At 42.0% G+C, this 126,301-nt stretch overlaps 5 protein-coding genes across 5 annotated transcripts; 2 read left to right on the top strand and 3 right to left on the bottom strand.

Moving 5' to 3' along the window:
* Nucleotides 1-7,844: 7,844 nt before the first annotated feature.
* On the bottom strand, nt 7,845-61,116 carry KATNIP (katanin interacting protein; the record flags this gene model as incomplete). Its single annotated transcript, XM_079542663.1, has 25 exons — nt 7,845-7,900; nt 9,703-9,791; nt 11,970-12,127; nt 12,716-12,817; nt 14,923-15,062; nt 16,342-16,452; nt 17,495-17,559; nt 17,811-17,968; nt 22,510-22,675; nt 24,514-24,691; nt 27,668-27,743; nt 30,222-30,430; nt 30,951-31,682; nt 37,338-38,214; nt 41,330-41,467; nt 44,346-44,549; nt 46,368-46,482; nt 46,925-47,037; nt 48,233-48,396; nt 49,380-49,529; nt 52,004-52,265; nt 55,229-55,363; nt 55,794-55,876; nt 59,901-60,070; nt 61,055-61,116. 25 exons carry the CDS (start codon nt 61,114-61,116, stop codon nt 7,845-7,847), a joined length of 4,713 nt encoding a protein of 1,570 aa, XP_079398789.1.
* Nucleotides 61,117-62,458: 1,342 nt separating this feature from the next.
* GTF3C1 (general transcription factor IIIC subunit 1) lies at nt 62,459-100,620 on the top strand (the record flags this gene model as incomplete). Its single annotated transcript, XM_079542974.1, has 37 exons — nt 62,459-62,679; nt 62,757-62,966; nt 63,348-63,524; nt 65,336-65,479; nt 65,844-65,940; nt 66,576-66,699; nt 69,960-70,115; nt 70,849-70,964; nt 72,358-72,682; nt 74,311-74,522; nt 75,284-75,420; nt 76,035-76,188; nt 76,606-76,709; nt 77,978-78,162; nt 78,396-78,659; nt 79,527-79,672; nt 80,093-80,190; nt 81,132-81,228; nt 81,947-82,124; nt 82,894-83,023; nt 83,595-83,730; nt 84,487-84,568; nt 85,122-85,307; nt 86,980-87,137; nt 87,273-87,415; nt 88,608-88,689; nt 89,343-89,455; nt 89,819-89,881; nt 91,729-91,822; nt 92,613-92,785; nt 92,937-93,221; nt 94,770-95,023; nt 96,334-96,620; nt 97,104-97,756; nt 99,240-99,275; nt 99,869-100,061; nt 100,399-100,620. The coding sequence occupies 37 exons, from the start codon at nt 62,459-62,461 to the stop codon at nt 100,618-100,620; spliced, it is 6,435 nt and encodes a 2,144-aa protein (XP_079399100.1).
* A 586-nt stretch (nt 100,621-101,206) lies between these two features.
* Nucleotides 101,207-101,693, bottom strand: POLR3K (RNA polymerase III subunit K; the record flags this gene model as incomplete). Its single annotated transcript, XM_079542801.1, has 3 exons — nt 101,207-101,334; nt 101,414-101,501; nt 101,583-101,693. The coding sequence occupies 3 exons, from the start codon at nt 101,691-101,693 to the stop codon at nt 101,207-101,209; spliced, it is 327 nt and encodes a 108-aa protein (XP_079398927.1).
* A 26-nt stretch (nt 101,694-101,719) lies between these two features.
* SNRNP25 (small nuclear ribonucleoprotein U11/U12 subunit 25) lies at nt 101,720-104,521 on the top strand (the record flags this gene model as incomplete). Its single annotated transcript, XM_079543138.1, has 6 exons — nt 101,720-101,827; nt 101,899-101,989; nt 102,063-102,168; nt 102,272-102,346; nt 103,056-103,118; nt 104,335-104,521. The coding sequence occupies 5 exons, from the start codon at nt 101,720-101,722 to the stop codon at nt 103,108-103,110; spliced, it is 435 nt and encodes a 144-aa protein (XP_079399264.1). The 3' UTR covers nt 103,111-103,118; nt 104,335-104,521.
* Nucleotides 104,522-104,992: 471 nt separating this feature from the next.
* Nucleotides 104,993-124,931, bottom strand: RHBDF1 (rhomboid 5 homolog 1; the record flags this gene model as incomplete). The annotated part of the gene is made up of 17 exons (XM_079542975.1): nt 104,993-105,412; nt 106,164-106,317; nt 106,593-106,693; nt 107,072-107,147; nt 107,917-108,011; nt 108,401-108,464; nt 109,126-109,226; nt 109,340-109,501; nt 110,074-110,148; nt 110,953-111,064; nt 111,615-111,866; nt 113,857-114,017; nt 114,162-114,284; nt 114,978-115,184; nt 117,292-117,505; nt 122,650-122,780; nt 124,818-124,931. The coding sequence occupies 17 exons, from the start codon at nt 124,929-124,931 to the stop codon at nt 104,993-104,995; spliced, it is 2,562 nt and encodes an 853-aa protein (XP_079399101.1).
* Between the last annotated feature and the right edge of the window lie 1,370 nt (nt 124,932-126,301).

The raw sequence follows: 126,301 nt of genomic DNA, 5'->3' as shown, positions 1-126,301 counted from the left end.
CATTACGTTTCCTATTTTCCAGCCATACCCAGACTCAGGGATTCATTAGTATTACCCTTACCCAAGCAGCGCACACTGTTATGCATTCATCCCTGTGTGCAGCCTGAGGACCTGAGAGTACTGCACACACAGCTTAGACCAAAACTCTGCCTTCCCCTGTGTCCTTCCCTAGCAGCCTGGTCAGAACCACGAGGACATGAATACTGTTCTCAGCCTTAGGCAATCTTTTATTTGCACTGATTGATTGAGTTAATTATGCAATCTATTAATATTCACCATGCTATAGCTCAGTAGAGTTCAGTTGGCAGAACAGATCCTACAGCAGATAAGTTATGCTACACAGAAGTTCCTGACCCATGCTACTTATAGAATCAGAAAAATAATCTAGGCCCCTGGTTGTCTGGAGGTCAGCAGGTCCAATTGCTCTACCAGACACTATTCTATAAAAGAAACTAAGTTATAAAAGATGCCCTGCAAAAAGTAAGCCATTGCAGTACAGTAAACTTCATTTAAACAATAATGCAACCAACCTGTACTCGAGCCACTCGTAGATCAGATCTGTAATACGAAATCCCAAGTTTTATTCTTCCAGAAGCACTGCACTGAGAGATCACCAAGGTGTAGGAACCTCATTTACATCTGCATCAGTGAATAAAGAAGATAAGTGGCAAAGTTCCTGCGGCGCTGTTTTGGAGGGCCGCTTACCGCCGTCAGATCACGCACTGCCCATTCACTTTTTAGACTTCTTATGAATATTTCTAATGCATAATTACAGTCAAATTCAGTCGTTAAATCATACATTTTATGACCTCATGCTTACCCCTTTGTTCTGTTAGTAATAATACACCTGCATAATGTGAATGCTTTCTACAAAGCCCAACAGCCCTTCTGGTTTATGCCTTAAAATATAGCAGAACTAGTTCTAGGGAATGTCAGCTTCTTTAATATTCATTATCAGCATCATCTTTCCTGAAATATGAGTCACAGTTCTCGGGCAGTACCAGTCATTACCATTAATCCCACCTCCATTCTGCTCTCTCTATGCATATACATACCTAGCTCCCTTTGCACAATTCAGTACAACCTGACTTCAGTAACTTCCACTTTTAGCCTACAATCTCCACTTGCCAAGGTGAAACCGTCTCTGGAGCTCTCTTTCCATTTTTTGTGTTCATACATCCCTGCAGGGGGTTATTTTTCATTATGAGGTGAATCCCACCCCTATTGGGGTCTGACAGACAGTAGAAGGGTTATGGAGGGAAACAAGATCCGGAAACCTGGAAGGACTTCAGACACAAGGACAGAATATACACTGACGTACCCAAATATCCACTGAGAGACACAGAAGATCTTGATTTCTTGCAGATTTATTGTGAAGAGTACATTTTTTCAGCGCCCCAAAGAGAGTGATTAAAATACATATCAATGTCTTGCTGGGTCAGTGGGTTTTGATCAGATTCCCATTTTTGTATTAATATTCAGATACATTACCATCCCAGAGAGATGAATAATAGAAGCTATTTCATTTCTCTGACAATATTAAACATAATGAATAGGCTTACAACCATCCCCCATCCTTCTCCATGAATTCTGACCACAGATAGATCTCCTGTTGGTAATGGAAATGTCACTTTGATTCATCTGTTCGCCAGCCAATCCTTACCAAATAATTTCCAGTATATAACAAGTGATCCAAAAATGCTATTTTGGAAACAAGCCAGAAGTGACATTCATTGTAGATAAGATTTTACCACTGTTTAGGCTTAAAACATTTCAGAGAGCTTTGCTGCTTACTTTCTTTTTAGCAGCGACTCCAGTAGAGCACGAGAGAGATAGATCATAAGACTTCTGGTAATTTGCAAATCTAAAATTATCATTGGGAGACCGAATTTATTATTGTACAGCTAGATGATGACAGAAGAGATGACCTTTCTGCGGTGCCAGATGTCTTATCCATGCTGACCAAGGCCTTTAATCAGTGGGAGAAAGTATAAATTACCATGTGTCACGGGAAAAAAAAGCACGCTATTCATAGCCAAGTATTAAAGCAGGCTGCCCAGAGAGGCTGTGCAGTCTCCATTCCTAGAAGCTTTTAGGGCTGAATGGGATGCAGCCCCGTGTGACCCATCTGATCTCCCAGCTGTCCCAGCTTTGAGCAGTAGATTGGACTGCAGACATTTGAAGGTCCCTCCCAGCCCCAATTACTCTGATTTTGTGACAGTCACATCTGACTTCAGCTCTGCATTGCTTTTCTAAAAGGCTGGGTTCTGTGCCCATGTTCAAGACCATGTGTATTTTTTTTTAGGAATGTAAGTGTTGAATGAATTCACGTTTTTTGAATATCTTTTTGTGTGTGCAAATTCCTTACATCCTCAAAAAAAAAAATCTCAAAAATATTTTGGTAACAAATACTGTTGCTACTATGCAACCAGATGAAAGGACTTACATTCCACATGACCCATATCAGCTGGATTAAAACTTAATACATAGCAAATTTAATGATGTATATGCATTTGTGACTCCCACAAAGATGAGATTCTGCCTACACTACTTACACGGAGAGCTTTCACCAACAAACAGCAAATGTCAGTATGACTGCATATAGACAAAGATTGTAATAGTCTAAGATGCAGGATGGAAACAGAGGCCTATAGCTTAAAACTGGAATGGTTCTGAGAAAGCCTGAATAAGGGCAGCTAAGTGGTCCTGCGGACTGTTGTCTTGTTTCATCCTTCAATGCATAAATGGGAAACTCAGATAGGAGAACAGTTCCACCTCTCACTACATGGCAGTGGGGCCAAAAGAGATCACGTTCAGTTTTGAAGTCAACAAATCAAAACAGAAGATTCAAAGAAGAGGCATGCATGAAGCTGCATACTGAAGCACTGCAAGAGCACGCTACAGCTCAGTCTGTGCTCCTGTGATCCCTGAACACTGGTCAAACCTGGAGCAGCATCACAGGATCAGTTTTTCCAGGAGCACGCTTTGCTGCTCTAAGTGCGCAAAGCACAGCTCTGTGTTCCTTCACCAAGAGCTTTCCTCTGGAACACACACAGCAACTCCTACACAGCACCTTGATGGTAAGAACATGCTACACTGGGTCAGACAGATTCCACCTTGCCCAGAATCATGTCTCTAAGCCAGATGGTTAGAAGAAAACACAAGAATTAAGCAGCACATGTATTTTTAACTAAGGATCTTCCTACATTCAAACATTTTTAAACTCAGGAACTAAGACAGCACCTATTATGCATTAATGATTCTGGTAGATTTTTGTTTGTTGGGTGTCCCCATGAAGCTGTTAACTTTTAGCAACAGTGAGCATCTGTTGGTAAAAGCATCCCCAACCATCTGCTACATAAGGACCCAACTCTTCCATGTTCCAGACCTGATTCCTACTCTGCATTGAAGGAGAGAATGAACAACCCATCTCTCTGCCCATCCGTTTTCAGACTGCCACATTACGCTCCTTCCCACACAGTGTTGACAATCAACATCTTGAAAGCCCTGTAAGGTCCAGCCTGGCAAAGATAACTAACATTAACGATTTCAAAAGAATGGAATCAACTGCCTATTGTAAGGTTTAAAATTGTGCAATTGCAGAAAGAAGCCCAAAACATTAGTGATGAATAGGAGCACAGAGCCATGAATAACAGGCACTACACTTGCTAATCCACACTTGTAAGAAGGGATGGCAGTCAGTGTCTGATCTCAGCTCAGCATGCTGGCTGACTCCTGCCAACCCTCTGTAAAACTGTACTGGTGCTGCCTCAGCCCCTGTCCTCTTTGAACACTCTTCTTCCTCAAGATGAAAGTTCTTCCCTCAGTAACAGACAACAACGTCTGTCCTGGCTGCCCCTGACACTGCTATCAGGCAGAGAAATCTTAGTGAAAAACATGAAGGGGCTCAGCTGCTCTCAGTTTGTTACCTTTACAGCAGGGATCATCTCTTCTCCCAGATGTAATGCTCATCTTGGATGAAGAGTCACATCCAGGACATCTTCTGTTTTCCCCTATTCTTATGCCCACCACTCATCCTTTCTACGTGAGCATTCTCTACAACTTGGAGATCTGTTCAGCCTCTAATGCGCAGTAGGGTTCATGCTCTCAGGTGGCAGCAGCTGAGCCACAGCCTCTTCCCTCTTCTTACACAGTGGCTGGATATAAAACCTGAAATAAAGCATTTCTGTTTAGCACTGCACAAACTGCCTCTTCCAGAGCCGGAATTCATACAGGAACTGGCTTCTTTGATGAGAAGACTGATGCTTGGCTATTTGTTATTTCTGAGTTTCTTAAGCATTCTGACACTCACCTCCTGAACACGCCTGGTCCATCATGCTGGACTTTCACAAAAATATTGGGAAATGCTTTTTCCAGTTAGAACTAGGTGAGCTAAGGGATACTCTGAAACAACAGTTCAGGTATGAGCAAGAGGAAAATGCAGGAAAAGAATGGTATCTGTGTCTCTCCCAGAATCTCTGTTCTCTGGAAAGCTACACAAAATCTACGCATGCTAATATTTTTAATAAATCCAGTGAAGTAATAAACAGCCAAACTGATTTTAGCCACACCAAACAGACTTTGAGGGAGTCAGAACCTAAAAGTAAAACTTCGGTGAACAATTTGGACTTTCCAGGAAAAAATAACCACCAGTATACCTGGAGAAAGCTGCTAGCAGATCATTAGGTCGTTTTTCTCCTAATCAGTCAGAGCAGTGAGCTCTAAGTGCAGAACCAAGCACTGCTGGAAGCAGTAGTCCTTCTGTGCTGCTCGTCATTGGGATAGTCAGTCCTCTCCTTCAACTGGGAGCTATGAAACAGATCACTAGAGTCCCATCAGATACAAGGCTTGTAGCCTTTTTTCCTCTCTTTTCCAGTAATTTCTAGGTCAGTAAGAAGAAAGTTGCAGTTTGCAAATGTTTCCTTTTATGCCTGGGTCTGAACAATGCAGCACTTCCTAGGGTCCTGAGCCAGGGTGAATGGAGCTGATGCTGTTAGACAGGGGTGGAAAATTGATCTCTTCCCAGCAAGATTTAGAGGCCAGTCAGACAGGAAATTACTCCAGATGGGCACTCTGTCCCCATCTCTCAGCTCTTCCTGCAGCTAGGAGATTCACTCTATAATTGCTTTTTTAGTCCACATTTTATCCTCAGCTGACAGAATTCCATTAGGGTGATACAAGCTGCGTGATAAAGGGATGTTTGTGTCTCACATGGGCTGTAAGTCATTTCTCAGCAAACAAGCAAACAGTCACAGAAATGGGTGAAGAGACCACTGAGCCAGGAGCCTTTCTCCTTTTGATCTGAATACAAAGACCACAGCATTCAAATGGAAGCAAACACTCCTGCAGTATGTTCCATTCCCCACTGCTTCCTTCTCTTCTCTTTGAAGGAGACACATCAGAGCCTGCCCACACCGGTGCTGGTTTTCAGACTCACTACCATACCAGGACCTGGCAAAATCTCTGCAGGATCAGGAAATTTTGCAGAAAACAGCACCAACTCAGCAGAATGTGGCAGTGTAATTTCACGACCAGCTTCTCATGGAGCTCCTCCGGTTTCATCCTCCAAGATGAGGATGACCCTTCTGCCTCAGTAGTACTGGAGCATCCACGTATCACACGTCTCTTACATTGTCTGCTTCACTGCTTGCGCCCCTGCTCACAGATGGGTGCTTCTCAGCAGCAGAAATTAAATTCTACTGGATTACACCATAAAAAGAAAGGCAGAAATTGAAAAACTGAAATTGCAAGCCTTCCAAGGCATCCTTGGCTTCAGATTTCATTTCAGGCTGATTAAAATACTTTTTTAAAGATCAAAAATGATGCAGCATGACATTTATTTCCTCACAGATTATTCCTTTATCTTCTGCCCTTGTGGGACAAACTCATCATTTTGATCTAACCCCTGGAAAGCAGGTAAGCAGGTAAAAGGTCAGCAACTATGGCTCAGAGGTTTGAGTGGCCCTGAAATTGATCTGGGCTGAAGTTTAATAATTCCTATTCAAGAACTCTATCAAAGTTCACGTTAACTGTCCTTCTTCCTTTGTCATGCTTTAGATAATTTGGGAAGCAGTGTTACCGCTGCTTGAGAATTTCTTCTGCTGGAATTCTGACATTACTTGACACTAGCTAACATACTTTGTGAGAATTTTCTTAATTGCATGCTTGCTTTTCCTTTCCCTCCTTAGATGCTTCTCTGACAAAAATGTACCTGTAGCAAGTTAAAGTAAGTGAAAAACGATCATTATTTTTCCCCAGTTCACTATGGAAACGATTCTAGCAGCCGAAATACATAGGACTGATTAGGACACTAAAATACCTGTTACGTAAAGGGTCATCACATCTCAACTCATCAAGAGGGCAAATGCTGATATCTCCTACACTAGAGAGATGAATGAAGTACTTTTTAAACATTACTCTATTTTCTACACACGACTGCCCAGGATCAAGGACCTCATCAGGCCTTGCCTTGGTGCCATACATCATCCCAGAGCAAACCCCCCTTTCAGCCTGATGCTCTGCAGAGGAGAAATTCCACAACTTCATTTTTTCGAGATGTTTCAAAGAACTTCACCCTCTTTTCATGCTGTAGCAATTATGGGGAAGGAAGCACCACTATTAGATGTCCACAAGTTCAGTAACTAGTACAAATGCCACACAGTGGCCAACAGGCACTTACATCCAGCTATTTACAGGAAGCAAAGCTCTCAAGCAAGCTTTGTGAAAATGTCTTTTATTCATATGCTTTTATTTTCTAGCATGAACACTTGTCATGTTAGTAACAATACCAATTATTAAGTTCCATAACAAATTCTATTTATGTTATAAACAAATAAGCATCTATTTTACATACAGAAGTGTTTTGCATTTAGTACAAAATACATTTTGTTGCCCCATCAACAGAGAAACCCAGGAAAGGTATTGCTATCTTGGGTCTTTACAGCTCAGCCAACAAGAGCCAAGTATTTTGTAAACAAACACACAAACTACTGCAGCTCCTGCCTTTATGGCGAGTAAAGCAGCACGTTTTGAATCCCTATCAGGAGCTGCAATACCATGCATCTTTGTTTCACACATAAAAGCATTTCAGAACTTTCAGTTCTATTTGAAAACAATAAGTTCTAAATAAGAAAGGAAGAATGTTCTATTAGATCTTGTAAGAGATTTACAGGTTGTCACCACTGACAAATATTCATTGAAAAGCACATTTGCATAGCTACAAATCCCGCAGCACAATTATTTGGTTAGAATTCCTGGTTAAACGGCCAGGCATTCAGGGTACTCAGTGTTTTAAAAATGCCATTCACTCCTTACCATCTGCTCATTAAAATGCCTTTACCACTTCTCAAAAGGGATGGCACATCGCTGGCAGCAGAGCTGGTTGGTGCAGCCCAGAGGGACGGCCTCCTTGTTTGCAGATCCCAATGCAGGCTGTAGCGGAGGGCAACAGGAAGATCTGAGGGATGTGCAGAGTGCTAATGCTTTTTTTTTTTTTTTTTCTTTTACATAGTAGTGAAATAATAGAAGAAATCATTTTTTCACTGGAAAAAAAAAAAAAAGGTAAGTGAAAGCTGAAGCTTACTCATTAAACCTCAATAAACCCACTTTCTGATCTGTCATCGCAGATTATGACAATAAAAGAACCAGAAAACTAAATAACTCATGCTTTAAATTTCATTACTGAAGGAAGTTTCCCTGTAGCAAAGGCAACTTCCTCTCATAAGACAGGAGGTGGTTCAGCAACAAGTGCGGAGTAAATTCCATTTGGATGATAAGTCATCTAGCTCTCCAAGATGCAAGTGTCCAGAGCTGGATATATCCAGGACTTTGCAGTCAAGCCCTTGTTATCTTTTCCTCCTCTGCAGTCCTTTTTCACACAGACAGGTTTTTGGACGCAAAGCTGTTAAAGAAAATTGAGTGCTGTTTTAAAAATGCTCCTACATCAACAAAGTCACAGACTAAAAAGAGGAAGAAACATTCTCATTTCTATTTCTATCCCAGAGTGAAGGTTACACTTCTCAGTACCATATCCTACACTGACAGCAAGCAATACCAACTACTTCCTTGTAGAAGAAAAGATTTCAGAGTGCCAGACTGCGGGACAGCGAACAAGTAAATCAGTGCAAGGAAGTAACTCTATAATCTGTTACTCCACCTCTCAAGGGACAGAGGAGCTTTTACATGAGATACACAAGTTGATGTGCACAGCACAGGTGCTCAGAAAAAAGGCAGAAGCTGAACTGGATCACATGGGTACCAATGACTGCTGTGCCATTTCAGAACAAAGCACTGACACCTGCTCTTTCTTGTAGTCCATCCTTTCCTTGACATTTTGATGATTTTACATGAACAATCTGGCTTCAGAGACTAGGCGTATCATCACAGGTTTGGGATTACGCTTAGAAAACAGTATGGATACAGAAGAAAATGGATAATAGAGGATGAGGCAACAAGGGGAGGCAGAAAAGCAAAACGTGAAAGTAAAGATAGCATAATTAATTCCATCTTTCAATAAAGAAGATGGACTGACTTTAAAGGGACAAAGACTTTTTTCCCCCATGAAGACAATTCTGTGGAATCACTTCACTGGGAAATCTGGTCTGAATTCAGAGTCGACTCTGCTCTGTTTAGAGACCTCCTGAGATCCGCCCTCCAACCCAAATCATTCTATCAACCTCTGCAGCTGATAGCATAAATATCTGGGAGGAGACCCTGGGCAGATATCAAAAAAACAACGAATCCTCAGCTGAAAACCTCACAGTAAGAAATGAGAGCTCAGCCATTTTAAGTGACAAAAGAAAGCATTCTTCACTAAATACAGGGCATGTCTGCACTGCAACTCAAGATGTCATTACAACAGGCACAGAGATGTGTAGGATACTTTTGACACAGCTAGTGCTAATGTATTAATACTCAAACTATATTTGCACAGGTAATGGCATTTGAAATCCTTCTCCTACAGAAGTGTTATTAAAAGCCATCAAATAATTTCTGTAGCACTTTCCAGAGAAACGAACTAGAGAAATTGTCATGCTTGGGGAAGAAAAACAATCATGAATGTACCAGCTTGGCTGAGAATATGTAATGTATTTAGGGAGTTATCCTGAGGAATTTACAGTGAATGACTGGGACACTTCAGACTATAAATACAATCTATTATTTCTCCTCGGGAAAAAGAAAATAAACAGGCTGTCTTTTTAATTATCACTTGTAAGAGAGAAGAGACCAACAAGACAGGCATCTGGGATTTTCATCCTAGTTTCATATATCATGATTTTTTATTAGCTTGAGGAGCAACAAACAGGTAATTCTGAGGCACACATCATCTCTAAAGCTGCTTAAAAGGCCAGTGGGGATGCAACAAGCTTATTACTCCAAAAGCTATCTTTGGACCTGTACAATCACACTGGTTTTCAATTGGTCTTCAGCCAGTTTCTTTCCTAAAGACCTCTCTGGATGTGTTGGTATGAGCTACGATTACATGTCACATAAATCTTTGATTTATAAGATCCACTTTCAGATTTAGATACAGAATAAAAAAACAGAGCACGATACGCCATGTTTGCCTTCCTATGAAAGAACTAAATTAGAAGAGAGGTGCAAATCTCCCTTCTTTTCCCAGCTGGGTCTATAACAATGTTTACTATTCATACTGCTTTTGTGGAACGTGAGCAGAAGAAAACCGTAGGAGATAAAACCAACCTGGATCAGCCACAGCCTGCTTCTTTTTGCTGTTGGTGACAATCTGGTTTTCATTCATCATTCGTACATCCTGATCTTCCACGTGATTGCTGAAGAGATTAAAATCAGTATAATAACCAAAATAGTCATTTTGAAAAGTTTCAAGAGTTACAGAAAAAGGTTACCAAGTAAGTTACTCAGTTCAGGAGGTTACACACACCTCTATGAAATATATATATAGACTTATGTAACGTTCCTATACGTTAAGCTTACGAATATAATATGAGACTATCTAAAAAAGAAAGGCATTCTGCATCTACCTGAAGTATTTTTTAGCAGTCTAATGAGTGGTGTAGGTTGCAGCAGGCACACGTTCAAATATCAACATCATATTCACTCTACAATTTCCTTGCCTGCCTACACAGTTTGAACCACATTACCCAAAGTGAAATTTTACAGTAGCTCTGTATAAAGAGCCTAAAAGCCCTACAAAGAACTTTGCACTATTTTGTAATGTTGATACAGTAATTATTCATGAAAAATTTATGAACTAAACAAAATTCATTTACTGTGACAAGCTTTGTTTGCAGGCCCCAATTTTAATAATTTCTTTCTCATAAAGAAATAATAACCTCAAAGTTAAATTAACCCCATTACAGAAGAAGCTGTGAGCTGAATTGGAAGTTAAAGAAATACTAATCAGAGAAAACAAAAAGTAGTCTGAACTTTTTCTTTTCTCTACAAATAATGCACACAACAGGCTTCCATTGGAGAAAAATGGAACGCCACTCCAACAGACAGTGCAACCAATACTGAAGTAAATCAGTATTTACACCACTGATGATAACATGAGAGGGTTCATGAAATACTGAACGGCGATACATGAAAGACAATAGGTCAAAGTTAGAGGTACCAACTTGCACAAGTTCAAGAACATCTTTTAAAAGTAGGGGTTTTCTTCCAGCAGATAGTAAGAGATGTGTCTTCTACTGCCAAAGAACCCTGTCCTTCAGAGGGTTAGAATGAGAGAGGAAGGGAATAGAAGACAAAGACAAGGAACATTCCTGTGCAGGAATTCTAGAAGAAAAGACTATGTAATTTTGACTGGAAAACAGAAGCTGCAGTGTGTATGACCAAGAAAGGATACCTCCCAAATCTAATCCAACACCGCTATGCTTTACACGAGTACATGCAAAGGAAGTCGCATGAAAAACAGCTCTACAATTACAGATGAAGTTTCTCTGCTTCCAGTAAAATAACTTCCCTTGAACAAAGATGTTTGACTGAACAAAGTAGATGTTCATTTCTCCTTCTCCTTTCTGTATCCCCCTGAAGAATTTCTCAAAACTCACATTTTCATTCCAGTAACTTTTTCACTTCAAAAACCATCTACCTCCAAATTTCACCATGACAACACAGCTTCTTGTAAAAAATGTAAGCCTAACACAGTTCTTTCGAACAGTAATAATCTATTTCAACATCTGACAGCATCAGCGGCCAACAGCCAATGCTTTGGAAAAACATAGGAAATCCCTACAAACAAATGTGAATTCCTATTTTGAGTCAGGATAGCTTACATTCCTTCCACTTATTTTTACATTTTCTATTGTTTCTGAAGTAATTGCTTTGCATTTTTGGATGCAAAACTGTCACCTTTCTTTCAAGTCATGCATATTTAAGACATGCTATTTTTAACTGTGCAATGTATAAAAGTGCTTATTTCTAGAAGACATCAGTTTTTCAGTTTTTCCATCTCATTTAAAATACATTTGTCTTTCAACCTTTATTCTCCGTGCTATGGACTGTTTCTTAGATCCTACCAGTCCTGATCTTCCGAACATATTTTTCACTCCATTTCCGTCATGTTTTCTGTGAGGTTGCCAACTTGGTGGCTTCAGTGGGTTAGCCCTGAGAACCAAACTCATTTTTCATTTAAAGGACATTTAAAGGACTTTTCTCTGATACCAGATGCTTCTTCAAAAATTTTTGGGTTCTGCCCCTCCCCCATGCAATCTCATTGCAGTTCACCAATTCTTCTCTAAGGAAAACTGTCTTTTGAAAATACATTCAAATGTGAATCAATAATCCTGAAAGTGTTAAAAAGTAGTTAGAAATCAAGCTAGTACTTTTGTCCCAGCATGTAAAAAGCTACTGGTTATTTACCATTAAGTGAGACTGAGTATGCTTTAAGAAGGGAATTCTTCATAGCAACATGTGCATTCCTGACATCCAGTCACATGACAACATTTTCCAAAAACAACACTTTTAGACAAGATCTACTCACATACCTAATTACAGTTCTCTTCTGATGGCAAATCTTATCATCATCCGTAAAGAGAATGGTGTGATATGGAACTACTGGATCACAGGTGGGTAGGATGCCTGAAACTACATGGTTCACCATATCCACAATCCCATTGTACACAAGCAAGTCATCCACCAAAAGCTAGAGATAATAAAGAAACTTAACAATGAAAAAAATCTAGGAATCAGGTGCTGCTTTCAGCAGTCCTTTCAGTCAATTAACTAGAAATCACTTTGGACCAATTGTTCCATAACTCCAGTCCTAAGTTTAGCTTTTGTCCCTAAACCTTCAATCTCTCTCCTCCCATTTTGTCTTCTCACTGATGTTGCTAAAGAAGTTTTCAAGTAGGTAATTAAAAATGTATTTCATGCTTTATGTAACTACTCTTCTATCAACTGGAGTAAATCACTCTTAGATTTAGGAATTAGTGAATCTCATCCCATTTCAGCTGTCTAAAATTTGGGTTTTTAGTTTGAACTGGTGTTACAGACCTGCTCCATAGCCAGTGGAGAAAGGAAAGCATTACTCTGTTAAGGCTATTATCTGAAAAACTGTTCTTTCCTTGGACAAGAAACAAAGGACTATGACTAGCACAGGTTAAGCATTTTAACATTAAATGCAGGGCTAATGAGATGAATACTATCCATTCAGATCATATAAAAATCACATTTTGGTAAAACTGTGAAGAAGTACAGCAAAAGATACAAAATGCACACAAAAATTACTTACACCAAATTCCTTCACACCCCTCTGGGGTGTTTTGGCATAATTCCACAATTTGATCATTGACACAGTGGTAGGTGCATCGAAAATAACATACACTCTATTCACCTGTAAAAGAGAATTCATTTACATTTTAGAGGATAAATCCCCCAAAGAAAAAAAGCATCTCATACGCATTTCATCAATTTGGTCTGTGTTTGAAGATATAGAGCTATAGGGCAGATAACTGATGGTAAGGGTTTCAATTTAGCTATCATTTCTGCTGATAATTCACAGATGTTACTCTTCTGCACAGTTGCCCTCTCAAATGTACATACAAGTCATCAGAAGAGGATATTTGCATCTGAGCTTGTCATCTTGGACTGCTAATCAGTTAGGGGAGGAGCAGAGCAATATCGTTAATGAGTATTACATCAACAAAATACAGATGTGCTTCAGCACAAGAAAAGCTGACACATGAATGGAATACACCTTATTTGCAACGCTAACATTCCTCCCATATCCCCTAAGAGAGCTCTACCACAAAACCTGCAACTTCTGTGAGGTACACGCAGACAACTCTCCTGATGCTTGCCAAACAACTATTCCTCGAGATATTGCTCATTTCACTTTTTGCACTGAAGAAAGAGAGGCAGACGTGATCAACGGAACTGTTTGCATCTCTCTTCTTTCCCAGAAGAAAATCTGGACTATGATGTCTCGTGACAATTGTTGGTGTCACAAATAATGAAAAATTTGATGGAAAATCCATTCAAGCAAATAAACAAAGTGACAATCAGTGACAGAGTGACAAAGAACTCTAACCACGCTTACATTAGTAATAAATCTGCAAAAGACAAAAATACTTCAATATTAGAAAGGAAAAGAAAGTCCATTATAAACAACTTTCTTAAAGCATTCAAATTTTCCAATGTAGCAGAGTTTACACGGCTTTCTAAGCAACTGGAACATCTCTCAGCAGCCTGGCTTTGCAACAAAAGCATGGAAGTTGGCAGAATTATATGGATCTTGAAAAGGTATCATTTGCTACAGTTTAAGGACAGAAGGGTCCATTGCTTCCTCATCCCTCCTACATTTCACATACTATCCACTTCCCCTTTTAATACCAATATCTTACCTACAGTTTGGTGTCAGATTTGACACAAAACAATGCACGGAACCGTGCTAGAATCAGGCATTATTTTCCTTTTATCAGAATGAAGTAACCTCTCTGACAGTGTTTCCACGAAGATGTTAACATATGCCAAACAAATTCAGCTATCAAATCACCCATCCCCGATGTTTCAATGGATATCTTCACATCCAGCCAACATGCAGGACTCAAGATGTTTGAATGTGGGCTGTAGGAATCTCAAGCATTACACAGACCTTCCATTTCCTCACAAAATGCAAAGGGTCAGTCCTCCAAATATAATTAAAATTTTAATCTTAACTATACCCAATGCATTACAACATGAATTATTTTCAAAATTGACTTCCTCATTTTCAGTAGTCTAATTAATAACTGTAACATATGCAGTAAGGGTTTTTCCAACAGTAAGCTGTAGAATATCACACCTCAGCCTTACATTTTGTCACTTTCATAATCCAATCTTCTAGGAAACGAATGCATCTTAATGATACCCAAAGCAAGTCCATGAAAAAAACGTCCTCCCAGAAATGAAGTCAAAACTCATCTAAGTTTATCTACTTTTCTTGTTTAGATATTTGGTCCCCATTATTTTAAAAACATGCCGCTTCTAGAAGGGCTCAATCACTTGTAGCTTACAAAACACAAAGCAGTCTCATCCAATTTATGAATTTAAATTCAAGATAGGTTAAAAAACTCTACTGTAAAAAAACAACATACTGGCTTTTGTAAGAATTAACTTACGATCTCAGTTCATTCCCACTTCACAGGTCTTTATTGCACAACACAGATTAAACTCCTTTGTCAGTAATACTTTCACAGTAACTGAACACGCACTAGAAATCCTTCTCCAGTTGCACCATGGAGATACAAGGAGTTACAAAGCTGGGAAACCTGTATCTATACTGCTGTGGTCTGTGCAGTGCAGTAAAGAGAAAGCAGAATAAAGAGAACTCCTCCTGACAAGCAGTTGTTTAGCATAGCTTACTAATATCAAATTGACCTCAAAGTTCTTTCCCCTTCCGTTACACTTGTAGCCATATCCGTGCACATCAGTAGAATGAGATGATAAGGAAAAACGTACCAAACCAGGAAGAAGTGGTGCAAGCCACATATGTCTGCCATCAGTTGTGTTATTTACGCCGTCAATGAGTTTGTCTGGAGTTCGGATATCTCCAGATATATCTTCTAAAACGTTGACACTATCTGGAAAAGCAGCAATATCTGAAAAAATAACTTCAGCTTAAATAACCGAAAGGGACGTTCCCAAAATACCACGTGTAAGAGCCTGTGCCTCTCCTTTCAGATTCCATGAGCAAGTATTCTCCAGTACAGCAGTAAAAGTTACAGAATACTCCAAGCACTTTATTTAAGATCGCTGAAGAACTTGAGAACACATTTTTAAAAGCAGGAATGCCCTTAGAGATTCTGGCACACAAGATTATTTTTAAAATAGGAAGAAATTAACTAGCAGCATTTCGCTTATTTTAAAGCCCATTTTTATGACTTCATCAATAAAGTTTCCTTATCAGAAAAAGAAGCACTGCCTAGGGAATTTTTCGTGCAGTTGTGGAAACTCATATGAAACATATCTTAAGAAAAGCATCCCTGTAGACAACAGTCACCTTTCTGACCAGTTTTCTTTTTTTTTTTTTTTCTCCTTAAGTTCCTCAATGTTTGTGATAAAAAGTAACTGTTCAATAAGGTCTTCTTTCATTTCCTCACATGGGAAGATTAAGTCCTCTATTGAAAAGGCTTTCTAGGGTAAGATTTTTTTCCCCAGGAAATGCTTATGTTTAAAAATATATGTTAAAAGCATGTACAGAAATAGGGATGAATGGCACTGTCTTCAGAATTATAAGTCCCCAGCAATCCAGTTTGAGGGACAATAACTCTTACTTGTTTTGCCTTCTTAGAGGCTAGAGTCTGTATGTACTTATAAAGAATTTAAGGAATGACACAGAGATGATTCTGCAGCTTAGGAAAAACTTGCTTCAGACTTGGTAGCTGAATTATCACATTTAGTACAGCACTTGGACAAATGTGCTTTCTGGAATCCTGATACATCTAGGAGACATTGCTGTACAAGCAGATACAGATGTCTATTCCACACTTACTGAATTATCTTTACCTGGCACTGTATTGTACTGTAAAGACATGAAGAATAATATAAGCTAACGATCCCTTGCTTTTAAAAATTCTGTTAACACTTATCAATTTCCATATGTTTCTTCTCCATCATGCACCATACAAAATATGAATAAAAACGTCACTCAGGAAAGAGCTTCTTTTTTCAGTGTAATCTCTATTAATTACACAATGAGGATCCCTTGAGATACACAGTTCACACAGCATCCATGCTTTTTACACTTATTTTAGCTGATACAGAAAACTGAAATTTTTTTTCAACTCTTCAATAACTGATTACTATGTATCTTGCAAATGTGTCCTGCGTTCCCTCTACTGGTTACCCATGAACACTGAATCAAATTCAAAAAGATACTGTTTTCAGTTAGTAGGATTTGGTCTCCATGTTCATCAAAAAACTCCAGACCAGTCAAACCAATGTAGTACGGATCGCCCCAGCTTGTTAGAAGCTGAAACTGGAAGACAACTAAGAAGGAAGGAGCTGTTAAGGAAAATTTGATACTGATATTCTCTGAATAAGCTACATTAGACAAGAAGTTTGTCATTTCTGTTACTGATAGCAAGCACACAAAAATGAAGCCCTACGGTTGAAACAACTAGGCAAGAGTCTCTATATGTTGTTCACGTGTAAGTATGCTCATATTACATCATCAGCTGCCAGAAGAACATATAATCTTTTATTTATTTATGAGCAGGCATCCTACCTCCCTATTCTGCTACCTATTAATACCACAGCTCCTATCCAGAGCCTTTATTACCTTCCTACACCTTCTGATTATGCCTTTGCTCAGTTTTGAATTACATGAATGATAACTAGCCAGAAAATATTTCCCTTAACTGAATGGCAGAGAATATAATAAGAACGCGTGCCGTTTGTTTTTCTAGCAGAGCACCTATTTTTATCTCTGAAAAGACACTGATTTTCATGAAACTGTCAGGAACTTCGTAATGCTGAGATCTCATTGATTCCAAACATGGTTAGGACAGCCTAATGGATTTAAGAGGGCTGTCAGGTAGATGGATGGCACAACAATAAGTATAACCACAGAAGGCTGTGCTTATTTACGAAAACATAAGATTAAAGAGCCAGAAACATTAAGAAAATATTACACAGTTCTGGGCAACACAGTCTTAAAAAAGATATAAAATGCGACAAATTTCAAAAGAACAGCACCGTGAACATTCAAAGATATGCAAGAATACAGATTATTACTAGCTTTGACAGGCTGGCAGGATACTGTGCTAATGGGTTTCTAGCTCCAGTTTTCACGGATTCTAAAAGGTGGGAAGAAGTGGTACCAGAGCATCTGACTACAGGTCACACCTTCGTATATTCTGTTCCATTTATTTATTCTTAAGTCATATTTAACAAATGCCTTTCTCGTCATATTCTTCACATCTCATTATTTCTTATAGCATGGAAAGTTGTATTTAGAACTACTGGAATTCATGACGACGTTATACCGAATACCTCAGTTATGTACTAAGAAAATGACAGAGGAGGATACAACCACATGGCATGAGCGGTGCTTCATAGTCCATACTAGCTTGTTCCATTCTCTTTGAACCAGTCCTGCCAAAATAACCAAGACAAAGTAGTTTACTTATGTACTCTTGGCTCACCGAGGAAAGAACAGAACAAATTAAAAAAAAAAAAAAAGCCATCACATGTACCTTTCCCCTCCAGATTATGTAGCAGATTGTCTTCTGATCTAAATAAAACATTCCATTTCATCCAGGTGTCTCACACAGATTTGGTTCAAAAGAGAATACAAGTACTGAACAAATAAGAGTGGTTCAGATAGTAAAAATATGCTACTGTACCTCCTTTGTACTCTGTTCATCAGCTGGGGCTGCAGATAGTCAAGGAAGAGAATTTCTTGGGCAAAGTCAAAGTGGCAGTTGCCTGGTCCCTTGCGGATAAGAAAGCCCTCTGGTGGGGAGATGCTGTGACCATCCAGCATTACGTGGACTACCTTTGCCTTGTTTAAGAAAGAAAAATCATAACATAAATCCAATGCAATGCATTCACTTCAGAGACTGAAACGATTGTTCCTGTAATTTTGCAGTATTTGTTCCATTCTTCTATAGTGTAACATCCCTTGGCAAAAGGAAGCCTAGAGCAGCAGAACCCAGCCTGCAACCCAGTGCAGTTCAATACATCACAGCTGATACTACCTATCGAGATTGATGCAAGTGGCAGAGCTTAGGATTTTGGAGGAAAAAAAAGATAAAAAATAAAATACAAATGATTGGAAGTGCTCCTTCAATTACTGCACCTCCAGAGACCTCAGTAAACTGAAAATCTGTGGGCTGCAGGAGAACACGTGTCAAGAGACTACAGACTCAGCTTTTAAGTCAGCATATGTTGCAAAGGTGATTTGAGGAGATGGTTAGTCGCTCATCATTCACCTGAATGCAACGGTAGATCAGCCCTGACTGCTCAACCCTGGCTGAAGAGATCACATAACCTAGTGATCTCTCATGAGCAAGCCCTATTCTGTCTCTACCATGTTTGTATAAAACCTGTTTCACCATTTTACTCATCTGTGTGGCAGGCAGCATTTGGACTTTTCCAGGATCCTGCCCACTCATCCACCAAGCAGCGCTGTATATAACCTAAGGGCATATGAATAAAGAAAAGGTACCTCTACCAGGCAAAAAAGGATCAAGCCACAATTATGTCTCAGATGTGTGCACATCTGATATAAACTCTGAAGGTTAAACCAAATAATTCAGCCATACCTGGATCAGAAGATGAAGGAGTTCAGGCCCCTTCATCCTCCCCCATTAACACCATCTGGAGCTGTGTGCATGATCACAGTCACATAACAACTCCATCATGCAGCAACAATTATCACTGCATTTTGCCCTAAGGTATGTTAAATACAGTCTCCTGTTAATCAAAAGTATTGCACTGAATATGTCACTAATTACTGCTTAAGGAAGGAATAATACCTGGAAAATAGAACAGGATAGCCTTATAACTGGCCCTATGATTGCAGTCTGCTGATTAATGGACTGAATGAGAATAGATTCATTTAGCTAGCAGAAAAGACTTAATTTAGTCTAACGGTAATGTGACTCAATTCTGTCATCTTCAGATTTTATACTTACTGATGAATATATGACTATTTGAGAATAGTTTTGTATGGAAATATGTAGTTCTCATGATCTGTTATTAGTATTTTTATTAAAAAATAAGCAATATTTACTTTGAGATGTCAATCTGAGAACAACTTAACACTTCAGGTTTCCTACAAAGCCGGATACTCACAGCAGCTTTCATATTTTTGCAGTTTGCCATTAATTTTTTGTCAATTACCATTTCAGTGAGTTGCAAGTGCAACAAACCAGAAGTAAATCTTTTTCAGAAAGTTTTTGTTTGTTTGGACATTTTTTGTGCATTTTGTTTGTTTACAAAAGCATTTCTCAATTTGAAAACTTGAGGTACTGGACTGTGCAAGGTGCTTGCTTCACTTCCAAAGAGCATGAAGATAAATTAGGAGTGAAAGCAGCAAGCAGAGGGAAATAACTATTGCAGGTTTCATCCTTAATAAGCTTGGGAGAAAATAAAGGAAATACACTTTGTGTATAAGAAATTCTTCTGCATGGTACTTTCTGGCTGAATCAAGCTGCCAGACTAGGGAGAGGAAATGAAAAATCCACTGAAATACACTTTAGTTTAGAGAACATGTATTGAATGGAAAGTCTGGAGACTTAGAGATGAAATCTTACCTATTACACCACAGCTGCTTATATTTATGTGCCCTTTACAGCCCTCATTTCTAAGTAATTTTCATCATCTGAGGAGGCACTCAACCATCACACATAGCATTTTACAAATCACATAACAAAGCTTTCATAAGGTAATTTTTCATAGAGCTGGAAATAGCATACAAGCCTTCATTTTGACAGTTTACTGCCATTACCCTTTCATTCTAAAGCTGTGAATAGAATCCACCAGTCTACAGCTGCCTAGCAAATCATTCTATCTCATGTCCAGGGACCGTTTCTTAGAAGAACAGCAATGCTTTGAAAAACAGATGCCATGATACCCCAGCTCTATGGTCTAAAGCCTCTTAACTGTGGCCCAGCAGATATCCTGCATCCTCAGTTTTTTCAAGTATGTTATTTTATTCGTTCTTTTACAGGATTCATCTGTTACAGCATTTTAATGGCACTTCACTGGGGGACTTAGAGGTGAGCTGCCTGCGCACTTACTTTGTCAGACTCACCTCCTTTGCTACCTTGCAAAATAAACTGTAAAAATATACTTTTCTTCTTGTCTAGGTTTGTCTCCAAAGACGAAATTGCATGTTAAATAGCCAAATCCTTGAAATCTTTTAGCCCTTTTAATAGCTCAGACACAAACACACACTCAGAAACTTGATTTTGTTTGACAATTCATGTACAAACACTTCTCCCCCCTGTTCTGCCTTGGGAAGACCTGCTCTTATAATGGGAAAGCAAAATATTCCCCATCACTACATAGGCTGCTCTCCGTATTACATTATGCACACAGAATCACAGTAAGATTTAAATCAGAAGGGACTTCTGCATGTTTCCAGTCACGACTCCTGCTCAGAGAAGAGAAGCCTGCAAAGGTAAATCAGGTTGTTGTGGGTCTCTCAAATTGACTCATCCCATCGCTGCATGCTGCCCCAGTGCCATATCACTCTCAAGGAGATAAAGGGTAGAAAGCCCTTTAAGCCCAATCATACAAATTAACTAAGCAACATTACTAAAAAACATGATTACCCAGGGGTATGTTTATATGATAATGCTCCTGAACCCTCCCTTAAGTCAAACAGGTTGGGTTACTGCATTGTATTACAAAAATGAGATGTCAAATGTTAAAGCCTCTAGAGGAGTTGTGGCTAAAATGAAAGAAGTCACCCTCTGAACCTCTGTGAGTCCTTGTCCAGTCTTCAGCATTTTGCAACACCCCGTGCTTGAACTAAAAGAGGCCAAGGCCAAACTTCAGAGAGGGAACATTCATTTGTGAAAGGTAAATTTACACAGAAAAGTAGTTCCCCAGTATTTATTACTATCTAAAACCATAGAATCCTCAGAGTTGCAAGGGACCTCTGCAGGCGATCTAGTTCAACTCCCCTGCAGTGAACAGGGACAGCACAACTAGATCAGGTTGTCCAGGGCCTGATCCAGCCTCACCTTGGAAATCTCCAGGGACAGGGCATCAGCCACATCACTGGGCAACCTGCTACACTGCCTTACCAACCTCACTGTAAAATATATTTCCCTTATATCCAAAATAAATCTATCCTTCTCGGGCTTGAAACCATATCCCCTTATTCTATCACCACAGAACCTGCTAAAGAGTCTGTCTTCTTCTTCCTTGCAGCTCCCCTGTAGATACTGAAAGGCTGCTATCAGGTCACCTCACAGACTTCTCCAGGCTGAAAAACCCCTTGCACAGTCTTATGAATTAAAGTTGGAGGCCTGGATCATTCTAGAAACTTCCTGGAATTTTTTGTATTGTCTCTCTCTAGTTTCACACACAGGAACAATTTTCTTATCTACTAAGAAAATTTAAAAAAAGCAAATTGGAAAATAAGTGAGGAGGTACACTGTGCAATTTTATCTAACCTACATCAGCCAAACTGTTTGAAGATATCAATTTTCCAAAACAAATGTGGAGTCCCAGAGACTCTTGCTTCTTGATAACTGATGGATGAATTTACATGGATGAATGTTAGGCTCATCAATGTTAGCCAAGTATCGTGATGCCATCACCTACTGCTTTCCATTGGATTGCCTGGGAAGTACACAGATTTCAGGTACCATAAACTCTATCATAGTACATAATTGAAAAATGAAAGCAAGTTTGAAAATTGCATTGCATGCCCACACAGATAGAGCCTGGGGGTTTCATTGTGCACATTGAAAGACTTTTCATTACATTCCTAATTTTATAAAGACTTACCAAATCTCTATTTATCATGTTACCAAATGCTACCGATTAAGCAAATAGTTCAATAGCGTTTACAGTCAATTGACTAAATATTAATTTTATTTTAAGTGGCAGACTTCAGAAAAGCACGATGCTCAAAAACAAAAGGATCCCCATAGTCAGAGGAAAACACAAGTTTATACACAGATACTGCTTTCTTCAACTTATCTACACCAAATTGCTGTTGAAGTGCCCCCTGTTCTATCATTCCTCGTGCTGCAGGAAATAAAGAATCATATGGGAGACTTAAATACCGGATAGTGAGAGGATACCACTTTGGAATCATATATCTTGAAAGTAATATGTGCTACTATGTGTCTCTTAGAAAAATCATCTGTGAAGTTTTCTTTAAACTGTCTCTGGCTTTTTTTCAATATTTGCTGTTTGCAGAGACAGAAATGCATTATACCTGCCACAAAACTCAGACTCACACAATCTAGAAAGATTTATGGTGTTCCATTAAGGCAGCTATATTCATTTATCACAGTACCAATTTTCCAATGCACCGCTGTATATTTTTGCTGGCAGTGCTCCTTTTCTTTTACTTACCCCTCTATAGGTATCCTCTGGAGATTTATTATAGTTCCAGAAACGAAGCCCTGCAATACTTTCACTTTTATCAAAATGGATTGTGAGTAGATGATTTTCTCCAAAAGAGAAAGGAATGAGCCACATATGGTCATCCTCAGCTGTAATATTAGTCCCATCTATTAACCTACAAGGAGAAAAATCCATTAGTGACAGAAAGGAAAAGCCTGCTCCTCTCATGAAAACAGGTGTTTTACTAGGTGTCAATTTTCTTATTTCCACTTACCAATTCCATTATTGTACCTATGTGCATGCAACTAAAAAGCACATTAAACATAAAAAGTAATACAGAACTGCTGAATTAAAGATGGAGTGGCTGGGGGGAACAACATTTCCTTTAGTTGGCTCTGTTTGAAGAAAAACAGAAAAATCCTTTGGTTTTCTTCCCTGAGCAAACAAGCAGAGAAAAGCTCATTTGGTACCTCTGCACCAAAATTACTAAAGGCAAAATTCTCAGTCCCAGACATTTTATAACTTATTAATAGAGGTCCATGCCTAAACTAGTTTATCTGGCAGTCAGCAGCATATTTCTACACTGAGCATGATTGAGATGGTATCTGAAGAGCCCAGAGATGGAGCAGAGTTTGTTCACATCCTTTATCAGCTCTCATTAGGCTCATTAAGGAACAGCCCTTTTTCCCACCATTCTACAATATGACAACATCTTCTCATAACAGCACACCTCAGACTGACTAGGTAAGTTCAATTCCATTATTTCCCCGTTTTGGAATCCTGACTTTTACCAGAAAGTATGATATACAAAGAACTAAGGAGAGGATGATTCAATTGCCCTACTGTAATCACTTTTGTACACTGCCCTATGTGCATACTGTTTTAAAGTGTAATAGAAGAACGAGTACCAGATTTGGCAGTTTCTTCAAGAAATAGATATGAATAATGAGTCTTTCACAGAGGAATTGATTAGAGAGCCCATAAGAAAGAGACAAAACTTGACTTAGTCCTGAACAGTCAATACTACATAGGACTCATTCCAAATGCTAAGCTGAAGAGCACTGAAGTGCTCAACATGCTTACAGAAATATCAAAAGCCAGAAGAAAAAAATTAAGACCCTTTGTCTTATGCTCAAAAAGGCTCTCAAGTAAAAATGAAGCCTGTCAAAAAAAAAAAAAAAAAAAAAAAAGGCAAGAAAGCAACAAAATAAAATCATTACATATATCAGACAGGATATTATGGATGTTGTATTTGAAACATAGAACAAATTTATCTCTCTAAGACAGACAAAAGAAAAAGCAAGGACTTAAAAAAAAAAAAATTAAATTAAATGAAAATAGAAGCCAGCCCGGCTTAGTGGCAGGATAAAGAAAGTTATTACAAATCATCTTTCACCAAAAGTCATGATCAAACAAACTAAATCAATAGGATCATAAACTCTGGATGGCTAAATGTATATGCACATGCCAAGAAAGAATATGTAGGCTAGCAAGCAAAAGGCACCATAAATAAAAATCCATCAAACATATCAGGAGCAAAAAGCTTGCCAGAAATTCTGTAGGATCAACGGATGACTAGGCTTAAAAGGAGCACCAGAGAAGACACTGAATGAAAAGTTAAATGAATTCTTTGCATCTAGGTCCATCAAAGCCTCTCCAGACTACACCACCAGAGCCTTTTCATCATGGGGGATCTCACAGGAAGATTTCTTTGATCTTGACGCCTACAGGAGAGATTTTCTGTACATTATGTACATACATAATTTGGGGAAGCAAAGACTTCATTAAAATTATAAAAACAAAAGCTGCAGAATTTGAGAGCAGCACCTACACTTGCAATTCCCTCATATATTCTTACTCTTCACTAACTTGGAAGTTTTCCTTGCAATTATCCAGAAATGCTGCGTAAACATTACTCCATATGCACAGACAGATGCTACAGAACACACACACACAAAAACATCTGAAGAAATTACTCGTTATTCTACCTATTCTCCCCCTTTCACTACTTACTTTTCTAATGTTCTAGAATCTCCTGTATACTCCGGAAGATCATTTAAGTCTTGGGGTGAAGCAGAAATCTGTTCCATACTTATTTTTAATGCTTGGCCATTCTTTCCTATCACTTCCAGTCCAGTCAGTCCAAGGTAATGAGGATCTCCCCAAGTCACGGTAAAATTCAGTTGCAGGCCTATGTAAAAGAATATACATACAATATACATACATACCTACATGCATTCTAGTTTAAAGTATGGGCCCAAGCCTCCAAAAGAGGGTAATCAGTATCAATTTCACTGGTACAAAGCAGATAAAAAAATGAAACCAAAAAGCAGAACAACAATGAATGCCGCTACTTACAAACCCACATCTCAAACACTTCAAAAGCTGCTCTTTGTGCCATGGGTTAATACAGAGCACTCACAACAACATGGATAAAAGCACAGTGAAATGCTGTAGCATTTACCTACATCGTCGGGGGCAGAAGGCTTCTCTTATCTCTCCTAAGCGAGCCAGAAACCTAGCAATTTGCTCTGAGTGGGGTCTGTCACTGCCATTAGCAGCGCTATTGGATCTACTTACTCTCCACTCTGTGACCCTTTAATGCACTAAGTCCAACTGCTCATACTCTGGCACAAATAACAGCTCATAGTCTGCCTCTGAACCCACTTCATTCAAAGATCAGACTCAATTAGCACTGGCCAGCCACATGACCTCACTATCCTAAATAAAGCTAAGTAGAGTGTGGTAGATAATACATGCATCACTGTTTTCTAGTGATCAAGATTATCATACATTCATGGCTGCCTACTTGCCAACAGTTTGAACTTAAGCCAAAACTCCTTCCATTCTGTACTCTGTATTGTCCAATCATTACTTTCTATAACACAACTTCTATTGAGCTAAATATTTATTCTATACTCCATATATACACTATATAAGTGCAGTTCCCATTAATTAGCACCACGTGTTATTTGTTTAAATAACTGTATATCCTGCTTTTGGATAGTTCTGGTTTGCTTGCCTACTTCCACATAATAGTGCAGTAACTGTCGTAAATCTGTGTTGGACTTTTAGTGGGCTGCTGACATCTTGTTCACTTGTAACTATACTGCTTCCAATCAACCATGTTATCAAGTGTCTCATTACTCAGATTGCAGAGTGACAGTAATTCAATAATACATTTAAGTAGTGACATGACAGATTTTGAGATTATGCAGAAACAGAAGACCTATTAGTCTGAAGGCTATCCGTTATCTTTTGCCATCTAGCTGACTGTGTGGACTTATGTAAATTCAGTCTCTCATAAATCCCATGAGTAGATTGCTTAGAGAGCACCAATTCATAGATACACTGAAAGAAGATGTGGTTTACTATTGCACTGAATGCACTAACTTCATGTCCAAACTGTTCCCGTGGAAGCATTCTAATGGCACAGCACCACTGAAAAACAGCACTGTTGATTTCCCTGCATTTCCAGAAATTAAAAAGAAAATACTGCACCAACATAAAATTATCTTCAGGTCCACCTGTTTCACGCTTTCCAAAAAATATAAAGAGCATATACAGATACGACAAGCAATATTCCAGTCTGATCAGGTTCCATAAAAATTCACCACTGTAAACTTAAAATATTTCATTTCATACATTAAATGTAGCCCAGAGAGAATCAAGTTGGACAATGTCTAATGAAGCACCGATAGTCATGATGCACTGTAAAACAAACAGCATTAGGGCTGTTAAGCCATCCAGCCCAATTACCTATAAATAGCAGTAGCAATTTGCATGAGACTAAGTACACATAAATTCACTCGGGTGTTGAGATCTCTTCATATTTGCAAGGACGCTAAGAAGTAAAGAGTTCTATTAACTGACAAGCTTAGAACCATGGCTACAGTGATACTAGCTACTATTCCTGAGGCCATTTCTTATTATAGAAATATGCAACAGTTCTCAGGCAAAAATATATAGGTATATATACTTTTTTTTTTTTTTTCCCAACAGACTGGGAAAAGATAGGATCTAGCAGCTATCCACACAAGGTTAGTATTCATATTCTGAACAGCACATAGGCAAATTCTACCTAAGCTAATGCAGAATGGAAGGGACCTCTGGAGATCTAACTCCTGCCTATTAGATCAGGTCTCCCAGGAGCCACTCAGTGGAGGTATGAATGCCTCCAGGCCCTCAGATCTCAACAACTCTGTCAATCCCTGTGTCAGATTGCCCTCAGGGTAAAAGGGAAGCTACTCTTTTACCACAGCTGGGACCTTCTCCATCTCTTTCTCTGCAGGAACTCAGTGGGAATCAGGATTTCTTTGTTTGGTAGAGACAAGTTAGCCCAGTCAGCTAGTTAACAATATCTTGTCAGTATGAGAGACTGCATCTGCTGAGCTCTGAATTGCATCCTCACTATCTGCTTCATCCACTTTGAGAAATGGGAGGAGGGAAAGGCATCTGAAGTTCACAAAAATGTAAACTGATGACAAACATGTATATCCATCTATAAGCTATGGATGAACTTCATAGATTATAGGAATTGTCCATAGATATGTGGCTGAATAACTGTATTGTGTATATTTACACAGAGTACATCACACGTTGCCAAATGCTTTATATGCACCAAGCCCAACAAGCCAATTTCCCCTCTGCTGGGTCAAAGGAGCAGGAATTGGTACTTCTGGGCCATTCAGAAGCTCTCTTGAAAATAACCTGAAGTCCCAGAAAGGGTGGCAGTTTTTTTGAGCAGTATCAACAAACCAAGTGCTTTCAGTACAGATACAACATTTTGGTCTAGTTTCTCTCTAGGTTTTCTATTGTCAATCTGATCTGAGAAAATCAGTCTAAATAAATATGTAGGATTGGAAGAGAATTACTTGGTAATGGACACAGCTACCACAAATCCCATTCAAGGACTAAGCAAATGGCTAGTGTTATTTTCTAAGATTAAATGCCATCTGTTACAATACAGTGTTCTAAATTCCACAGTAAAAAACAAAGAAACAAAAAAACACAACAAACTTCTGCCTTAAATACTCAATTGCTCTTCTTTATTCCAGACCTGACATCTGCCACAAAGGTCTGCACAAACGACAAATCAGATCCTTCTTGATAACATTAGCAGGGGTAGGAAGCAGCATACACAGAAAGTGAAAAAGAACAAACTTACACTTTCCAGTAAATATTCCTGGTTCCTTGGGTGTGCAAGCAGAGACAGAATCCAGCAGGACTGCCTGCTTTTGCACCTAAAAAACAAACCGAGATGCGCAATGAACATGCAGATGATATGTATTTTAGAGACATATTGCCTATGCAATATACTTTGTTCACATGGGATTTTTTGCTAGTGCATATGGGAATGTTAAATGGGAGACTCCCTAATGTGGGCTGACTTTTCCTGGAAAGTCTGAAATTAAGGCACTTTTGTACCTGCAGACTGCCATTAGCAAATGACACATAGCATTGCCAATACGCTGCAAACGTGTCACAGAGACAAGAACTGCAGATGGAATTGCAGATGGAAGTTAAGCCCTCACAGAGTGCCATCACACAGTTTCAGTCTCTCCAAGAAAACCACATCCTGCAACACACAATCCACACAAGATGGAAAGACGGAAAACAACTCTGCTACTGAGGGTAACGTCATAGAACACTGACTCCATCTTTGAGGCCTCATGCTTTTTTCTCAGAACAACTTTTCAGGACCAATCTGGTAATTACAATTTAAAACTCTACTGAATATCAAAATCTGTGGACTTAGTAAAGGTACTGGTTTTATTGAGCCTTCTCTTGCAGACCATAAAAGGTGGCTTATCAGTTCTTTTCTCCCTATTCCTCATTTCTTGGCCACTCAGTTCCCTGCATTCCATTACTATCCTCTATCTTTTCTTTCAGATTTAGCCTAATTTTCTACTATTTCAACACTTCTTGTGAACACTGACCTACTTATGTTCTCAGATCCTTACAGTAGAACAAAATATCATCACTGTATGGGAGTTAATGGATAAGAAATAAAAAGTAGAAATCATTACCAAGCTCCTAAACATGACCATTCTGAAATGGTTCCCTTAAATGAAATCATGGTTAAGGAGATGAAAGACAGATGACCATAGATAATACTGACAATAATGTAAGATGCCTTGCTAAGAGCTATAAGTCAGTGCAGTAAATACACTTTCTCATCCACTTGAAGATGTAACAGCTGGAAAGGGTTAATGATCAACAGGCAGAGACTGCTCAAACCCAATACTAGCTTGAATGATGATGTTACGCTGGGGAAGACAAATCATCTAGATTCATATCATTCTGATAGCATACACATCCAGAAAATACTGATGGTCCTAGCATGTACTGAATGACAGAGAGATCAGAGGTTCATTTGGAATAGCTATTGCTACTCCACTGCTGATTCAGCACATTTCAGAGTTAAAAAAGGAGTAAGAAAAGCATCACAGATGAACAGTGAAAAGAGAAGCAGAATCTAAGTAAGGATCAGGGAGTCCACGCCTGAGCTTCTGCAATGAAAGAGGCCCTGGGTGAATGCTAGCAATGAACAAGTGATCAATAAATGGAAGGTGAACCTCAATTTGTGTTGGTGAAACTCTGCATTACACAAAGCGTCCAAACAGTTTAAGGTGATGCAAGTGAAGATGGAAACAGTTAATGGCATCACTATTAACTAGCACTGGAGGAGTCAAAGGGTTAGAGTCTCTGACTTGAGACAGCAAGACCAGAGCATTTCCCTATGTCATGTAAGCCAACAGAATAGGTCAAGATAGACCACCCAGGCCTGAAAACAGCACAAGGCTTGTTAGGAAACTCATGTTAGGAGTACTTTAACTGAACCAGCTGGAATTTTGATTCAGTTTTGCATCTCCTCACAGTTGTGCAAGAGTGTCCCACTGAACAAGATGTCCTCATTGAAGAAAGAGCAGGTGCTCATCAACATTGCAAGAAGATAGAAAGCAATTTAAAGACTACACCATACCACTTTAAGCTGAAAATCAAGCAGGACTGTTGCTCAGTCACTGGGCCATTAGGATGAAGTGAAGCAAGACTGCAGTGCATGAAAATACAGCCCTCCTCCAGCAGTAAAATATCTACTCTATGGAATAGAAAGGAACACCTTAATGCTGCAAAAGGGATATAGATTTGTGAAGCTGCTAGTTAGAAAAGAAAAGAGGAAAAAATAAAGGAGAACTTGTGAAGATATAAAACGACATTATGCTAGATCCTATCCCACCTCAGCTATTTCATTTGAGGAGAAAGAAACAAGCAAGCGCATACAGTGTGGAAAATAGGGGAAAACAACATTTGGAGTGATGGGGAACAGAACTACTCATTACATGAATAAATGTAAGGTAAAAATCATTGACAGTGGTATAAATCTTCAGGAGTACCCAGACAAAAAAAAAAAAAACAAACAACAAACAACCCTGTACTCTCTGCTCAAGTAAGTAAAGAAAAAAAAAAGAAATGTATGATCCCTTAAAGCCTTCCTGGTAGCCTCATTAACCAGAGAAAGCAAACTGTGGAAGAACTTCTGGGCTTAAAAAACTCCCATGAATTATTAAGCTGATGAAAAAAAAAAATAACTTCAAAACACAGATAGCTTTATTAGTCCTTCTACAGTTTTACAGCACCACAGAAATCAGCGCCTCCTATTTCTACCTCATATTTCAGAAAGACACATTTATAAGAGTACTGAATGCAGAGATCCCTACCTGTTGATCCTCTGTTCTTAACCCTGCTTGCGTAAAAGGTCTTTCATCTCCATCCCCATCAGCTGTTGTTGGCCTCTTTAGCTCTTCTTCATATCTCAGAGAGCTGGCATTCTCCATTTCTCCATCATATGTCTCATCATAACAGTATATAGCTTCAAGAATATCATCATCGGTACTGAACAGTATTGTATCCCCAAAGTGCTCTGGAGCTGAAGGCAACATATGGAATTAAGTTGAGAAGCTATGTAGAAAAATATTTAGAGTACTAAAAAATGCTATTCAGTCCTTCACATTTAATCTACAGCGGTGGTTAAAGATAATATATGGGGAATAGGAACTGACTACCGAGACAGTTATGTTCAATTTCAACCTTAATTGCCCAGCAGACGAACCTTGAAGATGAGAAAAAAAGCTTATCACTTTCTCCAAAATATCTGTGAAAACTAAAAAACCTGCAACTTACAAATATCTAGTGACTATCTGAGGTTACTGAAATATGATCTTAAGACATCATTATGAATAAAAATTAGCTCTATATGCTACTAAAATTCACAACATCATTAGAGAATGCCTTAGATAGTTTTGCATTACATTTTGAAATTAAAAGGATTAAGTACTATATAAAATCCCCAATCTGCATTGAAGAGTAAAGAGATAACAAACAAGATAAATGTATTTGTTTATATTGTGCTGCTGCTTCCACAGAGTAAGAAAGAAATGATAGCATACCTCCAGACAAGGTTCCCGAAGCCTTAGCAATTTCTCCTTTAAAGATGCATTGTTCATCTAACATCATTATAATGTCTTTCACACCCCTAAAAGAGTGTATGCGAGATTTATTATAATTCCAAATCCTAATCATAGCTACTTGACAGGGATTCACAAAGTCAATAAAGATAAAGTGAGGTTTTCCAGGGGTAAACGGTGCTAGCCAGAGATGCATATCATCCTGTGTCAGATTTACCCCATCAATTAGATTGGTTATTACTCTGGGATCTTTGCCATAAGCTGGTAAAATATTTATATCAGGTGGTTCAGCTGTTATTTTTGAAATCTGAACAGGCTCTCCTTTAGAACTGAAAACTTCAATTCCATTAAGACCAACATAATGTCTGTCTCCCCACGTTGTTCGAATGTCTACTACTAAGTGCTGCCCATAAGGTAAAACGGGTATTTTAAAATCATTTCCATCATGTGCCTCCACAGAATTTTCTTCTCGCTTTTTCGGTGGTGCTTGTACTCCCTCTTTTCTCATGAGATGATATTCTCCCAGCCGGTTGATTTTCTGCTGATGGAGAAACTCATCGAAGATATCCCCTTGAAAATCCATGTTAGAGATTCGGCCACGATGGGAGTAATTAAACTTCACCAATGAGTTCCAGGACTCCTGCAGAGTGTGTTCTTGTTCATTGTGCCACTCTGCTCTAGATGTGCCAACTTCCTTGATAGACAAGTCCTCATCTGAAAACAACATTACATATGCATTTAACATACTGACAACTGGAAGCAAACCACTACAGTAGATGTTCCAAGAATATGGAACGGTAGATGTTCCAGGACTATGCAGGTCACATCTGGGTTCCCCTGACTATAAAATTCTGTTATGTGAGCACTTTTATATTGCCCCTCTGTTATAAAGGCTATCTGTCACAATTTCCCTTTCCATTTAGACATAATGAAAATAATCACGTTAATATTAAAAAGCAACAATAAACAATAAACAAAACTACAGTTTTAGACTGGCAATTCTTGACTTAATACTTAAAGAAATTCATGTTTATGCAAATCTCATAATTTAAGACCTTGGGCAAGACCCCTGGAAAAAAGTCCCAGAGATACTCATTGGGTGAGTATCAAAATGTACCATCTGTCTGCATTTCTGCAGGAGGTCTGTCAAACAGTTGGAGCTAAACTGTTTAAGTTCCTAAAGCATTACTGAGAAAATCCAGTGCTTCCTTTTTCAGCAAAACAGGAAGAAATAAGATAAGAAAGTCCATTCCATGGAGAGGATGGACCACCAGGAAGGGGTCAGAGAAGCACAATGAAAAACAGAAACAAAATTATTCATACAACTCCTCTGCCGCAGATGCAAGCTTTTATGTTGACAGAAATCAGAATTCTTACATGTGTAACACTTTCATGTAACTTTAAAAAATATCAATCCAACACCTTAGGTACAGTGGGTTCCATAGCAGCATTGATATTCAAACCTAAAAATGCATTTGAGAAACCCTCAGAATGATGGTTGGAGAGATACAAACCTAAAGATTGCTTTTAGCAGGCCTGACGAAAGAAAGCATAAATACTGCTTGAACTTAGCGTGGTAACTTCTATACATTTAGCATCAAGTGTACACAACTGCAGGCCCTTTTCTCTTCAGCTGTTGCCACCATCTTCTATAGTCTATCTTCAACTGCAGTTTCTGCTGCTACTATCCTGCATAGGAGACATCTTCCATACAGGTTTCCTGCATCTCAGCCACCCAAGCATTACACCTGTATTAGCAATCCTCACTGCTGAGCACTATTTAAATACAAGAGAAAGATGAAGAAGGAAAGAGCTCGATGGAGGAAAGGTAAGGACAGGAATTAGGAAGAGGAGAGATGAGGAAGAACAATGTAAGAAAGAAGGATGAGAAACAGAAGAGACTATGAAACAAATGCACTGCATTTGCTCTACTTCTGCTAGGTACAGTAAAATACTGCAACTCTATTCTGAACACACAAGAGGCTGTGGGAGAGGCAGGACAGTTTGGTCCAATTCTCACATCTGGCAAAAGGAAGATACAGAGTGCTCAGGTGGTCTAAGGAGAACTGCTACACCGACAGTGCTCAAAGCAAATACAAATAATTAATCAGCAAAAGGGAAAGTATCTCAGCCACGTGCACAAGAAGAAAGGTGGGGAGAAAAGAAGTAGTAGGTTCAGCATTCAGTGAGGATGAGGCGAGCGCTGCATTCTACACATGTAGGACCCAAATGCTTTTCTCACTTCAACAACAGTAAGATGCAGAGGGGGGATAACCATGGATCTCATGGGAATGCAGTGGGGGCAGCACAGAGAAGCTGTGTTAGCAGGGGCAGTGTTCTCCTCGTGACCCCACCAGGGGGCTGCTTAATTTCCATCTCAGCACAATTAAGAGCAGGTAATTATGATTTTCAATAAAGTTGTCATTTTTGTATTTTTTTTTTCAAATAAATGAAGAAAAGCAAATGTAGAACTGAACAATTACAGGCCCACGGGCTAGATTTCAGTTCTGTACAACGTCCTTGAGTGTGCAGTCAAACAAATGGCTTTCAAGAATAAATGCCAATTGTAATAAAATGCAAAATAATGTTTTCCCAAAAGACTTTTTAAGGCTAATTTTTAACTTTGTTTTTGGAATCACAGGGAAAGAGGCAATGTTCCTAATCTGTCTATGGCCAATAATCATTGCACAGGGGACGACTGAGATAAAAATAAGAACTCTAAAGCAGATGGGAAACTACCTGAAAGAGTATTGTACTCCATATGCATAAGCATGAAAGTCTGGAGACCAACCTGGCCACTCTCCCCCATTTCACAAGTGAAATACAAATAGGAAGCAAATTTCAGAGAGTGATTTCAGAGAAAAGTAGTCATTTGCAAATCACTTTGTTGTTGAAATCTGTGTCTGTACATCCACTCCTGGGGTGGGTGATCACAAACAGTACTTCCCAGATTCTCAGAATGTAAAAGAAGATACCATATATTTCTTTACCACTTTAAATAGCAAAGCTTGACAATTTCAGAATAGGGAAGTATAGAAGCGTATTCAATATCCATTGGCTTTTCCTGGCTTTGATTTTTTTTTTATTTTTATTTATTTTAAGTACTCCAAGCACTGCAGCTTCTACAAGAGTTGAATTGGAGTGATTTTCAATGGGAGGTTAACAAGTTTGCTGGCTATATTAAAGAGTAGCACCAGCAAAAGAGAAGTTCTGAAAAAAAAAAAAACAGAGGTCAATAGCTGAACATTCAGAGGGTCTGGCATTCCTTTTGGCATCTAAAATATACTGCTTTTATTGGAGTCTTGTGAACAAGTCACAGTATTCCCGCCCTTTATTGATAAAGAATATCCACTTGCAGGTGTTTAGACACATCTCTAATCTTCTGTATGCCTGATTGTGTGATGGATGCCATCCAAAGGAATCCAGAAATAACAATCCCATTAACATGAATGTGAGCTTTGGACGAGTGCCTTCAATCACCAAATCTCATGTCCTACTTCTGCCAGCAACACAAGCCATGCAATTCCTCTCAGAACTTCAGTAAACTACGTTCTGGGGGCAACACAAGCTTGAAAACAACATCTTTCTTCTTCTCTCCTCTGTTGTATTAATCTCATGCCTATTCCCTGCAGCTAAAAATAGCAATCATATTTCCATGCTGCAATCACACGCTTCATTTCCCAAATCATTTTAAATGCTCTCTTCTGTTCCACTTTGCAATCAACTTTCCTGAAAACGGATGATCAGAACAGCAGTTTTCCAACTGAAGTCTCACAAGTGCCTGTGCCGAGATATTAACATTTCCCTAACTAGCAGAAAAGCCTCTGCTGATCCATCCTTCGAGTGCCTCGCTATAATCATGCCTGCGTCACACCAGCACTTCATAGTCAATCTGTGATCAGCTACTCAGCCAGGATCCTTCTTTTCCTCAATCATTTGCAATTGATGATTACTTAGCTTACAACTTAATTCTCTATTAGTCCCCAAATGCCCTTGCAAGCAGTACTTCTGCACTACATTCCACTCTTATTACTCCAGTTCTCAAGTTCCTCTTGCTGTGCAGTTGTTCAATCCTCTCAACTCATAACACCCCAAATTATGTTATTCGCAAATTTTATCAACATACTTTTATCATCTGCTTTGCACACTGAAGCAGTTTCAGAAGATAAAAATGTATGTTTTTATAGCAACAGTAACTCAAGCCAAGTGTGCCTGTATGTGCTATTTCTAACTTCCGTTTTTCTCATTATTCCTCATTTAATGACCAAAGAAGAGCGGTGATGTTGGGTATGGGGGCATGTAGCAATCCCCCTGTTGCATGCTTCTGTTGGGAAACTGAAGTTCCCACAGCCCTGTAGAAGTTTAAATTCACCATTCTTAAGGAAACACGTAAAGCCATCTCACTGTTAATGCTCTCTCAAAATGACTTTTTCCTGCACATTATTGTAGGAAGAACAAAAGTTGCAAGATGTGATTTTCCCCAGTGACAACCACATACTGAGAGCTTTCTTGTCACTTTCTTCCTGCTAAGAGTTCTAAGTAATAGATAACTAAAGCTGCTCTGGGCAAAATTAGAGGACACTAACAAGAATCATGATAGTTGACATCATAGCTCCTAAATTGCCACTATATTTATAGCTCAAAAGAAATTACTTCAGTGGGATTTATTTACAATTTCTGTAATGAAAGCAAGTATTAACTAGAAAGAGTTTGAATTTTAAAAGTCAAAAGCCAAGCCAAGTTGCTATAAGGTCACTGTATCGTTCCTCAGTATTAGTTTCCCACTTAATTTAGGCACACATCAAAACAAAGGTTGTAAGAATGTAACAGTGAGAGGGGCTTTCTGTGCCATCTTGTGATATGGACAAACCTTTTGCTTTTAGTGCAGGGAAATCTCTCATTCTATATTGTTACAGATTCTGTTAAATTCTATGCTTCATATATATAGAAATGAGAGATTTAGACCTATCAGGTCTATCAAACATAGAGCTGCATTACATGGCTCATGGATTAGTCTACACATAGCATACCTGCCCATGTCACAGAGAGGAAACTGAGAATCCAGGAACGTAAGTTTGGTTAAAACACTGAGACTGATAACAACAACAACAAAAATCAGTGTATTTTTTTTTTTAATCCCCCCTTCAAGTATACATCTGAGCAAAATTGAACAGAAAGCTACAGCTTTTTCTTTGGAAATTCAGTTAAAAGAAAAATAACGTGTTTTGCTTACATAGCAAAATATGACATGCTTCTAGCAAAACATTTTACCTTCTTTCAACATGCCTTGTCTAGACATCCTGCTTCTAGAGTCCCAAGAACAAGACAGCATTTGATACCCAAAGTTGATACATTTTTGGACTACTGGATCACAATCTGAATGGATTCTTGGTTCTCTCTGTATCTGATTTCTGTATTGCATACACAAAAAGGAGAGAGATGCACAGACAAAGGAAATGAAAGGAGTAGCAAGAGTACGAATTCCTGTAGACAGCATATATTCTCATTGAGAAAGACAGAAACCTAACTACACAAACTCTGAGTTCACTCAGTACCTTGAGGTCACGCTCTTCCTCATCACTTTGCAGACTTTCATTTAAATCGGTGAACATCTGCAGTCTGCCAGACTGCCAATTTTCAGAATATCAAGACTGTACATTTGGTCCTTCATCTTCTCCAAATAATTTTTAAAGCACTAACCCAAAGTGCAAATTTTTCAGAAAATGAGCATTTCGTGTTCAGTGTATAACAAGGTGAGAGGCTGAGCATCGCTGAGTACAAATGAGAAAAACTGAATACTGCAAATAACACAACTAAAATCCCACTGTTTATACACCCAGAAATGACCAGTGAGTAAAAAAGCTGATCTTTCTTCTCCACTCAGTGCTGGTGATGCCAAAGTGGAAGCACTGCATGCAGTTTCAAGCAAACTTAATGAAATAAATCCATAGCAGGGCCACAAAGATGATTAAGGGACCAAAGCACCTCTCCTATGAGAGTATGCTGGGAGAGCTGGGAATCTTCAGCCCAGAGGAAACTCGGGGGCATTTTATTGATGTGTCTAAATACCTGGTGGGAGTGAATGAACGTGATAGAGCCAGGTTCTCTTCAGCGACAGAACATGAGGCAATGGACACAAATTAAAAACCATGAAACTCAATGTTAGAACAGGAAAGTGCCTTTACAGTGAGGGTAGTCAAACACTGAACCACCAACACAGTTCTGGATAATCTGTTTCAGTTCACTATTCAAGCAAGGGATTTGATAAGACGATGTCAAGAAGCATCTGCCAACCAAAGTGATTTTGTGCTTCTGCAAAATGAGAAAAATATCAGCCCTTACACTAAGGTTGCTACTATGAGCTCTTACCTTTGAGTACTGAATCATTTCTAAGGTTTATGGTGTTTAATCCCTGCTTTCTTACACTTCTCCTTCCACTTGTTGGGTACTCTGAGGTGCAGCCATGCTTGTTAGAAAGTTGCTCTGAAATATCCAAGCCAACATCACTGTCCTTTCTGGTCAGCATTTGCGATCTCACATCTCCATTTGCATTTCTACTACTCAATCTTCCCAGCTCATTTCTGGGACATTTGGCATCTTCATTAGTCAGATCAGGGAAACTCTTTGTGATTACATCCAAGTGTGTTTGAAATTTCAAGTCTGAACAATGTTCTGAAGCAAGCCAGGGAGGCTTCTGCTTACCAGAACTATCTTGAGGATTCTCTTTTTGTTGGGAGGATGAGTGTAACCAAGAAGGAATTGCACCTGCAGAATCAGACAGTTTTCTTCCTGTTAGCTTTTCCATTTGCCCACTCAAAGGAAGTTCATCATCAGACTGATCATGGTCAATAACTTCTACCACACTTTCTTTCGTATCTTTTATACCAGCGTGAGATGGTAACACTTCTAGATCCTCCTCTAAGCCGGATAAGTTTTCCTTAGTCAAGCTGACTGAGTTCACCTTATCCTCAAGATGATTTTCTTCTGGCAGAGATTTCAAGCTTACTGATGTATGGTTTGTCTGTAAGCATTCAAAACACAGGTCCACTTCCTCACCCTTCACTGCAGTTTCATTTACTTCTTTATCTTCATTTGAAGAACATGTTATACCTTGCTTGCATTCTATAAGATCAATTGTAGTGCCACGGTCTGCAGTGAAATCTCCACAGGCTCTTTCCAATTCACCATCAAATACAAGTCTCTCATCAACATATAACTTCACCTTCTTTGCCCCAACATCAAGGTCCTGGAAAAATAAAGGTATGGAGATTTCAAATAAGCTGTTCAAATATTAGATATCACTGTTCTGAAACTGTGACCAAGAGATGAAAGCAATAAAAAGCTCGTATCAGTAACATGCCTATAACCACCTCTCAAATGAAAAGCTCAAATAAGTGAAAACTACTGTGGGATATTTAAGAATGTATTTAAAAAGATCAACCATGCTGCTAGACACTACTACGAATCATTCTGGCTGACATCTAGGAAATAAACACATTTAAAAAGTTTAAAGACACCTAGATTAAATATAATTATTTTTGATCAGGATGTAATTCCTGAGGTGGATAGATTTTGCTTCAACATCTTTAAGAACCACCACTTATTTCACATCTATACTACAGGGTGAATAGTTACCCACATTAAAGCCACCAAAGACTTATAGAAATGCAAGGCTGGAAAGGATATTAAAATTCTCTTAAGTTAGCACTTAAGGAAGTAAAATAACCAATACCTTTGCAAATAAATCTGTTTTTAATAGTTTTCAAATAAGACAACTCTATGCCTTCATAGCCTATTTAAACACTTAACTAGCCTTATAAATAAAAGGCCTTTATGTCAGATACAGCTCTGCCACTCAGTAAATCTCCATGTGATTGTTTTCTGTGGCACCCATTAAAAATCTTATTTTATTATTCACTTGAAGTTGGAATTAATATTCTCTCTGTTCTCCCTTTCTGAGCTTCGAGTTGCTTAGTGATCAGATGTGAAGGGAAAGGTTGACAGAACGCTTAGGTTTCCCCAGTACTGATGCAAAAGTCTATAACCTCCTTGTGCTGGAAGAGAAGTCCATTATTAATAAGTAATTTAATGAAAAAGCCACCCTGCAAACACCAAAGACTTCATCTGAGGAAGCCTTTTTTCCTTCCAGAACTACTAGAATGACAGTGTCTCCTAACTAGCAAGTAGATATGATCAGAGAGAAAAATAAGAGATTTGGTGAAAATAGTTTTAAGATTCTTTTTAGCATTCCTTCCCAGCTTGCATCTTCAGCCCTCACAGGGTGCCTCTGCTGGGGTAGTGCTTTCCCAATGAAGCAACAGGGAGGGTATTCCTGGATGCAGCAGTAACATTTGTGCATGAAGGACAGAGCTTAAAACTTGAGGCTTTTCTGTGAATTACACCCGGACAGAGAACATTGCCTCTGCCTGACTTTTCAAAGTAAAAAAGGAAAAGAAGGAGCAATAGGAAATAAATCAAAAATTATAAACTTAACTCTACTGGAACAAAGCTCCAGATTAGGCAAGAACTGTAAAACTGGACAGGGATGCATTTTCTGTGCAAGGACTTGGGTAAAAAGATCTCCAACTCAGGAGAATGGATATGAAATACAAACAAGCACTTGAAAGGTAAAATGATCCAGCTGGAGAGCAACTAAAATATTCCTGCATTTAAGTATTAATTCCATACACAGATTATGAAGACATACATACCACAGGCACTATGGCAGCTCTCAGGAAAAGAGGTTTAATAGCATAAGGTAAATTTAATTTCAAGGCCACAGCATACATTTATGTAACACCCCAATATTTCAAATAAACTTGGGGAGAAACCTCTAAAAAAAAAAATAAATAAATAAAATGGATTGCCCTTACTTTTGTGCTGCTCCTGCAGATTAAAATTGTCCTTGTTTTCCACAGACTTCAAGGGAAGTAAATGAAGGATGCAAGGTGAAGCATTCCCTGAGACTTTCTTTGGAACGCACTAAATCAATGTCAATGTCATCTGGCTTTTACAGCTTCCTTCAGACATACTCTTTTCTACTTTCCAATTCAAAATCTAAAGCTCAGATATTTTCAACAATACTGGCCTGAATTCTTCTTCCACCCTTTGTTTGAAGAAGTACATGGGCACCTCTCACTTATGTGGCTTTTGAGGGAAGGGTGACTAGAATGAGTACCCAAAAGAAGTACAAAATACAGCTCTAGATTTACATTAGCAGGAATAAAATGTATCTAATCATGCTTTAGTTTTTATTTTATTATTTTTCTCAGACAAAATTTCCTCATGGAAAGTTACGGATTTAGGCAGAACTGCTTGGTATTATTCTTTCACATACAAATGAAACATGTTTAGTCCATGTGTATGACAGGATTGCTACTGAAATCTGTGGGGTATGCTCCTAATGGATTTTACTATTTGTTTTATAGAGGTTTATTAAAAAAATCATTGCCTTGCAACTTGCAAATATGTCCATGCCTATTTCCCATATTACGCTCAATAGGCTCAGTACCAAATTCATACTCTTACCTCCAAAACCAGCAATTCCTTTCACACCCTCTAACTGAAATGGAACATTCTGTGGCCCATGTTTAAATAGAAAAAAGCTATTACAATTCCAGAAAATGAATACATATCATGGTATAGTAAACTTCTTTAAGCTGTTCATTCCACATTTCTGTATGTATAAGTTACCATATATGCTTATATAAGAACACAGATAAGAAGAAAACCAAAGAGATAAAGCCTCTTATTGATAATCCAGAGCAGCAAATCCTCTTTGATCCAGTACCTGGGATTTTTTTCCTCAACGTTGCAGCATACAAACAAGAATAATTTCCATGGCAACATTCAAACACAAACAGGAGACCATCTGCCATCAGATGTCTCTGTAGTAACACTAGATTACTAGTTATTTTATGTACACGTAGTTAGTATACTTTTTAAATAAATAATAAAACCAGAATTGATCAACATTCAGCCTATTTATACCTACATAGGCAAGAAATCAAGGATTTTTTTTCCTATATTGTGATAAAACAACTCCATATGCTGAGCACTAAAATGCACTCACCTTCTCTATTTCTCACCACAGTAAAAGACTACCTGACAGAAGATGCAACTCTTTTATTAGGCTTGCAATACATACATAAATGCTATGAAAATGTTAGCATTACATTTCTACCTCTTACAATCAACAACAGAAGCAGAAATCTACAGTAGACATGGGCCCCCCCGAGCTCTGTATTTTATCAGAAAATATCACCCACTTTTATTTCATACTTCAGAGTGAAGATCAAACTGAGGTTTGTATAGAAAAAGGAGAGCACGCATGCAGAGGAGGTGAGAAAAAGACTACTTACACTAGCTGTTGTGCTGTAATTCCAAATCTTGATCTTGGATACACCAAAGTCATGGGATCGAGTGGGATTGCGGATAACAAAGTAAAGTTGGATGGGCGGATGGAAAGGGCACATCCAAAGGACGCGTTCCTTTGTCGTCTAAAAACACACACAAGCAGAATGTCACCAATACTCTGTCTTCTGAAGCAGGATATTTTGATTAATTTACCACCCCACTGAAAGAAAAATCAATGAGAAAAGTAATAATATAATAAATTCTTCTATATTAAAAGCAAAACCTTAACCTCATCTCCAAACAATAAATCTGACTCTCCTGCTAGTAGGACAGCTCACAACCTGACAATTAGATAAAGGTCAGCTGCTTGCCATCTGCATGCTCACAAATGACAGGCGGTGTGCCATGCTTTGTAACTGCAGGGTCAGTGCAAGCCCAGTTTATTTTAATCAAATTAATCAGCTTTGCAAGCGCTAAAGGGGATCACTGAGCAGAATGGACACTGTCTGATCATTTCACAATTTCTTAAGAGTGCTTATGCTTCTATCTTGCCATCTAACAAGGGAAATCTTATCAATTTTATTTCACCACCTCTATCTTCTGCGGTCTTTACAGACAACTAATTTCACTTGCAGATCTATTCCTTAGAGCTACATTTAGAATTCAAGATAAAATAGAAGCTTTGAACACAGATTTTACAGACAATTGGTTATGGTTGTTATAGACAGTTTAAAGTACCAAGAAAGCTCCGGACATTGCTAAAAAGTGCTGTCTATTTCTGTTTAGAACAAAAAAGTAAAAGTATGTGGCAGCTCACTAAGAGAAAAAAAAGGAATTTTGGTATCAAAATGTTGAACGTTGGTATACTTGATAGCAAACGTTAGCCAACAGCAGAAATAAATGAGGGCAAAACATAAATATGCATGCAAACAACATTTTGGTGATCTGAGATTAGTAGATATATTACAGCTCTTTCTATTTTCAAGGATCCACAGTACATAAATACACTATGTACACAAAATCACTATTTTTCCACATCCTTTCACTTAGTGAGTCTTTCAGATTTTCCCAAAGACAGGAAATAAACGTCCCTATCAGGTAATTCAGATGTATGCCTGGTGATGGTAAGGACAGATCTCTGTCAGTCTATGCAGAGATAATGTGAACAGAACCACTTCTCACAGTGGTTCACCCATTCCAAGTTCTGATGGTTGACAATGTCTCTGTCCCTGGAGCCACTCAAAAAGTCTTAGGAGACAGTTGTTGTTTTGAACATCAGGTTGGGGCATAAACAGCCATACAAGCACCAGAAATGTTTGTTCCTTTCTACATTTAAAGAAAAAAAAAAATTAAAAAGAAGTTTGTTAACAGTGAAGAAGTTAAAGATATTCCTCAAGCCAGCGTGAACCCAATTCTATGATCAGTGTCAAAGCTAGATCACGTCAGTTGAGACATATTTTGAACAGAGATAATGAAAAAAATCATTTCCCAGTGGCTGATAACACGAGTGATCCATCTTCACACCTCTCAAGTCAGGACCTGACAGCCTGAAAAAGCACTAGGTTATCTGGCTGTACTGTTCACACCAAACTCAGAGCTAAAACGGACACTGCATAGACATGTTTGTGCTGCTCTCCAGAAGATCTGTAAAGTTACATGTCTTCCAACTAACAGCAGACATAGAGCCAGACTCATTTGGTCTTGAGTGAGAAGCAGCTATGGAGACGGCTGTTCATCAGTGGAAGTATTATGAATGAACACACTCATGTCAAAGATCTGACATCGGAAATTCAAGACACCTTGATGAATCCCTGTCAAAACTCAGACTGGGGAGGTGTCATGTTCTATCACATCATCATACATGAAGTATCCCTGCTCTGGAGTTACTGTCACTGCAGTTAGCACTGAAAAATATCTATCCCAAAAGTCCTTTGAATCAACAAAGTGAACGTGATACCCTGGAAGTATTCACTACATTTGCACTGGAGCAAATGAAAAAAAGAGCAGGAAACTTTGATTTCTGGTTTTCTGGGAGACTGGCCTCCGAGACACGGCTTTGTGTCATCGCTGGAGCTATGCCCAATTTACAGGGAAGGAAGGGCTGAGCATTAAAGAGAAGTGACACGGTTCAACATTGTGAAGAAACATCTTTCACACATACAGATATTTCTACTGCAGTCCTTTGTTCTTGAGATTCTGAGGTCTGAAAGACCTACACATACACAAATCAGCAGTCACACTAGCTTTCATTAGAATCCTACCTCTGAAGTCCTGAATGCTCTCCATTGAGCGGCCAGAAGACATACAGAGAATCTGCAGCACAACTGAAATCATAGCTGCTTAAAAGGCTCTGTAAATTTGCTAATGCTTCAGGGATTTCATTTGTAATTTGAAGTCCATTGTCTCTAGTATGAAAGAGCACCTCATCTTACAACCTGACATAAGAACAATGAAGTAATTTTCCTCTACCACTCCACAGGTTTCTCTTTATCTTTTGTTGAAGTCAACCTATCTACCCATTCTTCCATGGTCCTTCTCCAGGTAAAAGCAAAACAAGGGAACAGGAGCAAAGAATTTCTGTCTTGAGTTTACTGAAACTTACATTAAACATCTGAAACAAGAAGTTAGCAGTGATGCTCCTATACCTTCAGGTCACAAGAACTAATTAATTTAACAGCAGGCATACTGTAAAAATGTGAAATTCTCTATCCTTAAGGTTGTAATTTTTTTTATTCCAAATTTTATTCCAGTGTAAAAAACGCGTTCCTTCACCCAAGACAATATCAAAGTACTAATACATAAGAATCACAGTTAAATGCATCTGTCTCCAGTTGCTCAGTTAACAAAGTCAAACAAATTAATCAAATTATAAAACATTATAACTGAAAAGCAACATCTTGGACATGAAAACTGGATTTGTTAATTCAAAAATGCAATCATGCAACCAAACAAGAAACTTTGACAGAATATTAAACATTAAAAACAGAAGTTGTCATATCCAGCAATGAACTGTTGTCTTACATTTAAGTTATTGACCAAGCAGCATAAATCCCCTGGGTAGTCAGCATTTCGAATGTCCACATCATGAGGAGACACAAATATCTTTTTGTTGTATAAATCAAAGAACTCCACCTCTCTCAAGCCAATGTTTACTGGATTTCCCCAGTTAGAAAGAAGTTCCACAGTCACATAAATGGCATTGTGTATTTCCACATTTGTCGTTATCTGGACCCAAGTGAAATACAGTATACACATTAGTGACAAAACAATAAAATCTGCAGCAATATACTGTTAAGAATACAATGCTATTGATTCAGAAGAAAAAAGCCCGTAAATTCAGACCTATCTGGATATTTAATCATCCTGCATGCCACCAATTCTACCCCACACCAACTAAAAAACCCAGCGTAAGAGAAGAGAACTTACCACCCCCTCTTAGGTTTCATCCACCCCCTACACTAAGGAGCAGACAGCTTTGTCTTATTCCTTTGTAGCTCTGATGAACAGAGAAAACTATTTTCTGCTTGCAAAAATAATGCGTGAACTGAGATTACAAACTGTACTGTAAAACTTTGGGGTAAGGAGGCAGGAGAGAACCCTACTGTTGCACAGCTTTTGATTCATATTTTTCCGAACATTCCTCATTAAACACTTTTGGGGGCGATTCAATATCTGATAATTTTTTTTTTTTAATCATCATTTGTACTGCAGACTGTAAATATTAAGATACATCAGCCAAATTGTTCCATCTTAAATTTAAAACATTCAAACCAACATGCAGGTTTTGGTAAGCCAGTACAAGCTGATACTTGATGTTTTGGCTCCCACAGCACATGAGAGCCCGAAGGGCAGAAACGCCACACAACTTTTACATCTCTTTGCCAATAAGCAGTCCAAGAGAATCAGACCAACAGAAAACAAGTGGGGAGGGAATTTATTTACGTAAGGTCTCTCAGAGATCAACTTTTGCTAAACATCTGGGCTTTCTTGCATGTCAGATCATTCACCTTGATGATTAATAATGGATCTTTACCCCTACTAACAAAGAAGAATCTGTTTTAATATGAAAATTTTTAGGTCTGTTAAAAGCATGAATTAACAGAGACCACTAAACTAGAACAGGGCTTCAACCAAGACAGCACCCAATGCTGACATTTTAAAAAGAGGTACATCAGATTGCTATGGTTAATCAATCCAAGACATATTAGAGCTCAAGTAATCTGATAAACATTAGCATGCTCTCATGAAGAACTGAGACATTTCTGAAGTACTAGCTGCTTTGATACTATTGAATAAGAAAATAAATAGCTTAGGAAAACTTCTAGAGCAGCAAATATGCCAAAGAAACAGCTTCCTTTGACCACTAAGAATGAAAGCTAACAAGTGAATTAAGTGATTTAGATAAACCCAATACACTGGTTACATGGGTTTCTGCAAGAGCTTTATGAAATGGACCCCCTTACAAATATCACATATCTAAGGCCCTTTGTATGGATGTGAATTTTTCAAGAGCTTTATGAAATAGACCCCCTTACAAATATCACATATCTGAGGCCCTTTGTATGGATGTGAATTTTTCATTACTTTCACCACATTTACCAGAGGAACACAAAAATTACGTTGCAAAATCATCAAAAGAGGAAGTCAGCAACATATCCAACACTGATAGGCAGTTCTTGAGAGTAGAAATCGCTGGGTAAGTAAGAGGAGAACTTCAATGGTACATTCCCAAGGTCCTATTACTGCAGAAAAGGTAATAACTAGTAGTTGTATAGAAGAGAATGTAATACAGAAACAGCTGTAGCAGTAATTATGGACTAACGAGGTTCCCTTATGTTCTCCTTCTTCAAAGACTACAGGAATTAAACAATCCAAAGAACCTACCAACAAGACAGAGACTTGCTTTCCTACACTTTCAAGAGGGCTGTAATCTGTGAGGGTGATAAATTCTCTTACCCTGCCACAGGGTAATGCTGATCATTCAGTGCATTTGTACTTCAGTAGTACTTGGAAGCATCAATTACAGTGCACATATATACAGACCTTCTCTGTTAAAACACAATTTGCTTCTGATTTTTCATCAGATAGGAGTACGTCATTATCACAGGTAGAACTGCTCTCAGTCTCCTGAAGAAATTCCAGAAGTTTCTCCTGTTGTCTGAAACACATGTTCTTTTGTATATTATTTCCCTTTAATTCTCGCATTTTTAAGAAATAATTTTGTTGGTGTGAAAGTGAACAGATGACAGAATAAACCCATACACCCACAGAATAACTTAAGTACCCCATATTGAACAACAGCTGTCACAGCATCCCACACCTGATAAACACGATCTGGTTAAAAGACCAGGCTCCACTTCTCTGCTAGATATGAAACAGTTTGAGAAATAATTCAAAATAATATGAACAGAGGCAATACATAGCTAATATAAACTATTGGCAGTTCCCTGATTAACAGCCACTGGTCCAAGGCTAGAGTCTTCTCCATGTTTTTGCCAATACTTGCCCTTAGGCATCTAAAGGCCATCAGATGAAGTGGTGCTCAGTATGGAAAAATATCCCCTGAGAAAGGAAATCAGTCTTAGAGGAAATATGGATACCTGTTTCCAAAAGGACAGGTGCTCTCTACATCTTTTGTGACAGCAGTCTTTGCCTGGTTTTTTTCTGAAGGTTCAACCATTGCAGAGAGAACAGATGGAACAGAAAATTTCTTCTATGTAAGAAAAAGACATGTTTCATTCACATTGTTCTTTATATACCAGTGAGTATCAGTCTGTACCTTCAGAATAATGAGTTCATGCTAATTTCTGGGCTCTGCTAACCTTAGTTAATCTGTAACTCTATACACAGAGTTAAAGCACATTCAGCAGAGGTGGTCTTGATTTGCCTCAATTTCTGATCAAAACTTAATGCTGGCTCAGAGGTAATGATGGCTACATATTCAAAACAGCAATACCTCACTATCTCAGGGAGCATCATTTCAGATTAGAACTGTAAACAGTCTTGGAAACTCTCAGAACTCAGCTAGCTCCAAGAAGATATAGAATCATAGAATATTCCAAGATGGAATGGACAAATAAGGATCAACAAGTCCAACTCCTGTCACAAAGGACTGCCACCCCCCCAAGAAAAAAACCACAACAGACCATAATAAGATCATTATGTATATACACCTCTTTTTTTCTTCCTAATGAAATGGGGATTAAACAAATTTTGAATCTATGAACACCATGCCAAACAGTTCTGCAAACTTAACAACTTAAGACTGAATTTCTTCATGTACTGTATTCCTGTTAAAAGGATAGAATTATTATGCCCAGTGTTTAGCAAGGACTGTCTGCACAAATCTCCTGTTTCTTTTACTTAAGAGGGAATAACGGCCTGACCTAAAGAGAGTAAATTTTTGCTTATTGCCTTGTTTATTAAGTAAGTTTTTAATTGCTTTTAAACATGCTAATTGGAGATAAGAGATAATACACACACTGCACATGCTGAGTATGTATTATTAACAAAAGAATATGCTCTTATTAATGAGCTTTGCAAGAAGGTAGGAAATATTGGCAAGGAAATTACATATCTTGTTTAAAAAGCTTTCAGAATGAAAATGGTTCAAATGGGCCTACAGCTGTGCACTTGGCTGTGTGGACATATCATGTGAGTGAGCTATCAGATCAGTGATCCCTGAAACCAACAGAAGGCTGTGGGATGATATCCAAGGAACCAGACTTAAAAAACAAATGAACATACACACATACACCCCCATGGAAGTAATACAAATCCAATTACAATTGAAATATCACTGTTTATTCTTACACAATTGTAAAACTGTGTAAGAATTAACTATTATAATTTGTGTTTAAGGAAAATGTCTTTTCTCCTTCTTGATTAAGCACTTTTTTTTGCCATACCTTTTGAGGGTTTGTGGAAACTGACTGGCTTTGCAAATCTCTCTGCAAGGCTTCATTTTCAATTTGCATAGCTTTAACCACAGCTGAAACGGAGAGTTCAGAGTCCTTTTCACACTCATTCTTTCTAGCTGCTGAAAGTGGTCTTTCTGGTCGACTTAATGGTCCTGCCATGAAAAAGGACAAAGGAATATCCATTTGTACGGACAAACAAGTACGGAATATTTCAACAGCATACATCTGAAACATCCAATCCTGTTACTAGCATAGGGCTACATTAATGAATCAGTAACCAACTAAAGCAAGGCTAAATTGCTCTAATTTGTTTTTACGTTAGGATTCCAGGTCACATCTACCCTTAACAAGAGCTGAAACTGTATGACAAGAGAAGCGAAACTGTAAAATGAGAAATGGGATGTTTATGCTTTAAAAATGTAGTTACTTTGTTGAGATATTTAATGGGAATGCTTCACAACAGTTAATTGAAATAGAAGAATATGATTTCAGCACACCAACATTTCTCAATGCAACTTCAGTATTCAGCTATTCTGGAGGAATCCCAAGATACTTCTGGTAAAAATCAAGAGAGTCAGACATTGCTACTTGCAACATAAAGTAAGTGACCTTATGAAGTTCTTCCCAAACGTGACAGAAAAACAGAAACATCACAGACTGGAAAAAAAAATTTAAAGGAGAGGAGACTTAAAAAAAAAAAAATCTAAAAGCATCAACTTTGGTGGTGGAAAAGTTCCGTTCCTTTCTTGCTATAAATGCATTGCGTTCAAAACTTTCAACTAAGCATGAATTCCAGATCTTAAAACACATTTCTGCTAATATCATACAGAATAGATATCCAGCAGAGAAGCAGAAAATAGAGCAAACACAAGGATCAAAAAGTGAGGAGAAAGTCTTAAGGTATAGAAGAAAAAAAAGAAGGAAATTAACAGAGACACAGCACAGACTCAAGTGTGCAAGCTCTGGATTTTTCTCACAATTCTACTCACATCAGAACTTTTGAAGTGCTAAAAAAAAAAAAAAAAATAAAGAAAGGTAAAGAAGTCTCATAATGACAGATGAAATTACACCTGAATCAGATTGAAAAACAAAATCATGAGCACTTTCTTTATTGACATATATTCATATTTCTTACTATAGCAAATTCTTTCCTGCCTATCTGGCTGCAAGGACTCAGCAGAGAGCGGTCGATTGATTTTACTTTTTACCACAACTGGTCTGACAGGAATGTACATTTCAGCATTATCTTTTCTTTTGGCTGAGAGAACTCGCACTGGCTTCAATTCTGTAAGACAAGGAAACAGAAAATCAACTTCAGAGATCTTCAGAAGTAGTGAGACAGGAAGAATTATTGGACCTTAAATGCTTAAGTTTCACCACTTTAATTATGCTGGCATAGGTAAAGTGATAACCTCCATCCTCCCTTCCTTTTACTGATGCAGCTCTATGTTCTATTCATAAGCACAGCCCAACCAACTTAGCAGTGAAATACATCACTATAAGGTAGGTCATTAGACCAATATATCTTGACGGGGCCAGGTATTTTCAAACATTGATGACCAGAGCAGCAAAAATAAATGAGAAACCCTGAGTCATTAATATAATTGTACCAGAATTATTCCTGAAGCATAGACTAAAAGTAAATGGTCATTTAGTTCATAGGAGTACATATCTGCTCTTACTTTTGGAGGTGGGGGGGTAATAAGCCACATACTCCTGTTCTCACTGCCATTACACCCTTTATTCTTCTGGCTCTCCCTATTTACACACTGCTTACTTCTATAACAATCCTCCTTTACTCAATTGATTCAAAAAGTGTTTCTCTTAAGTTGAGCAATTAAGTATGGATGAAGGGAAAAAACAAAAAGAACAAAATGCACCTGAAATGAGTGGGGAGATAATTCTGAGGAATACTGAGCATAGGTAAAGAGATCTTACTTCAGTGCCCCAGAAATACTACACTTACCTGGAACAACAGAATCATCTTAAGACAGGGCAAGCACCTGATGTGTGGCTATTACTAACAGGACAGATGAAGAAAGAAGCAGCTGTGTCAACCCTTACCTCACTGTGATATAAAGCCAGCAATAAAAACAGAAGCTTTGTCTGATGTTGTTTCTCTGACACAACCCAAAGGAATTTCAGAAGGAAAGCCAATCTAAGAAAAGGATGTCAGACAGCAGAAATGAAGAGATATTACAAAGGAAATGAGTGAAGACAGAAGTTAGACACCAGCACAAGTTTTAGGTGGCATTGCTAAAGAGCTATTTTTCTGCTACAGAAGAAAACAAGTATTTGTGCTAACGAGAATAAAGACCCATCAAGTGAAACAATGGGAGTTAATGAGGAAGCAATAGAAGATATGAATTTCTGAGTGGGAAACAATGATTTTTAATCAGTGGAAAAGATAGCTGAGAAGAACTGAAATACTACTGGGTAAAGCTCATTCCTACAGCGTCCTGAAAGTAGCACATGGAGAAGCAAAACACTAAGCAGTCACACAGATATTACTAACCCAGAAACACTCTGGCTTTGGAGTAGCAGCCCACATATGACCACTCTGTTGTATGCACTGCCAGCACTTGAAACAAACAGAAACTTCCCCAAACCATACCCAGAATTCATTTGCACAAGTGTTAGGTCTACTGCTGTATAGGTTCAGACCGGGTGATTGAGTCATTCAGTATTGCTTATGTGATTACATCAAAGCTGGACCTAAAGCCTGGCTGCCAGACAGTCAGCACTGCTGTGCTTCTGCCTTCTGTATCAGAAGCAAGCATTTCTCTGTCAAAACCAGTTAAATCTTCCTGCATATTACTTTCAATACGATGTAACATAGACGCTAGTTTAATGGTTATTTTTTCCTATCTCAGACCTGAAACCTGCGTACCTGGGGCCTATCAGAGGGGTTGAAACTTGTTACTAAATTCTTGAGGGAAAAGCTAGCCCAGGAAGCTGAAGCCTCAGCTGAAAGTTGATGTAGCTGTCAATGCTGAGAAGCTGTGTGTGCCTACAGCCTCAATTGTCTTTCCTCTGGCAAACAGCATAGCAAATCCCAGTGTACAACTCCCTTGGGTATAACAGCATCCCTAATGGATCAGAACAAATAACTAGCTATGGTTAAAATCTTGTCTCTGACAGCAGTGAGCAGCAGATGCACAGGGAAAAATATAAAATATACAGTGCATTCTTCACAAGGCTGAAGTTTGCATTTAATTCAAAGTATAATGAACTTGCTAGCTGAAGAAATTTGTAACATCTAGCAATTAAGCCATTAATGTATTTGACCTTCTAAATATCCCATGGCAATATTTTTTGTACTTACACATAAAAAAGGACAAATTATACGATGCCTATCCATGTATACAAACTGAATGTTGCACTTATAATTTTAATTATATTCAAGCCTGACACAGACCTTGGGACTACAAGAAGGTTGTCCCCTATAACTTAAACTCCAAATATGCTTCAAGAAGAATTATTTCTACAGAGACATACAATGAAAGGATTCCCCCAGGCAGAAGTCTCCTCAAAGACAATACCACACACTTGGTTTTCTCTTTACATTATCCAAGGAAGGAGGTGATAAGGATGCACAGTTATTAAAAAGCAAGGATGTTACCTTGTATGACACCTTTCCAGCACGTAACTGTGGACACTGGTACTGTGAATTATGGCACAGATTTGTAACGATTCTCTTAGAAGCAACACTCTCAAAGATGTATTAGAGAACTTTAACAATGTACAACAGAGGCTTACTACTTTGATCCTGCTTGTACTCCAATGCAGTAAGGGCACCAGAAACCAGGCCAGAGCATCTTCCTGCATCCTGACATTCAGAAGCTTCCTTCTGCAATGATCTACTGCTGTGCAACTGAAGGCTTCCAAAGCTTGTAATTGTTTCTTCAGTAAGAGATGGTTCTGAAAACACTTCCTCTTCAACAAAGTCATAATCCTCACTAGAAGAATCTTCTTCCATCTTTTCCTCTTCTACACTGAGTTGCAAGCTGCTTTCCAGTTTCTGACACAATTCAGACAAACAAATCTGTCAGGAAAACTCAAATATTTATTTTAAAATAAACCAGTGTGGCTGCCTTTTCCTTTAAGGGATGAGATGGAGCTAAAAATACTCGGATTCCCATGTTATATTTCCACTTCCCTGGTGAGGACATTTAAAGAAAGAACACAGGAGATGTAGGATGTTTTTTCTCATTAGAGTCCTTGCAGGAAAATCCTATAGGCCAAGAAATTTAGGAACAAGTTAGAAACACAAGGTACGTAATTGAAAGGCCAAGGGCATATATTTTTCCAGTTTTACACAGATAAATAAAACTTTTGGCTTGGTATTTCAGGACTATCAGATTTTTCAGAAGTATTCCTCAGATTGTGAGGCTAATACAGTGTTTCAGCAACGTGCCTTCACCACTAAGGCTAATGGCACTCTTGGTTGCATCAGGCTATCAGCAGCAGGTCAAGAGAGGCGATTCTTCCCTTCTACTGAGTGTTGGTGAGGCTGCATCTAGTTCTTGACCCCCCCCAGTACAGGAGAGACCTGGACATACTGCAGAGAGTCCAAGCATGGAGATGAAAGGACTCGAGTACCTCTCCCATCAGGAGAGGTCGAGAGTTGGAATTATTCAGTAAGGAGAAGAGAAGGTTCAAGGGTATTTTATAAATGTCTATAAATATTTAAAGGAAGGGGCAAAGAAAACAGTGCATGGCAATAGAACTTATGTTTTATTTTGTGTTTGTCAGTTAATACCAGGAAACATTTCCTTATTATGGAGGTGATGGAGCACTGACACAGGCTACCCAGGGGCTGTGGGGTCCCCTCCCTGGAGATCTTCCAGAGCTGCCTGGATGTGGGCATCCTGCTCTGGGCAGCCCTGCTGGGGCAGGGATTGGGGTCCTCTGCTCCAATGTCCCTTCCACCATCAACTGTTCCATGATTCTGCAAAGGTAACTTCTTTGTACGTAATTTAATGTATGGTAATACTGTAGACATCTATACTTAAAGAGCAAAGAAAAAAAAACCCAGTAGAAAAGACAGTCCAATTGATTTAATTAGACCTGTTGTAACAGGATTTTTTTGCAAAAATTCAACTATTAATTTACTACTGAATAAACTGCCCAGCATCACTCAGCAAATGCCACAAATAGCATAGAAGATGCAGGAGAGCCTTTCATTTTTATGACAGCTAAAGGAAAAGATCTCGTCTATCCTCAATGCATTTTTTTTCTACCTCTGCTGATACAACTTTGAGAGAAGTAAGCAAACTGCATGAGTAAAACAAAAACTCAAAGCTATCTTAGATACAAATGAATTGTGACAGCGTACATTTAGTCTGTAATGAAAACTGCATGCTGCTCTCCTGTTACAGATTAGACTTGTTAGGAAAACCACGTTGACAGAAACATACTACAAAGAAAAGGCAAATTCAAGTTCAAGAAAGGGTCTATGAACAACCTGAAGCTTGATATTGAGCATGTCTTAATGATAGGCAAGGCTAATATTTCTATTTGACAGGGAATTTTATGAGCTTTCTTTTAAGTTTAAAACATCACAGCAGCTGCATTGTAAGACAGTTCAGAGAACAAACTTCAGCTTCAGGAAAACCAAACATATTTCCAGCTGCGGTACAAAGAAAAGTGGACTTTTGTTTCAAAATTAAAAGCTTGTTACTTACACATAAGTAATTATAAAAATCTGTCACTGAAAGCAAGTTACAGCTTTACAGGGTGACAAATAAAATCATAAGCTCAAAAGCAATACAGGAAATGTACAAATGCAGAATAATGGGGGTAGTCTGCTTTTCTATCATTCCACTGGAACACAAAGACATGGAATGCACGAACACTCCACCAGTGCATTAAGACTATATGCATGTGTCTAACTTAAAGATAAAGGTTTAAAAACAGAAAAACTGCAAGTCACGTCTACTGAGAGACTCACAAGCTTTTACAACATGACCTGCTCTATTCACATCTTCTGTTACAGGAGCTTTGATGTCCTAGTTCATAACATTAACTCTTACTTCTTAAATACTGTGTGACTTCCCATTCTAAATCTAGTCAGCTTAGCAATTTCTGTACTGAAAATTGCTGCTCATCTTTCCATGACAGCATGTGCTGGACCAGGGCACACAGTGAGGAAAGGCAAAGGGGTAGCAGAAGGAGAAGGTAGCCACAGTGGTATTGGATTTACTTGTTTGCTAATTAAGATGGTAGTTGATTTAGTACAAGCAACTTTGCCAGTAAAAATAATTCATGGGATATATCAAAATGAAAGCTGATACTGAACCTCTGAAAATGCAAGCTAGGAAAATGCACTTAAAGTTCATCTGATGTTAACTATACAAAAGCTACCAAGTAGTGATGTCATGCAGAGATTCAGAGGTTGCAGGGTTTTTCCCCCCTGCTCTAAGAAGGATAGTCACAACATGTGCTAGAACAAAAAATAGTAACCAAATGGAAGGTAGAATTGCCAAAGAATTGCACACAGTAATAACCCTTGATGGAAAAAAAATGTATTATTTCAAAACTTTACTCTGACATCAGTAAGGTAAAGTCATGACATACAACAATTTCACCTTGACTGTCCAAAAAATAAGCTACAAAGAAAACAAATTATTTAAGCTTTCTCTAATCTGACAGTCAAGAGTAAAGTCCACATGGACAAACACTGAGTAAACTGACAGACTCATTGGTTCTGTTCAATAGAAACAGTCTGCCTCTATAAATTAGGCCTTAACATCTTAGTGTTGCTGACTGAGAATAGATTTTCAAGTAGCTTTACTTTTTCTTTTCATTTTCTCCTTCATGTCACACTTCCAACATGGGAAAAAAAAAAAACAAAACAATGTTGTGAACTAAGTGTAAATTATGCTGGATTTGAATGCTCTAGTCAATACTGATACTTGTCTCCATTCACATTTTAATTGACTGACAAAAGCACGAACAACAGAGGGCAACCGTTCATCATACCTGGGAGTAATGGAGAGGATCATCACTATTTCTCTCCATGCTCATGCTTTCATAAGGTTCAAAATCCTCAGAGTACTCAAGAGGAGGTTTAACGCAGAGTTTGGTCCCTCTTTCTGTTTTAATCTCCACAGCTTTCTGTTAAAACAGGCAAAATCATTTGAATATTTTTTCTTGCTGTCAGCAGTACTATAATCAATAAACATCTGTAGATAATATGGAGATCAAGCAATCTTTTCCTCAGCTGTTCCATGGAGGAGTTCACATCCAGCACAAGTCATACCTATGGCACCAGATTAGGGAAAAAAAAAGACAGGAAAAGGAACACAGCAATCAACAAAGCAGCTACAGTTAAATCTCTTAAAGCACAGGAATATAAAGAAGTAATTGCAGAACAGTCTCATGGGGAAGGCACTAAAGTTTGCTCAGGAAGCTGGCACACTTGGGTGCCTCTCTGAAATACCTCTATACCAACGGAGAACAAACACACGGGGAACAAACAAGAGGAGTTGTAAGTCCGTGTAGTAAGAAATAGTTCAAAGATGCATTACTTCAAGCTGTTTCTTACCTGAAGCCATCCTTTGCGTTGTATTTTCCTTGGTGCAGTCTGTGCACTGCGCACTTGCAATTCACTGGCTTTTAGCTGGGATGCTGTTCCAGAGGCAAGAATTAGAATTCAGAAAAGAGAAATACAGTATTTAAAGATGCATATAATTATTTCTCTCCCTCAGATGAGGAGAAAAGGGAATGTTTCTGATACAAGAACAGGAATAACAATTAGAAAGGCATTCCACTCCAAAAAACCGGCTAGTTGTGTACCAGTGGCAAGAGTTCTGATTCCTTTGGGGATTACTACTATTGTGTGTTCAAGAGTGTAAATTGCTTAAAGCTACATAAACAGCTTGTAAACCTCCATATTCACTGGTATGAAAGTACTGAAGTATGTTCTAGCATACATATGCATATCTTTCTGATTCCTACCTGGGTAGAGTAAGGAGTCTTCAGAAACTGAAGGCAGACTTTGATAAACAAGGTCCTGGTGAACAGTAGATGTTACACTGAGTTTACAAAGGAAGTATTGAGTATCAAACTAAGGAGACAAGTTATTGCCAGATTAAATAGAATGTACTACACGTTTAACATACTGTGTAGAGAAGTATTCTTTGCGTGCTAGTCAGACTAAGGAAAATGATTCATTTCCTAAGGCAACAAAGAGTGTCATAACCCAGGTGAAAATTCCATGTGTGGTCAAGAAGAACAAGAGTCCTTGCACTGGAAATGGTCCCAGTGAAGCAATGGATTTTTCAGAAGATACTTTGACTAAGACACAGAGACCTACATCCTGCAGGTCACAGCAACATCCCCAAGAGAGCAAGGACATAATCAACACTCTCAATACCATCCTAAATAAAGGCATCTCATTTCCTATGTCCAAGACAGATTTACAGCTTCCATTTCTTCTCAGTGAAGAAAAATAGCTGATGCAAAACCTTTCTTCTTTAAGCCATAATTTAATGGTCATCTTAAGCCAGTAGGAACTTGTACAACCAATAAAAGAAGCAGTCTTCATACCAAGGTCATAGAACCAAGGAAAGATTTACATTGGAAGGGACCTCTGGAGGTCACTTAGTGCAACTTCAATACAAAGCGGGGCTTACTTCAAAATTACATCAGTTGGCTCATCCCAGCCTCCAATGTCACGTTTTCTTTGGGAGGCTGGACAACCCCTACATCCATCCATGCAGTGAATGGTTCAAAAAATTTGCTAACAGCAAATTTTAATTGAGGAAAAATACAGACAAATGATTACTTTTAATTGTAGTCTCTTACGCTTTCTGGTTCCCTGTCATTTCTAGTAGAAGCTCATTTGAGAAAGCCACCAGAGGGAAGGGCCATTCTTAGGGCAACAGTGCAGGCTTATGTCAATTTAGGGCGATAGTAAAACTAGAGTGAGAGAACATACTTGTTCTATTGCCTCAGCCCAAAGGATCTTTCTCATTCCCAGATGCATGAAATAGGACAAAGAACAGAGGGAAAAAGTGATGGACCATTCTAGGGAGGAAACAAGATGCTTGATACTTTGGAAAAATATCCCTTTTAACTACAGCTCCCCTTACACCATTGGGCTACTCCTAAGTAACTCCAAGAATGCCTTGCAGCCATCATCAAAGACTGACACGAGGCTTTTCAGGCATCAAGGGTGACCAGTGCTAGAAGTACAATGCTAAAAGCACGGTCTGACTCAGTCACTGCTTCAGGACAAAACTGGAAAGATGTTTAGTTTTCATTCCTAAGCAATTCATCTTTTCTCAGCAACTGCTCAGAAGGTCAATGATGTATGGTATAAGTGCCTGGAAGAAAAGGGATGTGGTAAGACTCATGCCACCTCAGAGTTAGGCAACTTTTCTTTTTTGTGATGGATTCCCATGACTACATTTTTCTAAGTCATTAAAAACAGTAGTTCAACTCCCAAGCAGCAGATGATGCAACTGAGCTACCTGCCTCTGTGCCAAACATTCATTCTGTACAAAACCATCCTGCCCAAAAGATGGATGGCACGTGAATACTATAACCTGTTTCAACACACAAAATAGGTTAGTGTAGTCATTCTCTAGCAGGAGTACATTTGGAAATGCAAACTGACAGTGTGTATTCCAGCAGCCAACAACTTAATTGTACGTCATTAAAACATTAGGAAGAGATCCCAGACTACCCTTAAGCCACATCATTTTTATTATATTGACATTCACTGGCAGGACATGCTTGTTGTGAAAGTATACCTGGGTTATACATCCAAATCAATGACAGTGTATGTGGAGACCAGCTTCACTATCATATCAATTCACCTACCAAGCCTAAGCTTAAGGTGTGTGTCAACCACTGTTGTTAATTATTTTGAGGGAACACAAAGATGAATAAGGGCAGTTTCAGGAAGCATAAAGAGCCCCTTCTGTACTATTAGGTATCACGCATTCTGAATTTTTTAGAGAAGACTGATCGGAGAGAGGGATGCTTTGGAAGTAATGAACGATGCAATAACTCTCATGAGAGATAGGGAAAAAAATTCAGCACTGTACCTTAGCCAAAAATCATTATGGTCAGTAAAATAACATTCAATCACTGAGAAGAAATGCTTGAAAATGAAACAGAATACAGAATTGCTAAGATACTACCCTAGGGCAAGAATTCTACATAGATCACAGACAGCTGTTCTGGACTGTGGTGGTAAAATGAAATTGAAGAAGAAAAATGACAGGATGATGATTTCATTGGTGTCTTTCATTGTCACGACACATGTTTAAGATGAGAACACCTGGTGGCTGTTAAACAGCAGAACACACTTGTTTTATCTCTTTAAGTTGGCAGAGCTGAGGAAGGGAAAAAAGGCTGCCATGATACCTTTAAAAAAACACCACAGCACCTCAGGTCCTACTGACAAGATCAGTATTCTACCTGAGCTGAATCAAGGGACAACAGGCTAACAAAAAAATTCTTTAGTTAAGCTTAGAGAAGAGGTAAATCTCACCTGAGTGATCTGTTACAATTGCCAGCACAATATTTGGACAAAAAAAAAAAAAATAATCAGGTATTTGTCTGTACATACTTCAGATACCTAAAAGCATATCTCCCTAATTCAGACAGAAGCACTCAATTTCCTTTTCTTTTTTCCAATATTCAAGATCATGCAGTATTTGCACCATTACACACAACCAAGGCAGGACACAGGTGATGAGCTCATCCCCTATCTCCATGCTATGTGATATCTGTCATATAACAGACAGCTAAATCCGAACTCAACATGAAAACAAATAGTTCCAGGGGAAAAGGGAGAGAGGGAAAAATAAAAAAAACCCTAAAAGAGACTGGAGTATGGATACTGAATGAAGATAGCTTTCTGTATTGCTGAGATTAGTAAGCCTTCAATCAGAAATTCTGACATTATTTTTAAGTTTGTCTTCATCGTTAAGCAAATAATAAAGCTTAGACACTTTACATAGCAACAAATTTAAAAGATATACTCTATTAGATAGGTTATATTAATATGAGGATAAACTGCTTTACACTGGGATTTACTGAAATCATTTATTTTCATTAAACCAAATGGATTAGAAGGTCACTAAGCTCACTCTCTATAATTTCACAGATGCAAAATTACACCTACTACTATTCTGCTCTTTGACAGAAAGACTTTAACTGGAACTAAAATACACGTTCCAAGAAGAGCCAGCCATCACTAGCAGATGACAAATTGTCTTTACTTCAAATATTTGAACAAAGATTACCTGACTTTTAAAGAAGACTACGATAGTTTAAACAAAATTTAAGTCTGTAATTTGATTACAGTCTATTCAGTCAAATGCCATTTATCTGCAGGACATTAGACAACATGGGAATCCATCAGTTCTTAAAGTCTAAGAACAGTGCTGCATATCAAAGGCATTACAATGGCAATTTCTAATTTTCCAGTTAAAAGCAGGAAGGTGAGGAAACTAAGCATTGGAATTAGAGATCAACTAAACAACTTATAGGGAGTTGCAGAGACTGCTTTGTAACACACAAGCAGCTGAGTAAGTACTCTGCCACACAGCCCAGGGAGTAATTTCAATGACCAGATGACAGTTCTGATGAGTAAATACTTTAAACGGTTCCAGACTGCTGCCTCTGTGTAGCTCACCATTTGCAGTGGAGGACTGTGTCTCATTTTTGAAGCAACCAAATGAGTGGATTTTTTTGTGGTAGTTTCTCAGCTCCGAATTCGCTCCATTCATATACAGAGAAAACCCCTGCTCTAACTGCTCCAGTTTGATTTGTGCAGGATCCTTTCTTTTCAAACATCTCAGTAGCCTAAAGCAGAAAGAACAACTCAACCATCTGCAGTACAAATACAGGTAAAGTTAGCAATAAATGCAAAGATAGCGTGACAGAGTTAAAAGAAAAATGTATTTCATTGCTCAAGTAACAATTTAGGACGTAACTTTCAGGATCTTCATGTTCTACAACGCCTGTATGAGTACTGACACCCTGTGACTTAAGCTCAATCGTTTCACTTCTAAGACTTCCACTAGATCGCTTATCATTTCACTTTTTTTTTTTCCCCCACTTGGTATTCTATATGCTTAAACTTGCTACTTGAAAACTTCTGAGAGTTTTGGTTAGAAATTTAGAAATCTTAAAATAGTTGAGCTCCTCTCAAAACAACAACAAAATAACCTAGGGCATGAGTTTGAACCACAAGTTCTATTTCTCACCTGCTTCGGTATTGCTTGCACCTCCCTCCGAGTGCATAACAGACATCACACAACACAACAGCCTGACACCTGAACAAAGGCTCCTTCTGAGGTCTCAGAGTTACCTCAGCTGTTTCAAACTAGTCACACAAAGTCAGGCATTGCAATACAGCAAGCCAAATTTCACATTACAACCAAGTTTTGAACAAACATTCACCACCGTTCATGTTTAATACCATATGTTACAGTGGGAAAGATTAATGTGGAAGGAGCGTAACAGCAAAGGGATCAGAGCAAATGGAATGGTGTTACAAAGGAAAAGTGCTCACACGTCCCTAAAGAGCGAGGGTAGCAGAGAAAACTCTACAGGGAGGGATCTCCAACCAGAGATCCTTCCCCAGTGGCAGTCAGCCCTTAAATAAGGTCTAAGAGAAGTGCAGCCAGGCTCCACCCCTTCTGGGCACACAGCTGAATTGCCTTCACCTGTGCTCCCAGGGCTGATCCAGTCCTTTCCCCAGGTGCTCAATCAATAGTTCAGGCTGTGACTCAGCAGTTACCATACATACATCATGTACTCAATGAGAGTGGGAACAATGCTTACCGGTTTCTCTGCTGAAGTGCTATTAAATATTCATCATGTTTTTCATCAAAGTTAGTTACCATGTCCTTAATATAAAGCTGGAAAGAATATAGAATTGTCACAGTCAAGTATTTAAATTATTCACTATAGAATATTACTGGTTCAGCACCCTCCTTAGCCATGAATACGCTAAGCTGAGAGAAGCTCCTCTTTCAACATAGTATAAAACAAATTATTTAACAAGTTTCCTGATGAACAGAGAATACATTAGTTGCTTTTCTCAAAATAACAGAATGAAGAAGCAGATTCTACAGTGTGTTTTCAATCCAGGAACTGACATTCCTTTGAAAGGGCCATGCCATTTCTCCTGTTTACAAAGAAGCAAATTGCTTCTGACAGATTCTCAGCGACAGGAGGCAAAATGTTTAAAGGTAGGCCAATAATATACAGAAAGAAGAGTTGAACTCACCCCCACTGGTGAAAGCACACCTCAGAAAGTAACTGAGGTCTAAGAAAAGCACTCTCTTCAGTGGCTGGGCCTTATATAAGCCAAGGAGGGGGGGGTTCACCCCTTGTGGTCACAGGTGCAAACCATCTGCCTGTGCTCCATGGGCAGCCTTCCCCAGCTGTTCAATCACCAGTTCAAGCTAGGACCTAACAGTTCCCTGCTGCCATTCCTGTGCTGGTATCATTTATGGGGTCAGTTAAATCTAAGACTTATTCACTTTAGAGCCTGTATACATTTAAAAATGTATACATTGAAGATTTTACCTTGCCTTTTGGGAAACGTGAACATTTCCTACTGAGTATTCCAGAGTTGCTGCTACAAGCTGTGGTAGAGTGCAATCGTATCACGGAATGGTTGGGGTTGGAAGGGACCTTTAAGATCATCTAGCTCCAACCTCCCAACTATAGGCAGGGACACCTCCCTCTGCACCAGGCTGCTCAAAGCCTCTCCCAGCCTAGCTCTGAATACCACTTAGGAGGGGGCATCCACAAACTCTCGGGGGCAACCTCTAGACACTATTCCAGTATCTCACCACCCTCAAAATAATTTCCTCCCAATATCCAGTGTACTGAGAAGTTTAAACTTGTGGCTAAAACGTTTACTTCCTTATGAAAAAACTGAAACTTCGTACTTCGGCTCTTACCAATCGCACCGTACCTCTGTTACAACACCACACCCTCGCCTCCACCGAGGCAGCGCAACGTCGGAGCTGGGCAGCGGAACAGGGCCCGAGCCCGGGCCCAGTCGCCCACGTACTGGATTTGGGCCCCACCGCGCCCAGAGCCCGCGTAACGGGCAACGCCAGGCCAGGCCGCGCTGCCACCGACCTGTTTCTGCGTTGCCTTGGTTACCGTCGCAGAAAGCGACGTCACTTCCGGCGCGCCTCTACGCGGTGCCGGAAGTGAGCGGCGCGGAGCATGGAGGCGCTGTGGGCGCTGCTGGACGAAGTGGCTTTGGAGGGTTTGGATGGCATCACTCTGGGAGCGCTATGGCAGCGCCTGGCCGCCCGCACACCGCCCTTCCCGCTGCCTCTGGAGCCCGCCACCAGACAGCTGCTGTGGGCCGCGCTCAGCTCCCAGCCCGACCTCCGCTTTTACCTGCTACCGCGGGCGCGGCCGCCGCTCCGCCTGCACGACCGGTGAGCGAACCCGCCCCGCTCCCCTCCCCGCAGCCCCCCGGAGCTGCCCGGTGACATGCTGGCCGCTCTCGTTGTAGGTATGAGGAGATCGACCTCGAGACGGGGATACTGGAAACCAAGAGGGATCCCCTGCCGTTGGATGACATCTACCCTGTCCACATGATTTTGGATGATAAAGATGGCCTGCAGGGTTCCTGCCAGTTCTTTAAAGAGAGAGTGGACATCACCGATCAGATAAGGAGGAAGGACTTGCAGCCTTGCTGTACCTACACAGAAGCTGTTGAAAAGTGAGTGAAATCCCAACACCTGGCATTAAAGAATATTTAACTTAATTTTTAAACCGTGATCTTTTAACTTTGTTTTTGAAAAATTCTATGAAGAATGTGATCTTGGGGGGAATGCAACTTATCTCTCTGTTTTTATGGATTTAAGTAATATGAGGAATACGAGGAAGAAGTTTGTTACTGTGAGGGTGACAGAGCACTGGAACTGCACAGAAAGGTGGGCAGTCTCCTTCTGTGGAGATACCCAACCCTACCTGGACTTTTTCCTGTGTAGCCTACTGTAGGGAAACTGCTTTGACAGGGAGTTGGGCTTGATAACAACCTCAGGTCCTTTACAACCTTTATCATTCTGTAATAATCTTTTGTTTCTTTTTCTTCTGTTAGATGGGGAGACAAGCTGGTCATCGTGGCTTCCCAGGACCAACGCTACAGAGCCCTGATAGGCTGGGAAGGGGATCCTGACTTAAAGCTTCCCGACTTCTCCTACTGCATCTTGGAGCGCCTGGGGCGTGCCAGGTGGCAAGGAGAGCTCCAGAGAGACCTTCACAGTGGGGCTTTCAAGTAATTTTATATTTTGCTCTATAAGTTAAATTAAATTGAGTGAATTTCTACTGATAGCTTAGAAAATTTTGTATTCCTGTGTATTGTTTAAGCCCTTATCTGTACTGGTAGCACCTTATCCTTACTAGTGGGAGTGTTTGATTCTTGGGGCCTCTTTTCTAATTTTGATCACAAGAATGAAAGTGAGGCCCTGGAATGGGACAAAGAAGGACAACGGAGCTGCGAGGTGTCTGGAGCTCAAGTCTTATGGAGAGCAGCTGAGGGAATGAGATTGTTCCATCTGGAGAAGAGCAGGTACAGGGAAGACCTGATTGCTTTCTCCAGTTCCCTGAAAGGAGGTTGTAGTGAAGTGGAGGGAGGCCTGTTCTCCCAAGTAACAGCAATAGGATAAGAGATGATGCCTTAAGCTGTCCCAGGTGAGGTTCAGGTTGGATATTAGGAAAAAAAAATTCTCAGAAGGAGTGGTGGAACGTTGACATAGGCTGCCTAGGGAAGTGGTGGCACTGAGGGACATGGTTAGCAGGCATGGCTAATCCTGGATTAGCTCTGGGCAGCGTGGTCTGTTGGTTGGAAACACTGCACATAGCAGGGGGTTGAAACTGGATGATCATTGTGGTCCTTTTCAACCCAGGCCATTCTATAGGGAAAACTGTGTCCATGGAAGGATGGGTTGGGGTTGAACTTGGTGGTCTTAGTTGTCTATTCCAACCTTAATGATTCTTTGATTCTAAGTACTGGTCTCTTCCTTGAGTTTGTTATACTTCCTGATACTCTCTCATGGAATCAGAGATTCTCTGTTGGGTCAGTAGACAGAGCTTGAAGGATTCCAATTCTCAGAGCACTGAAGACAATGTAGAGAACAGGAAAAATTAAGCTCCTAATAAAGCCTGATGCTTCTGCAACAGAAAAGAATTTAAGGAAAAAGCCAAAATCATCAGTCAGCAACCCAGCTTCTTTGCTTCAGTGACAGAATAGCTAGATGATACTGTAAGTTCTCTGTAGGGAAGATTAGAGATTGAGAGGTCATTCCCTTCTGTGAGTTGGGTATCTACAAACAGGGATCAAATCATGGCTGAGCGTTCCATCTGACACCAAGAATGTGTTTTTCATGTATTGCATATGTTTTTCATATATTGTATTCCAAAGCTTGTTTTTTTTGCATATAGTTCAGAGGAGGGTGATAACAGTCATCTTTCTGCAGTGTTTTGTAAAGTGCTATGTTGTGCTGTGTTTTGCTTGTAATTTTACAAATACTGTGCATACAGAGGTAAGTCATTTCCCTCTTCTTGCTCTGGCACAATTGTAGGTCATGATGCATTAAGCTGTATGTTTAAAGTTCTTTTTTCTTTTTTTTTTTAAACTTTAACTCCTAATTAAGAGCTATTCTAAAAAGCTTGGTCGTAGGTGGCTTCTTTATTATGACTTAGAATTTACAACAATGCGTTCAGTTCGCTTTCCTCAGGCACTGCATATTATTCTCCTACAATTCTCATCTATAATTCTGAAATAATAACAACAAAATGAACCTGAATCCCCAAGTGGTCTCCTATTGTATGGCCACTCTTTTTCCTGGTCACTGAATAAAGCAAAAGCTTTTAGAGAAAGTGATATAAAACACTTTGTACAGTAAATCAATTTCACACGTTAAATTTTGTTACTTCCTAATTTTGTGATTGCTGCATTGAAAATTAGCACAACAGACATCACTAAGACTGTGGGTCTAATCTAATTAATGGCATTGGAATACTGGATAATTAGAATTCATTTGCAAATTTCTTTTGCTCCTAGATAACTTGCATTCTTTTCTTTAGAGTGGATGCTGGAAAAATTCATTATCACCGAAGAGTATTGGACAGAAATGGTCTCATAACAATGCAGTCTCATGTGATAAGACTTCCAAGTGGAGCTCAGCAGCACTCAATTCTTCTGCTTCTGACTCGCTTTCATGTTGATAGGTATGTGCCACTGACAGGTTTAAAGCACGTCCTGGGTAGGCTGTCACCTTTTACTACAGTGAATGTTTGTGCTGTGGTCATCAAATCACCATAGTTCCCCACTCTCAACTATTCCCATTTTCTTTATTAACTCCTCTTGAAGATGCTGGACTTCCCTTTGAACTGTGAAAAATGGTATTCTTGGTGCCTGTCACTTGCCTTTCTCTCATTATAGCTCTAATCCACCTGTTAATTTTAAGTGTTCTCACTTAAAAATAAGTGAAGAACACTTCAGTGTACCTTCTCTAATAGTTAACACTTCAGAATGTTGTAACTTCTGCTTATAGTGTTGTACGTAACATGTCTATTTTCTTTTCTGGGTTAGGAGGAGTAAATACGATATTCTGATGGAGAAGCTCTCCAGTATGCTAAGTGCTCGTCCAAACCAGATAGAAACATTAGGAAACTTGAGGGAAGAATTGGTGAGATTTCATTATTCTTTTTCTAATTCTCTCTCATATAGAACATAGGTGACTCGTATCAAAGGCAGTCTGTTTTTAAATTGCATACTATTTTGTGGTAAGATACCAAAAAGTAGGATCTTAGATGTCATTGAATTAAAAATCCTTTTATTGCTACTGTATTGCTCTAAATCAAGTTTCTGTCATTGCTTGCTGTAAGGAAGAATTTCTATTCTGTCAGCAACAGAGTTTTGCCACAGTAACAGACTGTTTGTATATACAGTCAGTGAATGTAGTTGTGCAGTTCTTTAGAGTTGATTGCTTCTACTTGAGCGTAAGGCAGGAAGGACTGAGCAGAGTGCAGAATCCTCTCAAGCTCTGCCTTGCATACACACTAATAGGCTTTTAACACCCTTTCTTGCTATCCTAACACAAAGCATTGTTTCAAAACAGACAATATGATGAATGTCTTGGATACTAATCACCAAGAGTATAGAGGCTGGTGATGGCAAAGGCTATAAAATTAGAGAAATCCTTAGTCTTGTTGGTTTGTTTTTGTTTTGTTTTCATTGTGAAGATCAACAGGTATTTCTGTGGAATTCCTGAAATTCAGAGTTCTGTCCTGCATTGCTTTTTATCATTTCTTTTTGCATTAGGGTCTCTGTGAGAGAACTTTCAAACGTCTCTATCAATATATGATGAATGCTGGCCTAGCCAAGGTAATATCCATCCCACTGCAAGAAATACAACCCAACGGAGGGCCTTACAAGACAAAGAAAGGTAACTGAACTATATTTTGCTTTCCTGTGGTATAATTATATCGATACCTATCTCTGTAGAGGGTTCAAACCTTTAATTTAAGTACATTTAAGTACTTAATCGCAAAGAAAGTTTCTCAGATGAGCGCGTTAAGAAATGCAGTGAACTGCTTTGAGAGCAGGAGGAATGGAATAGTTGGAATACAAAACCAAACAACACAAATGAAACAACCCTTCTGACTAGAGAGGTGTAATGACAGAGAGACCAGCACAATGGGTAGATATTAGAAATAAAGGGAAAGGATTGCTCACCTTTCTCCAAGGATCTAGGTTCACAGAGAAAACAACACAGAAAGAGGTCTTTTTCATAGTGGCAGTCACCTTTAAATGAAGTTGAAAAGAGGTGCAGCCAGGCTCTACCCTTTCCAGTCTCACAGTTGAATTATCTTCACCTGTGCTCCCAGGGCTGACCAGGTTTTTTCTCCAGGTGCTCTATCAGCAGTTCAGGCTGTGACGTGGCAGTTCCCATCCAGGAGTGACCATAAAGGAAGAGGGATAAGAATCAACAAAAAAATGTGACAACACTGAGAGGACAAATGTGTCAATTACATGGAAGTGGATTTAGGCTCTTTATAAGGAAAATTCCTGCAACTCTTTGAAGTCTGGATAAAGGAATGTTCTGTGAAGGGAAACTAAGTTATAAACAAAGAAGAAGCAATAGTCAAAAGCAGATGCCACATCTAGCAAAGGTCAGAGAGAAATCTCCCATATTGCATTGAATAAATAAGAAAATGCTTGAGGGAGCTCTGGTAGGGTCAGCTTTGGCCTGAAAAGATCAGTTGTCACAAAATATAAAGGTCCATCTTCATGGTGGAAGAATATCACAGATTTTATATATCAGAAATCAAGTAGGTTTCAGGAACACAGTGGATACTCAAAAGATGCTCAATAAGATACATGGAAAAATTGTCATCATACTTTGGCCAAATATATATTGTACTTAATGTATTTCTGGTTTAAGGAAGCATCTCAGCATAGATGGATTGTATGACCTTTTACTTTTGGTTATACAGTTTCATCATAGAGTCATAGAATGGCCTGGGTTGCAAAGGAGCACAATGCTCATCCAATTCCAACCCCATGCTGTGTGCAGGTCGCCAACCAGCAGCCCAGGCTGCCCAGAGCCACATCCAGCCTGGCCTTGAATGCCTGCAGGGATGGGGCATCCACAGCCTCCTTGGGCAACCTGTTCCAGTGCCTCACCACCCTCTGATTGAAAAACTTCCTCCTCATATCTCACCTAAACCACCTAAGCAGCCGTTTCCCCCCCTATTTATACACTCCCTTCAAGTATTGGAAGGCCACAATGAGGTCTCCCCAGAGCCTTCACTTTGTATTGCCACTGTAAAAAAAAATAATAGATTCTTTCTGACACTCTCTTGGAGTGCATTGTACCATGTTGTATTTGCGTATATGCTCTTGTATTAAATTGTGTCAGCAATGCTCTAATGAGCTCAGTACATCTGCAAAGAAAAGTTGGCAGACCAGAAACTACTATAAAGAGATAGACTTTATAATTGTTAATTAAACATCTGACTTCCAGAGTATTTATTTAAAGGAAAGAAGATACATATCCATTTATACATGTGGCAGCACACAAGGCAGAAGACATTTTGTGTTGTTACAGATTGGTACAACAGCAGCTGCGTTTACTTCTTAACATTTCACCATGAAAAATGCCACCTGGTGAATCTTTAACTTGAATGATAATTCCATCTTACGGATGTGAAAGCTGAAAATCCACAAAAATGCCTTAAAAAACACTAGATATTAAAGTAGGATTAATTAATAATACCTGATTTTTGTAAGAGTTCAAGATACTTTAATCTGTGGAGATATACAGGAAAGCAGATAGAAATGAAGCCATAGCATCTGCTATGGGAAGCATGTTATCAAGCAGCAGGAGCTAAAGTAAAAGAAAAAAATGTGGGTTTTTTTCTTGTTGTTTTTGTTTTCAAGTGGAAATTAATGGACTGTAGAAACAGGATGAGATAGCAGTGCCTACAGCCCTACCAAAATGTCAGAGCTTTATTTCCATCTTAAGCTATATCTAGCAGGGGAGGAATTCAGATGAGGAAAAAGAATGGGATCAGTGGGATCATCTGGCCTGGAGTTCAGTCACATGTTTAAGTTACTGTGGATTAACTTGGTGTCAGCTAGGCTTCAGTAAGTCATCATATATAAGCATAAAACAGAATTCATTCATTGTAAGCTCAATAATTTCAGCTAAAGCTTTTCACTCTGCATTTATAACAGCTGGACTCTGCCAGCAGAGTCAAGATGGTTGTAGATATTCCCACCCACTGCTGCAGGATGAACTGGCTGCTTCTGCCATAGCTACTGAAGCACTGCACCTGATCAGCTGGCATTGCACAGTGACACAGTTCTAGTTTACCTTAAACATTGATCTCTTGAATGCTTCAGCAGCAGCTAAGTGACTCTGGTGGATCATCTTTGTATCAGGGAACTGCTGACACTGTGCTGAAGTCATGTCCCCACTTTTGTGATATCCTAAAAGGATAAGCAGATGAAGAGTTACCTAAACATGTTAACTGAATCGTATATTTGTCTTCTGGCTCATGGCAGCAGTGTGTCCTGTCCTCAAATACCACAACCTGAGGTTTTATGTCTGTTTTCATTGTGTGTATTCATAGTACATCGTGTTTATTCTTTTCATAGCGATGTTGGAACTGTACAAAACAGCTGTACATTTTAGTTATGCTCTAAGATCCTGATGGGGAAGTAGGACTGTTCTTACTGTTCTGTTTGATCCTTTTCTTCAGTATGCTGGGTGTTTGGTAAATAACTTCCTTCTGTACTGCATGCATATTTGTCATTATGTAGTTTGCATCTATAGAAGGCAAAAACGTGATAGGAATCTGTAGGGAGGGAGGGAAGAAGAGGACTTGCACTTGGTGAGGGATCTCGCAGTCAGATCTATATTCTGAAGATGTCATTCTGTGGCTCAGTACATCCAGAAACACACTGCACTGATTTGGTTTTACCATTCAAAGTTTTCCCATTATTGCAGTGCTCTTCACTGCTCTCACAAGTCACTGCACCAGGGAGTCCAAAAGTTACCATAGCCACGAATGTTTGGAGCACGTCAGGAATGCTTCTAGTCAGTGTTTTGACAGGTTCATATATAGGGAAAAGCTGTTGCAAACATTTTCCTAGTAATAAGCAGTTGTCTTTGGTCTTTTCTTCCCCACGTGCCCACAGGTACTGATGTCATGGTCCGTTGCCTTAAGTTACTAAAAGAATTTCGGAAGAAAATGGAAGATTATCATGATGATGACGATGAAGAGATCACAAAAGTTGTTCAGCCTGTGGATATTGTTTGTGAAAGGGATATGCTCACCCAGGCTTATGAGCTAAGTAGGTGATGGAGTGGAATGTTTGTGTGTGCAGTACAGTTTATCTGTTACTTTTACAAGGACTAACAGAACTGTTCCCTTGATTTGCTTAATTCTGGAGTGCAAAAGGGTTCTTAACTTCATATTAAGCTAAATTACAGTATTGTGTGCTAAGGCTCTTAAAGTATCACAGAGAAGACATGCTGAAGATTTTTCCCACTGCCTTCATACTCCTTATAGAGTATGAAGAAAGAAAGATGTTGTTTTGTTTGTTTTTTCTTTAATTTGATGTTTGATGCTTTCTGTGCATCAACGTGCTTATTTTTTGTATGGAAAAGAACTTTATGTTCTGATCAGACTGGAGCTGTAGGCTTCCTGTAGGTGGTGGGGCAGTCATATCATCTCTTTGTATCTCAGTTGTCTGTGTATCAGAGAAAAAATATTTTCCTCCTACATTGCTCTTGCTTTTAATGTGAAACTGATTTTGAATCTCCTTCTACTGGGATGCTGCATTGCATTTTATGACAATGTTTGCCTGTATTTTGTGCATGCCTCTGAAAATTACATAGTTGCTAGCAGTGACTGTTAAGGATTATGTTCTGATGTTTGTTTCAAGATCAGGTAGCTTTTAAGATGAGTTTGCCTTAGTAATAGTTAGGGAGAACAAATGTGAGCGTATATACGGATGTATGCGTATGCAATTGGGCCAGGAATCTCTGAGAGGTATTTTCTGTTTTTTCTTTTGTCTGAAACAGTTGAAAGTAGAGGAACCAAAGGTATTTCTCAGGCAGAACTTCGTCTGGCTATGAATGTGGGGAAGCTGGAATCAAGGATGCTCTGTCGTCTTCTGGAGAGGTACAAAGTTGTCAAAGTAAGGTTAAGATAAAATAATTTCAATACTTATTGAAACTGAAAATTTAACTGTGGTCACCGTGGTGAAATGTTACAGCATATTACATCTCAAACAATAGAAACAGCCAGGATTTAAGAACTGGCATGGAAATAATTCTGGTAAGATTGAGAAGATCCTGACTTCAGTTCAGGAAAAGATACAAGCAGAAGTGTTCAAAAAGCGTTCAGTTGAAATTTGAACTGAAGGAGGAAGTAGGAAATGCATCTTGCATCCTGTTTGCTGTCTATACTGAGAGCACGTTCTGGTGATCTACACTAATGGATGGGATTGTACCAGATGCAGCTTCACAGTACTCCAAAGTTCCCAGCACCATGGGGCAGATATAGCCTCCAAAAAGTGGCAAGGCAGACGAATGGGCCTCGACCACTAAAGCACACTTACTGTAATCCCTGGTAACCTACTGATATTTGGGAACCTGTATTTTCTGGAATACGTTTTGGAGGTGAGCATAAATGTCTCACTCTAAATAGCCATTTTGGTTCATTTCTGACTATGAGGCAACTTCTGTTTTGCAAGATTGGCTGCTTTCCTGGTCTGTACTGTAGGATTTTGTCAGAGATCCTCTATACATTTAAAGTCATCAGTCTACTTACATATTAAAACAGCATTAATTCTGTTAAAAAAATCTGAACAAAACATACCCTTCCTCTATATATAGAGACTGTGGTAATTAAACTCCTTATTTCCAAATATTTCAATATTTTCTCATTTAATCAGGGCTATGACTTACAGATGAACAAATTCCTGCATGCAAACACCCACTCCTTTCCACAAAGGGAGGATAATTGCCGTCTTCCTTCAGCAGAGAATTGTTTGCTAAGATCTTGTCATTTACTAAGGAGTTCTGTAGAATAAGAGACAAATGAACAATGTAAATCATAGGAATGTGTAAGCACACTTTCTAAACAAACTGCAGAGAAATATTCCCTCACTGATGGCTCATTTGGGTTTCCAGATGCTTTAAAGTACCTGGTGTGGTACAATAGCAGCAGATCTACCTAAAAATGATTCATTCTATCAACTTCTACATTGCAGAATGACTTTCTGAAAAGATTTCTGTGCTAACTACGTAAAATTTATTCTCCCCTAGAATTTTGTGTGTCCCATATATTTTAGACATTTCATTCTAATACACAGAATATAAATGTGTTTTTCAAACAGTGTTTCTTCTCTTTTCTATATGCTAAGGTTAGTCAACGTTTTTGTTATTTAGAAAAAAAAAGTACTAAAAATGACATGTTTTTATATGAAGGGAGAGCAGCTAGAAGAAATTTCCACTACCAATGCTGGAGAAGAGACTGCAGAAATGGAGAAGTAAGGTAGTGAAATAACATTCCAACTTTTTTCATAGGGTTTTATGGAAGATGAAGGTCGGCAAAGGACAACCAAGTATATTTCATACATTTTTGCAGAGGAGAGCGATTTGAACCGTCAGTTTGAGAGAGAGAAGGCGAGGAGTGAGCAGTTAGCTACAGTTACTTTGGCTCTAGTGCCAGAAGATTCCCCACCGCTGGAAGATGCTTTCCCTGGAGAAGAAGACACTTTGGTCTCAGAGTCTGAGAACGAAGAGGAAGTGAAGTATGGCAAGAAGAGAGGAAAAGGTCAGAAGGCCAATTCAGCTTCTCTGTTGAAATCAAGCTCCCAAGATGCTGTTCATCAGTCGCCACCAGCTAAAGGTAGGTTGTGATTTTGAGTTTTGCAAAGGGCCCTGCATTTTTCTTAAGGATCATTCTATTAAAAAATAATAAAAAAAAAAGCTATTAGCTTCCGTTAAGGTTTTTGGCCATATATTTATTTGAGTATTTCTGTGCTTTTTTGCAGTTTTTTTTCCCCCTCAAACTGATGATATTTTATAATACTATTGTTGTGGTGATCTCTGGAGATTCTCAGAGTTGAAATGTCCTCTGCTGTCTGTGTGACAACATTTCAGGTTATCACCAATCACTGGGAAAATAAAACTGCTTCTCCTTATCCTTGTATATTTCTCCCTGCAATGAAATGAGCTCAAGGTCCTCACTCTTTGGATACTCAGTTATTTTTCAGCTGGTGTAAGAGCTGAAATGATTCTGAAGAGGGTCAGACAAATTTCCAAATGGCTACGAGAAAGCCACACAGTTTTGTATCCTAAGACTGAGCACACTGCAGAGATCATGCTTGCTAGCAGCCAGGTTGGCTTAGGCTGCTCACAGAAGCATTAACCTTGGGTAAATTTTATATTTGCCTTGGATGTTCCCTGATGAGCTGACAAGGCTTCTGTCACGGAATCTGTTTTTCAAAGTACCTGATGCTAACTCAGCCTCTGCCCATCAGAGAACCATCTTGGTGGAGCTTTAGCTTTTGAAGTCTCTGAAGACTTCAGAAGGGATTTAAACAGATTTCGCGTTTCTTGAAACGTTTCATTTCTTCCTCAGAAGAAATGACTCTCATTAAAATGTATCATTTCTTTCCATTGGATGTGCAGCTATCTTAGGTGCAGAAAAAAGAACAGAAGCTGACAGACCAGCAAATTAACTTCCTTTTTTAGTTAAACATTTAAAAAGAATATTTCCCCTTTAGCAATGTTTTGTTTGTTTTTTAGTTGAATAAGTATGGAATTGAGTTATAGAGTGAATAAGTATGGAATTGAGTTATAGAGTCTGCATCAGTATGTAAACTAATGTATTTGATACAGCCTTCCAGTAATATGACTATACGTGGGCTAATACTGATTTCTTGTCTGAGATCTTATCTTGGGATGATTTGATCCACAACCTTACTCACCTAAGCTTATTCTAAAAAGAAAATGTCTTCCTAAGCTAATTGCTTCATCTTTTTCTTGAGTTATTTGGAATATCCTAATGCGAAACTGCCAGCCTTTTAGGGTCATGTTTTAAAGAGGATGTGGTGGCTTATTTTACCTCTTTGCATGTTCCTGGAGCAATACTAAATCTGCTCTGGGGCCAGAGAGGTCCCCTCAGGTTTCTGGCAGAACTTGAGCATCTCTGTGACTCTTCTTTCTTCAGACAGTGCTTTCTGGATAAGCTGATCTGGCCCCTTGTGGCCTCCCCTATGTGGAGAGAATTATTTGAAGACCACACTTTCAGAGTTCACTTTTTAAAAAAAAAAGAAACAACTTTTGTACAGCTTTGTACACTGAGTTGCAGTCATTCACAGTCAAACCACAGCTTTCAGCAGAGTAGAATAGCATATGAAAAATGTTGCAGAATGTTTAAGTACAGTTACCCATGTGAATGGGGAAGGCCTTTTATAGAGAGCTGAACATTTAGAGGAAACTGACAGCATAACAAGACTGCTTTTAAACCAGGCTCGAAGCCAGCAGCTGTGAAGTCCATAGGGAAGAAGCTGCCTTCCCCTCCAATTCTTGAAGAACCTGATGAAGTCCCAGACAACTTTTCAGGGGAGAGTTCTGCTCTGGAAACTGTAAAGCAGGAGTCCAGTCTTTCTACTTGTCCTCCTATCACTGATGAAGATGGAGATGTGGCTGTGATTGAGGAGGTCAGACTTGAAGATCCTAAGGTAAGATCACAGGTCTTAATGTTCTCCTTTTAGTATGGCTGTCTAAGCAAAGTCCTGCATGTTCACACGACTACCAGCTATAGGTTATTTTTAATTAGTTTATAGGATTTCTTCTATGGATCCTGAGATCTTATTATCTTTTAAAATTTCGTTTTAAAGCATATTTGTATCTTCCTTGCATTATAGTTAATTATGAAAGAAAACTACTCAGCAGATAGGGAGATGTCTAAAATACCATTCTGGGTTAGTTCCATGGGTTTCTACAGATTCCCCATTTGACTTAATGTGTCTTATTGCCTAATGTCTGCTGGTGCACACAGGTAGCACAGATTATCTGGTTTGTCTCCTCTAAAGGAGGAACACATGGGCTTCAGCATAGATGCTGTACAGCCTTACAGCTGAGCAAGAGCATGAGACAAGAAACCTTTTTGAGGGACAGGATATGTTGGCTTTGACTCAATACTATGTCAGTGCAATTACCAGCTCTCTAGGCTGGTAAACTTTCAAATTAGCTTGGCTCAGAATAGGCAGACAAAGTGAATCTAAGTGCATGGAAATCTTATTTGCTGCTTTAGCTCCATACTTGTGAAGGGGAAATAAAAGATAATCCCCCAACTGACTTTTTGAAAATAAATCCAATCTCAAATAAATCCATCAAAACCCGAATGGCTGAGATGCTACTATATGATGAAACAACATTAGACTAAGGACATTTAATAGCTTACGTGAAATATTTTTGTGCCCATGCTGTGCACTAGAAGATGTGTGACCAGAAGAAGGAAAAGCGTTCCAGGGCTGCAGCAGCTGAGCGATCTCGTGAAACATACAGGCTGCTGAAGCGCCGAAATCTCATCGTGGAAGCTGTGCGAAACCTGCGGCTGATTGAAAGCTTGTTCACGTGAGCGATGGAGAGCAGCGTGCTTGGGGCCTGCTGGGCTGTGGTAGCACAAACAGTCCCGTGTGCCTTTTCTCTTGTTGGCTTTTTGGCTCCCTAATAGTGAAATGTACAATAAGGGTGCAGACACTGCAGCGGGGAAGGTTAGAATTAAACCGAACCTTAAAAATTAGGCAGCTGTTTAGAAGCAATAATAGTGCTTTGCAGATCATTAAACAAGCAAAATTTTAAATGCTGTATGTCACATAAATAGAACAGGAATCTGTATTGAGATCGATTGGAACTATTCTAGAGATTAACAGTTTTTTCTCCTTTCATAGTATGCCAGTGCCTGGGCTCACATAAGAACAGCATTGTCATAAGAATCATAGAATGGCCTGGGTTGAGAAGGACCACAATGATCATCTTATTTCAACCCCCCTGCTATGTGCAGGGTTGCCAACCACCAGACCAGGCTGCCCAGAGCCACATCCAGCCTGGCATAGAATAGCATTGTTCATCTAAAAGGATAAGCCTAATAACAGAGAAAATACAGATTAAGGCTGAGTTCTAGCAAACTGCCTAGGCAGTTTGTAGTATTTCTCAGCTTAAAGTGCTGCGTTTTTTGTATCTTGTAGGCTTCAGAAAATGGTCATGGATCAAGAGAAGCAAGAAGGTGTCTCCACTAAATGCTGTAAGAAATCCATCATCCGATTGGTACAGAAGCTTTCACAAGAAGGACTCCTCCGAATCTATCGTACCACAGTCATTCAGGATGGCATTAGTAAAAAGGTGACTGCTTAAATCCTGGTGACAGAAGCAGCTTTTCTCATAACTTTTTTATTTTCCATTTTGGGCCTTTTTGTCTAATATACAAGGAGAACTTTACTTTTTGTAGAAGAACCAAGAAGTGAGCTGCCCTTTTGGGCAGCTTAGTCCCGAACTAAGCTATTGTGAAAACCAGATTATTGGTTACTTTCAGTTATTGTACTGCAGTGAATCATGATGAGTCCCTAGATCAGTGTCCCTGCATTTCCCTTCTGAGTGCTTCTGTTGCTTCTCTCCCTGCACTGTCAGGTTACAGCACAATTATATTTAATCTCATTTTGACAACAAAGAGTATATGAGAAACTTTAAGCAAGCTTCTGAGTTGAAACATAGAAAAGCTAACAACATAAATAACCCTTACTTGTTTTCTTCTTTGAACAGGTAGAGTTCGTTGTTCATCCTTCAGTGAGTCCTAGTGACCCACTTGTAAGAAGTGCCATTGAGCAGGTGCGTTTCCGGATCTCCAATTCCAGCACAGCAAGCAGGCAAGTTTCATTGATGGTTTGTGTGGTTTTAGGAGAAACTGGTGCTTCCAAAAACATAAAGAGGGAATAAATACAAATTAAGCAAAAGAACTATTAGCTTTCTCTTTAATAATAGAGAAATGAAAGCACAGAGACGAAGCAAGGTGCTGAATATCACCCAAAGACAAAGGCAAGAAGAGGAACTAAACACTAATCTCTTGTCTTAGCTTCCAAGTTCTTGGCTTCTCCATTCTCATTTTGCTTACATTTTAGAGAGACTTGTTTGGCATGCTATCATGCACAGAATTTTGCCCTTCGCAGAGGACGGGGCTTTCCTATGGGCAACACTAAGCTTCCTAACTGTATGGTTAATAGTGGATTTGGGACCTAAGTTAGGCCTATAATCTTGGTGCAGTATTTAGAGGAAACTTAGAGCTTGCTGCAACAACAGACAGAGAAATATGGGAAACGTAGAGATCAGTGAGGAAGAAATTCCCACTCTGTTTCATTTGGGATTTAGGCAGAGAGTATAAAATATTCATGACTTTGGACACAAAGCATAAAAGAAGGAATATGACTCTAATGCTATGATGTGATGGAAAACAGCAGTAGTGGCAGAGTATAGGCTGCTACAAATGAGAATAAGTCCAAATACAGAATATACCCATAGATGCAGAAACAAAAGAAGAAAATTACCTTTGCAAGGCCTCAGGTATGCAGAGATCTCCAGTGAGAGACCAGCACCTCCACTGCCAACCCTTAAATGAGGGCTGGGAAGGCGTGGATCCTGGCTCCAGCCCTTCTGATCAATCAGAGCACTCAATGCACCTGAGCTCCCTTGGCCCTGCCTTCCCACCAGGTGCTCAATCACTGCTTCAAGCCATGACTTAGCATTTCCACTCCAACTGGGTAGCCTCATAAGGAGGCTAATTCTCTAAATCGATATTCCAGTCCATTATTTAGGATCTGTCGATGCATTCTCAAATGAAAATCACCTTTACCTTTTGTCTGAAAAGATTAAAATAAAAAAAGAAATTTCATATCAAGAGAGCAGAGTATTGTGCATGTTAAATTACACCACCCAGTTTATCTTTTCAAATAAGCACATAAAGGGACCTCTTTTTCTATCAAAGTGCTCTTATCCAGTGTAAGTGTTCAAGACCTTCCTTTTGTAAAGAAACTTGCATTTCTTTTAACTACCACCTGCAGTGATGCCATCTCTCTCCAACTGAAGCAGACAATCATATCTTACCTAAGTTTTAACAAAGTGCTGTATGGTTTTAATGCAGGGTTAAAGTTCCCCAGACACCATCATCCCAGGACCACGGTGAGGAAGAAAACCTGGGGCAAGAGGCATTTCCTGAGTCAGGAGATGCACAAGAGAGCTTATGCAAAGATGAAAACAATAGTCGTGCAGAGAAAACTGATGAAAAAATGGGCATAACACAACTAAAGAACTATCACCCTGTTACAGGTACAGCAAACTTTGTTTGCTCTCATCTTTCATTTTTCTATTTGTTATTAATCCAATTCAGATGTTGGGCTCTCCTACGATAGAAGTGGTTGGGTTTTTTCTTTCTCTTGTAGAGATGCCTTTGATTTCCCCCATTGCCTTCCAGTTTTCCTCACATCAGTTTTGCAGGGGTAGCTATTTCTCCTGTTTTAATTCACTTTTTAATTCTTCTGGTACTTGATCTTTCCTCCCAGTTCCAGGACTCGGGCGTTTTCTTGGCTTTCTTCCCAAAATGCCCCGTTTAAGAATAGTCCACATGTTCCTCTGGTACTTAATTTATGGACATCCTTTAAATGGAACAGACCGAAAAAGAAATGGTGATGGTAAGAAAAAAGGCAGCAAACAAAGGCCGAGTGTGAATGAAGCCCAGGCAGATGGAATCGTACAAATCATGAAGACTGGGACAAATCCTGAAATTGCTGCACAGGACTCAGAAGTAGAATTGTCTAATCAAACAGGTAAGAAGTGGCCTACCTTGTGGCTTTGTCAAGGTTCAGTGTAGTATTTCCATAAGCATTTGGCAATATGATTTCAGTGGCAACACATGAAGGTAGGAACACAATTGCTTGGGAAAAGTACTGAGAGAGATTAATGACTTGTTCTCAAGTTGAAAAGGATATCATCAAAGAGCAAGAGCTCTACTTTATTTCTTAATGACTTACATAACAAAATAAAATAGGCTTAAATTATGGATGACAACAAGCTGGAAGGTTTGCTATTTCTAACTTCCAGGTTTTGAATTCCAAATTGTCTTAATTTGGAGAAATGGTTTAGATTTTGTTTTATTAGGTCCACACTGAGGCCACAGTTGCATAATTTGTGCTTATACTAATGTACAGTATGTTGCCACCTTTTGTTTCTCATATAAAAAGAAATTGTCATACAGTATGCATGCCTTCTAAAGGGAAAACAGGTATTGGAGTTGGTTGATAAACTGTTCTTCATACTACTAGAGAAGAATAAGAATTGGATGGGATATTTAGGTTTTTAATATAATTACAGGATAGTTAAGCATTGGAACAGATTATATTGGGAATTTATTGTACTAGCAGCTTTCAGGCATCCTCTAAAGTGTCTGTAAGCAAAGAAACAAGAGCAGACTTACTGTTAATAGGCTTAAATATGCTTTTCAAGAGTCCTTCCCAACACTGAAAAATATAAAAGTCCACTTCAAAAAAGGATGAAAAAAATCCATGAAGTTGGGAATTTTCAGATAACTAAACAATGAACTGCCAAAAGATTTCTACCAATAAAATTTCCAGTTCCAATTCCAGTAAGAATTGTGTTCATGCTATCTGAATCTAAGCCAGTTGTCTCGTTCCCAGTGTATGTGGATGACACGTCATGGATGCGCTACGTCCCTCCTCTGCCAGTTCACAGAGAGTTTGGATTTGGATGGGCTCTTGTCAGTGACATTCTTCTCTGCTTGCCTCTCTCACTCTTTGTTCAGATAGTGCAAGTGAGCTACAAGGTACAGTGCTTTATTGTTTTGTTCTTTCGTAATTGGTTTAATTTCAAGTCTGACAATTCAGCTGTTCCTATGAGCAGTAACAGGTATTGTCTTGGCTGTTTAACAAAACTAGGAAGTGGAAAGTAGAGATTTTAATTCTTGATAGTCTCTTTTCCAAAAAAGCTAGCTGTTCAAACAGCTGTGTGAGAAATACGTATAGCTGTGTAACACTGCACATTCTGAAACTTGTATTTTACAGAGAGCTTTCTGTGACCTGAATCTCCCATCTGACAGACTCGCATGGATCACGTTTAACCATTTCACAAAAGCAGTAACCTTTGTGTAAACAATATTTGAATCAACAGCTCTGATGATATCAAAGCTTGATACTTTAAAATGCAATTATATTTCGTATTTTGATTAACTAACAAATAATTTTAGGTTGATGGTCTGGAAGACTTTTTAAATGATCCAGTAAAAAAGCACACACTGATCAGATTTCTGCCAAGGTCAGTCCGACAGCAGCTTCTCTACAAAAGGTGAGCAGGGGAGTCAAAGAAAATGCCTCTAGGGAGGAAACAAGTGGTTGACAGTTTTCTCAGTTATTTCCTGTTTGTGTCAAAGAGAACTTTGTTACCCAAGACAAGGATCATCAATCTTCTAAGGGTAGCGTGCCAAACTATTTTTCTCTCCCAAATGGAAGGTAATAAGAAACTAATAAATGGCATTCATGCATGCTGTCAGGCAGTGTTTGAGAACTGGGAGGCACTGTCCTTCATAACTCATCAGCAGGATGTTATTTCTGTTCAAAACACACTCCTCACTGCTATGAAATTCAGAATTTAATAGAGTCTAAACGATGCTGTCCTTCATAAATCTTTTAAAAGGTGCCACATTACTTAGCTCATGCCTCTCGTAGGTAGCATTCAGTTTCTGCTCATGTGCTCTGACTGGCATGTCTGCCATTGTTTGCCATTCCTCATCTAGAAGGTTCAGAAATAGAGGTGAGGTTGCAGATGTAAAGGGGAAGCAGCATTAAAGGAAACTCATTTAGGTACATGGAATTAATAGCGCTGTTAGTTTCAATGCATATTTGTTAACACAAAATCAGAATCACACAGAACCATTAAGGTTGGAAACATCAGTTTCCTGAGGAAATCATGGCCAAAGGCATGGATTTGGATGGTGGGAGACTTGTGCAGTGTTTCCAAATCTGCAGGCATGTCACCTGGGAGTGAATAGTATTGGATAGTATCAACTTGTCTTCAGCTAAGGCCTGTAACTGTAACCTTTCTGCTTTCCAAGTTTTCTGTGAACTGACAACTCGGAGAAAATACGGCTTCAGAAACTCTAAAACCTGGTGTTTCAGAAAAGCAGCTGCTCTCCTGAAACTTGAGGTTGCTGTCTGGAAATTGCATGTTTTCTGGTATCATTTCTGTCTTCATGAATGCTAATTGCAATGCTTCTAATGTTGCTGCAGGAGGTACATCTTTTCAGTGGTAGAAAACCTCCAACGGTTGTGCTATATGGGGCTGATACAGTTCGGCCCAACAGAGAAGTTTCAAGAGAAAGATCAGGTAATCTTCTGAAAATTTAACCATTAATGATATTGGCTCAATGGAACGAGATTTGGGGGATTGTAGATACCTACTGACGTTTCAGACATACATGCAGACCTTCAGTTCAGCGTATTTTAGGTTGCTTTTTCTCTGGCTGTTTTGACTTTCTTTGGAAAGATACTGTTCAGATGTATAATGCTGAAAGTTGCAGTAAATAATGGCTTGGCAGTTTGCAGACTGGCAGCATTTTATGAGAAATGAGCGTGCCACATTCTTGTTCATTAAGGTGTTGGATGCCTAACACACAGAATAAAGTCCTTTATCATAATAAAATGACATTCGTGAGCATCCTTTTTGTAAATAAAGAGCACATGCAAAGGCAGAGGCAGTCCCTATGTACATTTTATAAGATAGATAAATACGCCTCCAAATGAGATGTTGTAGGAAGTAGTCACTCTCTGTGGAAACCTGGAATAGTCCCATGCACAAGGGGGAAAAGAAATCATTCTAAGACTGCAAGAGAAATTCCTGGATCATTAGTACAGGAGGTTTGGAAATAGAATGCAATACAGTGGACGTTGGTGTCTTTAAACAGTATTGGAGTATTGGCTCAAAACAGCAAAGGCTGAGATAATTCTGGTTCATTCCTAATTCCTATACTGTATTAAAAGCTGTGTTCTGTAAGTTATGCTATTTCATTGATCTCCATCTGCCTGAAACACACTGTATTTACCAGGTGTTTGTGTATATGAAGAGAAACGCTGTGATTGTTGATACCACAATCTGTGACCCCCACTATAACTTGGCTCAGAGCAGCCGCCCGTTTGAGAGACGTTTGTATGTCCTCAACACCATGCAGGACGTGGAGAACTTTTGGTTTGATCTGCAGTGTGTCTGCCTTAACACACCATTGGGTATGATATTACTGTACCTTCTTACCACCTTTGCTGTTTATTCTGTTTATACCACGATTGCTCTATTTTTCCTTAAACTTAATGCAGGCTCTGTTTTGTAACTGCCAGTGTTTTGCTCTCATGGCTGCTCCCCTGCTGCACCAAAAAAAGCTGGAACTTGGAGTTCTGTCCTTTTAACTCTGTGAAAGTTGAGAACTACAAACTCTACACTTAATATTTTCAGAGCAACGTTAGAGGAAAAATTATTGCAGTTATATTAGAAGTAACAAATGTGATAACAGCCCTGTTAGATTTCAGTCCAGCTGTAAAAAGAAAAAACCCTTTTTGAAAACAGTAGCCATAATCCTCCACTAGTTCAAACAGAATTTTCTCTTGATTATAAATGTGTTGCTAAACCTTCAAGCAAACAGCCTGAGTGAGCTGGGAAGCAAAGGGAGTTTTACACCTTGCTTTTTCAGTTTGTTTTCGTGTTTGGTCCTTTTTCAATAGGACATACAGCTACAGCAGGTGTAACATAAACATAATGGAGGGATGAGATTGTGCTCCTGCTGACACTGAGTTAGTTTAGTGCTTTGTACTCAGAGTTAGCACCACGGGGTGCTAACCATGGACTGCAAGGAGGTGGCAGGTGTTACTGAGAAGCAGTTCAGACATGAGTGCAGTTTGGGCCATCAGTCAGAGCAGTACTTTGCCATAGCAGAGCGGATTAAAGTTAGATTGAAGCCTAACTCCTCATCCTGATAGTCCAAACCATTTGTGTGTTGTGTAGGAGTTGTCCGCTGCCCTCGGTCAAAGAGAAGCAATCCTCAGGAGGAGGAGGCTGCACTAGCAATGGAGCAGCAGTCAGCAGTGGATAAGCACAATCTGGAACGGAAATGTGCAATGTTGGAATACACCACGTATGTCTGCTTCATGCTTGTGTCACTGATTACCATTTGATGGATAAGTTCCTTGTTTTTACGTTACCAGCCCACTTTTCAGCATGTTACATGGTAACAAATCTCTTGCAATGGGATATCTGGGTTTTGACTGGAAGTAGCTGCAACACCACATTTTGGATCTGATGAATGGCGTAATGTTTTCATGAACAAAAAGCTTGACTGAATCCATATTTTCATAGCAGCCTTTTGTGTCCTGAGAGAGTTTCTCATCTGAGCAGGTGCTATCAGTATTTCTGTGCTAAGAATGATAACAATTACGTCTGATGTGACCATTGGAACTTAGTTAACTATAATGAAAGTGATTCAAGTATCGTTTTTAAACATTAAATATCAGGCATGAATGCTTAATGGAAAAGCCTTGCTGTTACTCTACTTCTGGAAGAGAGTTAAAAGAGGGAGGTAGCTTTTTGTCCCCTTCTTTCCCAACCAGAGGGAAGGTAAGAGGTGAGCTCTGCACACACATGACTTGGGGAATGCTTTCTCAGCTGCTTTTACCAAATAATCACTGTTTTGTTACTCTGTCTCTTAGAGGCAGCCGAGAAGTGGTTGATGATGGAACTATCCCTGGGGATGGGCTAGGAGCTGCAGGTCTGGATTCCAGCTTTTACGGGCATTTAAAACGCAATTGGATCTGGACAAGCTACATCATCAATAAAACTAAGAAGGTACCACCTCACACTTCAGTGATTGTTGCAGATTTTTGTTCACTTAAGGAGTGAGACACTGATTGCAAAATGTTACATTCTGGGCCACGAGCACACATTGCCAGTTTACGTCATGTTTTCATCCACCAGTGCTCCCAGGTCCCCTGTAGGATTGTTTTCAGTCCATAATAAAAAAAATACTGGAAAGCCCAGCCCATACAAATGGCCATCACAGCTCTGGCTAATGTCCTATCTCTGATGGCTGCCAGTAAAAGTTTGGTTGGAAAGGATGTAGGAGGAAGGGATATCTATAGTGTGATCTCCCTAAATTGATGTTCTGAGCAGACAGTGCTGGAATACTGCAAGTGGGGCTTGAGGCCTTTCTGATTTCATGGACTTTTCATCCAGCATTAGCTTGTGCAACTGATTTTTGGACATGTTTAGATCTTCAGTATCCACAACTTCATGTAGTGAAAAGTTTCAAAGACCTACTGCATGCCACTACTTCCTCGTAAAGACTTTAAGCTCCCTAATAATTATAGCAAGTGATTTACTGAAATTCAAACCTTCATAATCAAGTGGTCATCTTAGAATAAAACTAGAGCCATTCAAACATGTGGTAGTAAGAAGACAAATGAATTCTTCATCGTAGCCATAGATCTTTCTGTGGTTTATCCTGAAAACTTACTTATACTGCTCGAAGGAATTATCTATGGTGATGATAACACTGCTGCACTCCTTTTGCATATCAACTTTTTAAAAGATGTATTGTTGTAGGAAAATACAGTTTCTGAGAACAGACTGACAGTAAGACTCCAAACCTTCCTGACCAAACACCCTCTTCCACTCAGTACTGGAGGTAAGGTGGTGATGCTGGTGGGGCTGTAATGTACTGACTTAGTGACTTGTCACACTCCATATCAATTGCATGGGTTATTTCCATCTCTTTGCAGTAACCTAGGTTGCTCCTGGGGCATTATAATCAATAAGAAAATAATTTCCTTTTCTGTTACTGAATATCAGGAACAGTATTTTTTTGTCTTTTGTAATGTGCAGTTTGCAGATCGTCCGGAGGGACTCAAAAAGGAAACGTACTGTTAAAATTGCGTAGCTTCATATCTAAGTTGAGTAGGAAAAAATGCTTCAGGTTGAATATAAAAGCTCAGTTCAGTTCCCTTGTGCTTTTTCATTGTACTGGAGACTTAATTACTTGATAATTCCATACTTAAGTGGGATTTTATTCTATGTAAGGTGCTGAGAAGTAGCCTGAAATACCATGTTGAATGAAAAGGGCACGTTGGAAAGAGCTTCTGTCTTTAAAAACAGAGAAACTGGCACTTGCTTTTTATACCTTAGTGTTGGAGAATGTAATTGCTATAAACATTCATTACCTCAATCACGTGTCATCTTAGGTAATAAAATTAACATTTTGGGAGAACCAAAGGTAGGACCTGAGTCTGTTGTCCAGAAAAAGGAATGTATTGAAATAAGTCAGGAAGCTACGCAGGATCGAAACAAACGAGTGAGAGGCGGAAAGAACCAGAAGAGGAAGAGGCTTAAGAAAGATACAGGAAGGACAACAAAGAAGAAGAAGAAAGGTAAGTAACCAGCACATACCACCAAGAGGAGGCATTCTTTTTGATGCCTCTGCTTAAGTGGTTTCCTTTAGTAAAGGTGAGGTGACAGTGTGCAAAATGGAAATTTACAAGCCAGCTCTCGGGTTTGCCACTTGTAGAGAAAAGGTCCAGAAGCTTGCTTGAGCTGTTGACAAGTGTGTGAATCGTGATTGTGCTCCTATAAATGCTAAAGAAATTCTAATTGTGCCTCAGGCAGATGAACTTATTGCAATTTAATAACATGTCAGACAGCTGGCTTAGAGCATCGTACCATTAAGAATCTTCAGGTAATCTGTTTGCTACCTACAGGCTTGTTTTCTCATTTCTGGACAAGGTATTAATGCATTCACTTCCTCGACTGTTGCTGTGTAGTTCTTCCTGATCTGAGTTTTCATTCTTACAGTCTCAACTTTGGAATTGTTCCTAGCCCTATAATCCTCATCGTCCTCGTAGGAATTCACATCCAGACAGATAAACATCATTTAATCCATTGCATGTCTGTGCATACCTAGACTGCTCCTTGTTTCAGAGGTTGTATCTCACAATAAGCTACCCTGATACAATCAGTTTTTCACTTTTGAATGACAGAACCAAGGCTGACAAAGCAGTACAAAAGGAAAAAAAACAAAACAAAGATTGTAGTTAAGAAAATTTCTTCCTATCAGACATTCCATCTTACTTTAATCTTAATGAGGTTGAGATAAATAAAAAAAAAAAAAAGACAGCAACAGTAGAGAAAGCTCTTATCATCTGAATTGGCTGGGATGTCAGAGGGAAATTCTTTACAGAGAGAGTGGTGAGGTGCTGGAACAGCTGCCCAGAGAGGCTGTGGATGCCCCGTCCGTCCCTGGAGGTGTTCAGGGCCAGGTTGGATGGGGCCCTGGGCAGCCTGGGCTGGTATTGAATGGGGAGGTTGGTGGCCCTGCATGTGGCAGGGGGTTGGAGATTCATGATCCTTGAGGTCCCTTGAACCCTGGCCATTCTGTGATTCTATGATTCAAGCTATTGGTGAGAACTGAAAGCCTAGCTGTTGCTTTTCCATTCTCATCCTTGTCATAATGAGCACCTTTTCCTCCTACAACTTGAAAATTCGTACTGTATTGTGCTTATAGTGACAAGAACCATTGTTTTCACCTTTTTTACTCCTCAGATACCTTTTGAAGGCAAGTTATTCTATTTCCTACTCTGAAGCAGCACCTAGTCCTAAGAAAAATTCAGTGTAAATTAAAACAAAATGAGATCTGGGGAAAGAAAATTGCTCTGCTCAAAGCACCTGCTTGTTGTACAAGTTGTACATTATAACCATTTACCATGCGTATACCAGTCAAGTTCCGTGGAACTCCTTAGCCCATTTATCCCAAGATTGAAGCTGATTTTCAAAGCAGTGAGGGCATGTTTAGCCCAGTAATTCTTTAGTTTTGGCTTCTGTCCTTGGAGCTGCACATAGCCTTTATATTGAAGGCATTCAAGGCTAGGCTGGATGTGGCTCAGGGCAGCCTGGACTAGTGGTTGGCAGCCCTACCCACAGCAGGGGGCTGCAACTAGATGGTCTTTAAAGTCCTTTTCAACACAAGCCATTCTGTGATTGCCCGTGGTAGAAGTTTGAATTCACTGAAATATGCAGTGCTGAGTTATCTTTTTCTTGATTTGTTAGAAGAAAAACCTGTAGAAAAAAGCAAAAGGCTGCGCTACCACGATGAAGCTGACCAGAGTGCCCTGCAGAGAATGACACGTCTGCGGGTCACCTGGACTGTGCAGGAAGACGTCCTACTCATGCTGTGCCGAATTGCCAGTCATGTGCTAAATGCAAAGGTATTCACCAGCACCTCTGTTGTATGTCTGTATACTGAACACATTTCTTTGGTGCTTGGAAACCTTCTGGTTCACAGCCATCACTTGTGTCCATAAAAGCTGAAGTTTAACTCTCAGTGTTTTCGTTCTTTGTAGGTAAAAGGGCCCTTTGTTCCATGGCAAGTAGTTCGGGATATCATGCATGCCAGTTTTGAGGAGTCCCTCGATAAAACTTCCCACTCTGTTGGAAGAAGGGCTCGTTACATTGTCAGAAATCCCCAGACCTATCTTAACTACAAGTAAGGAGGTTTCTGTCTACATTCTCAGTATAAGCTAAATTCTCCTGAAATTAAGGGCCACATTCCCCCCATATCTATGTCTTGTTTCATGGGAATATAAACTCCTAATGTTCTGCATGCAGAGTGCTATCAAACCTGTCCTTTCACTGGGAAGGGTTTATCAAAGGCATAAAGAACAGTACAGGAAATAGCATGTGGCTGTAAATGAATCTATCGTGCAACTGCATCTCCAGAGTCCTGCACACCTCTCATCTCAGCTGGTGCTCTACTTACTATTCCCTCTCCCATAACTTCCAAGAACGATGCCATAAAATTGAAAAATCAGAGCTAAGTGAAAGGCACAATCAGATAGAAATGGATTATATAAAAAGATTGGCTGAATGAACTTATTCGTGTGGCTGAAAAAGAGAACTAAGGGGAGATATTAAAGAGCCATCAAATAATGTAATATATTTGTGCTATTAAGGGGAGGGGGAACAATTACTTAACCAACATAAGAACTGGGTCCTCCACATAAAAACCACGGCCAGCAGTTTCCAAGCTGTGGTGGTTTTCAATGCAACACAGCTGAGTTTAGAACTCCTTGACACAAGTGTCAGGGTGTTACTCTGTGCACCACCTCTTCATCCATCTTTCCATTTGTGTCCCGTTGGTGTCTGTTACAAGAGGACACTGTCTGAAATGAAAATTTGGCTTGATCCATTGCAATTGCACCTTTGTTCTTAAGGTAGAAATTCCACAAAACCATGAAAGGAAATCACAGATCATGTATCTTGATAGATGCTTAGAAGTGTTTGTCATTGCTTTTTTTTCCAAGCTAGGAAAAAAATGTGAAACATTGATATGTCAAACATATCAAACAGCCTGTAGTTCTACTGCCTGCTAATCTTCAGCCAGACAGATGTGTGCAGAACTAGTTGAATCTGATTTGGGTTATCAATGTGATTGTCAGGTGGCTCTTACTAGAGGTGTAGGGATATGAAAGACTAGTGAGAGGTGGCTCTCTTACACTTACATGTAAGTAATGAAGTAACAAAATGAGCACTTGGTTTGATTGCATTGATGATGGGATGCTGACAAGTTAGGCAGAATATTTCCATTCATTCTGTTTTTCAACTGAAGTTCTTTTCTCTGAGCAGTAACAAATTGAGAAAGCTTCAACCAGTGACACCTTCAATTTTATCTACTGCAGAGTTTGCCTTGCTGAGGTTTACCAAGATAAAGCCCTCATTGATGAATTCATGAATAGGGAAAATAACTACGAAGAACCACAGGTAGGAGGGAAACAATCTGAAAGGTCATAGAGTGCTGAAGTAGCTTGTGTTACTGAGTACTTGCCCTGTTTCAATTACTGTGATTTGCTTCCTTATCTCTTCCTTGTACTCTTTACTACGTTTAAAAATAGCATCATTGTAGAAGTGCAGCATCATTGCTGTTTTTGCAGTGAGATGGACGCAGACAGCCTTCCAAAGACACATCAACAAGGCACCAAAACCCACATTTTTTCAGTGTGTTTGTTTCTCAGTACCCATGATTGAGCATCCATGTGCACTGATTATTTTTTTAATCCTCTCTGCCTCCTTTTTACCTGAAGAAAACAACATTTTTGCTCAGGAACATAATATTTTTAATCCAATTGCCTGCTGAAATATTGTCTCTGCATGTATGGGTGAATGCAGGATTGTAGGTACAATTTATGATGCTTGATTTGATTAGTTAAAAGTTTTGAGCTTCTAATGGCTTAAATCAGTCTCAACTTCAAGTTGAAAAGCTGTTATATACTATTGTCTGTTGGACTGTTTCTCTGACTTGATAATTCAACACTTGCTATTTCTACTGCATTCTTCTATGAGCACTTCAGAAGTAGAGCACCTTTCCCTGCTCTGAGAAATGGGGATTGGTAACGTTTTTCCTCTTGCTTTTAAAGGTTTGTGCAGCAGAGTTCAAGCAGTTTGTGGAAAGACTGAAAGCAAAATTCAGTTCAACTCTGGGAAACCCCAAGTTGGAGATTCCTGATACTTTGCAGGAGCTCTTTGCCAGGTATTTTAGTGACAGTGGTGTTGACTTTACACGGGCAGGCAGCGTGGGCAGTTCAGAGCACACACATGCATTATTGATACCCTCTCTTAACCTTGTATGTTACAGAAGTGCTGTAGATCATAACTGCAAGGCCACAATCTCAGTAAAATACCAAGTGTGTACAATTCTGCAGTGTCTGCTGTGTGTGTTTTTTTTCCCTAACACAATGAGAGCTCCTGGAGCAGTATTGTTACAGTGACCAATGGTCAACTTCTGCATTTCACAGTTGATATAAAATAAAGATCTTATAATAGAGATCAGCACAAGGTACATTGCTTCACACTACTTCTGCTACAGTACTTTTCTTTCCCTTCCCTTGATTAGATTTCGAGTTATGGCAATTGGAGAAGACACAAACCAAACCACAAAAGAAGACAGTCTTAGTAGGTAAGGAACAGCAATACCATTTTTTTCCACTATGACTCCAAGCCCTCAGATCTATGAAAGAGTGTAATGCTATAACATGATGGAAAGTACAGCAATAATAGCAGGATAGCACAAGTCTGGGCTGTAGTAAATGAGAACAAGCCCCAGTACAGCAGCTATGGATACTAAAGCAAAAAAAAGAAAATCTACTTGCCTTTGAAGGGTCTCCTGTATGCAGAGGTCTCTAGTGAGAAACCTCCCACCTCCAGTGCCAGCCTTTAAATGAGGTCTGGGAAGGGGTGGCTCCTGGCTCAATCCCTTCTGGTTACTCAGTGCACTGCATGCACCTGAGCTCCCCTGGGTTGGCCCTGCCAGGTGCTCCATCACTGCTTCAGGACATGACTTAGCATTTCTACTACAAAGGCATATCTGTAGTCTCCTAATTCACTTTGTCTTTCAGCTGTTTAAGGTTGGTTTGTTGTTTTTCCAATGTAAAACTTTTTTAGAAGAAAAGTGCGCTTGCAAGGCTGCAGGGATTTCTAGCATGGATTTGATGATTGAATGAGCTGACAGCAGGAATGACCTCCTTAAAATTTCCCCATTAGGAAATTAAGATTTTCAGATTTTTATCTCCAAAATCTTCTTTGCCCTTCAAAAGAAATTTATTTCACTTACAGTCCTTGCCAGATCTTAGGAAGTAGTTAGAACATTGCAAAGTGTGTGGCTTGAACCACTGATTGAGCATCTGGGAGAGGACCTGGGAGCACAAGTAAAGGCAATTCAGCTGTGAGACTGAAGGGGTGGAGCCTGGCTGCACCTCTCTTAGACCTCATTTAAAGGCTGACTGCCACTGGGGGAGAATCTGTGGTTGGAGATCTCTATCTTGTGGTGATTTCACTGCCAGCCTAGCTTTTCAGAGCAGTTGTCCTTTGTGGAACCATCCTGTTGTGCTGATCCCTTTGCCATTGCATTTCCTGTGTCATCATTCTACTGCATTGACATTGCATGAAGTGTTTTAAGAATTATCTGTAGTTCTGAGAACACTCTCTGCAGAAAGCTGTAGAACATGAGGGAGGTATTTTTCAGTACAGGTCAATACTCATTTTTTTTCCCAGAGCCAAATGCAGATCCTCTGTGAAAAAGCAGTATCTGTTCCTAAACTGGGCACGGAGAAGGAAAACTAAGATTGAAATACTGAAGTGTTTATACCTGCCCTCAACAATTATATAGCCAAAAGACTTTTTGTACATGAGTAGTTCAGTTCTCTGATCTCTGAGGTGCTGTTTGTTACCTGTGTTGGCAAGAAAGAGAGTTGTGTAAGCCTTATCAGAGAATTATGTGACTTCTTGGAAGCATAGCATAAGACTTGAGTAGGATCTGCTTGATAAAAGAGTCATGGGAGGGGGAAGAAGTAGTTGCAGGTAGCTCTCAGTGGTACCCAGGCTGTCTCCTAGGGTTAGGATTCTGGTGTGTGGGGTGCTTTACAAAGCCAGCTCTGAAGACATGAGATACTTATCTCATAAATGTTTACCATTTGAATATTCCGAACTAAAACTAGACAGTAGTCTATAATTCTGGTCATGTTACCATTTTGACAGCAGTTTTTTATACCTTAAGAAGAGATGCTATCAAAGAGAACTTTGATATTTGGACTGGTCCAGAAATTCAGGGTGGAAGGTTGAGGGAGATATAATAGGCTCTTTTACATTCATAATTCTCAGCTGGAGTGATCTCAGACCTTGAGGCACCTATTTCAAAGGAGCAGGTGATTCAGTTTACCTGTTGTGCTGATGTAACAGTCTAGCACCTCGTGCACAAAAATCATCATGATTAAAACCATTGTTCTTTCTCTTGCTTTTTTCTTTCAGTGTCTATGATATTCATTTCCTAGTGTTACAGAACCTTATACAGAGCACTTTGGCACTCTCAGATAACCAGATGAAATCTTGCCAGTCCTTTCAGGTACAAAATCTAGACCAGTCTTTACTGGTCATACAGACCTAAAGAGCTTCCCCTTAACTTGATATACACCTTTTTCAAATGGGAGACAAGAAACCCAGAAACTTTGATTTGTATCCTTTCTGTGAAATTCTCTCTTCTGCTTTAAAGAAATTATATATTCTGTGCAGCTTTTCAGTATGTTGCTTTCATTCAGAGGATGAGATTGCAAGATGTGAGGTTGAAAGCTGTATGAAATGAACTTCATATGCATTCCAGTCACGATTTAGTGCCCACACGAGCAGCTGGAATTATGCTCTGGAGGAGATACCACAAAGACAGACCCAGTGTCAGGCTGACAGGTGTTGGTCAGCCTCTCCTCCAGCACCAAGGGCCACCAAAATGCATCATCTATCACTGAAGCATTTCAAAGAATAAAGTTAGAAGTCCAGAAGGAGTTCAATATCTTAGCAGCAGACAAGAGGGGAGCCTGAGAAGTTCATGGAAGCATGGTGCCCGATAAAACGATGGGAAGAATCTATCCAGACATGGTGCAAATTAGTATTTTTCCTATCTCTCCTCAGTGGGAGACTGATCACATTTTGACTTCCAAGTGTTCTCTAGAATTTAGTTATTTTAATTGGTATCTGCTGCGGAAAGCCTGGAAGCCAATAAGAGAAATAAATGATGAGTTAAATGAATTTGTATGTGTCATTTACAGCTCCGTGTTCAGTCAGTTAATAGGAACCTCAAGTAAGGAGACCCAGCCGTGGATTCAGAGCTAACGCTGCCTCGCACATTGGTGTTTCTGCAGACGTTTCGTTTGTACCGCGAGTACCGGGATGACATCCTTGTGAAGGCCTTCCTGGAGTGCCAGAAGAGAAGCCTGGTCAACCGCCGCCGTGTGAACCATACGCTGGGCCCAAAGAAGAGCCGGGCTCTGCCTTTTGTAGCCATGTCCTACCAGCTGTCCCAGAGTTACTACAGGTGGGTGCCAGCTCGTGCGTGTGCGTGAGCACATGGAAGAACTGGCATGGGAGAGAGAACGCATGGGAAGTGTGTGCAGCAAAGAACCTGACCTGAAGTTGAAGAGATGACAGATTTGTGCTCTGATTTTTGTTTGTTTCTTTCCCCCCAGAGTTTTCACCTGGCGGTTCCCCAGCACCATTTGTACAGAGTCCTTTCAGTTCCTCCAGAAGCTCAAAGATACAGGAAAATCCGACCAGCCAGATAGCTTCTTCTTTAAAGATCAAGAAAGCAAAGAATCAGAAGGCATGATTACGTTTCCTATGGAAGGACCTGGTGGTCACTGCGTGGCAATGCTTTCCTTGTTCTCCCTGGGACTTGTCTCTGTGAATGTGAGAATCCCAGAGCAGATAGTTGTGGTGGACAGCACTATGGTGGAAAATGAAGTGATAAAAAGGTAAACACTGTTGCTTTTATTAGCAGATTAGGATTGGGGATAACTTGAATGAAATCGGGGACCATTACTGCTTTCTGCTTTGTGTCGTGGCATGTTTCACTATGATACTGCTTAGATTTCTATTTCTGAGGGACCTTTCCAAAGACTTAATGGTGCTGTACTTAGTGCCCATCATTACAGCTCTGGACTACATTTGCCTTCACCTGTGTGACATTTAAATTGCCAGGCACTTCCCTGCCATCAGAGCTAACACAGTAATGAGAGCAGCGTGTGCCACTTCAGTATTTTCATCAACATTGGAACCTCCCATTTCAAGGACTGACAAAGATTTAGCAGCAACAAGGTTTCATTTTTATCCATGAAACTTGGCTCTGTGATATTTGTTCTGTGTGTGGCTCCTTCTTTGATTTATTTGTGTTTTTTTAAACCTGCATTAATGAATACCACTGAAATCAATTTCCTTCCATAGGCAGTCCAATCCTGTGAATAGTTATCCTTACAATCACGTGTTTTGTCAGAGTGCAACTAAGATCTCTTGCTGTGCTCAATCTGTTGCTTCCTATTAAATTGCCAGTATACATGGGAAATTGTTCCCTTTCTCTTTAGAGCAGCTTTTTACCTCTTTGAAGATGTTTATCACAGTCCTCCCATAACCTGCTGCTCTTTAAGATGAACAGCCTTGGTTCTGTCAGCAGCACCTCTTGTGTGCTACCCAGGTCTGTGTTCTTCTCGTTCCTTTCCTCTGCACTGAACTGTAGATCAAGAAACAAGTGCCGTGCTGTGGCTGGTAGGTCTGTGCTCATAACACTGTGGTATGCAGGTGTGCCTGCTCATGCATCCTAAGATGACCAGTGGCTGTAGCCTTGTTCCAAAATGTGTTTCAAGAGAAGATACTAACAGTTATAAGTCATCTTACAAAAGGTTGGAAGGACACTTTCGTTGTCTCTGGCATAACCTGCTTAAACCAATGACAACCTCAGAGTTGCATCAGGTTGTTCAGAGCCTTACCTGCTTCACCTGTACCCACAGTGGCTCTTTTTCTGTCCTGGAATTTGGTAGTGTTGATGTGACTAAATTTGTTGTTGGGAAATCTATCATCTACAGTTAATTTTTCTTTTTTTTTTTTCCAAGTATCTGAAGTGTTTATTCTGCAATGTTTTCTCCTTTTTTTCCATTAAAAATAAATCCTGCTGGATGTGACAGACACATCTCATGTCCGTCCTGCATGAGACCTTTATGGCCTCAGCCTTTGTGCTCTGACAGGTGTTCCCTCATGGTGAAGCCTCTGAACCAGAGAGATTCAGCACTGTAAGCTATTTTGGCTTCCTTTGAAGATGCTTAAAAGAAGAAAGCATTTTCTTTTCTGCAGACCTTTGCTGCATTTTGCTTTCTCTCATTGCTTGCTCTCAGTGCTGTGCATACTGCAGCTGCTGGTGACTAACTGCTGGGATGCAGAACAGCACATGTTCTGGCTTTGCTCAGTGTAATGAGTCACTGTTTTATTTTGAGGGGGGAAAGAATACCAAACAATGCCTCTGTTTGCCATAGTTTGGGAAAAGACGGACTTGAGGAGGAGGAGGAGGAGGAGGATGACTTAGATGACAGCTCTGGAGGCAAACGGAGGATCGAAGTAAAAGCTCGTCAAGCATCTCATACCAATTACTTACTGATGAGAGGCTACTATGCCCCTGGAATTGTCAGCACACGCAATCTGAGTCCCAGTGACAACATCGTGGTCAACTCCTGCCAGGTGAAGGTGAAGCTGCGCTGTACTCCACTCCCAGGAAGACTCAGCTCTGCAGGTTGGTTTCTGTCTGGCCTGATGTGCACAGATGTGTTGGAGCAGGACAGGTGGTTCCTCGGTTCACGTGTTTTCTGATTTGAACAAAACCTCTTTTGTCCTCTGCTCTGTTTTTCCTCCTCCAGGAAGCTTGCCAGTCCCTATACTGTAACTTAAAATACTGTCCCATGTTACACCCAGGCAGCTCTGGAGGCAAATCCCATGTTACCTGTGTAAAGAGGGAAAAAAAACACCTTCCAGGGCTTCCTTGAACAGAAATTCACATTGATTTGTCTCTCAAAGTGCCTGAAATAGTGGTGTTTAATTACTGTGGCTGAAAGGCCAGAGATTGAACATTTTGATAAATATTTAAAGCTTGAATATTTGCAGTGTATCAACACCATTCCTTCTTGAAGATCATCTTCCTTTGTGCTGTAATGCAAATGCATCCAGGAAAGACTTTAGTAGTTGGGCTCTATAGAGGGATAGTGCTGTCCCTGTCCTTTCCTGTTATTATTGTGATAGAGATAAAATAGAAATTATTTCTCCTATCTCTGTTATGCATGGCTCCAGGTCTGCTGAGCTAACAGCTCGTTACAGTTGTTCTCATTTTTCCTTGGCTGTGAAAGAAGTGCAGCTGTCACATAAATGCCTGTCAGTGCATGATGTAAGGGCAGCCTGCAGGTAAAAGGGCAGAGAGTAGATAAGAACACTGCCAAAACTGACCTCTAATTATCCAGGGCAGAATGAAAGGTCTTAGGTTCAGCTTCTGAATACTCTGTATAATATTCAGGATGGGGGGCAGTTTTGGTGCAGTGGTGGACCTGTCCCCAGACACAAAGATGCTCGTTATGCTTAGTGGATGTACGGAGGCATTGTGAATTTGTAGGCTATCTCACATTTGGCCAACAGCTTTGCCATGGATCAGCTGCTTCAGATTTTCCAGTAAGGTTCTCCATAGCCTTGCCTTTCCCTAGGCTGTTCATTCAAAAAAGATGATTCCCTCATTAACTTAAAGCTCAGCTGGCCCAGTGTCAGGGAATACCAGCAAGTTACACTGTCTTTCAGTGATACTTCACTTTGATAAGAGAGTAAGCTCCATTAAAGCAGCTGGATAAACGCCATCAAAGCCTGCTTCTGCAGGCCTTGTCAGCCACAAATATGTGAGGAGGAAGGAAGCTGCAGTAACGAACATGGAAAGCTGAGCTCTGTTTTTAATCAGAACGGTCCAGAACACCTCTGATCTGTCTCTGAATATTTATCTTTCCGTAGTGTGTTGCATGGTAACAGTGCATCTCTGCTTAACCATTTGTTTGTCGTTTGATTTTTCAGTTTCTTCTCCGCTTGATAACATGGCTGTGGGAGTCTCCTCCCTTCCCAAAACTTTTACCAGGCTGATAAAAATCCAAGAAGAGAACTATAACGTTGATCAGTTTCTTCGTGAGTGCACAGAACGCTATGGCTACAATCCCAGAGATGTAGCTGCTGTGCTGGAGGTCCGTAATGCAATAGAGGCTGCTTCCCACTTTGGGGTTTGCAAAGCTGAGCTGGGCAAACAGTTCTGCAGCTATGAAGAGGAGGAACCTACACGCACCAGGAACCTGCAGCAGTACATTCAGGTGGTTTAGCAGACTTACATTAATGCCTGCATGTCTGGTATTCCCCTTGAACAAACAGTCTCTTAGGCTGCTTGTTGTATTTGCTAATATAAAGTGAACAAAGCTATTCCTGTTAGGCAAGAGTTAACGTAGCAATAATCTGATAGCAGTCTTGCCTCATAATTAGGAAGGCCGAAAATTAAAGCAACACTTAGTCACAGATAAGAATGAACTTTTTCAGAAGCCCAGAGGTACCAACATTCACCTTTGGAGGGGAAGAACTCTTTCCCAGTTACATTTTAAATTAATTTAAGCTGAACAAAAATGTTTTGGGCTGTAATTTCAGAACAGCTTAAGGGACACGACGGAGCATAAAACTGAAATCCCACTAAGCCATTTGTCTTTCTTTGCTGCTAGTTAAAGATGGCAGTTCCTCAGTACTTGATTATATTGACGTTTTTCCAGTGTAACTTCCTGAGATAATTCTTGTTTCGTTTTCCATAGGACCTGATTGAAATGCAGCAGGTTTTAGAAGTAGGAGGCAATAGCATAAGACTGGTTGCAATTGTGTTTGCCAAGCCGTGGCTATTGCATTCAGTGTGTCCAATGAATAAACCAGAAGATTCTGGTCAGCAGTGTGCTGACACAGCCCTCTCAGAGGTGCAGCAGGACTGCCTGCTGGCAGCAGCAAAGAAGGGAGAGGAATGTCTGGGAGAGGAGGAGCAGCTGGGAGAAGACACAAACCATCCCAGTGATGGAGAACCCCCAAGGAAGAGATGTAGGACTCAAAATGATGGCCTTCAAGATGGTGACCAACTCTGCCAGGGTTTGCAGAGCGGTTTGCTAAGTGCAAATGAGAGTAACTTGGATGCAGATGTTACTGATCCTGTTACAATGAAGGAATCCATCCCAGATGGGGAAGCAGGGTCCCTGGGAGGGCAGACAGAACATACAGCTGAAGGCCCTTCAGACACTGTCAGTGTGGATGTGCCCAAGGATCAAGATATGCCACGTTCTGAGGACAAACAGCTTGAAGGAGGGAATGATGATCTCAGCCCTGAGCACAACAAGCATGTCCTTGGCCTTGAACACTCTGCCACAGAGCAGCATGATGATGTTTCCCAATTGCAGGAGAACCCAGAGGTCTCTAAAGGTACGTAGGAGTGCTCTGCATCCGAGGAACAGTACCTGGCTCATCACCACCACCCAACCAGGAGGTATTTTATAAGCACTTACTAGATCCTTCATGAAGCTGAGCACTGAGGGAGGTTTCTGTTTTGCACAGACATCATAGCCTTACACTAATTGGTCTGGAGGGTATTGGAAGTTTCAGATACATCTAAGTTTCCTTCCTGTGCCTATTCCTGGAATGTTTGGGACTAGTCCAGGAATGTGCTTTCCTTAAAAACCCATTTCCATGTCTTTTAATGTTCTCCAAAGACATACTGAGATGAATTTTCCCATCTCTGGCTTCAGTCCAAAGGTTTGACATCTTTAAATCAAGAAAACACAGCACAACTTGTGCTTTAACTGGAATGCCCATGACTAAAAGCCGTAAAGTCATTAAACCACTCACCAGAATGCAGCACCTGCCAGTGAGAAGATTAATAGCCTAATTTGTGACCCAATCTGACTTCATTTTCCCATCCTTTGTGCTGCCAATTTTCTTTTTTAACGGCTAATAATCCTCGCCAGGATTTACAGAGTAGGATGTTGGGGATTTTCTTCTAGTTTCATTTCTGTCAGCTCTCATTTCAGACTGAATCACACAGTGTGACATTTGGCCACAGTCTGCCCTTACCCTGCATTTACAGCTGCAGTCTGCCGTGTGAATCAGTTGGAGTCAGGTGTTGGTTAGAGCCTTCCTGCAGGACAGCACCTCAGGGCTGCCTAACTGGCATAAACTTTAACAGTTTCATGTTAAGAACTACCACTGAGGATTTAACTTCTGCTTGTCTGTGACATAGAGGGGATAAAAACGTAGCCCTTACCAAGCACAGAGTTCTTACCAGCATTACTGGTGATGCCCAGGAGGTTTCACACATGCTTAAGCCAAAGCTGTTGGCCTCTGGATGCAGTAGAAGTACCGAAGTAATTGTGTAATTAAAACCCATTAGGATCATGGAAGTTGCAGAGGCAGCCTTCATTTTGAAACCAAATCCTGCTGAAATCTCGAGTTTGCATTCTCAAGCCCTGAGTCTGCAGTTACTCAGACATCTCAGCCTCACTGTGACTGCCTGTGGGACTCGGCTGAAGACCTGTGTGAGTGCTGCTGGCGGAGCCCCTGCACTGCAGCCTCTGTGGAACTTTGGAACACAGAACTGTCCGCTGCTCTGTCATGCATCGAGGCTTCGAGAAATAAAACTCCTTGCTATGATTTGGGAACAGAACCACCAAAAGCGTGGCTGGAGCAGCCAGATGTGGTTTTGAGAACAGTGTGGGAAGAAGGGCTGTGCTGGAGATGGGTGAAGACTGAGTGGAATCTTGGAACTCCCCATGCAACCCAGAACAACAGCTTGGTTCTGTTATTTTCTAGCACAAGTTGTTGCCTTTCAAAGTTTAGCCACCTGATAGTTAACATCCACCAAAGAGTTTGGGCTAATTAACTTCAAAACTGCATGTTCTTTTCTTTCCAGGCAGTTCTGTGCCAGGTCTGTCCCAGGCAGCTGCAGATGGGTGAGTAACAGAGATGTCTGCAGTGGGACTGAATGCTCCCCATTGCCAGAGAAATTTCTGAAGCCAGTGCTTTGGTGGACTCAGTTGTACGTTCCCATAGGCAGAGAGCATGGAAGATGAACCCTGTTTTCCCCCATTGCTCTTGTTAAAGTTGCTCATGTGTTCATATACACACTGATACCACAACCAGCTGCAGTACCAGAGGAATGACACTAATTGTATTTCACAAGTGCAGTGTCAGCAGGTCCCCTCTTCCATGTGCCCAGGAAAGGCCTCAGAGAATCTCAGCAGTATGAGAAGTGTGGATTGCCATGCAGGGCAATCCTTTCCTTCCAGAATGCTACAAATAAGGAATTCAGTTTCCTGTCTGAGCACTGTTGCTGCACGTTGCAGATTGAAGTTAAGTCTTAGGCAACTTCTGGAGGATATTAGGGCTAGTGCAGATGAAGAGGTGAAACAAGGCTCAGGGCAGCCGTGGTGTCCCGAGCCCTGGAGGTATTTAAGAGGCACGTGGCTGTGAGGGACATGGGGTACATCAGGTGCATGGTTGGATCTAGCAGCTGGCAGAGCTGATTTTAAACCGTCTTTTGCAGGGCCTGTGAGAATGTCTGCTTCATTGGCAGACCGTGGAGGATTGTGGATGGGAACCTGAACAAACCTGTGTGTAAAGGAATGATGGAAGCTGTGCTGTATCACATCATGACAAAGCCAGGGATAACAGAAAGCATGCTGCTGCAGCATTACACAGGGACACTGCAGCCCGTTGCTGTCCTGGAGATCCTGCAGGTATGTGAATAAGCAGCACTGTGACCTCAGGCTGCTTCAGCCCCTGAACTTAAGATTATTTTGTTTAGGAAAAAACCCACTTGAAGGCATACATCCTTAACACAAGAGATGGTGAGAAATTTTGAGGTTCTTTTTTTTTTTCCCTTCCACATCTGGGAGTTTGATTACCACCACTGCTACTGCCCATTGAAACCTTGTTGGTATTAGGTTTTTTGTCCTAATATAATTCAAAATCCGAAGTATAGGTCTTGAAAACACTGAACAAGAAACAGCAGTGCATGGCCTATGTTGGTTTGTTTTGCAGATGTTTAAGCTGAAATGCAATTTCTCTCTGCAGGGTCTGGAAGCTCTTGGTTGTATCAGAAGGTTCCACATGAAGAAGGCACCCCCAGCGTCCCTCTTCTCTCAGCCACTTATAGCAGAGCAGCTGCACAGTCCCAAACTGAGCGAGGCCTCTGTAGCATACTATGAGCCCACCATGGACTGCACCCTGCGCCTGGGGGGGGTGTTCCCCACTGCAGTGAACTGGAACAAATGGGTGCAGGTTATCCACGTGTAGAAGAGGTAAAGCTGGATGTTGTTAAATTGATTTATCCCTTAGATGCTAACGCGGATTAAATGCTGTAACTTGTTGCTCTCTCGTGTTGCGTTCTAGTTCTTCTTCTAGGGAATCAACTCTTTGGAAGGAGAATCAACTCTTTGAAAGGGGAGATAACAGCAGGACAAGGGAAAATGGTTTTAAGTTGAGGGAGGGAGGATTTAGGTGGGATGTCAAGGGAAGTTCTTGACAGAGAGAGTGGTGAGGGGCTGGAACAGCTGCCCAGAGAGGTTGTGGATGCCCCGTCCATCTCTGGAGGTGTTCAAGGCCAGGTTGGATGGAGCCCTGGGCAGCCTGGTCTGCTATTAAATGTGGAGATTGGCGGCCCTGCATGTGGCAGGGGGTTGGAGATTCATGATCCTTGAGGTCCCTTCCAACCCTGACCATTCTGGGATTAAGGAAGTTTTTTTATCCTTTCTTTTTGATACTTTTGTGCACGTTTGAGGTGAGAACGAAGGTTAAGCACAGATCCACGGAACCACCGCACCTCACAGTGCAGCTCCAGCGCTGCGTTTATTGATAGCCGGGGGGGGGGGGTAGGGGGTGGTCAGTCGCGCCAGCGGTGCCCGCACTGCGCGTTGCAGCACTTATAGAACGTGGTCATGGGTTCGTCGGCCGAGCGCGTCTGGATCTGCATGAAGTAGGCGCGGGGATGCTCGCACTTGGGGCACGGCTCTGCGGGGAGAGGCGGTGAGCTGAGATCCGCACCAACCCCCCCTCTTCCCCCATCCACGCAACCCCTTCCCGCCCGTACCTGCGGTGGAATCCACGTTCTCCCACGCCGCCGCTCCGCCCAGCACATCGTCCACCTCCTTCAGCCGCGGGTATTTCCTGCTGCTCACCTGCAGGCACAGCGATCAGCTCCCCTCCCTTCCTCCCCCCGCAAAGCCCCCTCCTCAACGCCGCCCGCCGCTGCCGCGCACCTTCCTCGTGACGTTCCGCACGTACGGACAGGTGGTGCAGGCGAAGCGGTGGCAGCGCGGCCCCTCCTCGGCCACCAGCACGTTGCCGCAGGCCGGGCAGAAAAGCAACATCGTGGGATCCGCCTCTTCCGGCGGCGATGGCGGAGGCGGAGGAGGAGCTGGCGCACGCCGATGTGCTCGAGCTGTTCCAGGCGGCGCTGGCGCGGCTCGTGCAGGACCCGCTGCTCTGCGACCTCCCGCCGCAGGTCGGGGTGGCGCTTGGGGTTGGGGTTCAGAGGCGGCTCGGCGCAGCTCAGCCCCGCGGTGCCGCCCGCAGGTGACGCCGGAAGAGATCGGCTCTCAAGTGGCGCTGGAGTACGGGCAGGCCATGACGGTGCGAGTGTGCAAGGCGGACGGCGAGAGCATGCGTGAGCGGAGCGGGGCGGGGGACGGGGCGGGGAGCTGCGGGGCCGCGGGCGCTGAGCGGGTCTCTGCCCGCAGCTGTGGTGGTGGTGCAGAACGCGACGGTGCTCGATCTAAAGAAGGCGCTGCGGCGGCACGTGCAGCTCCGGCAAGCGCGGCGTGGCGGTGTGCAGCATCTCAGCTGGTGAGCGGCTCTGCACGGCGCGGCTCGGCACGGCTCGGCTCTGCAGCCCCGGCTCTACACAGCCCCGCTCTGCAGCCTCGCTCCCACCGCCGTTTTCCCGCAGGAAGTACATCTGGAGGACGTACCACCTGACTTACAACGGGGAGAAGCTGGCGGATGACGGAAAGAAGCTGAGAGAGTGAGTAAACGGCCGCCGGGGGGTTTTCCGTGCCGCGCCCCGTTAGCTGCAGCTCGGGGCGGTGCTGAGGGTTGGCCGGTCGGAGCTGAGCGCACGGTGGGCTCGGCAGTGAGCACGTGAAGCACGGCCGGCCGCCTCCCGGGAACTGAGAGCACTTGGTGGGACTGAGGCTGCTTTGAGCCCCGTGTCTGTACTGAAGGCGGGAGGCATCAATGCATGCCAGCAGCCGTTGTGCAGAGCTAAAAGAGGAGCTTGTCTGAAGGGATATGGCTCAGCAGGAGGGAGAGCCCATGGCTGTCATGGTTCTATAGAACCATGACAATAGCAAGGCAGCACTGCCTTATCACAGAGTCGCAGAATGGCCTGGGTTGGGAGGGACCTCAAGGATCATGAATGTCCAACCTCCCTGCCGCATGTAGGGCCACCAACCTCCACGTTCAATACCAGGCCAGGCTGCCCAGAGCCCCATCCAACCTGGCCCTGAACACCTCCAGGGATGGACGGGGCATCCACAGCCTCTCTGCTGTGGGTGATAGATGGTGTGTTTACAAAGGCAGAGTAGCAGACCGTGTTCTGCTTGCACGTGTGAGAACTGCACCTGTTTGGGAGTGGAGCACACTAGGAGTCCATCCAGCCCTGGGAACTGGAGCTGTGGGATTGCAGTTTGTGGTTAGAGGAGAACTGGCTGTAACGGCACGACTCTGTTCAGGTATGGCATCAGGAACCGGGATGAGGTCAGCTTCATCAAGAAACTCCGAAAGTGACCTGTCAGGTAAGTCCTGAATACCCGTTAGGAATACTTGTTCTTCAGCTTTGCCTTCCCAGGGCCACAGCACTCAGGCTGATAGCACAGAGCAGCTCTGTGAGCACTTCTGTGTCTCTGCTGGGCTCCAGCCTGGCTCTTCCCCATGTCCTCATCCTGTTTGTTGCTTGTGCTCCTCTCTGGGCAGGGAACTGTGGTTCAAACCACACCGGGAGCAGCAGCAGTATCTCGGTGCTAGCAGTGGTGCATCCCTACCCCTACTATGCATTTTAGGCTCTGAATTTGTTCCCACAGTGTCCTGAGATTCATTAAATGCAGTGTTCTTCTCTTTGCCCTTTTAATTGCTTCTTGGACCTGGGTTTTAGGCTTCACAGAACTCTGGAAGTCCAGTGCCCAGGAAGAACAGGTCTCTGTGCTAGCATTGATTGATTGCCATCGTGCAATTCATTTGATCCTCCTGGATGTCTCTGTCTCACTATACCCAAGTGACTGTTCTCCCTCTTTGCTCTTCACACTCATGTACCATTCAGAGCACCTGAAGTGTCCCATCGCTGTATGCAAGCAAATGCAACCAGCAAAGGTTGCTGTTCCTCACTGGGTGTATTCTGAGCCATCTTTCTCAGTTACTGCAAGCTGTAAGGAGTTGCCAAAGGCACCTCTGCTTCTGTACCCTGTAGCTTTTTGTTTAGTTTTTCTTTTTTTTCTGGTTTACAGCAATGAGTTCAGCTGATTTGCTGTTTCCAGAAGGTGGGATAATACCTCTAGATGACTTTTGGTCATGGTAATTTTGTGCAGCTGATGCACTGAAGAAAACTTGTAGCACAGGAAGCATTAGTAGCATATATATTTGCCTGCGTGCAGTCCATGTAGACATCATAATTCTAGTACAAACATACAGTGGCCAAGACTCCCAACCTCAGTAGGTTTACAACTGTCTCCCTCACCACAATCAGTTGCTGAGAGTAGTGGTAACTGCCTGCATTCTCAATGTTCTGTTCCCTGGCTCCAGCTAGCTGGGTTAGAAACTGTCACTGTGACCACAGAGGCTTTCATTCTCTTTCAGTGCTATCATATTTGCAGCACCTAGTGCAATATGACATGTGCTGTGACAGCAGAGCTCTGCTTTACCCCATGGAGCCCTGGCTGATCCCCTGTACTGCAGTGATAGGAGAGCCCCGTATGCAGTTAACACTGCTGTTCCCAAATATTTCTTTTTCTTTAACAGGCAGAACAGAGAATCCCTTCCTGCCAGGATCAGATAAGGGATTCAGTGCTCTCCAAGAGGAAGAGTTTGAAAGATTTCACAGAGAAGCAAACTCCAGTTGAACAGATGCTCTTACATGTTTTTGCTGTTCAAAATGTCTCCCTCTGAGCTGTATGCAGAATGTGCTTTTTGTAATTAAAGAGACTCATTTTCTGAGGCTTTTAAAGCTCTTATTTCCAGCTGTGAATGTGTGTTGGGCTACTTTGGGTGCTAGAATACTGATTCTATTGGTGCATGGAACAGCATGGGTGACATAAAGTAACAAACGTAGCCACAGACTATGCAAAACAATTAGCAGTAGCTAAAACGCTACCTTTCCATTTAATCACCACCTTAGCAGTAGTAAATAACTCTAGTTAAAAATGTAGTATTGAAACTAGTATAATAAAAATAATGGCAGCAGAAGAGGTTCAATACAATTGAACAAGGCACCAACATTCTGTTCAGAGTCTTCTGAGATAAGGCAAACCACGCCTGCTGAGTGCTAGAGACGGTTTAAATTAACCACAGCCCTGGTTAGAAGTGTCACTGGATTAGAAGCTTTGTCCTCGTGGAACTAGCACAGCAAATGCAAAGACAGTCCATCTCCAGTGCCTGCTCGAGAAGCCAGTCTTTGCTTTCAGTGAAGCTGTGCATCCAGGTCGTATTTCTCGCAGAATTTGTCCGTGAATGGTATACACGTGAGGAACTCGCACCACTCGCACTTGATGGGGTAGAAATAGAATAGAATCACAAGTCCTGAGAAGAGTGCAATGAAGATGAGCTGGAAAACAATAATTTGGCATCGCTTCCTATACAAATCGAACTTCCCAAAGCTAATGTAGGGCAGGAAGGCAAAGGAGAGGAAGAAACCACTGATGAATCCTGAAATGTGAGCAAAATTATCAATCCAAGGCAGGAGGCCGAAGGCAAAAAGAAAGAGCACCACAGCCAGCAACTTGAAGAAAGCCCTCCAGGGCCGTGCCAGGATTTGCCAACTCTGGAAGAGCTCCACAAAGAGACAAGCCAGAATCCCAAACTGGGATCCTGCAGGGCCAACCTGCAAGAAGAACATCACAGGTAACATCAGGCACACCTCATCTGCCTGGCTTCTGCAACCAGCTCCGTTAGGGTTATTTCAGCTCCCTGTTCGGCGTTACTTGAGAAAGAGATGCTGCAGCCTGAGACTTCATCCTGATAATGACATTGAAGGCCTGGTCTGACATGAGGATCAGTGTAGATGTGAGCTCACCAGAGCAGATGTTCTATTTAAAGAGGATGAATCTGGTTTGAACTGCTAGAGGGTAGAGGTCCTTAGAGGCAATCTCCTTGGTCCCTTCACCCACCACACTTTTCCTTACTGAAGGATCTGGAAGGTGGTCCTCTAGGTCCTGCCATGCAGTCTTCTAAGGTAAAGCTGGGTGGGCACATTGGGCTTCTCCAGCTGTGCAACGTGGGCAGGGACAGTGTGGGAATGGCAAGCTTTGCTCTCACCTTCTGCCTGCATGTGAAGGGACTGACACCAGCTATAGACCTGAATTCCCAGCCTGCATGTGGCTGGAATCTCCCCCATCTCATGCTATGAGGCAGCCCTTGGGCTGCAGCCAGAATGGGTCAGTCACCTGGAAAGCTAACTAGCGTGCTCTGGGGGATGTTACTGCTCAGCAGCTAGATGATGGTGTGGTGTTGACTGCTAACTACAAATCTGCACAATATAAAGATAAGTGCAGCTCTGATTTTTCTGCCAGATAGGCACAGCATGCAGGGGCTTGTATTGAAGCTGCCAGGACCCTAGTGTGTAGGAGACCCACCTCTGCTCTGTAGGGTAGAAATATTGCACTGGCAAGGTTCCCAGTGATGCCACTGAGCAGGTAGATGATAGAGATGCGATGCCATCCTGCCAGCTTCTCTAGGTCCCGCAGGATCGTCATTTGGAAACAGACTGAGACCAGACAGTGCAGGATCCTGCCAAGTTCAGAGTACAGGAGCTGAAGCAGCATCCACCAAATTCCCCACAGTGGGCTTGTCTGTCTTCTCTGCTGTCTTCTTTGAGTTGTTGAAAGCACCTGGCGCAGCCCCATGCATCTAATATCCCTCCCAGCAAATTCAGCCTGCTAAGCCTCAGCAGAGACAACAGTTCATCCCCACAGTGGTGTCCTGAGGACAGAAACTGCTAGAACCACCCTCATACAACCCCCCAGTTCCCTCCCGGACACTGGAAGCTTTGCACCTACACTTACCCAGCATGTAGGAAAAGTGAGAGCCAGAGACGGTAGAACTGGTCAGGGACTTCTGGATTTAGGAAAGGGAGGAGTCCACAGACGTCATCCATGCAGTGAACCTAGGGCAGCAAAATGGGGCTGTGGGCTGTGCCAGCCAACACCACTGGGCACAGCCAATTATCACAGCCACAGCAGAGGCTGCAGCTAGCTCGGAAAAAGGGGTTCTCCATTCACTTATCTGCTACCCAGCCCTTGCCTGCAGCACCACTTCACGTGTCCCCACCCATCACTTATGGCAGCATTATGCCCTTATTCACCACCCAACACATGGACAACGTTTGCTCACCCACGGAGCAGAAAGGTTGCAGACACCTGCTGCTTCCACAGTGGTCCCATGCTGGACTTTTGTGGCTGCCAGCCCCAAGTTCTAAACACTGCTGCAGATAGGTGAACAGAAGTGAGAAGGGTGGCCTTACAAACCACTACTCTGCACTTACCTGAGAGCAAAGTGTTGCCTCCTCATGGAAGTAGCCCCGCATAAATTCACAATACTCTCGGGAAGTTATTTCACACCTGGAAGAGGCACAGCAATCAAAAGAAGGAACAAGTCACACATAGAAGACATGGCAGATTATCCTGTGCCCTCCCTGGCCCCTAAGTTTGTCTATGAGAACTGATGCCCTCGACATGCTGCAGCACCTCTGCAACAAAGGTTCCAAAACAAGTAATAAAACTGAGCTATTTACAGCTGAGAATGAAACAATGGAGCTTGGGGAATTTATGGCTCTGGGCTCGGAGAGCCCTGTGCCTCAGACACTGACAGAGCAGAAAGTAGGGCTAAGCCGTGTCCTGCCATGACTTTCAGGGACAGCAGCACTGATTTTTCTTCCTGGCAGGGGAAGCCTGGCCCAAGCACCAAGTAACTCGAGCTGAGGAGCAGCATGAAGAACAGCATCCTCCTTGGCAAACCCAGATCAGATCATTTCCTCTTGGAATGCACACAGAAGCCAGGCTGGGGTCAGTGTAGCCTGTTAGGAACAAGCTGGTCATTCCAAGGAAAAGCACTGAATTCCCCAAGAGATACTTTAATCCCCAGGGCTCCGAATCCCATTAAACAGCAGGATCAGTTGAACGAGATACCCTGACACATCAAACTCAACCAGAGCCCTGCTCTGCCTGGGAAACACATCAGGGCTCCCTGCCAGACTCCCCTCCCCAGCACTGCTCTGGGCTGCATGCAGGAAGAACACGGAGGACAAATGGCTGTGCCTACAACCTTAAAACAGCCCTCCATTTCTTACCCCAATGCCCAGCCCCTCGCCACACAGATTAAACTCCTTACCTTCCTTTGGTCCCAATGCAGCAGGGCCTGCCTGTAATCACGCAGTCCATGTGAAGGTGGTTTGTGTAATTCCCAGCACTGTTTTTTGTGCAGATCTGGAAAACGACAACGGACTGCAGTCAGAGATCCATGGTTTGGCTTGCTGCCTGGGTAAGGTCAGAACAGTCACTTGGGAGGAAGGCAGTCCCAGACACAGCCTCCCAAGGGTTTCTTCTGATACCCCATCTGCCTGGGCTGCTGGAGCCCAAACCGATCCCTCCTCCCTCTCAAGCAACTAAAACAGCCCCTAGATGGAGTAAGTATCCATCATCCTATCACCCTGGCAGGGCTTAGGGCTTCATCTGGTGCAGTGGGAATTTCTGTTGTTGGAAGGTTTCAGGAGGCTGCACTGAAGACCCCTTTCCACCAACAGTGCTGCAACTCTGCACAGTGGGTTGGAAATGCCATTTCCCAGCACAGGCCCTGTGCCACCAGCGATGCTCACCGGCCATTTGGTGATGTCGTCTGGCCACTCGTGTGGCTCCATCGAGGCTGGCTGCTCACACACCCTGCAGCAACAGGAAGCAAAGATCACCTAGAGAAATGACTTCTCCTAGCATACCACGCTGTCCCTGCTCCCAAGCTATGCTCCCATAGGTCCCCTCTGTCCCTGGCTAGGAGCTGGTGACACACTACTTCAGGTTAGCCAAGGCTGTGCTGATCAAAGCTACTGCTTACTTCCTGCAACCAGAGATCACGGCTTCAGCTGACGAAGAGCACACAGATGCTCAACAACATAATGGAACTCCAAACACGGACCTGCAGCTGGTTTCAGCCCTCTCTCAGCCTGTGGTGGCTAAGGGCAAAGGTGGCTGCCAGGGCTTTGCAGGAGAGCTGTGCTGGGAACGTAGCTGCTATCCCATGGGAAAGCAGCCCATGCAGGGAGCAAAGCGAGCAGGTAAGGAGCAGGACAGGAAAAGAACCCGCAGCTGAGAACAAACCACTGTGCACATGGGCAGCCAACAACAGAGACTTCAGGAACACAAGTAAGTTTGTGATCTGGGAGGCTCCCAGAAAAATCTGCCTCAGCTCCCCTGCCACCACAAGGGCAGGTAAGGACATCACTACGCACACACTGCAGTGAAGTGGCCTGGGACCCCATGCCTCTGACTTGACAGTCCCAGCAGCCCTGGTGTCCTTAGGATGGCAGGTGGGCTAGGCAGAACATACCTGGGGTCCTGATGACAAACAGACCCAAACTGCCTCTTGCTTCCTGCCAGCATTGGTGTGCTGGAGTGGTAGGGCCACTTCACCCATACAGCCAGGGTGGACTGCAAGAGAAGGGAGAGGAGAGGTGTCACTGTGAATCCCAGGGCAGGAGAAAGCATCAAGAGAAGTGTCCTTGAGCCTGCAGTAATGGCAGGAAAGGGAACACCACACTCACTGAGCACTCCTCCTCCGAAGTCTGCACGCAACCGGACTTGTCATTTCGTACACAACATGCTGAGTGCTTCTCCTTCTCACGCTTGGCCTTAATGAAGCTGTGCACTTGCTGGTCCTGCCTCATGCACGGTGAGAACTTGGCCCCCAGGTGGATCAAGGCCTCCTGGGAGAGAGATGGAGAAGCTCACCTCAGTCAAGGTGTACACAAGGACTGCCCAGGGCAGAACAGGCTGGGAAGAACAGCAAGGGGTACCCCCAGCACGGCCAGAGACATGTCCTGCATGATGATGTTCAAAACACATCAGGCATATTCTCAGTATTTGCCTCAAATAAGTGAGCTCAAAACAAGAATCCAGAATTTGCAGGCCCCAGAAAGGCCTGTTCTGTGGTGAGGAAGGAAGCTCTGAGACATTACAGATTTTCCTGGGGAAAACGGCATCACGAAAGCTGTCATGCTCCACATAATTTCTGCATTTTCTCTGGCCTCACGCTTGGCTTCATAGAAATATGTGCAGGAAGGAGTGCCAAGGCTCATCCCCAGCTCCCAGCAAACCATTCAGCAGGGCAGTTGGGGCAGGAGCACTGCTGCACCCTGCCAAGGACAGCAGAGCCCTGTGAGAAGCCCAGCTGATGAGAGCTGCTAGCACCAGGTCCCAAGCAGTGGAGGGCTGAAGTCCCTGGGGAGATCTGGCTGCTGCACGTTGCCCCCTGCCAGCCCCAGATGATAACACTCACTGAACTGGGGCCGATCCAGAAGTTTTCCTGCTGAACATATTTGACATTTTCATAAACCCCTCTGTTTCGCAAAACCTGCAAGGAGAGGAAGTGAGAGTACCATGAGCAAGTGGCAGGGACTGATGAAAACAGCTCCCAGAAGGAGCAGAAATCCCCACAGCAGGTGACTGGCTACACAGCTCTCTCAAACTGGTCTTTTGTAGGAGGGCAGGTCTGGGCATCTTTATTTAATGACTCCTCTGAAGATGTCCACCTGGCTACTTCACATTTTCCCAGGGTGGCTGAAATCCTGTATAAAGCTTCACACAGCGCAGCAACACAAGCAGCAGCTGTCAGCAACACAGGTCCAGATGCTGGTGACAGTGTTGTGAAAGCCATCAGACTTGTAGGTGAGAAGTAACCTTGGCATCCTCTGCTTGGTGCAGGAATATGGTGCTACAGAGATATGCACCTCAGAGAGACCTTTGACAACAAGTGGGAAGGCCTACAAGTAGCTTCAAGATCAGCTCACAAAGTCAGACAGGTCCATTTTGCTCCTGGCAGAAGCAAAATCTTGCAGCTGTTACAAAAACTTAACTGAGGTTTGAAATATTTCCCCACCATGAACACCCTTCTGGTCACCACCAGGAGGGGAACAAGTTGCTAAAAAGGACTCCCAACATATTTGCAACCAGAACCTGCCAGGAGCCCATTGTGCTTTGTACCAAATGCCCACCTGATAGAGCTCAATGTCAAGAGCAATGTGACTGCAGGAGGGAAAGCAGGAAGCACGTGGGCTCAGGCAGGCCCTGGATACCTGGTGTGGCCCTCAGTGGCCATTGCACTGAGAGCTTTGACACAATCACACTCAAGTCAGGCAAGTCAGGGTGATTTACTTACTGAATCAACAGTTTCATGTTGTGAGAACCCCACAGGGGCAATGCCATAGATGCACACAGCAAGGATGGTGATGAGTGAATGCACAAAGGTGACCCAGTATGTGAAGAAGGGCCTGGATGGAGGGAAAGGGAAAAGATCAGAGGCAGAAATCCAGGCACAGAATCACAAGGTTGGAAAGGACCTACAAAATCATCTAGTCCAACTAGTAATAAATAGTCCTATCACCATTACTACCCACTAAGCTACTGCATCTTGTAGCACTTTGTGTTACATCTACTCACAGAGCAAGGAGAAAAGCTGCTTTCTTTCCCTAGGAACCCTGGCAGACTCTGGGGACAGGACCAAGATCACCTGGGGTATACATGACTGGAGGCAAGAATCTTGCCAGCAGACAGCCTCTGTTTACTGCCTCCCCTAAACACTGGGCAAACCACTTTTTGCTAAGAAAAGCGTCCATGAATACAAAAGCCTAATGCCAAAATGCATCACGCATCTGAAATACTGAGTTTATGGAAACAATCAGAAGCAAGAATACCTGAGCCTTCCTGTTCATCACAAGACAGCAGCGGTGGGGAAGAGGTGCAGATGCCCAGCAGGAGGAGCAGGCCGTGCTCCCAGTGCCCGCTGTTTTACTGGAACCCCAGCCACGATTCAGCTCTCACCTGTGATCGTCCATGTCCTCAATCTGCCGCTTCACATAGCTGTCGATGCGCTTGCGGTACGTCCGGTTTGTCAGCTTCCCCACCATCCCCAGGCCGTACGGCCGCTTCTCCTTGGCGAAAAGCTTCCTGACCGGCACGGCGATGCGCTGCCCTCGCTTCTGCGGGCTGACGCTCACCACCTCCTGCCGCAATCGGACCTTGGGTTGTGCCAGGCCCCCGTCCTTCTGTTTCCTCCAGCCTCGCTCCAGTGGACTGGAATAAAAAGTGGAACAACGGTGGTTTCCTTCTTTAGAATTTTTTTGTCAGCAATGGATTAAAATGGGGAGGCTGGGTGTCACTGAGCATCTCATTCCGGGAAGACACGACTTCCAGCCTCCCAGCACTGACACTGCAGCAGAGAACAAGAACGGCATCCTGTGGTTGTGGCCACCTCTAACAACCTCAACTTTAGCCTTAATTCTTTTCTGATCCAAAATGAACGGAGAGAAATGGAAGCCATGTGCTATACCCTCAGCATCTCCAGGATCAGCTGACTTATTAGGCAGCTAACACTCATACACATCTATTTCTTCCTCTGCTTCATTCCCCTCACTCCATTCTCTCCCACGAAATGGAAGTGCAGTTTAGCCCCACAGTGGAAATCCCAACCTTGAAGCACTTTACCGTGATTAGACTGACAAGTCGAACCTCATGCTCGTTAAACCACTCAGAGAAGAGCAGGAACTAAAACCAAGCCAGTTACTTCTCTCAACTTGTCTTCCACTCATCCCTTTATTTGCACTGATGCATGAATTTCTCAGGAGAAGAACAAAACCAGGCTCCAGCAACACAATAAAAATCCCTGTCCAGCGGAACACCTTCTTACCAAAATAGAGTATGAAATGAATGAAAACTTCACAAGCTGCTGATGAACAGCAGATGCCCTGCTCTGGGCATCTTCAGGTGTTTTTTTTATTTCACTGCTCTTAACAAGCAGTCTACAAGCAAGGTACACAGCACTGAGAACTGCCTGTTATTTCCCCCTTTCCCACTGCCTGGAACTGTGGTAGGCACGTGTCCTCGGCAGGTCTCTACTTAACAGAAACCTCCTGTGGCTTCCTGGGTGACCAACTCTGCACAAAGATAGGGGGTGTCAAAAGTGGTCACAGAAACTGTATTTTTTTTTGAAAGATAACCAGAGTGCCTTGGTGAAGTTAAGAGAGCTTTGAAGTATGGACAAGCAATAGGATGAGGTTCAAGTGATTTCTGTGTAATGGACATCCCAGTATTTTCATGTTGGACTATCAGCCTATGCCAAAACAAACACCTGGCCACCTAAAAGGACAACTGACTGCAATTCTGATAGCAGTTCTCTAAGTGGGAAAGGAATGTAGATTTGAGAAAATCCAAATGGAGCCAAAAAGACTGAGACCATCTCAGTGGAGAGACAACAAGCTCCCACCATTTGCTGCTTCCACTTTTGTTAAGACTGAGTCAGGTTCTTGGAAACACTTGAAGGGAAAACTCCAACACAGCAAGATGGGCTGCGAGCAGCAGAACCACAACAAGGACCTCCCTGTCTGCTACATGTTCACACCCAGCACTGCTCTCTGCTGGGGTGAGCTGCCAGCTAAGTCAGAGCTAACTCGGAAGCGACACCGAGCAATTACTCAGTACCAGTTACTCAGGTGGAAAAAATCTAGGCATACAGTACAGTACCACCCACATATTTGCAGGGCTTTCAGCATCAGTGCCACACCTTTCTCTGGTTTCAAGTGAGGAATGTAGCTCAGCTTGACACTCAGCAATGCTTCACTCCACTCTTCTCAACAGTTCCTGGTGACTGGGAACGGCAACAGCCTTCTTACCTTTGTTGTACTCTCCACAGCTGAAGGCTGGGCCTCCAGCATCTTCACAGCTGACTTAAAGTGTCTTCTGTTTCCCCAAGCCACCATACAGCCTCAAAAGCACATCACATCAGGAAGCTGCTGGAGAGGTGGCCTCAGAGCCACCTTTCAGGGGTTGCTGGGGCAGGAGGACTCTCATCCAAAATATCAAGAGAAGCATGCAGGGCTTACAGAAATCCCATCACTGCTCTGCTCTTTGATCTCTGTTCCAAACACCCATGGCACTAAGATCCCAACTTCCCTCATGAAGGAGCAATGGTCTTGCCCCAGCAGCTGCCCAGCACCAAAGATTCCACTCTGAATGGGCAGGCCACCATCCCATGTTAAGCTTTGGCACCTTACAAGAAAATACTTACAGTAGCAAGTGGCTTCTTTCAAGCTCATTTTTGTCCAAGGCACCTCCTGTGAGATCTGTCTGGTCTAAAGGTTTCACTTCAGTATCTTTGACCGCAGCTTCTGATGGCGACTCAAACACCTCATCTGGGTAAGTAGAGAGCTCCTCATGAAGGACTCCTTCCTGGGCAAAGACACAGAAGTCCCATCAGAAGGAGGAGGCATCACATTTGAGACACCAGCACCACGCTGCAGCACACAGCCCTGCCAGAACTGCAGTCTTGCAAAGTCTCTGGAGCCAGTACCATGCCACTGCCCTGCCCCTCACCCGAGCAAAGAAAGAAGTGTCGAGCTCATCTGGAAAATCCACTGTATCCTCCTCCATGAAACTTGCTGGGGTGAAGCTGCGCCGCTGAGCTCTCCTCAGTGTGCTGTCCTTCACAGAGCGACCCTGCAGACAGACAGGGTGGCATCAAGTTGCTGCCAGACACCCCAGCCCCAGGCCCACGCAGTGTCACCCTGGGCTGCACACAGGGAGCCCATGTGCTGACCCTGTCACACTGACCCATCAAACTCAACAGTCCTACTGATGTGCAGCACCTTCCAGGTGATAAATCCTAGTGCTACCGCACTTCTTGATCCCATCTCCCAAAAAGGCTTGCAACATGCTACCACACATTGCACAATGACTGAACAGCAGTCACAGAGCAAAAAGGTCACTCATACATGACCCCTACCAGACCCAGAAAAGAGCCTTGCATAGCAAGAGGCTCAGGCACTGCTACTCTGCCATGAGCGGTGCAGACAGACCACCCAGAGGTCCCAGCTTAACCAGACCTGCTGGAATCTTCTAAGGCTGCTGGCTGTGGGAATCAAAGCCCCACAGCTGATAAACAGCAAGCAAGACCTACACCACAAACCAGCCAGCATCCTCGCTTCTTGCACATCCTGTCTGGTAGACAAACAGCTGAAATAAGAGAGGACCTGTCCTGGTTTCTTCTCTTCCACCACTGCTCTCCTTCACTTTCTCTACTCACAGAAAGTGCTTTTTCCTACAAAAGACAGCTCCTTCCCTCCCACTCCTCTTCCAGGGCAGGGCCGCATCCTGCTGCCACCCTGATCCCTGCCCTCCCACGTACAATACCTTCACCAGAGCCGCAGCAGCTCGGAAGCTCATTTTGGCAACAGATTCCCGTTTCCGCCGTCGCGGGAGGCGATTGAAGCCCGAGCGTGAGCTGGTGAAGGAGCAGAGTGACGTGGCACCTGGCGTGATGGGGGTGTGGGGGATGCTGTAGCCATCACTGTCGTCAGCCATTCGGAAAGCTCGGCCGCGGGCCAAAGGGTCTATGATCTGCCAGAGAAGAAGCCCATCCATAAGTACAGCCACCCCCCAACATTTGCCTACCAAGCTCTCCTCCTTTCAAGCCTCCATCATCTCCTCTTGAGACCAGGACAGTGGCCAGCCAAGAAAAAAGGCCAGGCCGAAAAAAACACCAATCAATTCTACATTAGGGAGATAGGAAATAACTTTCGAGTCCCAAGCTCAAGTCCTCAAAGTCCTCCTCATTTATTTTGTTTGTCGTTGTTTTGGGGGGGTTTTAGTTGGTATTGATTACTTTCATCCTGAACATTTCTGATGTTCAAATGACAGCTTCAAAGCTTCTTCAGCCCTTTCTAAGCTCTTGGATTCATTCATCTCCTGTGACAGAGAAGTCTGCAGTCAGAGAACGTGATATCTGACCACGACTTGGAGAAGTCCCTCAATAGAGCCAGGCTCTTTCAAGAGCTAGTTTCCTTTCTGTTGGTGTACAGCTCTGGATTTAAGCAGCATCCTGGTGGAGCTCAACTGTATATTTACATCTGTTTCTGCTAATCCTAACAGCTGGATAAAGCAGGCAAGCTTCCAGGACCTACAAGCCCTTCTCTGGGACTCTTCAGACCAAAGCTGCCAAACACACGAATCAACCTAATGAAAACACTGCCTTCAGCTACAAACCCTTCCTCTGTCCTTACATCATCACAGCTGTGGTTTCTTTATGACTTCTGTACTTTATCCTAATGTTTTATGAGCCTTTTTTAATCCACAGTTGCACACTAAATAGGAAGCTTTATGGAGTTACACCTACTGAAACCAAGTTCTGACTGAATGTAGTCCACGTAGAGCCCAACAACATTTCTCAGTATCCTGTGACCAAAGCGTTCAACAAGGTGAGACTGGATTGAAAGACACAATATTCTCCTGTTTCAGGAACGCAGCCAGGCTTTGGGTCATAGATCAACTTGGTTTGGAAGAAATTCATTTCACACTTACCCACACTGCAGTGGTGTTCACTGATACCCTAATACTGTATGGATTAAGGTGCTGAGTGGAGCAAGGAGTCCTTCCTTTGCTAGAATATTATGGGTTACTTCTAAGGTGTTGGTAACCGAATGTGACTGACAGGGTCCTGGCCCCGTAGGACCGCACTTGAAGGGCTACCAGATACCCTTTGCAGGCACCCAAACCAATTTCTGAGGACTCGTGAGCGGAGCTGTGGTGCAGCTGATGCAAGATATGCTTTTCCAAGTCCCATAACATAATCAAGTTTTCAGTTTGTAACCACTGCTCCTTGTTCTGTCAGTACAAATCCTGTGTCACTACAGATTCCAGTAATGACTTTCTCTGTCTTTCTTACAAGCCCCCTCTCAGTGTTGAAAGGCAGCAATAGGGTTTACCTGGAGCCTTTTCTTCTCCAGGCCAAACAACCACAACTCTCTGAGCCTTTGAGACAGTTTTTGTAGGAGAGCTGCTTCAGCCCTCTGAACATTTCTGTGGCATCCTCTCGACCCTCTCTAGCAAGTCCCCGTCTGTCTCGTGCTGGGAGCCACAGAACTGGTTGCAGTACTCCGGTGGTTATCAGAAGAGTGGAGCAGAGTGGACCTCTCTTGCTCTGCTGGCCACATTTATTTTGATGCTGAAGATACAGTTGGTGTTTTGGACTGCAAGCACGCACTACTGGCTTACATGAGCTTTTCATTCACCAGTACCCCAAAGTCCTTCTTTGCAGGACTGCTCTCAGCCCATTCATCACCCAGTCTGTATTTACACAGAGGAGTGCCCCAGCTCAGGTACAGCACCTTGTATTCGGCCTTGTTGGACCTCATGAAATTCACATGAGATGACTCCTCAAACCTGTCAAGGTCCCTCTGGATGGCACCCTTCTATCAACTTTACTGCCCTGCTTAGGGTCATCTGCAAACTTGCAGAGGTTGCACTTAACCCCACTATCTATGTCACTGATTAAAATAGTAAGTAGTACCAGTCCCAGTACAGACTCACTAGACACCACATTGAGTCACTGACTGTAACCCATCGGACAAGACACAACCAGGCAGAATTAAGCCCACAAATGGGTTAAAAATGGTGAAGACACTGTGCAGGAAGCTCATGATAGCCTTGACTGTCCCAGGGTACTCACCTTCTGCATGCCCAGCTGGCAGGGCCCAACATATAGTGGAGGGGGGGTTTCTGTGCTTGTTAGAGAAATATTGTCCTGACTGGGCAAGTCCATTTCCCGGATGACCTGAGGTTTCAGCTTCCCATACCGCAGGCTGCAGTGGCGCAGGCTCTTTCTCTGCCATTTCTGTGTAGCATCACTGTCTTTGCTTACTCCAAACCAGTCAGCTGTGCCTCTGAAAAATGCCAGCATATAGGTAAAGCAGGAGCATCACATTCACTCGGATTATGCAAATGAAAAGATAAAACCCACAATAGTCACTTCCAGCCAACCCCAATCCAAATGTAGGCAGAATTTCCCCCCACGAGCATCTCAGAGCCTGTCCTCAGCCAGTTTCAGCAACCTGACAGGTCTTGGTCAGAAATGTTTAACCATCAACAGCACTCTTTTCCCTCTTAAGACAACAACAACTTCAATGTAAGTAAAGAACCGTTGATTCTGATTTTTTCTAGAAAGAAAAAAGAGGAGACGGAACAGAAATTCAGAGAACTTGTGAAATGTTTTTTTTTTCCCCTCTAAAAGACACTCACAGAAAACACTTACCATCTTCAGGCCAGCTCTAGGTCCCCATTGTGGGGCTGCAGTTGTTCTCTGTAGCTTTTCCCAATGGCCAGTAGAATTCATTATTCTCTCCCAGCCTCCCACCATACCATACTCCCAGTATCCCCAAATTCTCCATCTCATGCTGCAGGATTCCCATCCTGCTCACAAGTAACATCAATGGCAAATGCTTGCTGTGGTCCTGCCCTCTCCTGAAGCAGGCACACACAGCTCTGAGCTGCTGGTGGCAGAAGCAGGAGCACAGGGCTGCAGCCACAAAGCAGGTTTGCTGCCAAGTGGCTGCTGTTGTGGAAGAGCATTGGGTCAGAAGCAAAACACTAAGGAAGGCAGAGGGATAGGTGTAAGTTAGAGTAAAAGTCTTCAAATACTGCAGGAGAAGCTAAATATCATCACAGCCCTGCCAGCCCTCTCCCACTGTGGCTAATCCTGCACTAGAAGATGGCGAGTTGCATCAGCACACAGCTGGCCCAGGTGTTGAAACCTGAAAACCCTTCCAAGCCAAACCCAAAAATCTCACCTCAGGCCACTGCTTACAGGTAGGATTTCCAGTTGCTGAGAAGGAAGACCTCACAAATCACAAAGGGAGTATCAAAACATACACTAACATAAAAAGAGGGTTACATCTAGAACTAGGTCACACTGCTGAACTGAGTCAGAGCACCAGAGACAGGAAACTAAATCCTGTGCTTTACTTTTTGCACCCTGCGGAACAAAGATACGTATCATCAACCAGCAACTGAGGACATCCTGCCACTATGTAAAAAGATGTGAATTCAAAGCAGGCTTTCCAGCTCACACTTGCAGATGCAAACCACCAACCATTGCCAAAAGCACTGTTATTCTCCCAGCGACCCAGAACAGGCCCTCCAGCAGGCACAAAATCAAGTGAGCCACTGCCAGCCTTACCTGCCCTCGCTGAGCCAAACCTTTCCAAAACTCTTCAGCTAGTCACTGGGTGTCATCCCTCAGAGAAGGGGCTATGCAGGTCTCAAAGCACTGCTCTGCTGTCACTGACCCACAGCAGTCTTTGTCCCAGCTCAGAGCAGACAGGCCTGGGGTCAGATCCTGTCCTGCAACTCCCGAACCAAGTCTACAGACAGGCACAATGCACCAGCTGTGTAGACACGCAGGCACAACACACATCACAAAACATTCTTGTAACACAACTTCCAACTTTCATAACCAATATTTGGACACCAAGGTGACCCTGGGTGACAAGCCTATACATGGGGCCACTATTAGCCTGCTGATGAACACTGTGCAAAGAGCTGTGCTTCAGAGCTCCGTGGAACTGCATTCCCATTAGTGTGGAAGGACAAGCACTGCCACAGCTGCTCTGCACAGCAAGTATCACTCCCAAACTGCCAGCAACCACTGCTGGCCCAGGGCTAGGATAGGGATCTGTCCCATTCTCTGATCATACACAAGACAGTCCAGGATAACCTTATAAACTGAGTTTAGAGCATTTGGAGCACTCTGGAGAAACAATGAGAGCCAGGGATGTCCAGCCAGGGAGCCCCATCAACTGCTACAGATCCTGCAGAACTAGCAAGCAATGAATCAGTACAAGGGCAGGTTCTTCTATCAATTTAAGCTAAGCAGCCCTGAAAGCTAAAGCCCAAAGACCAGCAGTTGTAAATGCAAACACAGCATCAAAGTGGCACCTGGCAACGGTAGTGATGAGGAAGGTAGGACGGGAAGGAACATCTGGGCATTGGGTCCAGTCCCTGATAAACACAAAGTCACCATGTCTGTCTCATTCAAAAGTTCACTGAGTTCTAGTTTGGGGGTAGTGGTTGATGGGCTGTTGAGCTACTCCAGGAGTCCAGGGCACATCTCTTCAGTGCTACGTAAACAAAGATCTCCACCTCAAAGAGAAGCCAGTCACGCTAGGATTAGAAAATTCATGATGTCGACAGGAAAAGGGTGGATGCTATACTGAATTCACCAACTCTGAGCTTCATTCAAACCACATCTGTTTGGTGCAATTTTCTCTCTTTCCTCTTCTGCTCCAAGAAGGCTTTGGGACCAAGATACACATATTTCACGTGTTGCATTAAAGCTAGCAAGGACAGGCTGCACGGCGGCTGCCCCAGAGCAATTCTGCAGTTATGGTGAACAACAGGAGATTGTCAGCTTGTTAGGAAAAACAGAAAGAAGTGAGGCTGGAGAGTGGGCAGTTTGTTAGTCCCATGCTATTTATTGACATCTGCCTAGATATTTAGTAGGAGTGACCATTGTTTTCTGTTAGATGCACACGGGAACTTTCTCACTCCCATCCATTTGCAGGCCTCCTGGTCAGGCCTTGGAAGGCAACGTGGTCTCAGCAACAGCCAGAATCGGTGCAGTTCACAACAGCCCTTGCACACACATGCAGGGTGGGTTGCACACTTAGTTCTACCAGTACCTGAAAAACGATCGGGGCAGGGACTGCCGCTTTCTCAGGGAACTCCTGCCCACCCGGTTCCCCTGAACAGGCAGGGTCTGACTCCTTTGAAACCGTACCTGTCTGCTGCAAAGAAAAGAAAGCTGAACGGAAAGAGCCCGCTGGGCTGTGGAGGCAGGCAGCAACCTATGTCTAACATTTCCCCATCTCGTTATTCAACCCCATCAGCAGCAATTGTGCCACAATGCACGTGACAGCAGGATCCAGGAGGTTGCTGAATCCCATCGGTGCATCTGCATCTCTGATGTACATGTCCCATTGGTCTTGATGACACCACGGATGCTTCAATCCCCTGCCACCCCCAGACCTCTTTAATCTGCCTTCTTCAGCCCAGACATACAACTGCAAATCTCACAAGATGGCTTTGGACAGCACAGAGTGAAACACCAGAGGTGTCAGCAAGCTGAGATGTGATCTCTTTGGATACAGGTGTTTGATGCCACTCAGTGTCCTGGAGCCATTCTGGTTGACCCTGGCAGGGTCTCACCTCAGGCACAAGGATCTGTGCTGCATCTGCTGCCTTGTCTGGACACCTTGGACACTGTAGGAGACCGGAAACAGTGTTAGATGCCAACACTCAAGCAGCTGAATCACTCCTATGGCCCTATGTTCTGGACCACACGCAGTTGACTTTAAGCACATACTTGATCCGTGTCCTGCAAGCCCCACGAAAAGGAAGGGATGGAGTCCTGCTGCTAGAATAGTTTCACATTCTGTGTTTAACAGGAGCTGCATTAAGCAACAAACCCGGAAGACAGCCTCCCTGGACTCACAAAATAAATCCCAGTGACACCCTTATGGATATATGGTCTGCAGTTCTTTACTGCACACCTACCTCTGCTGTTCACAGCACTGGTTTTTAGGCTATCCTCAGTACTTTCCAATTCCCTGTCTTTGTTTCTGATCCATTTATTTCATGCTTTTACTGCTAGTTCCACGTCTCACACATTTCCTGTAATTCTGCCTCTCACGCAGTCTTTCCCACTGCTGCGCCTGCCTTCCTACCTGCATTCCACAGTGCACTGCAAAAACCATGTACAAGCTGCAATTCCTCCTGGACAGAGTCTTGGCTGCTCTTCATGCTGTACAACAGCCTGCGTGAGAAAACTCTGCACTGCAGAATGGCATCAACCCCCTGCACTCAGGATTACAAAACTGCTACCCAGCCTGTTAGGCACAGGCACGGATGCTGCCACCAGCTGGTCCCCAACACTGCCATTGCATACAGGCACGGAGGACATGACACGTGTCTGTTAGTGCACCAGCAGTAGGACACTGGCATCTCCCTTGGTATCCAGGAGCTTCACCATCACTGTCCAGCCCTCTTTTGCTCACTGTAGCTCCATGTGCCCTGTCTGTAAGGACTTATGGGGGAGAAGGCTGCCCTGGCCCTTCCATACAGTGCTTCTTATCAAGGCCCCTACAGCATCCTCCCAGGATATCCTATCAACCTTAACAGGCTCTTGTCTAACTGTCCTGGCACAAAGACTCGCAGAGGCCTGATTTCAGGCCATGTTGAGGGCTGGATAGGCAATAAGGTGGATAAATAAATGTTTGAACGACTTTGCCCAGAGTGTGGTGAGCAGTGGCACTAAGTCTAGCTGGAAGCCAGTGACTAGCAGTGTATTCCAAGGGTTAGTCGTGGGTTCAATCCCATTTAATAACTTCATTAATGATCTGGACAACAGGACAGTGTACCCTCAGCATGTCTGCAGATGACACAAACCTGTGGAGTGGTGGATACTCCCCAGGGTCACGCTCCAATCTGCAGGGACCCTGACAGGACAAAAAAAATGGGCTGGGAGGAAACTCATGAAGGACAACAAGGAGAAGTGCAAAGCCCTGCACCTGGAGAGGAACATCCCCAGATACCAACACGTGCTGGGGGCACCCAGCTGGAAAGGAGCTTGGGAGAAAAGCCTTGGGGATCCTGGTGGATACAGCATCATATGTTGCTAGCTACACATCAGGCCCTGAAACAGCCAGCTTCTTCAGGCACAAAGGCAATCAAAACTTATCTCTGATCGGCAAGAACCACTCACTGTTATGATCAGCACTATTTTTCTGTCATGACTTTGCTCCTCACTTATTGAAGGCAAGCTATACAGCACCATCAGGCTCATATATTGAGAATCTATCTGCACCTACCCTCTACCTCAACCTCATGACAGGCAACAAGGGAGACAACTCAATCCTATTTTGACAGCATGCCTTAAAGTGCCAGGCCATGGGAGAACGAGAAGACCATGAAAAAAGGACAGCAACGGATGGCAGAATCCACTAAACCAGGCTCCAGGAGCTCAGCAGCTCACCTCTTGATGGTCTGGGTGATTGAGGTTTGTCGTTGTAGCACCGGTCTCCTCACTTCATGAGGCAAGGAAGGCACGCGGCTGTTGTCAGCAGGCATGCTCACACTTCGTAGAAAGGCCTGGCGTCTTGTTGGCTGGAAAGGAAAGCAGAAGGGGAGTCAGCATTATTAGAACTATGATCTACAGGGCCAGCCAGGGAGTGAACCACTCAGTCAGCAGCACAACAACCCCCCTCTGCCCCCAGCCCAAGCCACAAGCTGGGTGCATGCAGCCTAACAAGGACTGAGTTCATGACTGGCTAATGTGAAGAAACAGGACTGGATCTGCAGAACAGAGCAGTCAGCACTTGAACTTGGCATCTGAAGAGGATTTTTTTTATAGTTTCAGTGCAGACTGGCTCTAGCCTAGCCCACAGACTGATGTCCATCTGCAGATGGGTGTGTTACAGGAGTTCCTGCATCCTTTTGGCTTTTTTTCTAGCCAGAAGGAACAGAGATCACAAGCTCCTAGACCACTGCATAATGTAAAGTAAAGCACACCAAGCAGGGCCAAGTGAAATTAGCTTTATAAATAGCTCTGCATCTGCACTAAAAGACTATGAGAGTCGTGGGTGGGTCTGTGCTGCAGTTGCTGCCTGGCACAGGCCAAGCAAGCTGGGAAAGCCACATCAGCTTTGTTCATAACCTAATTGTCTGGATGCACTCAGGTCTGAAAGCTCCTAGCACCTCCTGGCTGAATGTCACCTGCCAAACCTGACACAAATCACCAGACTGCTCTCAGCCCATCCTACTAACTGCCCCAAGGCTGTTCTGCATGAATTTGCCATTAGCTTGGCAGATACCACCCCCTTTCTAAAACACAGACCGAGCAGATTACCCCTGTGCTTCACTTGCCAGTGAACCGAATGCTTCTCTGGTCAGACACTATCTCTAATTGCTTGAAACTCTAGTCCTTCCAGCCAGACAGATAAAAACTTTCAGTAATTTTTATCCTTTTTTTTTTTTTTAAAGGTTTTTTTTTTTTTAAGTTTTTATGTTAAAACAATGCCTAGACACTCAGAATTTAAGCCATGGGAGCCTGTATGCACTCCCACACACTGTGCTTTCAGAAAACATTACCTATGCCAACTTCCACTGTTGTGTGTACGTAGTGCCTCTCCAGAAGCCTAGCTGGATTTAGAGATTTCAGGTAAAAGAACATCCATCTAAGCCTTAACCAATTCAGAAGGCTTCAACCTACATAGTTAAAACCCTATGTTCTCTTCTAATCCTTGCAAAAAGAACCACAATCTCTTTCCTTCCGAAGGAAGGTCAAGATGAAGGTTTCAGAAGATCAAGATGAAGGTGTACCTGCCAGAAGTCCATTTTAGTCCTTGGATCAAAGAATAGCAGAGGCCAGTCCATGCTTTTCCAAGAACATAAATGCCATTTTAAGACAAGCACACCCCTCCAGGGAAGATGCAAAACCTTCCATTTCTGTGAACCCAGCCACGACACTCCACTCACAGACCTGCTTTTGGTGTAGGCAGCCTATTATCCTGCAGCAAGGTCACGAGCAGCCAGCAGTCATCTCACCCACATGTAAGAGTTTTTGCCACTCTGAAGCAGAGATTCCTGTTATTCCTCCTATTCCCAGCAGAAACATGGGTGTTCTACTCATTCTTTGCAAAGTCCCAAATAAACTATCACTTCATCTCTACTCCACCACTCTTCAGTAACACTTATTTCTCCTCATATGTGAATTTCTTGCACTTATGCTATTAACAACTTTGTGTTGCCAGTAACTGTTCTTTCTTTGCTGTTGCTGATGACAGCCTGTCATTATCTTGGCTAGTCATAAGTCAGATTAATTCCCTGTTCATTTTAGCAGGAACTCCAGCACTTTCAGATTGGTACTCCTCTAGAAGCCCCTCACTTCTTCAGTTCCTTGGAGGAATTCTTGTTTAGATACCTCACTCTCACATCAATCCTCGCACCCAAATGGCCACATCCACTGATCTAAAGTGAAACACACTCACCTTCCCTCAATATCCCATTCAAGGGGCAGCCCGTTACTGATCCCAGTGACCTGTCACACACAGCACTGCCTTTCTCTTGGCCAAGGCTGCCAGTGACGACGCTGTCAGCACAGCAGGGCTCTGCACATCCCTTGCATGACCGCAATCCCCATACCTGCACTGGCTCTTCTGGCACTGGCACAGGCACTGGCACCGGGATGTCCAATTTTAACCATGGCGGCTTCTTGCGCTGTAAACTGCTCGTGCTGTCATGCCGTGCCTCCGACATCGTCCCACGTTTGTCTTCAGGCCTAGGAGAGGGGAAAGATCAATGTGAGGAAGGGTCGGACACATCCCTGATGCAGCACATGCTGTAGGGCCGGGCCGACCTTCTCCCGGCTGCCATTCACAGACCCGAGCCTTGCATGGGACAACTTCCAAGTGTTTGAGAGGGTTCAGCAATCAGAGCTCATGCAGTGTTTCTGAGGCTGGGGGACATCACGCCAAGTGCCAAAGATCACAGCTACAAGTTTCAGAGTTACTCCCCATTAAGATTTTCTGGGACTACTGTGAAATCCAGATTCCAGAAGAAATACTCATAATTATATCTTAATTAGATCTGGAGCCAGTCCAACCAGCTAAGTAACTGCAGTGCTAAAAGCTGCTGACCTCTCTCTAAAAACAGCCTGTGACTCACACAGGCTCCCTTGCCTACCCAAAGCCAAGCAGCACCATTTCCCTACTAACTGATATTTGGGAATTAGCAAGTGGCCACTTATAACTGCTTCTTCTAATCTCCTTTAAATGTAATCATTTTCCAGAAATACAGCATAGCACACACAGCAATGCAAGTGCAGCATGAACATCAGTTCAGCATTAATGCCAGTTTTCTAAGAGTGGTTTTCATACATAAATAATGATGATATGGTATTTAAATAAAGCTGAGTTACAGAAACACCAAAGCAACCAGAGGGACTCCTTGCTCACTCTGCAACCTCTCTGCCTTCTCCAGCACGCAGCAAGACAGAGACTGAGCAACTTCTCCAGGCTGTGAGAGTAATGACTTTGCTGCACATGCTAATAGAAATGGTTAGGAAAACTGATGTCACTGGAGGAATGAGATCACAGACCTCCATAAGTGCCTTCTAACCTAAGCTACTCCACAAGCACGTATTTCTTTCTTCCTCTCCTAGCACATGCACAATAGCAGGCTCGCAGCGGGAAGCACATGTGCTGAGTGGGCCGACAGATCCAATTCCTTCCCAGCTTCCTTGTGCTGTCCCAGACCACAGATCCCACAGGAGACAGAACCCAGCAGGGTGTCAGCCTTATCCTCTCTCCAAAACAAACCGACGGGACGAGCATCCCGGTAACTTTGCAGGTACGCACGATTTGAGAGGGAACAGAAGAAAGCTCAGCACTGTTAAAACGTTGACACAATTTATTCTGAATGCACAACAAATCTAAAATGTAAGGTGGGAATTCTTCCTCGAGTATGAGCATGGCCAGAGAGGCAGTGAGACCTCCGTCTGTCCTCAGAGACATCCAGCACTCAGCTAAACAAGGCCCTGAGCAGCGCAGCACACAGACCAGACAGCCTGCAAGGGCCCTTCCAGGCTAAATTAGGCTCTGGTTCTCTGATGCTGCCTGCCATCTGTG

The sequence above is a fragment of the Tetrao urogallus genome (genome assembly GCF_951394365.1).
Source record: "Tetrao urogallus genome assembly, chromosome: 15".
Classification (NCBI taxonomy): Eukaryota; Metazoa; Chordata; class Aves; order Galliformes; family Phasianidae; genus Tetrao; species Tetrao urogallus.
The sequence above is the reverse complement of the archived record's forward strand: the minus strand, read 5'-3'. Positions and strand labels throughout refer to the sequence as shown.